The sequence below is a fragment of the Plectropomus leopardus genome, chromosome 19 (genome assembly GCF_008729295.1).
Source record: "Plectropomus leopardus isolate mb chromosome 19, YSFRI_Pleo_2.0, whole genome shotgun sequence".
Lineage (NCBI taxonomy): Eukaryota > Metazoa > Chordata > Actinopteri > Perciformes > Serranidae > Plectropomus > Plectropomus leopardus.
The window spans coordinates 12,311,713-12,419,539 of record NC_056481.1 but is presented as its reverse complement, the minus strand read 5'-3'; the positions used below and the strand labels follow the sequence as shown (position 1 = coordinate 12,419,539).

At 38.9% G+C, this 107,827-nt stretch overlaps 5 protein-coding genes across 6 annotated transcripts; 1 reads left to right on the top strand and 4 right to left on the bottom strand.

The window, feature by feature from the left end:
• Positions 1–3,931: 3,931 nt before the first annotated feature.
• On the bottom strand, positions 3,932–12,120 carry ghdc (GH3 domain containing). Its single transcript, XM_042507935.1, has 11 exons — positions 11,900–12,120; positions 11,416–11,706; positions 9,843–10,039; positions 9,539–9,733; positions 8,676–8,795; positions 7,454–7,751; positions 6,574–6,763; positions 6,088–6,159; positions 5,809–5,942; positions 4,702–4,790; positions 3,932–4,615 (listed from the first exon to the last, which is right to left on the bottom strand). Exons 1-11 carry the CDS (start codon positions 11,982–11,984, stop codon positions 4,394–4,396), a joined length of 1,893 nt encoding a protein of 630 aa, XP_042363869.1. The 5' UTR covers positions 11,985–12,120; the 3' UTR covers positions 3,932–4,393.
• A 1,823-nt stretch (positions 12,121–13,943) lies between these two features.
• Positions 13,944–18,256, bottom strand: LOC121959050 (FERM domain-containing protein 6-like). Its single transcript, XM_042508230.1, has 10 exons — positions 18,185–18,256; positions 17,785–17,875; positions 17,500–17,579; positions 17,144–17,202; positions 16,322–16,541; positions 16,088–16,243; positions 15,434–15,499; positions 15,287–15,355; positions 15,014–15,188; positions 13,944–14,104 (listed from the first exon to the last, which is right to left on the bottom strand). The coding sequence occupies exons 1-10, from the start codon at positions 18,254–18,256 to the stop codon at positions 13,944–13,946; spliced, it is 1,149 nt and encodes a 382-aa protein (XP_042364164.1).
• A 1,183-nt stretch (positions 18,257–19,439) lies between these two features.
• Positions 19,440–45,669, bottom strand: gpam (glycerol-3-phosphate acyltransferase, mitochondrial). Its single transcript, XM_042507797.1, has 21 exons — positions 45,525–45,669; positions 41,964–42,100; positions 41,712–41,831; positions 40,561–40,634; positions 38,387–38,500; positions 38,104–38,253; positions 37,179–37,278; positions 36,748–36,884; positions 35,540–35,639; positions 32,564–32,776; positions 32,235–32,348; positions 31,267–31,352; positions 29,648–29,760; positions 27,754–27,824; positions 26,258–26,525; positions 25,903–26,060; positions 25,211–25,288; positions 24,882–25,019; positions 24,580–24,769; positions 23,162–23,220; positions 19,440–23,016 (listed from the first exon to the last, which is right to left on the bottom strand). Exons 2-21 carry the CDS (start codon positions 42,045–42,047, stop codon positions 22,900–22,902), a joined length of 2,484 nt encoding a protein of 827 aa, XP_042363731.1. The 5' UTR covers positions 42,048–42,100; positions 45,525–45,669; the 3' UTR covers positions 19,440–22,899.
• A 1,464-nt stretch (positions 45,670–47,133) lies between these two features.
• Positions 47,134–49,427, top strand: LOC121958722 (60S ribosomal protein L19-like). Of its 2 annotated transcripts, none has more exons than XM_042507823.1 (6): positions 47,134–47,195; positions 48,249–48,355; positions 48,458–48,580; positions 48,809–48,929; positions 49,020–49,130; positions 49,230–49,427. In XM_042507823.1, the coding sequence occupies exons 1-6, from the start codon at positions 47,191–47,193 to the stop codon at positions 49,354–49,356; spliced, it is 594 nt and encodes a 197-aa protein (XP_042363757.1). In that variant the 5' UTR covers positions 47,134–47,190; the 3' UTR covers positions 49,357–49,427. The 2 variants fall into 2 exon arrangements, with proteins under 2 accessions (XP_042363757.1, XP_042363758.1); XM_042507824.1 differs by having other exon boundaries at positions 47,174–47,195; positions 48,258–48,355.
• Positions 49,428–67,220: 17,793 nt separating this feature from the next.
• On the bottom strand, positions 67,221–103,300 carry LOC121959261 (SH3 and cysteine-rich domain-containing protein 2-like). The gene is made up of 11 exons (XM_042508493.1): positions 102,939–103,300; positions 85,472–85,838; positions 83,183–83,277; positions 74,448–74,532; positions 74,145–74,257; positions 73,973–74,036; positions 72,272–72,327; positions 72,025–72,113; positions 70,001–70,052; positions 67,671–67,808; positions 67,221–67,430 (listed from the first exon to the last, which is right to left on the bottom strand). The coding sequence occupies exons 1-11, from the start codon at positions 103,026–103,028 to the stop codon at positions 67,332–67,334; spliced, it is 1,248 nt and encodes a 415-aa protein (XP_042364427.1). The 5' UTR covers positions 103,029–103,300; the 3' UTR covers positions 67,221–67,331.
• Positions 103,301–107,827: the final 4,527 nt, after the last annotated feature.

The window sequence follows — 107,827 nt, the reverse complement described above, 5'->3', positions numbered from 1 at the left end:
TTGTTCTTATTGGTATAAAGTACCTGCAACATAAAGGGTTTGGATATTTTTAGTCTTTCTAAGCCTGTAATAAAAATAAATAAATCAAATCTTCACAATTTATCTCCTAGACCGTGCATCAAGTGTAGCTTTATGCAAATAGGAGTCAAGTAAACCAAAAACAAAAAAAAATGGATGAGAAGCGAAATAGAAATACACAAGTTTCTTGTGGGGGCGTCTGTAATCTGGCAAAAGTTGAGCAGCTTCAGCAGCTGTGTGGGCGTTTCCTCAAGCCACAAATGAAGTTTGTAATCTTCAGGGGGAAAATAAATTTGGTTTTGATCTGTATTGACAGTGCCGGCAGCAACTGCACATCTCCGCGCTAAGAATAACCAGGCCAAGGAAGTGGTGAATGATAATGGCAATTGTTAAATGCTATGTGTATTTGTTTTTAGCTGCAAAAGCAGAAAGAATTCAATAAATCCTGTTTCTGAGTGAGGGCGAAGACAATTTGCCGAGCTCATCATACTGTCAGTCAGAAAATGCTGCAGAGAAAAGGTGATTGAAAACGCACAATTAGCCATCCAGCTGGCAGCACAGGTGAGTTGCATTTGGAGGAAAGGGAGAGAAAAACACAGCCAGTGAAAGTAAAAGACTGGCTTGCAGACTGTAAGAAAGTATTGTTCTCCCTCTCAGATCCTATTCAAGCCCTGGCAGCCCATCACTGCTATCTATTTTTAATGGCTTCTCATTGTCCTTTCGTCTTGTAGTTCATCCATCTCTGCTTGTCTCTAATAAAGAGGCTAATCCATTAAACATGTTCACTATCTACTGGTCTAATACGGCAGAGTGACGCACAGACGGCCTGGTGAAATATTATCCCGACTGCATTTCCCATAGTTCTAAGCTCTCTTGGCATTTACCTAGATTTTCTTCTCTTTTTTTTGGAGGTGAGACTTTATAGATTTTACTCCACATTAAAATGGGTAAATGCAGTTATTTCCTTATATATACCAAAAAAAGGGACTCTCATTTATTGTTTTAGACTTCAATGAAAGTCCACAGCCCTAATCCCGATTTAAACTGCGAGAAAGATAAGCTCTACAGCCGGCATCATTCACTCAACATGCAACATCTCCTCTCTCAATTAAACACGCCCTTCTTCCCTCAGCAAACCCATTGAGAAATCAGGCCGATCATTCTCAAATCTCTGCTGTTTACATTGACTTAAGATCATGACTGAGCTGAGATGTGCTTAGAAGCTTTATGTGTGTAAATCCTCATGGCACGTGACACAAACACACACACACACACACACACACACACATGTACACACACACGTACACACACACCTCACTAACCACCAACCACAGAAAGATGACAATCTGTATTGAATAAATGGAAATGTGGAGAATGTATGGATAAAAGACTGGAATCATATTTTATTTACTTATTATGCTGTTATCATATTCGACCCTGGAACCACACTTATAGTGCAGTACAATGAAAATGTACTAGTGGGTGTGGTGGGGCGCTGTTCATAAACAATAATTATAGTATAGCAGGAGCGCCGAATTCAAATCTGTGTGCAACCGACATGATGGGACAAGTGTTGACAAGGAGTTATGTGTGCGACCCTCTGCAAGAATATTCAAAAAGGAACCAGCAGCAGCAACGACGGAGAACAGCAGCCGAAAATGCACACAAATTGAGAAATTGAGTTTCTTAAACACGGAAAGTAAATGATTGTTGCCATGTTACGCCACTATTCATACAGCGCTGCAGACGTGTATGTTATATGTCACTCTAGAGGCCGACCGATGCTGTTGTGTTACACATCATGTCTCTTTTGTTTCTGAAACACTGGCATACTAACTAAAATCACATACTGGCAGCATGATGCATGAAGGGACTGCGTAGCGCCCCTATAGCACAATCTCTGTGTGAAAAATACTATAAATACCACTCTGAAACATTTGGGGGTTAAAAAGTGTGGTCATGTGTCGGACTGTTTCTTGGCCAGGGGCAGCTACTTCCTGGAGTATCTGCTGGTTGCCTGGCAACCCAGAAAAACGACAATGTGTCATTTTTGCTCTTCGGTTTTTTAACTCATTAAACAAACAAAATATAACGAGCTACTTAGTGAGCTTTAGAGGTGCTGGAGGTAGATTATGTGAACCAGCTGCTGTCTGCACCAACACAAGAAGATGACACACTTTCACATCTTTAAGTTATTGTTAAACTGTTTAAAACTGCCATAGAGAAAAAACAGCATTTCTGCTTTAAGTCATCACCTCATGAAAGTCTGCCATTTGGTCTGGGACTTATTTTGATCTGATCATACTATGAAGCCAAAATAAAATGCGAGCCATGTCAAATCTCTGCTGAAATGGGACGTTACTAAAAATATTAGCCCACTTTATGAACAGAGAGAGACCTGCAGGAGAGAGGCGTGCCATGCAACAACACGCCACAGGGGCAACTCTGACGTGAACCAGAATATTCAGCATGTAAGTGGTAAGGAATGCATTAATAATGATGCTAAAGTTAGACAGTATTATTGTTCTCCACACTCTTATCTGCCTGTAAAAAAACTCTATAGTACTACATTTGCTCTTGTGTAAATCTGTTACACTGATTTACAATGAGAGGCCAGTATCCACTGTTTTAGTTAAGACAATAAGACTTGTTGTACACAGCATGAATAACAGTTTCTATTCAAGTCTTACATATATAACTATCCCCCCCTAGTGGTGACAATAAAGTCCTGCCCCCAAATAAAACCTGACTGAGGAAAATAGTAAATGCAGTGAGGCACTGCAGGCTAACCCTGCATCTGCTGCCTGCTGTCATGGAAGTCATTAGTCTACACTATAATGAATCTTACCATCAATCTGCTTATCTGGTCTCAAAAAACTTCCACTGGACCCCGAGTGAGCGAAAGCTGGAAGCTTACTGCTGGAGGCCAACGACACTATCTGAATATGGTAATTTAGGAAAGAGATCTTGCTGAGATTAAATAATGGTTCTGGAGACAAATGTCAGGAGTGGAAAAAATGTAAAATGGCAGCTCTGAGAGATAATGTATCACGATTAACTCAAGTTACATACGGCATACTTATTCCAACCATACAGCAGAATACTTTCTTTAAAATACTTTTTAAAGACTTAAGTCTGATATTCTCTCACATCTAAAGACAATGCGACATTTTAAGATTTTGCAAAGATTGCCTTATGTATCTGCAGGAACGCAAAAGAGATGAAAGGCATCATATGTCAACTATTCTTGACAATTTGGCATCATTAGAATCAATAAAGATAAACTGTTACTGTGCACAAACTTTACATTTTGGATCTTGTAACATCAACTCACCACCAGCCTCCATTGGTTAGCTGTGCTATTTAAATATTCAAATAGGAGGAGAGCTCGGACATGAGAGGCGAACTGTTTCAAAAATGCATTTTTCTGAACAAGTGCTGGTTGGTGGATCCGATACACGCAGAATTAAACACAGACTTCTTCGCTGCACAGCTCCACCAGTTTCTCCTCCTTTTCCAGAGTTGTCCGTGAGCATATATAGCCCTCGGAAAGTTGTTTGGTGTGACTGCGAATGCTGTCTAACAGGGACAACAGGGTCAAAACATCTACTGCTTTTGTTTCCAGATTTTGCTTTACAGAGCACAAACTGCTGATTTTGTCTGTAGTACACTTTGATTTGTCACATAGAGATAAAAACCATAATTTTACTTTTGCAAAGAGAAGTTATACTTGATAAATAAAAGGATTTACTGCAGGATGCTTTTCAGCCCCAGTCTATGATATAGTCATACAAGAGGGATTTATTTTTGGGTGTAACTCTTGCCAAATGTTGCTTTAATCTTCACAGGTGACTGCACTTATGGGACAATGTGGACGTGACTCTGCCGCAACATTCACGAACACCAGATGGTATCAATTGAAAGGATTATATTGTTAAAAATGTGCATCGATGCAAGCATTTTACAAGCTTAAGCGCTGTAAATGAGGAGAATGTTATTTGGATTTTTCTTCAGCTGCATAAACAACCGTTAAAATGTAAGTAAAACACATTTTCTGTAGGATTATCAGCTCAGTATTGATAAAGCAACGAAATAATAAGATAAGACGAGATCCTGAAACATTTCATTAAACAAAACTTACAGGTTAACAGTTCACTTTAATAAAATTATGAATGCGGTCAGGAATAAATTAGTCAAATTAACATTATTAAATGTCAAATTATTATATGATGTTGTGTTTTTGTGTTCAAGAGTTCCCAAAGGCACAATTAATCAACTCATTCATGAACAGTTGATAGAAACATTTCATTCAGTCAACGCTCACCACAATCAGAGTCCACATGCTTTGTCTCGTCTTCCACAACAGCAAGAGGTTTCAGGAGACGGTTTTTCCCAACAGGAAGTCGGCGTACTCTTTCCTGCGCAGCACTCGGTGCATTTTGAAGGTGTTGGGTGAGGTGTTGGAGAAGGCCATCATGTGCTTGCGGAGCTCCTTGAACGCACCCTCCGCCACCAGCTGCACTCTCATTGGTCCGATGCTGCCTTTGATACGGAAAGACTTGTAGACAGCAGAGTCCTGCTGGAGACAAATGTCCAACTGGAAGGACGGAGAGAAGGCGTACAGAGAATGGAGATCGATTTCATGATTAAGAAAACGTATGCTGTTTGCTGGGTTTGTCTTACCTTGTATCTTTGTTCCTCTGTGAGGTTTCTCACTCCTTTCAGCTCTATAAACACCTGGTAATGAGGATCAGAGCCGCCTATCGAATCTCCTGCAACACCACAGCAAAGTGTATTTTAAAGATTGCAGATAAAATTAATTAATGAAAAAGTGTGCGCATTACATTCAACCGACACCAGGGAAGGCAGTCTGCAATACATCCATAGAAAAGTGTCTTTTACTTTGTAAAATGTGAGGGAGCTATAGTTATTCATTCATTTTTGTATTTAAATTTTCACTGAACTGTAGAAAAAAAGGGGTAGGGAACTTGCTGTAGCTGTATATGATGTGGAAAGTCTCAGTTTTAATTCAACATCTGCTAAAACCATTTAAAAAAAAATTTGTGTTGGAGTTTGTTTCATTCCAAATTCAAAATTTCGACAGAAATATTTTCATTGTTATTGTAAATATTGGTTATCGGTCTCATTAAGTACCAATAATTGGTATTGTCCCTGATAAGCCTATATCTGTTGACCCCTTATTTATATATAAATCATTAGTCTGGAACTCGGTCGGGGGTTGTGGGGTTCTTCCTCAGGCACTTTATTAATGATAGAGAAGTTCTATTTTGTTCTTTTTTACATTTTGGCAACTTATTTACATTCATTGTACAAAGAAAAAATTCCCAGTGAGAAGTAATGTAGTCAGCAGACCTCCACTGGGGCCCGCAGGCTGTAAGTTGAGTACCACGGCTCTGAGGATCTGGATGTTCTGTTGGGTTGAGCCAAACACCTGGTGCTCCTTGCTCACCTGCTGGCAAAAGTTCTGCAAACCTATATCCATCGCTCATGGCACAGGGGGAAGTCAAAAACCATCCATCTGCACACACCGCGAAAATACTTTAAGGAGGCAGAGGGGCATCGAAACCCTGTGACCTCCTGAAAGCGGGTAGAGTTACTCAGTGATTTTTTACGGTGGTGTTTTAGGCCACTGATGAACTCATGCTGAGCCGTTTCACGGTCGCCCAGCGCGTCGCAGTAAGTACTGCTTGCAGCAGAATGCTGGCAGACAATCATCAGGCCTCGACATCTGACATTCGCTTCTTTTTTCATCTATTCGTGACATCTTACCCATGATGCCGCTCTCAGCGCAGCAGTAGTCGACCAGCTGAGCTCCCGGCCACTGAGCAACAGCTTTCTTCAGAGCAGCAAGGAACAACGCCTCAGACACTTTCTCTCCTCGAACACTCAGCATCTGACCCCGTCTGAGGAGGGAGAGGTGGAGAGCATGAAGAAAATAATTTGCTATGTTTATATCTTTTAAATCTACATGGATGGACAGACAGTGCATTACATGAAGCATGACACAAGATGCAATATGAGTAAATATATGGGTGTGTCAAAATGTACCTGTACTGAAACTCAACAACGGGACACTGGTTGTGGAATCCAACTACTTTCACAATGTCTCCAATGCGATATCTGTAACAGCCAAAAAGACAGGGTCATTTATGCAACCGTACAAGTAGTGTTTGTAAAATACCTGGATTCAACCATGTGCAGGTTGCACAGTCCTGAGCATCTTTAAATTGCATGTCAGATTGCCTTTCAGAGTCTGAGCACAAATCTTGATATTACACTGCACCATCAGACTAGAGATTGCATCCTGATAGAGTGCAGTCAAGTGAAACCACATCACAATGCAGACGACACAAAGCAATTACTGTTCTATAATTTGTTACTTTTGTAGCCTATAATTTGACAAGTGGGCAGTTAATCGAACAAACCCATAAAAAATATGCCTAAAATTGGCCTGTTATTTACTCTCGAAAAACATAAAAGTGTCAACATTCAAACGACAAAATCCTGCAAGAGCGCCCTTGTTGTAAATCAGACCTGAAAAGTCCTGAAGCGTTTGTGACAACGAGCTCGTAGTTTTGTCCCTCCTTCACTTCCTCCATCAGCAGAGTGTGAGGCGCCTCCTCATCCAGGCTGCTCTCTGGCAGGAACTCGCAGAACATCGAACGAGGACATAGCAAGTAGCGTCTGCTTGGCTCCTGGGGCCACAGGTTCACCCCTATTAAACCTGCAGGGGCCACACATACAGTTAGAGCTAAAAGAGTGCTGCAGGGATGACGTCTTCTTATAGGCTGGCCTGGAAGTTAGCGTCACCCCGGTCCCCTTGACAAAAAGCCAACTATGTACCATTAACCATGGATGACTTCTTTGCATTTTTGGGTTTATTTTAGATCTTTATTTTGAACATGCCAAGTAAAATGGGAGAATGATAATAAAATATAAGTAAGAAAAACATCATCAATAGGTATTTCATGTCAAAAGAGGAGTAGGAGGAAGTGATTACTTATCAAGTCCTCCCCCCTTTTACTGTTTCTTAAAGTTTCTAAAACTTTGTTTATTGAGTTATTTAACTTCCTTGGAGATCTGCCTGTTTTTCATTGCTTTTATTTGCTTTATTCTTGTTCACCTTTTGTAGACACATTTTGCTCTTGCCCTTTTATTTGACTGTTGAAGACATTTCTCTTAGCATGTTTTTTGATGTTTGATTTATAATTCCATGAATTCCTGCCTTTGCTTTGTCTGTCAAAGCACTTTGTAAAGGTGCAATATAAATGAAGTTATTATTATTGTTATTATACACACACACATTACAAAACAAAAAAAACCCACATCAACAGAAAACAAAGTCGACTGGCGACTTCCGTCAGAACTTTTCGAGCAGTTGTTCCCACAGTGCTGTCTTGGTTCAGGTTCCTACCTTCAGTAGCAGCGTAGAAAGGCGAATAGAAAGGCACTCCCTGGCAGTAGTTCTCCCTCAACATTTCCCCGTAAATCTGATTGGAGCCTGAGTCCACTGCCAGCACCAGGTGGAGGTGAGGCCACAGCCGCTTGGCGATCCCACGGAAGCCGTCCTGGAAATGGGCCCGCAGCTGAGCGGCCCTCTCTGGGTCCGGCTTAATCAGAGCCTCCAGGTTGGACCTCACTTTGGGCTCCAGAGCCAGAGCACTGCTGACCTTTCCTCGTTCAATGTCCTCAACAAGCTCCTGCCAGCGATCCTGTGGGACGGAGAGGAGATCGGAAAGAAATTACGTTTCTAATCCTTTCTCCATCTCACAAATTACCTGAGCTTTTCTTTTGGTCAGTGGGAGCCTGACACCTGACTCAAGACTTCATCCCACTTAACTAGAAAACTTTCCGGAGGGACTCAAACCAGGAAGCCATGAAGGACACAGCAGTGAAGGTCTGCTGCACCAAATCAAAAACAAAGTTCTGGTGTTGGATGAAAGTTTTTTTCTGTTAAAAAAAAATCTGACAACAGCTTGAGGGACTATTGGAAATGTATGGGGGTGGGGGGATGGAGCAAAATGGGGGAGGCATATCAAAATTACATAATTTATTATAACCAGAGACTGTAAAAACAGAAATTAGTATTGGAATTTTAAATTATCTGACAGTTAATTAAAAAATCAAGTACAGACATTAAGAAGCATAATACATAATAGAGTCTAGGCCTGAAATATACACATTTCATCAAGATCACTTTATTCTACGTGTCATTAAAAACAATGACCAAAAATAAACTGTTTGCACTAACTAGATCCTGTAAAAAACACTCTTTACAAACATTCTGTGAAATAAACTCTTTGGCCCTGCATGCATGAAAATAGTTAAAAATCATGTCTATTTTCAGTTTCAGGATTTTGCTTTAAACTTTTAACTTTCAATCATCAAACGGTACTACGGTATGGTATCTATTTCATAGATGTTACAGACATAAAAGTCAATCAGCATATTTGAGATTTGTCCTTTATTTTGGTCGCTTTATTTTTTCGGAAAGATTTCCATGCTATATATGCCTCTAATCGCATAAGATAGAAAAAAAATATTTAAAAAAAAAAGTAAAAGTAACACAGAGGGTGTTTTTACATGACAGGCAACTATTATATGTACAATAAATCATAACTAAAGCTATGCTGTACCTGTAATGCGCTGAAAGCATAGAAGACTGTGGACGCAAAGTTGGATTCCAGTGTTCCCACACTGGGATCTTTGAGAGCAAACAGGAGGTGCAGGTAGAGGGTGTCCTTCTCACTGGGAACCTGAGAGGGGGGACACAGGACAGTGCAATTCCTTACAAACAGTTCAAATGGAAAATAATTAGCAAGAAGGTATTTATGCATTTTTTCAGACGTATACATTTGTATAACATTCTCAAGATGTTTTATGATGAGAATCAGTTTATTCTACATACACACACACACACACACATTTATTTAAATATATAAATTATGTATATTTATCATTTGACTGGCAGCTCTTGCCCAGTATTTAAATTATTTTAGATTCTTTCTTAGTTTTAAATTAAATTGAAGTTTTACTTTAAAAAACCAATAACACAGAAATTACCTTAATGTGAAATTACCTTATTTGTAATTAGAATTCTATGTAATTTAAAACTTAAGAACATGAGGCAATTAAAAAATCCTGCTAAAAATCTTATTTTCCATTAGATCAATTTACAGATTATAATTTTTGTTTTATGGCTAAAGGTTTTCACAAAAGTGATTTATTTTCTGGCATTTACATTTAATGTAGAAAAAAAAGTGTATATCTAGAACTCAGAGTGCGGACCATCACCAATGCTTTACCTCGCAATGTTAACGAAAGTGAAAAATAATTTGTGTATCTGCCCCGCACTTCAGATCTGCTTCAAAATGTAATGGGATTGTCTTCTGCACATGCTAAAACCTTTCAGCAAGTTTCATGAAAATCAGGGCAGTAGTTTTTTTCCGTAAACAGCACAAATAAGCGAAACTCCTGTTGATCTTGTTGTAAATTGTACCTCAAAGGCGGGTGCTGGGGTGGTGTAGAGGTTGAGCATGTGGCGTGAGGAGGCAGGTGTGGAGGAGTTCGGTCCGATGGGAATACCAGCCTCAGACTGACGAAAAGTAGGTGAGTAGAAGAACTTGGTGGTGCGTTGAAGGCTGTCGGTTGCAGGAAATGCTCTTCGCATGGCATCCAAACACACAGTCACTCCCTGGTGGAAACACATGAATAAATATTGTAGTTCCATATGTACAATAACACATTGTAGGCCACAACCAGGCCAACGCATCATCATCATTGTCATCATCATCAAGCCTCACCTGCAGGAAGAAGTCAGTGTTGGTGTCCTTGGTGCTGAGCAGCATGGCGCTGGCTCCTGATGTCCCGGAGGTCATTGCAAGGATCAGCGGTTTCTCAGCAATGATCAGCTTCTCCTCTCCAGCTGCAATGCGACTGATGAGCTCACGGTAGTGCTCATATGTGGTGATGGGGTGACGAGTCCGGAAGCCATCACTGTCTGAAAAACGACAGCCAGTTTTAAGGTTTGTGTTCGTGAGTCCAAACTTTATTTATTTTCCATTTTCATTACCTGTAAAAGGGCCCTTTTTATTTTTGCATCAACCATCATAGTTCGTAACCCATCAGAAAAACACTTTATTAAAAAGGTAAAGTGAAACAGCTCTATCCAGTGTTTAAATCACCAGGTCTGTTTTGTGTTTTTCTTTGCAGATAGTTTGGCTCCTGGTTAAAACCTCCTGAACTTCTGATCAAAAAAAAAAAGTGAGCACACATTAAGCTCTCAGAGAAAATATGTGAGCACACATAAACAGGTGCTGAGCAAAGCCGCAGGTTTCATACATACCAAACAGCATCAGAAACACTGATTTGTAAAGTGAAACTGCTTTATTCAGTATTTTTACCAATTTAAATCACACTGTAGCATTGATGATGTTTATGTTGATGACGATTATTCAGTCACAGTAGCTCTACATATTCTATTGTAGTATTACTGATGATGACAATACTGATGTGAGTGTGACAGTAACAGTACATATTGTACTTGTGAGCTATATTGCAGCATCGTCCTTTATGGTGCCAGTCCTGATGCTGCATTATTATTGCTACCCGTTGATGGTTATGTATACTACATTGGAAATGGTTTATATTATTCGGAACAGTTTGTCATATTTCATGCTCACTGAATTATTATTATAGTCCCTATGGAGTTATGGTGGACACTTATTAATCTGTTCCCGTGCAGCTTAAATGTGCATAGGTGCAAGTCACCCTGTGTTCAGATAATTGTCAAATGTTGTATATTTCTGTGTCATAGTGTTTGTGCTTTATGTGTTTTTAACACTTGCTGCAACAAAAACTGCCCTTGTAGGAAAAATAATAAAGTTGAATTTAATTTAATGGTCCAAGAAACCTCTGTGGATGATTTGGCTCTTGGAAAAAAAACCCTCCTGAACTCTGAAATCTTACATTCTGTTCCAAATATTCACATTTCAGAGACAATATTGGTCATTTTGCATTTTTAAGCTGGTTGCAATCTGCAATCCTCACCACTGGAGGTCACTTTCTCCCTACATCTTACACACCGCTTCTTTAAGAGTTGAATGAATGAAGAATTTAAATCTAAATATGGGAAGAAAATGAATGTGTTTGGTGCCATGTCAAAATAATGCGTTAAGCTATTCTCTCGCAAACTCAGTTAAATCCTGGTTAAATGTGCTTTGATTAAAAAGTCTCCAAAAGGTTACATCACAGCCAGTCAGAGGACAAATCAGAGGTTTTGTAACACGTGCAGTTTGTTGTCCTGCAGAAGAGTTTGACTGACGCTTTAAATCACAAGCGCGACATCAAACACTGCTTATTTACACCCTTTCTTACCTTTAATCGAGCTGAAATCATACTGTCTTCCATAACATGTGTTTGCGTTTTTACGCAGGCGCTTCAGCAGAGTCTCCTCCTGGACCTGCTTCACATTCAGGGTGTCCGCTTCAAGTTTCCTCCTCTGCCGCCTGCCCAGCCAGCCCACACCCTTCACCGCCAGATACTGACTGAGCAGACTGCTCAACGACCGCTTGTCACCTCTCAGCTTGGAGCTAATGTCCCTCCAGAGGAGCGCCATCCCGGCCAGAGAGCACACACCGAGGGCGGCGGGCAGAGGAGGCGGCATCGCTGTGGAGAGGAGCCGGTGTTACACAAGAAACCTAACAGCAAAGTGAGCCAGGCGGGGGCGCTGTTAGCCAAAATTTACACTGTTACCCGTTTCATCATGCTACTGAACACAGCTGCTTTACAAGACAACAGTAACAACGACCCTTCACATCTTTTCACACACACCGACATCCATCATGCTAAAGCTACTCACCCTGATTTGGTCCAATAACGGCGACAACAACCGATAAAACCACAAAACAAAGCGGTGCAGCAACGCGAAACAAACTAAAAGCCATCTCCGGGAAACAATGTGACCTAATGTTTTTTTTTGTTTTAACGGTTTACATGAGTATTTAACGTTTAAGCCGCATTTATGCGACAACCGTAACAACAGGGTGAAGTTTTGCTTTCGCAGTCAGTAAGATGCTTCCGTGTTTGGGTCGCAGCCTGTCGCGCTGATTGGCTCACTGCAGGATGACGTGTATCTGTCTGATTTATACACTCGTGCACATAATTAAAAACTTTTTTTAATGTTGGAAAGTTGACTGAAATTTAAATGATTTTGATTTTCGGCAAATACGCAACATTAAATGAAAAGATACCCTACTTTATTCAAATTCTTTATGATATTTGGCGATAATTACACTCTTTTAAAGTTGCAGAACAGAGAGCAGCAAAGACTGAAATTAATCAATGAATATCTTGTTCTATACTTTCGTTATATTTACTCTTTTTGTTGTTACATAAAGGTACGTTAATACTGTATGTTACTGTGCTTTAAAAAACAAAAAAGGAACACAATCATATGGTGTTTCAAAGGTAAAGAATGGACTCTCACACTTAAAACTTTTTTTTTGCTTATTTACATATTTTACATAATTTACAATAATGTTTTAATATACACTAAGGAGACTAGTTGATACAGCTCAACAGAGAATGATAAACATACATATATTTGTTCTGGAGCTGTACATATTACATAAGATTGTGGTTTCATGTATGTAAGTTTTTTAAATTTTCAGTAAGTTTAATTTTTTTTTCATAGCAAATCATTTAATTTTAATTCCAGACAATTGTGAGGATAGGAAACAACTATATTATACATCTTTATTGCATTGTCTGGAAAATTATAATAAGGACATACTTTCTAAAAAATTAACTAAACCCCAAAGAAGTATTGAAAAAAGCAAAAAATTGACAGATACATTTTTTAAAGGTTTATTTGTTAATTTAATCCTCATTATTTTCTTAGCTTGTATGATTATTATATTTACTTACATGCAGTAGGTTACAAGCATTTTTGTTTGAGCTTATGTTGCACTGTAAATATACAGTATTTTTTTTTAATTTATACATTAAGTACATAATCTATTACGGCTATGATGTGAGCATCAAAACGGTAACATTATGGTTTTTGTCCCTAGCTTTTAATGAATCCTTCTTGCCTCTGGTTGTACATTAGTCCACAGAAACCCCTTCATCAGCCCTGCTCCTCAGAACCTGCGCAGAGATCAGAGCAAACACACGTTTGATGTCGGCCGCAGTGGAAATTTTCAGTCGGAGAGATCTGCAGTTTGCTCACCTGTTTCATTTCCATGGTGACAGCTGATAAAAGAAAGAGCACAGAAAATTATAAACACACAATCAAGCTCATTTTAGATATGTTTTTGTGCTTTTTTGTTTGTTTGTTGACACACCTGCCCAATAAGAGGAGGGTAACACCAAAGGTCCATCGACAAAACAGCTCAGCCAGCCACGGCACCTCAGCTGGGTTGTCGACAAATAACTCCTCTGGTTCATCGACACACAGCTCAAACTCTGCCACAAAGACAAGCAGTGTTATCTCTTGATTTCCAGCAATAAGCAGAAATGTAGTAGTTAATACATATTTTCTTATGTCTTGATTTTTGCCCTGTTAGCATGTGCATTTTCTGGCACATTTTTGCAAAAGTTAGAGGGCAAATTTAGCAGCTTAAAATGTTTACTGTGCTATGTTTTTATACTAATCCTCACTACCATTCATTGTGTATTCAAAGACAGCTTTAGTGGGACACAGTATACAAGAGATATACAAGGAAAACAAATGTCTGATGTGATTTGTGACATTTGCAGTATGATTGTGTTGTTTGATTAAATGTTGTATTGTGTTTTTGTATTTCTGTGTTTGGGATTTTTGTATTTATTTGTATTTATGGGAAACAGTTGACTTGACAGCTGACAGAGAGCTGCAACATATTGGAATATGATTTTTCCTCTCAGCTGACCTGTGACTTTGTCTTCCTCCTCTTTGGACCAAGTGCGTTTGCTTCGACTACAACGCTACAGTCAGACATGGAAGACGTGACGCTGTTGCTCTGGAGTCTGTGTGCTAAGCGTGTCGTGTCACAGATGTAGGCCTCTTTGTAGAAGTGACTGGCTGAAGAGAGACAATCAAGATTGTATTTATGTGAGAAACTTGGTTAAAAAATCCCACAACAGTAGTCTTTTATGACACGATTTTCAAAATGATTGGCTCAGGATATAAATAATAAACTTCATGAGGTTTTTACGAAGCATATAGTTTTGGTTAACCTTTCGTACCTTTTGAAACCTGGAGCGCCATCATTTTCTTGTGCTGCTTTCAGAAACCTTTCACAAGTATTTAAAACGTTGAGCCCTGAACATTTCTCTCTTTCTTTGAAAAACATGGAGAAAAAGACAAAAAGCAACCTGGTAAGAAAATGTTGCCAAATTTCAAGAAATTAGTAGATTAGGGAAATAATTTATTTAAAAAGCTAGAGAAAAAATGAAAAAAAAAAAATGAGGGAAAAATTATAATGATCATGATTACATATTTTAAATTATGTTACAAAATAATTTTAGCATTTTAAAGCACTTTTTTTCCAAGTCTTGTTTGCCTTGTTTGCTGTTTTTTTTTAAAACATTTTTTAATTTAGAAAATTATATTACAAAATCTAGAGAAAATGTCCAGGGAAAGAAAAAAGAAAAAAGGTAGGTAGAAAAAAACTAATATTATAGCTAATTATCATTATTATCTATTTAAAATTAAAATTATATTACAGAATTGTTATAAATTGAAAGCATTTAGAATTTCTTTTAATTTATTTTATTTAATTTTCAGGTAACTTTCCTGTACTTTTTACTAATCTGATCTTTTGTTACTTACTTTTGTTACTTACTGCCTTCTTCTTATGTTTTTGAAAAAGTCAAGCCAATTTTTCCAAGTCTCATAGGGTTAATGAGGAAGAATCAGGAACCTAGTTTGAAATGAAATAACTATCACGAAACAATGGGGTTTTTTTTGGGTTTTTTTGAGATTTCTGACCCTGCTTGTCCTCCAGCTGCTGGATGTGGCTGGCTGCATCTCTGGTGTTCATGTGGAACCAGTGACTGTCACTGAGGTGCCTCAGCACGTGTTTGGAGTGGAAGGCTGAAGGAGTGTAAAACACCAGTTTAGGGAGGCACAGAGAGCCCACTCCAGCAATTTCAAACCTGCTGCCCTGGAAAGCAAGAGAGACTTACAGCGCTGTACAATCAAATACACACACTTCTGTGAATATATGTTTACTTAGGTGTGCATGTGGTCTTGAGGACCGACCTGGAAAGTGAGGCGCTCAATGACGGTCCAAGAAAAATCATGCAATAGGCACTGCTTCCCTTCCACCTCCTTAAGGAAAGATTTATTTTTAAATACATGGAAACCTAAAAGTAGTTTGAGTCAAACTGTTCAAGATTGATCGTATACCTGATAAATATGAACTCCTTTCAGTGTCACGCCGAGAAGGATTGAACTCCTCAGTTCCTTTTTCTCCTGAACACAAAATAACAGACGGAGAAGCAGCTTGAAAAAGGCAGTTTAAGATATAAAACATGAGCTCATATAGCAGATGTTGCAGGAGACAGTAGGTTTCCTCAGTTAAACCCTTTAAAACCCAGACTGACATCAGTTGTTCTCTATTAAGTTCAGATGCTTTTCACAAGCATTTAAATGTTTAAAATTCAAGCCAGTTGGTTTGATTCAATTTGAAAACATGGAACAAAGGCAATGAGCAATTTCACAATAAATGTCCTGCAAACTGCACAAAATTAGTAAAATGTGACAAGAAAAATTACCTGAAAATTAATATTTTTTCCCCCCAGAAAATTGTATATATAATTATTATATGTATTTATTCTTGTTTTGTGTTTTTTTTTTGTGCAAAATTTTGGGTAATTTTCTTGTAACTTTAATTTCTTGCCAATACTTTTGGTCATTTCTTGTAAAATTACTAATTGTCTTCTTCTTATGTTCTTGAAAAGAATCTGGCCAGTTTCTTCAGGTTTCAGTGGGTTAAATACTCTCATATTAAACAAAGACAGTGTTCTGTGTTTTTCTTTGGTTATTTCTGTGCAGTCTGACCTGTCTCATTCTGTAGAAAGTGACCGGTCCATCCTGTAGACTGCTGGCCTCTTTGATAAACTGTAGGACGGCTTGGCTGCGAGTCACACCCCTCAGCTCAGCGTGTAACGGCGGGCAGTGCTGCAGCAGGAATTCTCGTCCACGGCGCTTTATCAGCTGAGGACACAACTCATGTTACTCACACATTCAAATTTCTTGTAAAGTTTAGGTCAAATTGGTCACACTTTGTTTTACCCATGAGGGAAAGAAATCTTCAGGAAGAAAGTAATGTCTGTGTCTGTTCTCCTCTCCCTCCTCTTCATCACTCCCCTCCGCTCTTTGCTCCAGATCTCCGACTTCGGCTTGGAGAGCAGAAGCAGCCAGCTGGAAGAACAAAGCCTCCTGAAGGCGGCTCTGCGAACGCAGCACCTTCTGCCTCAGCTCAGCGTAGTAGAGCTGCCGCACTTTGCTGCTCCTTAAACAACATAAAAAAAAGATGTCAGCTCTTTATTATTTATTAAATATTTATATATATATGGAAGCCAGTTTCTGCCAATGAGATGAAAAAGAGATCCTGTCAGTCATTATAGTGAGAAACTTTCTCAAAATAATGAGCTCTCTCAAAATGACTTTTCTCATTATTCCAAGAGACTAAATCAGTATTTAGAGATACTAAGCCATTATTTGAAGATACTGAGTCATTTTGAGGTACTGAGTCATTTTTGCTGAGATTTTGTTGAGTCCTTTCAATTTACTAAGTCCTTATTTCAAAATACTTATTTCTTTGTTTTACCATACTAAGTCATCATTTTGACAGAGATACTAAGTCATTATATGAAGAAAGTTTTTCATTGTTTTGAGATACAAGGTCATTATTCTGAGATAGTGTACTAATTCATTATTTTAAGATATGTCGAAAAGGAATGATTTTCATCAAAATGACTTACAGCATCTTTTTTTAAAATCACACTGAGGGCAATGTGCTTCCATACATGGTGAGAATAACATTCACACATTTCATTTGTGCAGACAGATAAATATTCCTCATAAAAAGGTGATTATGGGAAATCAACTTACATTATCAGCAGCCCACTCTCTACATAATACTTCACTCTCAGAAATAAGATAAATGGGACCTGGAGATAAATGAGGAATTAATATTTCAACAGAATCAAAGAAAATTATTGCTTACTTTGAATTCTGCACATTCCTCTAGAGTCAATAAAGTCTAGTTGATTTTTGAAGAAACAAACAGAAATCACATTCACCTGCAAGATAATATTTCCCTGAACAATAAGAACAAGATGTAGCCTGTGCATCTCTTTAGATACAAGGGAAAATATATTATTACTGTTTTTAAGTTCACCAAGGCACTCTGCTGCATGCACACTGAAGGTATCTTGTGGGAAAAGATTTGCAGAGTTTAAACTCACCATTAAGGATCCCCTGCTCCATGTTTTGCCAAAGTACTTGCTCAGCTTTTGTTCCAAATAAAGAAAGAGGTATTCATTATCTGAGGACAGAAATGCACACAGTTAATTAACAAGGAGAAAACAAGGTGACATCAAGTCCCATGCCGTGCAGTTTGTTCGCTCATGTTTATCTTTAATGTCTTGGGCTGCTTTAAGTTCATTCATTTACCAGCAGCCTCCCTAACATCCCACAATAAATTAATTCAAAACATTTTGTCTTCAACTCCCACACAGACGCCGACTGACCTCTGAGAACAGCCAGACCAAAGACACTGAGTTCACTGACGCTGAGCTGCTTCAACACAATATTCAGAACCTCCTGGCCTCTGGCTCTCACCTACAAAAAACACACACAACAAAAATAAGTACACAAGTGTGCATGTGAGCTTTGGCATACTTATACAGTATTTTAGCTTAATGGTATCAGCATTTTTTCAGTCATTGAGTATCATGCAGTTCAGTTTTGTTAGTTTTTGTTAGTAAAAACTGCGCTTTGAAGTACACCTAATGTGCTTAAAATATACTAAAATGTTCACATTTCAGTAAAGTAATGAATGTAATACTGGTACAGCACTGACAGCTGTCAATCTCAAATGAGGCATTAAAAAACACATATGATTTAAAAAAGGACATCGAGGCCACTCACCCTGACAGTACAGTCCAGGTGCTGCTTGTTCGGTAGAAGGATGCATACATGTCGTTTCTGCGGCGTCCTCATGGTCACAAATGCTTCTTCTGGTCTCAGGCGTCCATTTATCCTCCTCCTGTCCTCCCATGGGCCGACAAAAACAAGCCTCCCTGAGCTGACGCGTAATGACTTCTCACTCTTGTTCATAGGAAACAGAGAAAATCCTCACATTACACTATCACACATTTTAATGCAAAGACATGTTTCTAGCATCTGTTTGGGTTTTATCCATTTTCACAACATTCTGCTTCCAGACAAAAACAAGAATGCGAGAGGTAAAAGCTGAGGTGAGAAATAGCGGACAATGGTTGAGTATCTGTGAAGAATATTTAGAGTGCTTTGAAATCAATTATTGATAAGTAGCTACAAAAAATATAATCACAACTATCAAAATGTACGGAAGCCAAGCACGGCCGTGATTGCATTTTTTTTTTTAATAGTTATCTTGGCATCATAAGTTAGTGATTTCGTATACACAAGATAACAAAGCTTGTTTTCTTGAGGTTATGGATTAATTCACGTCCATTTTTGAGATGACACAAGGCCCATTTGGTTACGAGGTAATGAGTTATGGTGAGAAAACAACTTTTGTTTTCTTGAGATCACAGGTTAATTATGAAAAACTCAATAATGGCTGCCTGATTAATTTGATCACAACTTGATCTTAGCCTTCAAGATCAGTATCATGACTGTTGGGTGGTTAAAGGACAGTCTAATGTGTCGATTAGCTATGGGTACTACTTGGTCTGTCATGTTTTATCTTAAATCAACTGCTGCATCCATCAAGACGTCATTCTGTGCAGGCTCCCATGACACTCCTTATCTGTGACAATCATTATATGTAATATAAGGAAGCAACCTTGTGTTTTCTCATGCTATCAGAATTATCTTTAGGATTATCAAATTTCTTGATAACAATAAATAATTCATGATCCCAAAATTACAGCATAAAAAAATGCAAAAAGGGCACTTCTCAGCTTCCATAAAATTGAGAGAAATAAGGCAAAGTCAACATTTGGAAATAAAATATGCAAACTGACAGGTAACATCTGTTTGTATGGAAAAAAAGGTGGTTGAAATCTTTGAGTCATAATAATAAATAATATGGATTAAATCAATGAAGAGTGTTTTAAAAAAACGATAGACATTGATACCAAAAACATTTACTATCCCATTCGCCGCTGAAAATTATAAAAAGACAGGCAAGACACTATTGTTAATCTATCATTAATTTATTTAAAAACAAAATCTAATAATGCCAATTGTGCTTCGCTCGGAGACAGCAAGAACAAAAAAAGTGACACTTTTGTTTTAGTAGCTGGTGATTCTTCTTATAGTAACCACAAGTCCTCTGCTCGTGTTTTTTAAATTACAATCTACAGTGCTCTTTTGAATTCCCACACAAAATTATCTTTGTTAACATGCACAAAAACAACAGAAAATCACAACCAAAGAACACTACAGTGCATTAAAAAGGCACCTGTTCCCCAGATACAGGCATTTTTTATCCTACAAAGTTACATGGTTGTAGAGGGATGTTGTTAATGCAGCTTCAGTAGCAACGAGTCTCAACAATAATCCCCACGAGCAGTTCATGAAAGCCGTCTGTACCGACTCCGTCGAGCACTCTACAATATCACATCGACCTTTTTGGGGACAGATGAGATACATTCAAGAGGTAACAAATTTAACTGCATCTCCTAAACAAACAACTATCGTTCTCTGCAACATAATTCACACACTAGACCGTAAAATACAATTCTCAGGTTAAGTAGAGTTCACATTGAAATGTCGATGATTGAAGGCGGCCAGAGGAAACATGCATTACAGTACGTAGAGTGGTTTAATCTTGGCGGAGAGGTCCCGCAGCGTGGGGACTTATACAGATTGTGGGCTCAGAAATGCTTTGAATGTAAATCAGATCTGATCACATTCCCATTTAAATGACATACTTTTCTGTTCTTCAACATGCTATGGGTGCCATTCACCAATCCTCCACAAGTTTTTAGGGAAATTTTGTACATAGATTTGAAAGAAAAAAAAAAAAAACTGCATGAAAATATGCAGGTTTATAAAGTAATAAATAAAGAAAAATGTTGAGAAAAAGCATTTAAATTATTTGTTACAAGCAGTTTTGCTGATCACTGTCAACAAGTTTTTCAGTATAAATATTTATGTATACACCCAATTTACTTTTATTGCCCTAACAGATCAAGAATGTCGATTTTTAACATTCACAGTTTTCACATTATCAGTCTGAGAAAATATCGTCAGCATCCCCTCCAACAATCCAGAAAATCCTGCAAACTTACTCTGCCTTCTCAAAACACACTCTTCCTTTTCCCTATCAGCTGTAAGCGCTCATACATACATCAACTTATTTTACATTTATGTTCAATACAAAATGTATTCAGGTTTAGAATAAAACACATAATATTGAGTCCTGTTGTGTTATTTTACAGTACAAATGAAAAGTGATAAATGTTCTGCAGCTAAATTCACATGAACTGTGCAGTGAGGTTTCACTATCAGGTCTTAATTTCACATTTTATTGTTGGTAGATTTGTTAGTTTTTTGATTTTCACGAGACTTTTAATTCCTTACCTGACTGACACCTTTTTTTTTTTAACATGCATTTTGGAACAAAAACGGAAATTATAAGGAGCTACTTAAGCTTAGTTTCCACCAAGCAGTCCAGTTTAGTTTGTTACACATTCAAATGGTTATTTTTGTGTTATTTTGCTCAAACGCTAAAAGAACGTATACAAGTTTCAACCAGTTTTTCATCAAACTGCAAATATTCTATTTCCTCATGTGGTTAAAAAAAGTGGTGGAGCGTCGTTCCTGTAAACCTCTGCTCTGCTGTAAACACTCCAGCCTGCTCTTTTTTGTTCTGAAAACGTTAAGCGACTTAATTCCATGGACAATCAGCGAGATGCACACACAACAACGGTGAAAAGGAAATACAGCAAGAGCTGGACGGAGCAGTGACGTGGCAATTACCATTTGTAACGACCCTGCTGACATAATATGAGTACTGTGTGCAGTGGAAGTGCTAAACAGATCTAAAGTTTAAGCACATGTCCATACGGGTTACATACAGCTCTAAGGGTACTATACCGAAAGTGCTTGGTGGAAACGCAGCTTTAGTGGTAGTTTTAGACGTGTTTACTGAACATTTTCAGACTGTGATTTTGTCAAAATAAAACAGTGGTGCTGAAAATATGAAGTGAAGCATTGAAACCAAGAAAAATAAAGAATAAGTAAACTGACAGTTAAGTTAGGTATTTCTGCATTTACAGGTAAACAAAGGAGAAAGACTTTCTTCTTTTTTCTTCAGCAGTACAACACAGACATTATCTTGACCTTTTGTTCAGACGGACTACGCAATGGATATGTACCAAATATTTTTACCACACTATGCAGTTCCTCTGTTTTACAAATGCCCAACCACTGGAGCAAAAACTGCTCTCTCAGCAGTGGTGCTTTAACAGCTTTTATACAGTGAGTTTATAACACAGGAAAAAAATGGTGATCCCAAATCTCTTCTTTCCCTGAAAGGCATGACCAAAGAGTTTCTGGGCTCGCTGCAGTTAAAGTTAAGTGGATGTGATGGCTGGTATTAAGCATTTTAAGTGCTGTGCTATGTAACATTCATAGACATGTGAAAAAGGTGTTACGCAAACAGAGATCAAAGTCACCTTTCATCAAAACCAATGACGAAAAGTGTAACTGAATGCACTTAGATATTAGTGGTTTGAATGCACTTGACTGTAGATGTTTGTGATTTTAGGCTTCAGCTGCGTCAGACTTTCAACAGGTACATTTTGTGTTGATATTTCTGCACACCTAAACTGATTTACTGCTTATATTTTTGATATCTTAACCCAGTAACTGTGCAGTATAACTGACCAAAGCTGTCAATAGGGAGGATTCATTTTTGACATTTAAGTTTTGCAAATGAAAATTTGGATATGCGCATTTTACAGGGACAAATCTTCCTATCTAATGTTCTTACGTTATTAAATTTCATGACGCCAGAGTGCATCATTTAAATGCACTACAAATCGGAAACATTGTTGCGGCCTATGTACAAGGATTTCAAAATCAGCCTTTCATCAAACTACACTTTGACGTTTTCTACTGTATGATAGTGGAGTGCACTGGAGAGAATACAGCAGTTCTACAAACAAGCAGAGTTAACATAAAAACGCCTTTGTGTTGGTTATGTTTACCATATTTTCTATGCATATTTTGCTTGTTCACTTGTATAGACGAAAAGGCAGCTTGCTTTGTTCTGATTGCTGTCAAAGTGAGTCTTACTTACTAACCTGCTTGAGTTGTTTTTCTGATTGTTTAAAACTCTGATCATATTAAAACCTCATGACTTCACGGGCAAAGTTCACAAAGAGAGGATGATTCGTAGAGGTACCTCATCAAAGACTTGTGTTTTATCAGCTGCGCAGTTCTAAGACGGGGACTAGAACGAAAAGGGAAGACTGGCTTCAAGTCTCTTCCGGCTAACAGCGGACAGTTAGCGGCTGTTTCGTGAAGGCACTTCCTGGTAAAGCTTTCCACAGAGTAGCACCTGGGATCGTTTAGAAGTAACCAGTAGAAGCCCTTTATTGGAAGGAGCCTGGGGTCTGAGCTGGGCTGAAAGGAGTGTCGGTCGGTCACAGCAGGGTGAAACCTAAGATGTACTGCAGGAGTTTGTTCCGATTGGCCTGAGGTAGAAAGGTGCTGCTCAGCTCCAGAGTCGTCTTCTGGTTCTCTGTCCTCTGCTTCAGGACCTGCGGGAGATCACAACAAAGGGGGCAGATCTTAATGCCAAAAACAAACCCTTTGTTCTCAACACTAAACTGTATTTTATTTACTATAAGCAATACACCATATAATCATAAGCTTATATGGAATATATCATAAACACACTCTTACCCCGAGCTCCTTGAATGTCTTCACTGTGTTCTTAACCAGATAATGAGTTGCACTTTCACCTAGAAAAAAGGAGACAACTACTAATCAAACCTGCACATAACTGACCTTTTGTTTCTGAAAATGAACTCAGTTAATCTTCAATGTTTGCTGTAAGATATAGCACAAATCTCGTTATAAAACGGATAGTTCAGGTCCTTCATTATGATTGGTTGAGCCGCATTCAAAGCCACTGTAAAATACTTTATAAAGAGGCCGCATTACAATAACATTACTGCGCCAAAAAAACATTGTTTCAAAGTGTCAGATTTTGTCGTGTATTTTGATTTCCAGGGTGGGCGAGAATTGTGGATAAGTGGTTGAAAGAGATGAAAAGGACAGAAGGGGAAGATAGAAAAAGGACACCCTGAAATTAATAAGAGAATCTGATGAGCTGCAAAAGACAGGAAACGAAGGCGGGATCGTTGAACGAGCTGTGTGTTCACTGTTGGATTAGTAAAAAACTTTGCTGAAAAAGATATGACAAAACATGCCACCACCTTGTGTTAACGGAGGCACACTTTCAGAAAATCAAGCACTCTCAGGCGTGAATCCAAACACGCCTCAGGGTCTTGTCAGCAAAGTCGGATTTAACGTGCAGCAGCATATGGGACGCAGAGCTGAAGAGGGCAACTGCCAAATGAAGCGTAAATCATTCATCATCCGCCAGGACAAGAACAGTAAGAAATGTATAACTGTATCGTTCAATGACTGCACAAAAAAAACAAAAAGATTCGGGTGAAAAAAACAAAGAGAGCCTTCGGGGATTTGTGTTTGAGCATCCAGAGGACCCACTGTGTCCTGTCACTTCTTTTCAGAAGCACCTGTAGAGGTACCTGAGAAGTATTAGCTGTTGCCGCCCAATACACCACCCCTTTATCTCCATCCAAAGCGGACAAACTACACCGAGGTATCAAGGTACACAGGAGCCCACAGAGGTGAACTTCTTGGCTCCATGTTGCCGCAGATTTGTAACGCAGCCTGCACTTTCCTCTGTGTGTTGCTTGGCAACCATTCTGCTGGATGTTGATGAAGAACTACATGGCTTAGTAGAAGCATGCTTTTATTTGTCATCAATTTTTTTTTTTGATGCAACGTGTTTTTTTGCATCCAATTTTTTAAGTTGGCCGGTATATTTAGACATCATTTTATAAAAGTAATGAGCCACTTGACTCTTATTACTCTTGGCTTATTTAATTTTAATTCAGCATTAACTGTTGTGGTTTAATACTGACTTTTATTATAAATGGATAAATCGTGGAATAATTACACAATGCTCCTCACTGGTTTATTCCCAGTTGAACCTAAGCCTGGGTAATGTATTTTAAATATTTTTAATTTTCCTACAGTGTACAGTATGTGGAGAAATATTGCAGTATTACCATAAGCAGCCACTCCTCTCTCTGTGCGGGTGAGCAGGTATCTGAAGAGCCTCTGGGTGTAGTCGGACTCAGCCATGGGCTGACTCAGACTGTGGACAAAGATCGCAGCGCCGCTGTAGGCCTCCAGCACCGGGCTGACAAGTCTCTGCAGGAAGACGAAGAACTCCTGGTGCTCTGCTGCAACGCTCACCTGAAAAAATAAAAACAAGGACAGAAAGTTAATGTTTAGATGTTGCAACGAAAGGTGGTTCTATTTGCATGAGACCGTTTAAAATGTTTAGCTAAATATTACGAGAGCAGACCTTCAGGTAGCGATCTCTCTGCTCCTCTCCAAAGTCGCTGTCTTCGTCCTCCTCATCGCTTCTCCAGGAGAGGGGCTCTGGAAACTTTTTGGGCCAAGGCTCCTCTGTGGGGCTCGGACTCAGTTCCTCCTGGTCTTCCTGACACACACACAAACAAAAAATCCCAAATTAAATGATCTGGACCATGGAAAAACCCCACCACATATTACACCTACAGTGCGGGATTAAAGTGAACAGCGCTCCCCCAGATGGTCACCATGACTTCCAGAATTAAAGCTGTTCTTTTAATTATCGTCCATCAGCAGTAAGGTTTGTATCTGTGAACTAACCTCTGCTATGTAGAGAACGCCATACTGGATCAGCCGGGTCACTGCATCATGAAAAACCTGGTAAATAGTCTGACAGGGCTGTGGGACAGAGAGGAGAGTGAGAGAGAGATATTGTGAAATATGAAACTAACCATGTGGAGTCGTATTTAAAATGTATTGAAATCCTCAACAACATCAAAAGAAACAATCAAAGTTTAGACAGCTGATCAATAGAACTATGTGATCAGTTGTAAAGTTAGGGCCATTCTAAATGTACGAATCACACAGTGACAGGATGCATTACACGTGATATCTATGATAACATTAGTGTTACTCCATAAGAATAAAAACTTTTAAAGTATCTCAAGAACTACTTTATTAGTGAACGCTGCCATGTTCACCCTACATGCAGAGCGCCAAGCACAACACTTCCTGTTCCTTCACAATAAAAGTCCTGACTTTCGCCCAATACACAACAACACATACGGTCCCCACAGGCTGATAACTGATTACATTACAGTGCAAGAATAATAGTACCTGTAATTTGACAAAAAGGTCTGATGAATGTTTTGGGTTGGTCATATGTTACTGTCTTGCTCTAGATCTCATAATAAAGGCTTTTCATTTCAATTCAGACACTGCAAAGAAAATAGAAACATGAAGGTGTTTGTTTTATATTTAATAATATTAAAATAGCAATGTGTAGGACTTACTGGTGCCACTGCCACCTCATTGATGAGGAAGTGTGAGAGCCCGGCAGCTTTGCGGATGAGTCTCTCCTGACTGAGAGGGAGGCTACTGAGATCGCCGGGTGGATGATCAGACTCTGATTCCACAACCAGCTCTCGCTGCAGTGACAGGATGCTGCAGGCTGGAGACAAAGAATTAAGAAATTTAGTGGAAAAAACCTATTCCTGGGATAACTGGACTCTGACTGACAGAATAATTACGTCAACAGCAAAGTTTATCCCCAACACATCCCTAAACAGATTAGAGATTAGTGATACATCAGAGTGAGCACAACAGCAACAACAACAACAACAACATGAACCTCTTGGCTCAACACACCAATGATTGCATCAGAAATGAAGACATGGAAAAGGCCGTTGCTGTAGAAGTTGAGCTCAAAAAGCGCCGGTACAGTCTGGCTGGGTGCGATGGTGAATTCTCCGTTGCGATTTGCACTGCTGGTCACATTGACGCAGTTTCCCAGCAGGTGGAGGGCACGCATGACCACATCCTCTGAGTTCCCCGAAAAGCCCAGGTCGAAGTCCCGGGACAGGATCTCCTCCTTCATGTTGAAGAAGTCTTCCACCAGCTTGGATAGCACCACCCCCTGTAGCAAAACATCATCAAAGCATGTGGAAAAAAGCATAGTATTGTTAATTTTATGTCTAATCCTTTACTGGTATTTTTTTCCCCTGCAAATTGTGTTTTTCTTCCTAAATGCATTTTTACTTAAATTTATTTTATTTTACTATTACCATCTGTCTATTCTATTTTATTTATCTTACGGATTTACTTCGATTGCATTAATATGTCATTATTATTTTTTAGATAATTTTTAAATGTAAATTGTATTTTTATATTATTTCCTTGATTCTTTTTTTAAATTAATGTCTGCTTAGATTTTTGTGACACTGCTATCAATTTTATCTTAGCCATTTTTAATTTCTACTTCTTATTGCTTCTTCTTCTTCTTTTTTTTTAAATTATTATTATTATGGTTATTAAACATTGCATTTATTTATATTTATTTAAAATAATTTTTATTGAACTTTTAAAAAAATATTTTTTAATTAATTAATTTTTACTTGTACCACTTTTAAATCTCTCTATTCTATTATTTTTTTAATTTAATTTCTTTACTTTTATTTCTATTTCTTATTCTTTTCTATTATTTATTTGATTATTTGTTTTTACATTTTTAATTATCTGTTTTTACATTTACAGATATTGTTATTTTTATTGTTGTTTCAATCTAGTAATTTGTGTACTGTGTGTACTGTGTTTATATACTTGTCTGGGCACTGAAACTTAGACACTGATTTATGTATGCCCTGAAAATTTCAATAAACTAAACTGTGAAGAAATAAAGTATGAAAAAAGAAACATCAATGATATCCAGAAAATTGGCGACTCCAAAAACTAATCAAAGCCATGATTTAGCAGAACAAAATACCAGAGTGGCCTTGAACTTGTCATGTGCAGCACTGGTCAATTCCTCTGGACAGAAAGGTAATTTCAGTTACACTTACATTAGTGTGCCTGCAGAGGGCAGCGGCCCACCATTAATGTACAGACGAGAGGACGCAGGAAGAGCAAGATTTCTCAGAGCCGTTCATTAATATCATGCAGAGGTGTGTGTGACATTTGGATCACCTTGGTGTAAGGGAGGGTACATGATTGGCAAGAGAGAGGGATAACCAGGGGAGGAAAAACAAGAAACAAAAAGAGGAGGACAAGTACGAGAAACAGAGGTTTGAAGAGATAAGGAAAGGCGGTGCAGTAAAGAGCTGCGAAGCACCAGGAGAGGAGATTATCAAAAGGCATGAAAGACTTACCTGTCTGTGTCTGTACAGCAGCAGACAGGCCACAATGTGGGTGGACATGATCGCTGATGACTTGTTAGCCGCTGAGGGAAGATATGAAGAGGATATGATGAGCAACACACAACAGACTGACAACATTATCAAAGTCAAACTCATCTATAAATATTTAGACCAAAAATTTTTATTAACGCTAAATATCTGACTTGAGGGGATTATGACAACTAAAAATGTACAGATAGGACTCATTGACAATCTAGGACGAACTGTTCTCTGTGTTTTTTGGGTTTTTTTTTTTTTAGATTTTTTTTGGCTTTTATTGCCTTTAATTGACAGGACAGTGTGAGCGTGAAAGGGGGAGAGAGAGAGAGGGGAAACATGCAGCAAAGGGCCGAGGCTGGATTTGAACCCACGGCTGCTGTGGCGAGGACGCAGCAGCCTCTGTACATGGGGCGCTGCTCTATCCACTGAACCACCAGGCGCCTCCTCTGTGTTTTAAATATACCACATTTTGCACATTTCATTTACTTGACCTCTTACTGACTTGGGATAAAGTTCCCAAAAAAATCCAAACAAGTTGATTTTAATTATATATGACACAGCCAGCGAAAATGATGCAGTGAGTGAGTGTGTGTGAGTGAGTGTGTGAGTGTGTGTGTAAGTGTGTGTGTGTGTGTGTGTGTGTGTCTTGGGACAAGGGTTACTAGTGGTCATTCTGAGCTAAGCTCAACTTCAGGGGTGTAAAGCATGTGTGAGCAGCGGTACTGCATTCCTCCCCTCTTCTGCTTCCCCATCCTCCCCTTCATCCTATTGGCTGAAAACAACATGCCATCCAGCTGGAGGCTTCGTCATTGGCCAGGGGCTAAAAACAAATGGGCCCAGCGTAGGAGAATGCAGCTGAATGAGCTGGGGGGAGAACCGGTTTCTGTAGTGCAACCCCGCGGCAAAAAAAAAAAAAAAAAAAAAGCCCCAAGTGATGTGAAGCGGACAGGCTGATGCTGTGTTGGATTTCAATTAGCGCAGGCAGTATGATGGATAGTATTTCATGTGTGCTGCCTTAGCTCCAGCAAGCAGGTGTATCTTAAACACAGGATGAAAAGGAATCCCATGTGCAGGGAAAAGAAGACAAAAGAGGAATGCCTAATAAAGCAGCAAACATGTGTTTCAGTATTTTAAATAAATGAAAAGTGCCATAGAAAATGGCTGAATGTGGCATCCTTTTTGGAAGACTTAGGATAGGGTGATTTATCACCTCTGTCTTGTTTGATGTGTACAAACTAAAAATGAAAAGATATAAGCTGCACTGTGTCGTTTAACTCTATAAAACCTGGATGGACATCACTTCTCTTGTGCTGTGTTAAGACGTTTTAAAATGTTGCAACCCTGAGCTAATTGGCTTCATTTCTTTTTTTTTTTAAACAAAAAAAGGCAATTAGCGGGGAAAAAAAGGACTGGCAATTAGCAATTCAGTAAGAATTTTTCTGCATATTGCAAGAAATTAGTAGAAAATTATTAGATTTTTTTTTGAAAGCTAAACTATATTATCATAATTATATATTTAAAATTATTTTGAAAAATTACTATAATTGTTTCAGGTCTTTTACTTGTTTTTTTTTTTATCCTTATTATTTTTTGTTTATTTGATGTTTTTTCAGGTAATTTTTCTTGTACTATTATTAATATCTTACTTATTTTTGGATCGTTTCTTTTTAAGTTGCTCATTGCCTTCTTCCCATGTTTATGAAAGAAATCAAACCAATTTGCCCAGGTGTCAAAGGGTTAAGTGAACAACTTTAGCTAATAAACTGGAGGTTCTTGGTAAAGCTGACACTGCTCCATAAATGTTTTATGCTACAGGGCTAGTTAGAATGTAGTGGATCCACTGGCTGTGAGGTTGTGAATTTCTTACTGAAGAGGACGTGCTTGGCCAAGTTGTTAATAACTTGTCGCCTTAAGATGTCATCGGGCATCTCTCCGTTCAGCTGCTCCACCTCCTGCCCCTCAAACAGCTGAGCATCGGGTCTGAAAGAACAACAACAACTCAAAACCTAAACATAAAGGCTGTGATATGGAACGCAAAATACACCATTTCAAGAATTAAGGCCTTTACGTACTGAGGATGTGACGAACGCCTTCTCATTCTTCAGGAAAAAAATGATGGGCTCAACATTACAAAGTGATGAGACTCAAACTCTATTCACTATCCAGCTGTTAGCTATTTAAATGAGTTACTCAATGAACATGTCTCTGGATTTCATTGTGAAAGGTAAGAATGGAAGGAATGGATGTGGTATGTGCTGCCTTTGTCAAGGTTAAAGTAAGTAGGTAACTTAAGTGCAAATTCAGGGTACTTATACTTTACTTGAGTATTTACCTTTTATGCAACTTTGTATATCTATTCCACTACATCTCTAAAATATCCACTTGATTTGTCTGACTGCTTTAGTTTCATTTCATTATACAATACAATATATCATTTCTCATTCCCTTCCTGTCCAGTGAAAACACACACATTCTTTTTTGTTACAAACTTGAGGGTGAAATGTTCCTTTCAACTTTAATAAACTCTTCAAAACCCTCTCGGAGGGTCGCAAATCTGAAAACTGGTTTGTTTTTCAGGTAAGTTAGATTTCAGACTTTTGTTGACAAGTTTTCTTTGTGATTATTATTGAAAAAATAAATAAATAAATAAAATCAGATGTTACCATTAATTTTTATATTTACCATGCCAAATAAGAAATGACTCATAAAATAATACTTGCCACGTATGGGCATTTTTAATCCTTTTGAATACTGATTTAAGACATTTTAATACCAATTAAGGCCTTACTTTTATAATAACAAATTCAATACCTTTGAAGACTTTTTAAGCACCCGTGGGAACCCTGTTGACTCTTTAGAGATGAATGATTGTCACATGACAGCCACACTAAAAACATATAATGATCTTTTAGAATATGGGGCAAATGAGCACTACCTTAAACATCTACAACAGTGAACATACTTGATGCTTTATGCTAACTTTGCTGATAATACTTACATACTTTTACTTAAGTAAGGGTTTGAATGCTGGTGTTGTACTTGTGGGGAAGTATTTTCATAGTGTAGTGTTAGTACCTTTACTTAAGTAAAGTAAAATAAGACTTCCTTTGCCACTGCTGTAGGGTTCTTTTTATGAAATAGTTTTTGCAACTTGCATTTTGAGTCATCTCTGCTGACAGGATTTATGAACTCGTGACTCCATGCCAGCTGGGACGCAATGCTGCTGTCCTTGTTTGTGTACTGCATGACTGTATCGGCTTTATTTTGAAGGGACAGCACGGACTTGAAGTGACCCCTGCCAGTGCTCACTCGAGCGCTGGGCTCAGATGTCAGAAAACAGAACCTGCTGTGAGGTAGCAGGAGGGAGAAGTCAAGTTTGGACATGAGAGTTCAGACTATTGCAGGTGGGAATGTAGGACTGCTGGTTTGTGGTCAGAGGGGGTGTAACTGACTATCAGAGCGGGTCTGTGTGTCGTTTGGCCTTACTGTGCAGAAATAATGATGGGCATCAAGGTGTGCTCCAGAGACACTGGTGGTGGAATATGACGGCTTCTCTGGGTATCCAGGTACTCCTACATGAGACACACAAAAGCTTCATTACAAACATAAACTCAGATGGTTAAACGGAGTAATAAGTTGGTGCTGACAACAAACTTTTTAAACTTTTTGCAGTAAATGTTTTATCCCTTTTGATTTTCTTTTTCAACAAATATGTCGAGGAACCAAGAGATAGCATGACCTTTTGTTAGAAGATTCCTACATTTTAAAGCATTGCTTCACTTTAGTGCTTTAAAATTAAGGCCTAATCTACATGGACCTGGGCATAGTTATAAACAGGGTCCTTTGTTCTCAGAAAAAAAAAATCTGTCCAAACCTTGATAAAAAAATGTCTCCATACAAATGAAAACGCAAGAGCACAATTGACACATTGTCAAGACCTTGCTAAACCCACAGACGGCACTCTAACTGTAACCCCAAAGCTACACATGGAAGAAAAGACGACGTTGGCCAATCAGCAGCCTGAAAAAGAGCCTCTGTTCCTCACCCTAGTCAAAGAATAACTGCAGATATATGTGTAAACATGTAAAAAGTCCTGTTAGCAAAAAAGTCATGTGTGCCATTGCAGGAAATACCACTTAATTTGTGACACCTCACAAGGGAGGAAATGCCACACACTCTGCTGTTACAAGCTCACAACTCTGTTTTTTCCCTTTTTACAAGTCAACACTGAAAACAGTCTCTGAAAAAAAGATTTACAAAAGGTTTGTTTGCATTTGGACAAAAGGCCAAAATGCATTAAAAAAAGGCAAGTTTACAAAGATACCTGTATCTGTGCAGATTAGGCCCAAAAACAGCTCAAATCTGCCATAGCTAAGCTCAATATTGCTCCACATGTGGCCACAACAGCAGTAGCTATTCGTGTAAAAAAGCAAACGTATAGTGCTATCAGTCACCTTTAGGGAGAACGGCTGGTTGAAGTCAACTCTGACGCAGCCGTAGTTCTTCCTCAGCATCCTGAACACTCCACAGGCTATTCCCCACAAACTCTCATTCTTCTTCGGTTTGCCCTGTTGGAATTCAAATGGTTACAATGCAGACTTGATTATCATAGCAACATATTCTAGTTATCTATCCAACTTACCACAAACCAAACCTTTGTCTCCTCATGTTTCTACAGATACAATTTCTATAACATCTATTTCTTTTTTTAATGACAGAGGAAAACACCACTATTGCCAATGTGAAAGCACAAACAAACAACAGACGTCACCCGAGCACTTACCAGCTGCTCGCTATTGTAGTTGCCCTCAATAATACGATCATAGGAGATGCCAACTGGCACCACCAGTACGTCTGCGATCGACCCAGTGCACATTGTGTCTACCACGATGGACAGCATGCCTGCACGCGCTGTAGACGGCTTGCCGCTGCGGGAGCGGGTACCCTCCAGGTAGACCTCCAAAAACTGCTGCTGACGCAACAGCTCCTCTGTGTACTGAGGGATGATTGATGAAACACAGAGAGAAAAATGTTGAAGGGAGAACGGTGGGATGAAAATGAAAAATGAGACAAATGCATATGCTGTGTGTAAAGGTCATGATGCTGATGCTAGAAGAAAATGTAATTTGCTGCTTTGACCTCCTGAAAAATGACTTTAACTCCATCACAAGGTGGAAGTTAAGTAAAGAAAGCTTATGCAGCCTGAATACAAGATAAAAGCGGGTGGTGGTCAGCAACAATTGACCCCCAAACACTCCGCAGTGAAATGGGCACATGCCAAGACAGCCATGTTGTGTAACAGTATCCACCTGATTACAGTGCACAGCTGTCTCCTGCTATGTTGACACTTTTGAGAGGAGAAGCTTTGTCCTGAAATGGGCTGTGGCATTTAGAGTAAGCTGTGAGGAGTCTATGTTCAGCTTTCACAGAAGCGACCAAAATTAGAGCAGCACGTGGCTTTTTTTAAAAATGTTTTTATTAACTTGTGCCTGTGAGGGAGTTCAGTTAATTACATGACTGTGAGCGACACAGGAAGATTAAAATTATATCTTTTCTACTAAATTACTGCATTAAGTGGTCCGCTCTGCTTGTAGAGATGTGTGGTAAAATACTGGAGGTAGAGAGGGATAAAATGTAGGTCGTCCTTTACTACTGTTGTTCATGTCTGAAGCTGACACGTCTTATCTTAGAGGCACAATATACGCTTATCTTACAGGCACAATACACTGCCTGTGTTGCTTTCATTACTCAGCTCTCTTTCAAAAACTCCAAACGTACAAATTAACAGCAATTCTCAACATAAAGACTTGTTGAATTTTATTAAACCTGCTATTTTGCAAAAAGCACTTTGTGCTACAAGTAGCATATGATGATTGCATAATATAGACATTTTTAGTCATTCATATTAGTTCTACTTAAGGTTTTCTAATTGGCAAAAGCTTGTTGATTCACATAATCCGAAAACTGGAGCTGAACAAAACTTTAGATTTCAGTTTTAAATCAGCACCTGATTTTTGATTCAGTCTATTCAAAAGGTTTTCACACCAGTGACTTCCTTGAGATGCAAAATGATCGCATCAGGGTGGAAATAAATTCCAACTATCGTCACAGCTGGAAATATTATTTACCACATTTTTTACACCAAATTCCTCATTTCAGGGGGTGAAAACTGTATTGTTATTGCTCCATTACATATTCAGCTTATTCATTTCTTAATCTTGCATCTGTCTCATTCTTATGAACACGATATCTCTCAAAAACTTTGAGGGAATTTCTTTAAATATGGCACAAACATTCAATTGGACACAAAATTAATTTAATGGATTTTGGTGGTTAAAGGTCAAGGTCACTGTGACCTTGCATCTGTCTCAATCTCGTCAACAATATTTCAAAAAAACCTTGAGGGAATCTCTTTGTAATCAATGATTACCTGGTTACATTTTGGTGGTCAAAGGTTGAAGTCACTGTGAACCTTAAATAACGTGTTTTTTTGCCATAACTTAAGAATTCATACACTAATTATGAAAAATGTAATACAAATGTCTAACAGGTTAAAACAATGAAGTGATTACATTTTATATTCAAAAAGTCACTGTTACCATACAATGTTTTTCAAAAACACTGTTCTGGGATTACATAACGCCATAATCGTGAACAGAATGGGAGACATTTGGTCAGATGCTGAATTGGTGACACTAATCTCACACAGGCATGAATGTAAACTGTAAGAGCAACTTGCAGGTGCTAGAAGGCACTAATTCTACTTTTCCCATGTTTCCCTTTTACCACGCTTATATGAGTGCAGGTTGCCAGAGCACAGGCAGGCTCTCTGGAGAACGCTAACATCGAGTTTATGACAGCACCTAACTGTCAGTTTTAAACTCATTTTACAGAGCCATTTCTTTGCTTGTTTGTTTCTAGTTATAACAAGCTATTGGAGCTGCCGAAACAAAACAGACTTTGCTTACAAATGAACGTTTCTCATTCAAACTACAACGGATCACTTAAGTCTTTGTTTGGATTGCACCATGGTGTCTAAGTTTACACATCGTACCACATTAAAGCAAGTTTTGTCTATAGGGTTACCTACAGATTTACAATACATCGACTTTCACTGCTTCTCAAACAAAATATGTCTATCATTTTACAGTCATTTTTGGGACATTTAAACAGGAAACATATACATCACTATAATTATTACCCTTTAACCCGGGCCTGAGGAAGACTCTTCCAGCCACAGGAGTCAAAGCTGTGACCAAACTGACATAACCATCACGTTACGCTACAACTCTTCGTGTGATACCATATCGATATCACAATATCACTAATGTCAAAAGTGTCCAAGTATGTGAGAGATGTACAAACCTCCCTATAGTCCCAACAGAGAAAAACTGACAGCATATGAGTTGGATTTGGGTCAGTGCAGTGAAGAAGAGCAGCATAACTCAGCTACTCAGACATTGCCACAGGACAGTGTCTTATTTAAAAAGGTAAAGGGCAAAGACTGGTCTTGTAGTACACCTAAAAATTAAAACTGCAGTAGGAAGAGAAAAAGAAAGAGCTAACACAGGCTGACATTACATAACAGAGGCTTTTAACCCTCTCTGTCCATCAGTCAGGAATGAAAAGAGCACACAGAGCAGAAAAGCAAGAAGACGGCCTGCGGTTATATAATAAACCATGCCGAGAAACACTCACGCACACTAACTGAGTTAAGGAACAGCATGTTAAACCAGTCCTAGATGATAAATAGACTTACTGCATGTAAGAGTGATCTGTACAAAATGTCTCTCTTCCCGTCCCCCGTCTCTTCCATTTTCCGTCGAATGAAGAATCCTCCAAGTTTACGGATAAGGGTGCTGAGAAATGAAAGAAAATTTGATCAACTTTCTTCACTGCCAGCAGCGGTGTCCTTATCATTTTCAATCGGCTGCAAACTTGCGATAGTCATGTAATTGCTACAGACCAATTATTTGGATTATGGTATCACTGTGATTATAGGGAACCACTTTACTGCAGTGATTCCCTCCACAAAATGTGATTATTGGAAGCTTTTAATGTGATTTAAACAACAAGTGATCCTGACAGCTGAACATAACCACAATGTAAAATACGCCACAATGTAAAATACGCCCGTTTGCACACAATTCCTACCTTTTCTTAAAGATTTCTACATTAGAGTGACGGCATAGCTAACCTATTGTTCATTTTGTGATAAAAGCACAGAAGTTGGAACAAATATAGCTTAATGTATTTAGAAGAAATCTGCATATCGGGCCGTAAATGAAAGTTGTTTCTACATAATTATCTGTATGTTACTCATGTACTTTAAGTGACTAAATAATAATAATAATAATAATAATGATAATAATAAACATCCGCAACATACTCACTCTCCTCATTTAAAAATAAACTCAAAGACCACCTTTTCTCTACAATACCTGTCTCCCACTGCCTCCCCACATCTGAACTTTCCCCTGACTTTTGCTTTTGCATTCTGTTCTTGTATCTCTCTCAGTTCTGTTCATGTTAGTGTTTTTCATTATTTCTTATTCTCTATTTTTCATCTTTATGTTTTCCCTTTCTGCGTTATTGTTATTATGTGTAGCATAGAGGGTTAAGTTTAACCCCTCCAACCCTCATTTTGGAAACTCTTCGGATCACTTGAATGTTCAAACTGACACGAAAAATGGGCAATGCCAAAAGTTTGAATGTATGAAAACTTAATACTACTTGAAGCAGATTTTGATAGAACAGTTTCACCACCTGTTAATATTCACCCAATGTAAAATCAGTGTCAATCTTTAGTCTAACGCTTTAGTTCAGCTATAATTTCTCTCTGATCCATTTCCAAGAAATTCTCTTTCTTCTGGTATCCAACTGATCTTTGTGTTTTCGCTTGCAGAGGGCAGAAATAAACCTCACTGCCAGATCAAACCTGACATAAGGCTAGGTGGTCTTTTTTACCTGAGGATGGGGATGCTGAGGTTGTTTCCAGCGGCAATGTGTGGGGCTTTGATATTGTGACAGAACAGGATCAAGGTGATGAGCAGGTAGTCGATGTGGGATTTGTGAACGGGGAGGAAGACCATGGGCACATTTTGCTGCAAAGACAAGATGATCTTTAAATAAACAGATCATTTCTCAGTCCAGCTGGAACTTACAGTGGATATGTTAGGGCAACATTTTGTCTCCTAATTTGATCTAATGTCTCTACACTTCACATTTACCATGTGTCCAGCAGAATATGTTATTATGACCAATATTTCTGTTGTGCTTTTTAGACACTATGTTTGGCTGTCGCAGTTGAGTACAGTACATGTTCTTGCACATTTTGTGGAGCAGATCATGCTGTGAGAGTATTATTCATTTTCTTTGTGTGCATAGTTGCTGCTGACCTCTGTGGCGGCTTTCTTGACCATCTCCAGCTGGCCCTTGTGGATCTGGATGCTCCAGAAGAAACCATTAAAGAGCCTCAGGAGGACCCATCCTGTCAGCCTGAAGAAAAAGAAATGTGTGAGAAGATGTGGATCAGAAACACAGGCCAGGCCGAATCTAGTCCATTTTAGTGAAAGTTACATAGCCAGGCACATAGTGTGTACTACTGTAAGGTTCTGTGTGTTTTTAAGGTATAAAGTATAACAATTTGCATGAATTAACAGCTTTTTATTACAAATGGGCAAAAACATTGTAATGTAACTTAAATACTGAGACCTTCTCCAACTTTCTTTGTTGTGTATAAAAGCCTGTGGACTGATCTCTTATGTTACAGACTTGAGACAGTTTTTCTGTGAAAAACTAACTAACTAACTACAAGCAGCTCAGACATGGAGTCCCAGTTCCATCAACAAATGACCGGCACCCACCACAACATAGAGTCCAACACAAACTTCATATAAGCACCAAACAAACAGCCAAACCAAACCCCCCCCCCCAAAAACCCAAAACATGATATCTAGCAAAGCCTGTCTGGCCAAACGGGAATGTCACAAATGTCAGGGGGAAAACTAACACCAACATCAACGGGATACTTGATTCATGAGAGGGACCTCCTTTTGGTTTTGGGGATTCAAACTGACCTGAGCAGGCTTTCTGTTCTATTGGACGGGCAAACTCACATCATTTTTACAAAGCTTGTGAAAGATTGTGCTGTTGTGGTTTGAACTGGCTTATTTCATCTCTTGCGCCTGCAGAGCGTGAGCACGCATGCGAGGAACAGGTTGCTACTTAACTGCCACTGGTGTCATTGATAAGAAGGCTTTTTTGAGAATGACTTGTCGTTAAAAGAGTCAGGCAGTCAGATTTCTGCTCTACAGTACGTACCTGATAAAGGCCGGTGAAATGTTGGCCACCATCTCCTGCAGAAAGGCCCTTGCTCTCTGCTTCACTTTACTGACTGCTTTGTGCTCCTGTCCAGGCTGGCTGGCTGCAGCGTCCACATCTGTGGCTACCTGCACAATAGCGCTCTCCACCCTGCCATGGACCAAAGCACAGCACAAACAAAAGGGGACACCAACATTGTTAGAGTTTTATTCCCAAAAAATGCCACAACATACTCTCACGATGCTCAGCTGCACCAAATGTCTCATGTTATGTCGTCGGTTACCTGCTGTTGTTGAGCACGTTGTCCACAACGTTCCTGGTGAACATGTCCTTGTTGACATCTCTCTCCATGACAAACAGCACATAACTTAGCCTGCGCGCCAGCCAGCCCCGCTGTCTGCATGAGCACACACAGACAGAGATGTGCACCAATGTATACACAGAAAGATGAAAGGAAGGGGACATATTCTCAAATATACTGTATGCATAACTACATTACAAAATGAATACTTCATATATTTCATATGATATGTGACATAAATATCTTCTAAAATCTCTCTCTGACACACACACACTAAATGAAAGCTATAGTTTAACTGTTTGGTGAAAGTCTTGTTGGTAAAACTGATTTAATTTAACACATTTGCAAGGACCAGAGATCAGCTGAGGGTTATTCATTTATTTTATTTAAAAGGGACCATGTACAGTTTAAAACATAAATGTTACCATTTCATGCACCGTACCAGAATATATTTTAGAGCTGTAACCTGCAGCATTTTTACGACAGTGGCTGCTGTGTTAAGGTGTGTTTAAGCTTGCATATGACTAAATAATGACTGTTTGACAAAACTAACAAAACCATCTTGTCTGTATTGACTTTAGCCCATGTAAGCATCAGGGTGTCTCTGTCTTCATGCTATACAACGCAAATAAACAACAGATATAAACTTGTTTTACTTATTCCTGTGCTACTTTGAAGTTGTGCTGGGTGATTAATAAAAATTTTATTTGCAATAACATTTGGGCGTCGATCGAATATGAAAACAAGAGAATCAAAATGAAACGATTATTGTGTCGCGTTCAGTTTTGCAACGATGCCCTTGTTTTGTCTCCTGTTATACATCCAGTGCACCCCTTTCCTTTACAGCGGTGTGCTCAGTATTGCCAACTTAGCAAATTTCTTGCTGGATTTAAGGACTTTTAGACCCTCTTGTGACTTTATCTCCAAAAAGCAGCTTGCAACAAATTTAGCAACTTTTTCACACAACCATGAAAAAGTGAGAAATATATTCAGATATATATTTTATTGTATTTTATTCCAATACATACTGCTCAGAGTAATTGCAGGCCAACAGTGCTGGTTCTCTTCCTCCCCTCTTGCACAATATTTATATTAATACATTATTTATATATCTATTTTGTTAAAAAAAACATTTTAAACTTTTTTTTTAGTTTAATAAAATTCATGATGTTCGAATAAACAATAAAAAAATGTGTGTTAAATAATCATCTCAATACTGACCAAAATAATAACGATGATGATTTTTGCCATATTTGGAGCATAATTGCAAACAGCCTTCATTAAAGTACAAATCCAAAGGATTGCCTTCGTCTTTGAAAAAGCAAAGATTGACACCAAGCTGATGTTTATACTGTTTGAGGTTGAGGTATTGAGGTGTCTTACTGAGTTTTTGTCTGCTAAGGTCAGTCACTGGATGCATGTGTCAGGTGTAAACTGACAAACACTGTCAATTATTCATCTGTCTCCTTTCCACCGTTCCACAGTTAGGTCCTCTAAACATGAAGAAGCATTTCACTGCTGGAAAGATGGCCTTTGTTTTATTTTAAAAAAAAACTGGGCTGTCGATACAGTAGAAAGACAAAAATACTTTTGAAATTTGTCCTGCATGACCTGAGAAGTTATGAAAAAAAGCAGTGGCATTTGTTTCTTCTAAAGAGGTAGAAAACCTACAGCTATCAGAATGTATTCCTCCACACTGGACTAATAAACGCTTCCCCTGGTGGGTGACGTAATGCAAGCTTGGTCTTTTTACCACAGGAAACAACATGACAGGCAGCTGGTAACAAACGATCTCAAATTACAGTTAAACAGTACACTAAAATATATTTCTGAAAACATTTTAGGTAGGAGCCCAGTAACGAAATTTTGATTTATATTTGATCAGCACTGCTTACTTTTACCATTTTGATCTCTGTTTTTATAATCCAAGAAACCACTTTCTTTTCACAAGCTCTAATACAGCCAAATAGTGTAACTAAATATGTTTTCAAAGGACATTTTAAGAAAGAAATGACATTTCAGTAACAGAATCTTGGTTTATATTTGATCAGCAATTTACCGTTTGAGTTTGGTCTGAGTTTGAGGGAGTGAGCCAATGCACTGCTCAGGAAAATTCATTAGAATAAAGTGATAGGAGCAGATCTTGCTTTGTTTACCTGGTGTGGGTCTCATTAATGTAGATGACGTTGCGCAGTCCAAGAGATGGAATACTGGGGTTGAAAAGTTTCTCCTGGGGGAAAAAAAAGATAATTATTTCAAGGAAGAAGACAGACATCAGCATAACGTAAACTAATAGCCTCAGAGACAGCAATGGGATTATACATTTGAGGAATAAACACATAAAGTACAATAATTTAAATTTAATTTAATTCTATATTTGTCTCACCACATAATTCAAAGGCAAATCGGCAGTTTAAATGTAGGTTCTACGTAGCTCTCTTTTTACATCACACACAAGCAATCAAAAGGGGTAGTGCAAGGTCAACCATAGATAGGCCTCCCTGGGGCAGTTGGGGTTTGGTGCCATGCTCAAGACCACCTTGAAAGTGCCCAGGGGGCAAACTGGCTACTCTTCAGCTGCTAGTCCACACTCCATACTTGGTCTGCACAGGGACTTGAATCGGCAACCATGCGGTTCCCACGCCAAGGACAAAGCTAATGTCGCCACTAATGTGTATGCCTAGTGTTGTTTGCATCTTTTAGAGACATACAAAGGAAATGTTTCACTCTAATTGACATTCACAGAACTGACTTTTTTTGTCCAGTGGCCAAATGGCTACTAAATGTTCAAATTGTACCAGCCACTCAAAGGAACACCATTGTTTTTTTCGGCTGGTGACTGAAGAGAATCTACCAGCCACTTGCATACTTTTACAGCATTTGGCTGGTATTTGGTGCTTATGTTTTGCACTGAGTAAACATAATGGGATTGCCCGAGCATTGGCAAATGTTGCCAATATCCTAATCAACTTAACTGCACCGCTATGATTTAATCAAAAAGACCAACATGCCTGTTAGACAATCTATAATTTAAAGTAAAATAATAATATGCGTGCTATGAATTTTATTTGGATGTAGAAATGTCATGGTTGATTCACACAAAAACAATACATTTTAATGCTGACTTGGACCTCTTGAGTCTTCAAACAGCCGCAATAAATTGTGTTTGGCAGATGCTGTAAGCTGCATATTGATCCTGTTCTCCTCAGTTATGAACATTTACAATAGAACAAATTACACCCTGGTAATGACTAGAGTCCAGCAAATGAACTCATGTTAGAGTTAATTTGTTGTGGTGTAACATTACCCAGCTCTGCGGTGTACAGGAGTGACAGCAACGGCCCACAAAGGGCCTCTTTCTGTTCAGCAGGCCTTCCTTCCACGTGCTGGTAACACAGCGCAGGACTGAGGGGCTGGTGCTGCGGTCCTTAAAACACATCCACAATAAAAGATTATTAAACGTAAAGGTCAATGACAGATGACCTCAAGATGTTTAATGCTGATCGTACTGTTTGATGGCATAACTGAGAAAAATTGCTGGTCTGGGTCTGTGGCTTACCGAGTCATCGTTGGGATGTTTCCAGCGGTTACACCATTGCTCTCCGTTGTTGACCTGCAGCAACAAGCCATCGGACAGCTCCATGTTTTCTGCTGTCCTTTCCTCTCCCTCCAGATCACACACCACTAGCTGGCAAGCTGTCAAGACACAGGGATATCACAAGGGTAAATATATTTGATGTGTCATCACTCCTGGCAACATTTCATTCACTAAGCTGGAGTACTGAAGATGAATTTACTTTAGATGACAATGCTATAATTAATTTCTTCTGAGGCACCACAAGTCAGTCAGATTATACTTCAAATAGGTCACATGAGCATCTTAACAAGAAATTGACTCGCAGAAAGCAGATTCAAGCCTGAAGGACAAAATTGAGCCTCCATTCAACAACAAACCAGAGAAACAAGGTATATCCATAGCTTGAAAAAAATGCGTGCCCCTCCCACATGATGCATCACCTCGCTGGTATGAGCTGGGTTCACTAAACACCTGCTCCAGTTAGGACTGATTTTACGAGTACTGTCATCATTGTTTGTTTGTCATTCCTTGTTTCACTCTTCCCCAGACACTTTGTTTAAAGTTAATGGGCTGGTCTCCTGTGGTTCAAATAACAAACAACAATCCACAGCATCAAGTATTGTACATAACACACCCTCACATCTGAGAACGAAAGACCTTTAAGACTTCCTCATTTTATGAACCATTCACGCATATAAAGACATGAAACAAATTACTTCCCTGCATGTTCATCTCAAACACACAACCACCTTTGAGGTTTCCTTGAACTTAAAAGAGCAGTGTGTGGGATTTAGTGGCAACTAGTGCTTTGGATTGCAGATTGCAATCAGCAAAATTATTTGTGTGAAGTCCAGGTTAAACGTCCCTCAGTGTTCATGGTCGGGTGGTTTTTATCGGCAGCCAAAATATCTGCTGAGGTCTCTTCCTCTCCATGATAAATACACCTGGTAATCTAAACTTTTAAAACTGTAAATAAAGCAGTTTCACAATAATAGCACACTTTTTATTTTCCTTTAATGCTTGTGTGTTCCTTTGTTTCATTCTGTGTCACCTCTCTATATTCTGAGGCTTTTTGTTGGTTTCTGAACGCAGCACAGGCAGCTCTCCATGAGTCCTTTTTTCCTTAACTATAAGATAATTATTTGAAATATAAAATACAAATCAGGCATCTTTGCTGTGTATTATACACCTTGTAAACTATCTTTAAATAGCTTTTGAAGGTTTACAACAAGAGTATTTATAACTGATAAGAGGCCTGGGCCATTTTTTAAATATTTGTCAGAGGCCACCTTAACAATTTCGGGAAACACTGTCTTTTTTCCGATGTTTTTTTTAAAGAAATCAAGCCAGTTTGCTCAGGTCTTAAATGGTTAAACATTACCTGCTGAGGTTTTCTTACACTTTATTTGTTTTAGGTTTTGGAAATGTAATTCAACTGATATTTTGTGAGGATGTTCTGAAGACTGAAACACTGCACTGTACTTATTATGACCACATAAACATTACACATAGTGGTCCCCACACTATATTGGTTACTGTCTTGTTAACCTTTCACTATAATGGAGGTGTGCAGTGTCTGGGCCCCAAATACCAACAAGGACAATAGAAAACTTTGCCATTGCCCCAGTCTGTCTGTTGTTCCCCAATTGTTCATTTTAACAATAAGTGCACAGAGTACGATAGCCTGGAGAAACAAGGATAAAACACAAAGAGGATTCAAAGGTAATTAACAGCGAACAGCATGGCCGGTACTTCTGATCTGTTTGAAATAGTAAGCCACTTTGTGAATGAATTCTTTCACACCAAACATCATAGAGTGTGTGTAAGGGTCAGAGTAGCTCCACTTCCTGTGAATATTAAGGGAGAAGGCAGACATTCAAGCCTTTTGGCAAAAATGTTCAAACTAGTCCAGCAGCGGATGAGTGCCTGTATGCCATTGTCCTGTTGTGGTGTTGTGGTGGTAGTAGGTGATACGCACACTGATGAGGGTAACTGGGCTTTCAAAGGGGTCAATGACCGAGAGTAGTCCACCTGATGGGGTGACTTTGTTGGAACAAAAACAAAGAAGAAGAATGAGGAGCTGAAGGGATTAGGTACCAGGTGAAGGCAGCTTTAATGAAACATTAGTGTTTCCATACAAGCAGATGTATTGGTTAAGGTAGAGTAATAAGGCAATGGGTATAATGTACTTGTGTTTTTGAAGCCCATATCAATATCCAGAAGTATTCATTAATATCAGCCATTGAAGGCTTAGATCTTTACAGTACTTACACAAAGTAGTAGTCTTACACGAACCAAAAAATAAATAAATAAATAAATAAATTCATGTAAAAGTGCAAAGAATGTCAGCATTGGTCATTGTCCATCAATTTGGAGCTGCAACAATTAGTCGATTAATTGAAAAGCCCGTTGCAAAAAAAAAGGACCACCACCTTTGATAATGAATAGTTTTCAATACAGAAATGGTAGAAAATTCTGTCACTTATTACTAATTCTACTTACCAATGCAAAATGTATTTCAACTACCGAGTTAATTACATGAGGCTCAATAATCCCAAACACTGCTTTACAGACAGGCATATACTAAGTTAGAAATTACTAATATTACTAATTAGAAACATGCAAATATTACAGGCAGCTAATTATGAAATTGTACAGGACAAATAGCAGAATTCAAGACCTTAAAATCTGTTATCATGGGATACAGCACATCTCCCATCCGATCACAACCTATTTATTTATTTATTTATTTATTATTAATTTTTCTAGATGACAAAGACATCGCTTTTCAGTCACACTGTACACTACTAGGTTAATCCGCTTCACACGGTCCAAGCTGTCTGCAATAAGCAGGTCAAACAGGAGAAGTCTCAGTGTGACAGATGGGGTGTGTGCAGATAACTAGCCGTGCAGACAACAATGGCATAAACCAGGCAGCCGGGTGTCTGGTTCAGCTGCTAACTAGCGCCGATTTGTTTAGCTGGAATTTCTATATAATACCTGGTTAATGGACGGCTTCAGATAGTCCATGTGGAGCTTCGTGCTGACATTAAACCAGGAGTTGTGCAGACTCTGTCATCGTCTCTCCGGCACATTGTATGGCACGCTGCCGAGCCTCATGTGGCAAACCTGACGTTAGAGCTTAACGGGCTCGCGATACCGGGAATGGAATCCATTTAGCCGGTAGTTAGGTACGTCAATGAACACGCGGTTGACGTTAAATGATTGTATGTCACTGGAGGTTTGCGTTAATGTAACGTAAAAAAATCGCAAACTGTCAAAGGTCCTCTTGAACTCAATGTCAATGTGCAGTTACCCGGCTAACGTTAGATTATGCCTTTTAAATCAGCCCTAATGTGTTTTAGCTGCCAGCAGTCACAATGTCAACGACGTCGTGTGAGCGACCGTTATAATGCAGTCATTGTTTCCATGACAATGTACGCGCGGCGTTAGTAACAGTCACTTCGACGGTGGCGATGTAGCTGCTAGCTCATGTACACTAGCTCGTTAGCAGGGGGCTCGCGAGAATAAATTCTCCCTTACCTTGAATATTGAGTTACGCTGACTCATATCTCAAAAATAAAGTCGTCGTCGACAAAACCGCAGCCAGCCTCTGGAGTCTCCAGTGCCCTTGTGCCTCCCTACAACAGCTCCTCCGAGGACTGGACGGCTCTGACAGGCTGAAATGTGTCACAGGAGGAAGGTGGTGTTATTTTGGTACAGCGGCCAACTGCCAGTGGTACAGTTCCGCCGGCAGCCTGAGGAGGGCAGCACCGCGCCAATATGACCACTGCATTTGCCTTTTTTTAAATAAAAAAATAAAATACTGAACAAAGAAGCACAGATCTTCTAAAGTAATTTTAAATAGTTATGTACTGTTATCATAATTATGAACACGCGTTTTTAAGTTGATTACTAAAAAAAAAACGATTATTTAAAAGGACTTTTACTAAAGGAACTACATTTACTGTGAACTCTTAAAATGAATGGCCTTTCAACACCTCTGGAATGGCATGTTGTGTCTTTCTGTGAAAATTGTTATGTGCCTCTTTGTTCAGAATAAACTTATTTGGGGAAAAAAAAGTTCCTTAAAAAATAAAAGTAAATATTTGGGAAACTTTGGGTAATTTTCCCAAAAATCTTGATAGAAAGAGTTTGGTCAGAACCTAATAAATCTATTATTAAATAAAATAAGTTCGTTTTAAGATATTACATAGATACTACCCCTGTAATACTTTGTTACATTAACCTGATTTGGTCAGTATTATTTTCTTTATTTTACCAAGGTTAATTCATTAGACAATCTCTGTCTTACAATGAAAAAAAAAAACAGAAATACAAAAATACAAAACAATACAAAACAAACAGAAGCAAACAAAATAACTATATAGCTACAAAAAGGTATCATTTAAACAATTTTAAAGGAAAATATTTAAATCTGTACAAATTCCTATTGTTTTCATTTCTTTACTATTCTGTCCAAGTAATGTGTCTATATCTTTCTATTTTTAAATGTTGTATGTGTGGCATTGTTTTGGTCAATTGGCATTTGTGAATGTAAAATTGTCCATATCAAATAAAGATTTTTTTGCATTCATAATGGAAAGATATAGACACATTACTTGGATCCTCTTTACCACATCAGCTGCATCACTACAATAGCTTTTTTCTCTATCGACATACAGATTGTGTGGCAGTATGTGCAACAATTAATTGTAGTGCTTTTCAAAGATTGGATTTTGAAGGCCTGTTCTATTTTGGTTCGGTGATGAAAACCGAATTAAAAATGTCAGATTTATTTACCGAAGTTAAAACAATAAACCACAGTCCTATGCGGCACATTATGTTAACACAAAGAACAAAAGTTTTTAAAAATTACAGTTCAAATGTATAAATTATAGTACATGGATGTAGTGCGTCCTCCAGTGGGCGGATATTTACATTACATCTTTTTGGAGCGTACCACTGTAATATCTTGTTGGGGACTGCTAAAGTATGCGAAGTGTCACTTTTAAAGCATAGTAAAAGATATATATGGCATTAAATATCTCAATTTGAATGCAATTTAAATACTTACTGTCATTACCAAATTTCGAGCTACATTTACGATTTTCTGATACTGCCACAGTTGACTAACCCATGACGATATTTATAATGGTAGGACCTGAAACGTCCTATTTCTTTCGTCTCTACCAAGCTAGCCGCAGCCATGAGGTAAGCTACACGTTTGTCATTTAAATGTGTGTTTTTATCCAAAGCAAGACATTTTTGAAGTTGTAGGCTTTATTATTAAATGCAATAGGGTCGACTTGAATTCTATTCAACTTTGAGTTAAGTCGATTATGTCTACCAAAAAGCGCGTAGCACGGGGCCTGTGTTGGTGTGCTAAGCTAATTTAGCCAAATTAACATGTCACAACATGTTACTGAGACAGCGCAGATCCTTAAAGGCCAATCAGCTGGCAACAGTGCAGCTTTTAGCGTTTTTTGCCAATATTAGTCGAACAAATTGGACATTAGTCAGTTTAATTAATTTAAGTAGCTATTACAGTGAAACATCATAGTTAGCCAAGGTACTATTTTCCTCGCAATAGCGTTAACTTACCAGTGTGTCCTCACACTTGGCTTTTGCGATAGTATTTCTGCATGTTAGGCTCTTTAAAATAAGTGTTTGAAGGCAAACTTTACGACAGGCCCAGGGGACAGTCTCACACTCTTTCAAATGAAAATACTGCACACCTGAGCATCACAGTAATCAGTCTGCCACCTCTTACCAAACCCGATGAGCGACTAACATTACCCGGCAGCTCATCAGTAATCGCAGCTTTTATTAAACCTGTTCGGTCTTGTGACCTAAAATGACAGTTACCCAACTGTACTTTTGAACATTTATTACATACAGTTCAAGTTTTTCTTGGAAGTGGGAATTGTGTGTATACACTTAGTACACTTAGGTGTTTTGTGTGTGTACTATAATTTCTAAGTATTTTTTCATTTTCTCATTATTGTTGTATTTGTTTTGGTTTTGTAAAGTCCAATTTGGAAGCTGAATTATACTTAAGGTATTCTTTCTCTGAGGATTGAATTGCACAGACCTCAGTGCTGAGAGTTGATTTGTGCAAGAAGTTAAAAATGTCATAAAAAATAAAATGACATACTGATACTAGCTGACACACACACACACACTCTGTTATGTGTAAGTTAATAGCAAATGTTAAAGGTCCCTTGCACTGTTTGTCTCACATATATTGTAAAACTAATATGCCAGCATGCTCAGGCTCCAGAAGCGCTTGGCGTCCAGCGTCCTGCGCTGTGGCAAGAAGAAGGTGTGGCTGGATCCAAATGAGACCAATGAGATTGCCAATGCAAACTCACGTGAGTTGCTAAGGTTGAAATAGAAAGTTCTCTTTCTGTATGTTTGTGTGGTTTAGGTCCCACAGGCCAGCATCTTCTTATCGTATTGTATTTGTGTTACAGGCCAGCAGATCCGAAAACTGGTGAAGGATGGACTGATCATCAGAAAACCTGTGACGGTTCATTCCCGTGCTCGCTGCCGCAAGAACACACTGGCACGCCGCAAGGGACGTCACATGGGTTATGGTGGGTTATGTCCCTTTTTATTTTTCCTAATTTCGTTAAAACCGCCTATCTGCCTATTGTTTAAATTTGCTTTCACAGATCCAACGTTTATCACTTTTGCATGTCTTTGTTTGTTTTTATTTGTGTTGAATCCTGCAAATGGAAGTTGTTTGCTAGTTTGTGAGCAAAACTGCAACTTAATTCTTAAATAATTAAATTAATTATGATTAAAAAACTTCTCCCGCCCAGGTAAGAGAAAGGGTACAGCCAATGCTCGTATGCCAGAAAAGTTGTCATGGATGAGGCGCATGAGAATCCTGCGCCGTCTTCTCCGTCGCTACAGGGAGTCCAAGAAAATTGACAGGCACATGTAAGTGCAAATTTCAGTTTTATTTTCAAGTATTAATTTCAGTTTTAGGAAGAGTTATCTTGCATTGAGACGCCTTTTCTGTTCCTGTAGGTACCACAGTCTCTATCTGAGGGCGAAAGGTAATGTGTTCAAAAACAAGCGCATCCTGATGGAGCACATCCACAAGCTGAAGGCAGATAAGGCTCGCAAGAAGCTCCTTGCGTAAGTTGCTCTTTTTAATCACGGTCTTTTTTTAATCAAAAAAATGATAATGATTTTCCTGCCATTGCTGAATAACCAATTTCCGTCTTTCCCACACAGTGACCAGGCTGAAGCTCGCCGCTCAAAGACAAAGGAGGCCCGAAAACGCAGAGAAGAGCGTCTCCTGGCCAAGAAAGAAGAGATGATCAAGAACTTGGCAAAGGAGGAGGAGAGTTCAAAGAAGTGAATTTAAACAGGTTTTTGTCTCAGATTGTCAGATTCCTCTTTTTCTTGCAAATAAATTTGGATAAAAGAGTCCGTCATCGTTTGGTGGTTATTACTCTGTCTTTGCGTTAAAAAAGAATCCGAACAGAAGCACGGCTGAGGCTGTCGGTTCGGTAGTGAACCAGTAACTTTTGACAGACAGCTTTTGTTATAAAACCTTTGTCTTTAGAACAGAAGTTACAGTTTTTTGAGCCTTAATTATTATCATAATTTATAACAGTGGCTCTCAACTTGCCCATGATGCAGTTCCGTGCTGACTGTTTATTAATTCACAATTTGAAAAAAAATCTATTCACATTGGGAACGAGTCAGAGAGTGACAGCAGTGTTGACAACTCTTCCAATGAAAGCAGCAAGCACTTGTTCCAAAAGCTGCGAAGCCTCCAGATTATGTCACACGGCATGGTAGCATTGGCTCTCATAGTATAGACCATAGTGCATTGTGCATCAACATAACCATAGAAACTCACAAAAGACCTCCCATGGTGGGTAGCGTCCCCTCTCCTCCTGCTTGTCCCACATGTACTGCTGAGCTGCGAAAAGAAGGGGAGAGAAGTGACATTATTGGGAATTAGTTACAATATTATATTTTTTTCTTTTTCTCAAACGGTCTGAATAGGTTGCTAAATTTGGCAGTAGTCACTTTTTAGAAATAAAATCGCTAAGAGGGTCTGAAAAGTTGCAAAATCTAGTGAGGAAGATGCCAAGTTGTCAACTGTCCCTCAAACCTCGTGTGAGGGGTTCAGGGAGGGATATGTTTGAACCCTGAATATCCTAAAATCCTATAAATGCTCCTGTAGACACTTGACCTGTGTGGGGTAGCTGCATTTGGATGAGTGAGGACAGCAAACATTGAAAGGTTCAAAACAGGCAATTCATATACTGTATACTGATAAATATTAATGTTTGTTTATTAACGGGCCCTGGCCTCCTGTCTCGTTTATAGGCTACCTGTGCAAAAAGAGGTGAGAGAGGCTGCTTTTTAATTTTTTTTTAAATATGGCAATCTATTCTGGAGAGCTGTCTCAGCATGTCTATTTCTTAGGCTAGTATGATAGGCCTGTCCTTAACGTACAGTGACACCACACTGCGTCCATGTGTTAGTGTCCTCAACTGTCCAACAGGTGGCAGCAGAGCTCCAATATCAAATTCTACCATAACATCACAGTCTACACTCATTTCACTCCTCCAGATGTTTTGACACTAAAACATGTCTACTGATTTAATAACTGCTCAGATCTATTTTGCCGCTCATCTCAGAAGCTTCATCAGTTTCATGAACCGTATTCAGTCACATTTTAGCTCCGTATTCACACCAGTGGACTACTGTGAGACTCAAGGCTGGCAGTTTCTTGGCAACAAAACAATACTACATAATAAATAAGTGATAAATAGTGAATAATTGAATCATTCATCTTGTATTGCATACAGTTATGCCCCTAAATTATTTGATCCTTGCTGTTGACCATTATCCAGCCTCTGAGAAACTTGAGTTAATGCTTCTTTTGCTCTATATTAACCTTCTGTGTGTATTTCTTGGAAGTATTGGCAACTGTGTTGCCACTCTGCATGATATGTATATATATATATAAAGCCAACCAAGAGTACTGCATGAATATAGATATATATATTCATGTACTCTTGGTTGGCTATAATAATAATAATTATAATAGAGCTGATTAAACACAGAACAGAACAACTGTGTGTGTGTCAAACAGGAATTGTCCAAATGTTTTTCTTTAAATGCTTTGTAACCCATTTTCAGTCTTTACCTTTGTGTGTGTTTGCCTGTCTTAATGTGTGTGCCGGCGGGCATTTCATCCATGACTCATCGATTTATAACTAACTAACTAACTAACTAACAGTGTGAGCTGTCATTCGATATCAGCCACTTTGAATTCCGCTTGTGTTGACTGCAGCTGACACTGATGCAAAACCTCAGAGAGGCGAAAACACAGCAGACTTTGTCTTTTCATTGTGGAAAAATTGAAGTTGTTAATTGCTGACATACAGATGAACCCAAATCATAATGATAAACTGCTCAAGTCGTCTCATTAATAAATGATACAGCTATTAATTTATAGATTATTTTTCTCATTAATAATTTTTTGCTTTTCCTGAAGGCAAGCTGCACAGCTCCAGCAACCACTGCATATCACACCTTTGTACAAACGTTGGCCACTCTCCAGCTTACAACCACTGTCAGCCACATTAAAGTCGAGCTGCTGACGCTCCAGTCATCAAGTCATTTTCACTTCTTGCTCAGGACTTGAAGGATTCCTTCTTGAGTGCTCTCTGGAGAAGGTGTGACTGAAGTGTTTGCACACGCAGCTGTCGCTAACCAGGACAGACAGGCTGCTGTGTGTGGCTATCTGTGGTTATAAGAAAGAGAGTTTGGGGGATTCACCTGAAGTTGATTTAAAGCAGATGATAACTCAGTCATTCAGATCATATGTGAGTGGAACTGGGGTTTTAATACCTTGACTTTAAATGAAGATTTGCTATGGATGCATATCCTAATGACATACTATAGTCAGGGATCTAGAAATACACAGTTTACATGACTATTTAGCAGAGGTGTAGACTAGAGTCACATGACTTGGACTCAAATCAGATGCAAGTCACAAATTTGATGACTTTAGACTCGACTTGACAAAATCAGACAAGACTTGCACCTCGACTTGGACCATAACCCCAATGAGTCGTGACTTCTTTTGGACATCAGCCTTTTGATTTGAAAATACTAGGTACATTTCCCCAAAGACTTCAAGGTATATGATTTAGACTTGAATGAATCCTTGATTGATTGAAATGAATCCTTCAAGGCCTGAGCAAGAAGAGACTTGCCTGTCGTGGCTTGGGACTTGAGTGTTAAGACTTAAGACTCACCCTTGACTTGCAAAACAATGACTTGATCCTTCGCTTTTTAGACTTTTGGACCAAGAACTCAAGAGATGAACATCCTTAAGAGTCCAGTGCGTATAATTTAGGGGCATCTGTTGGCAGAAATGGTATAATGTTAATAACTGTGTTTCCATTACTTTACAGTCACCTGAAAATTGTTACCTTAGAATGAGCCGTTTACACGGAGCGGGTCCTCTTCCACAAACTTCGCAATGTGTTGTGTCTACAGTAGCTCAAGATGATACGGCAAATTGCGTTTTCACATTTTTGTGTTGGCCGCCACAGATCTCCTGCATGCCTTTTTGCCCTGTAGAGTTCAACAGAAGATATTTTATCCACAGTTTCTGCTTGTGGATCATGCACCATCATGCATTAAACAAGAGGATGCCAGAGCTTTAGAGGCTGGCAGCGAGGAACCCTCATGTTTAAAATCTGTTTCAAAGGCCTCGAGGAGCTGGGATGAAGGCTTATAACGCATACTGCATCTGTTTACTTTAATATCTTGATTTAATTACACCATACCTTAACATACTTTTACTAAAATGAAATTTAAATGTATGTCATTACAAAACTGATCTGCTATATATATAAAACATATTTAAAGACAAAACCATCCATGTCGATAAATGTGCGATCTCCAGAGAGATGTTGAGGGGATCGCTGAAGGGGAAAACAGGCTTTGTGCTGCGAGGCCATTTTGTAGCTCGGTTAATGTATTTCTTCATTACCAGGAGGCACTCCTATTTCCTGAAGCGTGAGCCTTAATGGGATTAGATAAGGAGAGGAATATGAGATGAAACGAAGCAGTGCTCTTTATTACAGTTGGCCTTCAACCCGGGCAAAACAAATGGCAAATGCTCAGAAGTTCAGGAGATCTTCAATAACAATTTAGGTGAGGAGATGAACGTAATTACCGGGAGATTATTTTTTGAGATATTTAAAAACGGTTATCTAACATTTCAAAGCATTACCCTGCACTTGACAGTTTAATGACCTCCTTTGCATTGAGCTGTCTCTTTTCTGTGGCGCTATAATGAACTGCTGGTCGTCCAATCAGGTATCGTGAGACCTTTGAGGATTTACAGGGGTCCTGGAGGATGGATTTACAAATGTCAAGTTTAATGTGCATAGGATCCAGCTGTAATCCCAACCTGACTACACGGTCACCTGCACTATAAAGTGACACTATTAACCCCATCCGGCTCTGTCAGTCATTTTTATCTACCACACAATCGTCTATTTTGATTTTCTCTTCCCTCACCTCTATACGTGGAGAGATATAACAACATCATACAGCACGGGAAGGATTCAGGAGGGTTTATTCTGTCTCATGTGTGTCTCTTTCAAGGGATGACTGAAAGACAGATTAATGGAGCTCAGCGATACAGATCACAGATCTATTGAGCAGCCAGCGCTGTCAGATCTTACGTCCAGATAGACGCCTCAGCCCTGTCGTCTTAAAAACAGATCTTGCGCTTTTACATTATAACGCTTATCACACCCAGGCGCTGCTGCTCAGTACTAAAGCACAGCTGAAATCAGCGGCATCCCCAGAAATGCTTCATAGGGGTGGCTACTGAAAATATTGGGGTCAAACACCAAAACCAAAAGCTGAAATTCAAGAATTACTATGCAGTTAAAATATATAGGCTAGTTGAAAACTATGTCAATATGGGAGTTAAGGAATTGCTTGCTGTGTGTTTTGCTGATGTGTTTTTTTTTTCTTATTTTACAGATAAATTTGCAACTTATCTGATTTGCATGCACTAATACTGTAATGTAGCTTAACTTTGGAGCATAAATTTCCCCTTTTCCTGACAAGTTAGCATGACATGACTGGTACCAATGGATGCCTTAGGTTGTCTAAGTTAACGGGATACCACTATCTTCACACTAGCAGGTAACAGTTTTTAAGCCTTTAAAACCTGAGCAAGTGGGCTTGATTTCTTTCAAAAAAAGGGAATGATCTTGTTTCAGATAAATGTTTCAAAGTGGCAGCTTTCTTTCAACCTCTTTGCTTTTCTCTTCTACGATTTACACTGAAAATAAGATAATTCAGCAAGCAGTTACTGATCTTATTGTGAAATTCTCATATAAATAATTACTTAAAATATTCAGAATTTGCATATGGTTAAAATCCAAGTCAACTAAAGTCAGATAAAGAGTAGATCCCCAGTAACTTAAACCACATTTGATTGACAGAAATTATTCTTCAGAGCACTCTGCTGATTTGCAATGAGTATTTAATGCAACCTTGCTGCCAATTCACAATGCTTCGACTTTGCTGCGCCTTCCGCTCCCTCTCTCTGCTTAGGGCGGTTATTTAACATTTTAATTTCACCCCTCAAAGACTGTTAAAGTGGTACAAATACAGTTGTCAGTTATGATTTGGAAATGTACTGCCGCAGCGTACAGTGAGAACAGACAGAGCCTAGCAGCAAACCAAACACAATGAATCAATACAGCTATAGGCAGCGGCAGAGACAGCAGCAAAAAGAATGCTTCATTTAATATTAAATGAGTCAGCTATGCTCATTCGTCAATAACTGATTAAAATGCTAAACAAATCTGTTTTCTGCTGCTTGATCAGATGATGATTCATTTTCTCACTTTTAGCAAGAAGTGTGTGAAATTTAATTAATATATTCAGTGTTTGGTTAAAACATGCACAAGGATTTTTTTCTTTTCCAGACCAGCACTCAACTCCTCACATTAAACTCTGCTATACATCCCTCTCCATAAGGTGCATGCTACAGAAAAAACAAGAAAGGAAGAGCTACAATTCATATACATTGTATGCAAGAAAACAATAGATGCAGTTTGAAATGTGAACATAACAAGGATAAAAAGAAAAACAAGCCTCTGAGGAGATGGGAGACAAGAGTGAGGGTTGAGGAAAAGAACAGAATCAGTAGAGCTGAAGTTCAGGAAGAAGACAACATGCTGTACATCATCATCAAGGTGAGGTGGCAGCAGGGTCAAGGGTACAAAAGTAACAACTGCCTACAAATGGCTGCAATTTCAAGAACTTTATTGTGATGTTCTGAATAGATGGCATGCTTGAAAAGTCATTTCGGTGAGAGATGCATGTGTCCGTTACGTTGTAAACCACATTCCACTCTACGCAGTGAGGACAGTTTTCTCTCTGTGCTCCATATCAATGTCTAAGACAGAGATACTCAATTTGTTCTGCTTGGGGGCCACATTGGCAAAATGACAAGCGACCAAAGGCCAGTTGCAGAAAATCCAGGATGTTAGGACATTTGTAGGATTTTAGGACATTTCCAGGATGTTAGAACATTTCCAGGATGTTTGAACATTAATAGATTTTAGGACATTTCCTGGATTATAGGACATTTCAAGAATTTTTGGACATTTCTAGGATTTTAGGACTTTTCAAGGATTTTAGGACATTAGGGGCTTAGCTAGGAACTCTGGCGAGGGCTGCTGGTGATTCTCCACTGGCGCTTTTTTTGATGCTGTTTTTTTATTCAGTTTGGCACCTCATGCATACTAAAAGTACAAAAACAGTTCCCAGTGTGAATCAAGATATTTCTTACTGTGAATTCGAAAATGGTTGGGGGGCCATCCAGCACCCTGTTGGCCCGCAGGCTGGAAGTTGAGTATCGCTGATCTAAGGGAATAAAAAATAGTTTTCCCAGTATTTCACACTGTCTTCATCTTTTTGCTCTTTTCCTCCCTGTCCTCTGCTACCCTCCTTCTCAAAAGCTTGCATTTTCATTTGTAAAAACATCCCAAGCAAGGCAAGACTTATTACCAACTCTTTCAGCTGATTCTGCCTTTTCCATCTCTCTATTCGTCATAAAAGAGCTGTTGACTTGGGCGGCGAGCAGAGAAAAAAGTAGCTTCAGCTGATAGCAAGCAAAGCAACTTTAGCAAAACAGAACAGCCCCAATCTCCATTCTCTAATCCTTGAGCCTTGAAGGCAGAAACCCCAAAGTCTGTGACACACTTCAAATTGAATAGATTAGTTTAGCCTATCCTCTTCATACCAGGACAGGGCGTTTCACAGGGTCCTTTATGGGATATATGACTAATTTTAGGGCTTGACTGAATAGAGCCTACTGTGGGGGAAACAATAGACTGCTGGAATTGGAATAGTGTCTGCTCTGCATGAGGGTCTATACTGTATATGGGCAGAGAAAAGAGCTGAGGCGGAGAAGCTGAAAAATTAATATCTTCAGATCCACAAATGCACCGTAATATGAGCCGTGGGGACAGAGTGCGCAAAGAAAACCTGTTCAGTGAATTTCCAATCCTTTTCTTAGCGACTTAATGGATTTTGAAGTTCGCTTTCAAGATTTTAGAGCATGTTGGATTGGGAAACCATTTAAGGGCAGTGAGGACTGAGGTTGGGGAGGTGAAGCGTAAAGAGGACCTGTGGCAACACACTCTTCGATCATGTACGCCTGAGAGGAAACACACCGCTGTAAAGAGAATCTGAAAGAAAAGGTCTTCTGTGAAGTACTCAGTTGACTGCAGTTTCTTCCAGGCGCATAGGTTTGGTTTCAATATTAGGGTGGGAATTGAGTCTTTGTCCAGGACACTTCTTCTGGTGATTTTTATTTGCACCAATTTGTGCCTTTTTTGCACCAATTTATGATGGGAATGTATTTAATTTTGTCAAAATAAAACTTGTACGTAATCCCCATGTTTTTTATGTGGTTAGGTAGCTTTTAATCACATGAAAAAAAGAAGAAAACCTGTGGCCCAAAAATCCTTTTTCCCAGTCGACCGCCATTGTCAAAGAGACGTCTATGAAGCTGTTGATAGGATACCTCGAACTACAAACAAGGTCAATTATGACTTATTTAGTTACACATTTTTTAACCATGGAGGTTTTATGTTCGTAAAACTTTCTTCGAGCCGAGAAAAATCTCTGACGTCATCACAATGCAAAGTCTATGAGCTGAGCGGGAACTTGGAAGTGGAGCCAGTGGGAGAGAAAATACTGCACATATTCAGTGGGTCACAAAGTAAAGAAGTAAGAAGTAAACCTGGAACTAAAATAAATTATAAGCTATATATGTATTTCATTTTCAATTATAAATGTTTATAAAATGAAGGTAAATCAACTGTTACACTGTTTGGCTAACTAACCTTGAAGCTTCACCCCCTTTTTTCTTAACTTTACTGTTTCTATAATATTCTCTGCTTTACGTCACCTTCAATAAAAAGTCCTCACAATCATTATTATGTTGGTAATATGCTACAATATATCGTCCACAGAGGGAGGTACACTACTGTGTGCCAGATAGAGTAAATGTGTAACCACAAAGCATTACGTAACTAGGAAACCAGGACACTTGCGTGACAAAAGAGTATTTACTTAATAATTAGGGAGACAGAAACTCTGTCTTTAGAGTGTGTTACTAATGCAAAGTAGCAGCTTAGTGTGAAGATAAATCACCGCAGGTCCTGCAGTCCGTAACAAGCGTGGACACTAAAGCAAACTAACCCTTCCTGATCTGAATAAAAGCAAGCAGGGAAATGCATTAAAAAGACTCCAGCTAAGAGGCACATTCCTCATGACCTTGTCCCTGGTGCTTGACCTCCCTTGATTTTCATTTTGCATCAAAGTCAAGAGGCCAACAATAACATCAAAGCTACATAATGGCCAAAGTGGTCAGCACTGATGAACGGGTACGTGGGGTGAAGTGCTGCAGAATTTATTCCTGTTGCAGTGAGGAGTTGTGGATTGAAAGCACTGAGAGCAGGTGTGGAGGTGGGCTGGATTTGCAAGACTGGAACTTTGTGTGTTGTGTTTTCTTAAGGTGTCGTGGGCTTAATTCAAAGAAACATCTGTGATAACCCACGAAACAGCCATCTGGCATACAGGCCAACTTCTTGTGTAGACATTCACCTCAGTTTATGAGGATAAGGTACATTACAACCAGTATGACGCTGCTTTAACTCTAAAATATACATTACACATAACAGAAACTAACATTCCCACGATTCCATAAGTTTTGTTTTGATGTAACTTAAATGTCATGATTCATATGCCTGATAGTGATCTACTTTGAGGAGCTGGAAAGGGTCAATTCAAGGTTATTGGTCGTTTGATTGGACACTCTAATTTGTGGAATAAATGCTGTTAGCTTATAATTTTGTACTTGTGAGTAAATTACGTACTTTTTGTCACGATTGCTCGGGAGCAATCAAACCAAAATAGCATCAATCCAATCACTGTTGGAAAACAACTTCAACAATGACCTTGCCATGACTAATCAGCAATCCAGGCTGTTCTCATGCACTGTTCGTGCGCATACCTACAAAAAGTAATGCACCACAATTCATATGTAAACCACATTATCAAGAAGGCTGTGATCATGTGAATAAAGCGCTGATGGAAACAAAGAAGGAAACAATGTAAAAACCAAATGTCCATGTGATGAGGCAGGTTTGGGTAATGGATGGGTCAAACAAACACAGGTCTTTCCCTCAGGTGACTGGTGTTTGTGTCCTATAAGTGGAACCAAGTGAACTTTAAGGTATTTTAAGGTACATCCTCATCCTCGCCCAGTGACAGCTGGGATAGGCTCCAGCCCCCCCGCGACCCTTACGAGGACAAGCGGTTTTGGACAATGAATTAAGGAATGAATAATTCAGTTACTTCTAAAATCATCAAATCTTACATCCATTCTGAAACTGCCAAATATATCTGTTGCTAGATTACTCATAAAGTGTGCTATTTTACCTGTTATTACCATAATTTGAGCCGTACTTCCAACTCAAAACCAAGAAAAATAAAAAATTGCCTTTACAATTTATCCTGCAGAGCTCTTCAGTAAATTCTACAATGCCGCTCTTTTCATAAATGTTTTATCTATAAGGCTCTGCTTTTTTATGATAGATGATTTTGGAAACTGTTCAGAGGACGATGGTTTGAAACTAATCCATCCTCATGTAAAAAACTCTCTTGATCTTTTTTTATTGTCTGTGTGTGTGTGTGAGTTAGAGAGAGAGAGAGAATAAACAGTAAAACACCCTGGGCCTCCCCTAAAATACTCGTTCTATAGAAGCAAAGAAGCATATGTGATTCCTCAAATCTACCATTCCCAGTGTAGCGTGCTTCAAAGACAGCTTTCATGTGTCAACCCCTGGGCCTGTTTTCTCCGTCCTGCTTAACCTCTAAGATCGACTCTGAGGATATGCGCTGACTTTTCACTATTCAGACTCAAAGTCCTAGAACTCAGTGTGCTGTCTTTTACCTCTGGACTCTGCCATGTGGTGCTCATGCCTGTCAGCGAGAGTGTGTTTGTGCACGCGGCATCCTGAGAAAGCGGAAGGTAAGCCTCAGAGGCAGGAGATGAGACCATGCATTAAACATGCCATCTCCTTGTACCTTCTACATTTTTAATGGTCCAGTTGGCCAGGGGTCTGGAAGAATGTAAACATGACTGGAACCTGAGGATGGTGACAACATGAGAGAGGGAGGAGGAAAAAAATTACGCAAGAATTCAAGCATGCTCATCAAAGACTGCGGCTGGTGCATGAAGTGTTGACAGTCTCTGAATCAGCCGAGTCATCTGAATACATGAATATTAATAATTCCTCTGGTTTGGCAACTCAAATGTGAGTTAGTTTAATCCATTATTTTTATAGGTTAGGGTTAGGGTTAGGGTTAGAGTGTTTCTGATTAAAAATGACAACTTAAAAGAAACAAAACAAATGGTGATTCAAGCTATTTTAAACTTACACTAGGGGTGTCAAACATACGGCTCTCGGGCCAGAACCAGCATGCCAAAGGGTCCAATCCGGCCCTCTGGGTTTCTTGGCAAAGTGTGAGAAAAAAAGAAGAAAAAAAAAGTCTGGAGACGCAAAACGTATTTGAGCCTTGTGATGAAGTCAACATGGCCCCCTGAGTCTAGATTAGCCCATCAACATCATAAACATGTCTTACTGAGCGTATTGTTTACCCACGGTTCCAAATAGTGAGCGCGGTCAAATAAACAATGGATTACTCAATCAATTGTTATTTGAAATAAACATAAAAACTTTGCTTATTTCAAACCAAATGTGCTTTTTCCTCAATCAAAGCTCACAGCAAAATATTGCATATACTTTGACAGTATTACATTATCATCTCTAGTTTTACCACAAGGTGGCTCTGCAGTGGGTTAATTATTATATATTTTGTTACTTGTGAAACCGAACCAGTCTGTATTTAAACTCTATATTTTGGGGGATTTGGAAATCATAGCTAAAAATATTCTGTGTATAGCAACACATATTTACAACTGCAAGAATCAGTTTAGGCCAACAACCACAATACATGAAAACTAAAATGTTTAAAGAATATCTTTTATTAATTTAGACAATTTTTGTCAAAGCCACAGGGAGCCACTAGAGAGAGGCTAAAGAGCAGCATGCAGATTTTCTAGCCCTCGACTAGATGCTAGATATCAACTCTCTACATGTTCACATGATAATTTGAGCCATCTGAAAGAGCGGCATTATTGACATTGCAACAAGTATATTTACAAAGATTCCAGGAGGTGTCCACAAAGTATGACATTACAGTTTGTACTACATAAACTGAAGCAAGATTTTCATGTTTCAAGCCTTGTATATATTTGTGTGTAATATCTTCTCATGTAAACTGAATTAAACAGGCAGTATGAGGTGGTGAGGGATTATTTTTATTTGCCTGTGTTTGATGCAGGGGGTCTGAAACATGTTTTTTTCACCTGCCAAGCTGCAGAAAGCTTTACTTCTCCCTGACAGTGCTTTCCTCATCCCGCCTATATAATCAAGTGCTATTTTGAGCACGGATTTTCTTCCAGAATTTGCATTGTTGCTATATTCCTGCTCCTTGTTAACGCCCTCGAGCTGCAATCATCACCCCTACTGCGAGTCTGTCCAGCAGCTGCTGCTCAGTTTTAAAAGATCCGAAGACGTGTGCGAGCATTATAGGATGATTGTGTAACAAATCACACATTTAATGAGCCATTTTACTTCATTTTCTGGAGCAGGCGTGATATGCTTAGGACCCGCCTCTTTGATACTCTCGGTTAGGATTTGTTGCCCCAAACTAAACAGTTCAGTGTCTTGTCGTAATGTTGATGGATGTAGCGTGAAAGAGGAGTGAAAATGATTTGCTAGGGGAGAGACAGACACTCAGCCGTACAAGCTCTGCTTATCGCTGCCGTTTGAGCCGCAGAAAGAGAATTCGAAAGAAGGATTTCAGCCTCTGCTCTTTGCCATGAAGAAAGACGGAGAGGGAGCTCAGTGGTACAGTAACTGGAGAGCATCATGCCATCTTGAGCACCAAAGTCAGCAATTTTATGAAATGTAAGTGTAGCTTGATGTACTGCCAGTTGCACACACTTCTGTCTCTCTCTGTCTCTCTACAGAGACGAAAATCACATTTGATCCAATTTGATAACAGAACTGGGTCATGATTTGAGAAATGTTCCTCACACCACAGCAGGGACACACAACACACACACACGCACAGACACACAACACTCTCTTTGCCAGCTTAGTCTATGGCCTGCCAACAGCTCCTCCGTTGCCAATTAATTTTATTGGGAGTTAATCATATTATTTATGGTCATTAAGAACAAGAAGTCCGCTCGGGCTCTGCACTGTCAAGTCAAATGAAAGAGCTCAGCGAACGTCTGTGGCCATGAAGGGAGACATTTTCTGTTTGGATTCAATAGCTTATGAATTTAGGTGTGAAATTACACATTGAATATGAGGTCAAATTGCAGACTTTCAGCTTTAAATTAGTGCTTTTTGGGTGGATAGGAGGCGAAAGTGGGTAGAAGACGAAAAAAAATGACTATTTAATGTTTATCTCTAACGTTTTTAGGCACACTAGCAGCTCCACGGGAGGCAAGTCAGTCTGCTGGTTCACCACGTTGGTTTAAACTGAAATATCTCGATAACTATTGGATGGATTTGTATGAATTTTGGCACAGACATCCATTTCAACCTTAGCCCTTTAAGGTCCTGCTCAACAGTTTGGTCGAGCACATTTTCAGTCACTGTTTCTTAATGAAAAATGTTCAACAAATAAATCTACCTTGTACCTTGTACATATACATTTTTGTTTATGTCATATCAGGTTGCAACAGTTACTAGAGTGACCTAGAGTAGTTAGAAAAGTTATTTTTAAAAAAAAGTGAGGCAATATTTGAGTGGTTTTAGGGAATGCACTGGTACAGCAACAAGTCTGGGACAAAATCCCTTTGTAATTTAAAGCTTTTAACTTTCACCTTCTTTGGATAGCAACATGAATCTTCACTGGGCCGTTAAACTCTGGGCAATAAAATACAAATCATCTTTTTTGTTGTGTCCATAAAAGCTCATGCTACACACAAAAAATTGATACAATGACTTTCCAATTCAGGATATGAGACCACTCGAGGAGCAAATGAATGCAGCACAATTGGAGCCTCACAGAGCCACTGGCATATCTGCAGACTCTTGTTAAAAATGAGCACACTCTCTGGTTTTATTAATATAATGTGGTTGTGGCACTGGTCATTTGTCAGTTGCTCAGTCAGAGGTAATAACCTTAAAAAAATAAAAAAGTGGCCTTCATTGTGAGGTCAGTGTTTAGGTTCATATCTGATTAAACACAGTGAAATACGACGCCCAGTCCTCCTGTCATTTATCACATCAACTCATGACAAACCGTGGCTGACAGCGTTACTAATTAATGCCAGGGTCACCGTCTGATTAGTGTCGTTTAAATCTGGACAGATGATAGTTCATAGTCACAGTCATAGTGAGCATCCAGGTTTCCAGTATAGAGAGGCAATGCGAGTGAATCTGGGGTAGGTTTCATTCAACTTTTGTTAAGGAGCAACAACCTCCCGGGCTGAAAAATAAGGTCAACACTGAAGTGCTAAAAACCTTAGTTCCTCTAATGGCCGCTTGAGGCTGGCTCTAGAAACAAAACCATTTACAATTTATCAAGTATTTAGGTTACAGATACTTAATGGCAAACAATTTTTGGCCTCTGTGTTATACTAAAGTGCAATTTTCCACAAGTGCAATTTTTTTCCATGTGCAATTGATGTCAGATTTTGTTAACTGTTGAGTTTGCACCTTGTTTTTTTTTTTACCACTGCACCTTGCTTTTTTTTACTATTTATATCATTCTTTATGCTCAATACAAATTTCCCCATTGTGTGTGGGACAAATAAAGGATTATCTTATCTTATCTTATCTTCAGTACTTCCTGTTCACAAACTTTCCCCATAACAGCGAAACAGGGTGTTAAAATATGTTATTGAAAACAAATCATGAGGGAAATAGGTATCACAGTAGCATAATCTTGATTTATAATAGATCAGTGGACTAGTATTAACATATGATAGGATATCGGTCGGACTTTGAGAAAGAGAGAAAGAGAAAGAGAGAGATAGTTCATCCACACATACTACATACTTTGTTTTAATAGAAAGCTGGCCGAATATCAGCAAGTGCCCTTTTAAGTGAACTTAACACAGCACTTTTACTTGTATTTAAGTATTTTCATAGTGTGGTGTTGCTACTTTTCTTAAGTACAGTTAATGATTTGAATACTTGTTCCACCATTGTCTTTAAAGTAAATCCAGCACTTATAAAGGTAAGAACAGTTTGACGGAGAGACACAAAGAACAGAGGTGACGAACAAAGTATACATTATTTCTATGAAAAAAAAAAAAAAAAAAAAAAAAAAGAGCACACAGGTTACAGTTCATCTGACTTTATTGAGAGATGTGAAGACCCAAGGGCAGCTAGCCATGCAAAGAACTAGCCTGGTAGTGTGTGCATTACGGTGAGAAAGAGAATTCACCTGGGAAATACTGATCCTGAGCCAATCGTGGTTCTAGCCAGTGAAGGTAATGTTTAGGATATGCATGGTGCAGACCGATCCAAGACGGGACAGTTTGTAAAAGTCCAAATTCAAATCTTTGCAAAAGCACAGATATATTATACAGACATGTGTGGCTACGCTGGAAATAAGCTGAGTACAAAATAAAGTTAGTGACTAGAACTGTTGTGCATAGTATTTGAAAAGATTTGTGCTGACAGGGCTTGGTGTTAATTGAGCAAAGAGATGCATACATTGGTACTGTAAGTGGGACAATAAATAATGATATCCTGTAATTTATAACTGTGAGGTTAATGCCCTTGGTTAACTCCTCGATAGCTGCAAACCTCCTGGTCGGAGCGCTATTCAGAGCCAGTATATACATTATCTTTATAAGGCTATATACAAATACTGTCATATCTTTATGTACAATTATTGCTGCAACAAAGGCAGTTTGTCACTGCCTTATGGTTTATGACAGAGCAATTAATCAAATGGTGTGCAGTGATTTTTCCTTTTATCATCTCAAATAACAGAAACAACAACAGTTCCTCAGAGTTACTTATAAGTAATCAAGTGTGCTGAGAGAAACATTCATCAAAAAATCAGCACATTTTTGACAGCTGAAGTTTGGAACACGAGAGACTAAACGTTTTCGTCTTTTTTTTGACAAATAACACTGAGTTTGGTTTTTTATCCATCCTCCTGAATTACGGTATTTCTTTGCTCTGCTCTTCCATGCAAGAAAAGCATCAGAAAGTCCTCGTGTTGTAGTACACGACTGGATATGACAGCGAATATTACAGGACCTTACATACATATAAACAACGCTGGCAATATAATGACAGGATTCGAGTGAGTGATTTTAGAGTTACATGGGACAAAGAGAGCTACAAAAATATATGTGTTAGTGTGTGTAGCAGGAGTGTCATTGAAGGGCATACAGAGAAAAAAAAAAGCCCCCAGAGGTGCACGCAAAGCATTTGTCACATCAGAGCTGTGAAGAGCACAAATGTACAGTAATCTAATCACTGGAGAGCAGTTTGAAATACAGAAAAATCCCACTGTGTGTGTTATGACTTTCATTTGACCAAGATGTAGCAGAGAATTTTCACTGTGTCTCAAATCAGATAAATCTGTACTTGTACTTGCTATTTTAAGTGCGTTCACACTGCGAAATATGGCAAAATGCAGTGCACTATGAATACCCACAAGGGACACTCATGACGGTCAAAAACTTGATTGTGGAACGTTGGACACATCATACCCTCAATAGTCATGTTGCCTACGTAGACACGTTCACATTTCAGACTTTTGAAAGTGACTCCCAACTTTCACAGTGAGCACAAAAGCACTTTTTTCACTTTTCACTTCTGCTATACTGTTGTTGGATATAATCCATTGGTTTGTTTATTGGGTTAATACTGTAACATTTGGTATCGCAAATGATAACCCAACCCCAACGTCGCTTGCTTGCTAGCTAACAGCTGCACATTTTATCACCAGGTATTGATATGACATCTGTTGTGACGTATAGATTCTATAGGTGTAAGTAGAGCTGAGCAATATATTAATATTATATCAATATCTTGATGTGAGATTAGATAGCGTCTTGGATTTTTGGTGTTGTAATATCTTAAGTGTTGTCCTTTTATGGTTTTATAGGCTTTATTACAATAAAGTGATGTGATTTTCTGAACATTGAACATTTTGTTTTTTTCTTTTCTGGTATGTAATGTTTGACGTTCCGGATGGACCTGAAAACAAGTGAGTAAACAGTAGAAAGCAGCATGGAAGCCAGTGAAAATGTTACTGCGGTTACTTATTCAGTCTCTCACTCAAACTCAGTGACAATTCAGTTTTTAACATTTCAAGTGATACTTGGATGGTATTTTGTGATGGTTGTAGATGATAATTTATCAAAAATCTCATTGTGTTAATATTTTGTGAAAGCACCAATAGTCAACCCTACAATATTGTCTTAATATCGACATCAAGATATTTGGTCAAAAATATTGTGACATTTAATTTGTTAAATTATCCTCTTCACTGTAGAAAATTTTAGTATAAGATTTGTCATGAGATGCTTGACAAGTTGTAATTATTGGCAAAATGCGACCGCTACCATTAGCAGCTAGTGATGGAGCCAGACATTCATAACACATGTTGATTTTCAATACAATAAAATAAATGTAGAAGAAGACAAATGAGCAAAAAGCAGAAATCGCAAGCATATATTTTAGCGAGTGACAATCATCAAATGTTAATTCTCCACCCCGTTACAACCTTGCCAAGCAGAAGAAGAAAAACTTTCAACTGTTATCATCATTCTTGTTAAGTACGCAAAAGACGTTTTATTTGAGACACTGTCAAAAAGTCACGCACACGACACAGTACATATTGTACACACTGGACTTAATGTGAATGTACTAATGGTAGTATCTGATTTGAGACACAGCACTTGCTTTTTTAAATAACACACAATGTAATACCTGAATCATGTTTTAGTCGGAGCAGGAGACACGCTCAAGTCATGAATCCATATTACAACAGCAGATGTGCGCGTCGTGAGCTGAAACTCTGCACGTACAAAACTGGATCATCAAACCCTCAGCTGGATCGACTAAATCTGTTTAAGGGTTTGAAACAACCAAAAAGTGTTTGCACAAGCCACTACAACAAACAGCTACAATCATTCACAATCTCTTACGTCTTGTTTTCTCTACACAAACAGTTAAATGAAGACTCACAAGGCTTGGACATGCCTTGACATCATGGTAACTTAGTTCTCCTGTTTTTCCAGATGACCAATGGAAATGGCTAATGAGGTAGCCAGACTTTCTGCACACGATCCCCTCTTCAACATGATGCTACATTTCGATTGTGAGCGTGTTTAAAAGCACACAAAGTAAAGTTGTGCTACAAGAAAAGTAGCTTTAAAGAACTCTGAAGGAGCCCCCACCCACCCCCCTCGCTCCCACCACCACCGCCTCCTTTTAGTCTTAAAAGCTTCTGCAGCAAAAAGCAAAGTTGTGGGTTGTGATCCATTCAAGCTGCTAATTCACTGCCACTTTTTTTTTGGAGGGGTGGAGGTGGGTAGCTGGTGGTCAGTGAGGTGTTGGGTAAACACTCCTGAGTATTCCTCTGTCATAGTGAACTTCTCTATCAAACTGCGGGTCAAGGAGAAGTACGCCGCCATCATATTTCTAGCAGACACTTCACAGGGACTAAGCCGCGCTTCTTCCCGCTGCTCAGCCGGAGGAAACCGTCAATCTCCTCGTTCTTCCCAACACAGATCTGCAGAGCGAGATCGGGTGAGGGAGGGAGGGGGAGAGAGGGGCATGGAGCAAGGGGAGGAGCGAGTGACATTCAGTAATGTGAGAGAGTTTGTGGCGGAAAGTGAGCTGCATTGGAAGCCATAACACTCTGTCCTCTGTAATCTCAGCAGTTTTCTGCATGCATTTGCATACATTTAATAATGTATCCTGCATGTGTGTGTGTATGTGTAAGAGAGAGAGACAGATTGTGTGTGTTCACCTGGGCCTCTTTCACAGTCATCTGGCCTTTGTCTCGGTTGCCATGGAAACCATCACTGACCTTCCACACCCGCTCACCAGGGCGGACCCGCTGCACAAAGTTGGCTGGGAACAATCCCACTTTGTCTCTGCTTTTCCCCTGGTAAACACACCCAAACATGGACACACACACACACACACACACACACACACACACACACACACACACACACACACACACACACACACACACACACACACACACAGAGTTATAAATAGATATTTTCTGCTCTGCTGCAGCTAAAATTGGAAAATACAGTCCTTAATTGCTTGTAGTACAAAAATCAATGATGCTGACTTCTCTTGTAATAAGCCACAATTGGCCGCTTTGTTGACAAAAAAGAAACTACTGTAATATTGTATTTCACTCATCCTCCTGCTTACGTCTCAACACAAACAGCAAACCAACGAGGCAGCTTCCACTCCAGTCCTTGACAGTCCTTGGCTGAGCATACGAAATTAGACTCTTTGTGTTTTCACTTCTGTTTACTTGGCTGGTTGCCTAAATAGGCATCACATTTCTATCACAGTAACACATTGGAATTTAAATAAACCAGCACAATTAGCTGAGAAATAGAAATAAAAAGAATGTTTTTGTTCCCTAATCAGCCACGTCAGTGCTCGAGCAAAAAGCATCTGTATGTGTCGAGCCCTAATCCCCCGCTATTCTCTTCAGAGACTCTGGCACAGAGGCGAGCGAAGTCCCTGGGTGCTCAGTTAGCTATTTTGTTCGTGTCCAGATGTTGATTCCTCCACATTTAGCAGCGGTGTGTTTACAGTAAAAAGGCAGGAGGGTGGGTTGAAGTGTCAGTTTTCTGTAATGGGATGGGTTTGCATGAGTGTAAATTACTCCTAATAAATTTTCATAGATAAAACATCAAGTCTTTGGTATTAAGGTCCAGTGTGCAGGATTTAGTACAATATATTGGCAGAAATGGAATTATTATAATTCGTGTTTTTTTTTCGTATATAGTCATCTGAAAATTGTGTTTTCGTTAACTAAGAATGAGCCATTTAAATCTACATAGAGAGCGGGTCCTTGTCTACAAAGATCGCCATATTGCACTGCCATTTCTACAGAAGCCCAAAATGGACAAACCAAATACTGGCTCTAGATAGGGCCACTTCACGGCAGCCACTGTGGTAAGCACAAAGATATTTATTTTTCAACTTAAAACTGCTTTATTCAGTGTTTTAAGTACTTTAAATCACCAGGTCCATTTGTTTTGGAGAGGAAGAGACCTCTGAGAATAATTATCCTGGCAAAAAGCTCCTGAACTTAAGTTATCAGAGAAAACAACGAGCCAAACAGTTTGAGAGAAACACTACTTTTTCATGTGAAACTGCTTTATTCTTTATTTTACTCATTCGGATCATTTGATTTGAAGAGAAAGAGACCTCTGCGAATGATTGGACTTGCAGTAGAAGCCTCCTGAACGTCTGGATCTTAAGTTATCAGAGAAAACACGTGAGCAATCATTAGCAGGTGTTGGGCTGCGTCAGAAAAAACAATGATTTGTAACCTGAAACTGTTTTTTTTCTTTATTTTAATTAGCCAGTTTGTTTTCCTTTGGATAGGAAAAGACCTTTGTGGATAATTCAGCTCTGGAAACCTCCTGAACGATGAATACTAAAGGAACCCTTAGCAGGAGTTCACACTTGTATTCTGCATCCACACTGCTACACTCCACTAAATCCTACACACTGCTCCTTTTAATATCGTCCTACATTTAAATCACAGTCATCACAGTTTGAGAAGAAGTTTGGTTGAGTCACATAATCAGACTGAACAACTGTAACTTCTGTTGTGCAGAAAAACCTCTCGCTGGGTCCAGTTATGTTTGAATCAAGTCTTTCATAGCTCTTTGGCTTATATGGTTCCTCTGCTACAATTTTATTAAAGTTGATATCCCAGTACTTTTCCCTGGTGTTCAGTTTATGTAAAGACCTGTCTGTCCTTCGGCAGGTGAAGGTTAAGATCTTCAGCTGCCTCATTAAACAATGACTGCAATCTGTCCTCTTCCTCTTTTCCTCTTCATGATAACCAGCTCTGCGAACACCCACACCTGCTGTCCTTCAAATACATCCGCCTGCTCTTTCTTACTCTGAACAGCCCTGCTTTCAATGAAAGAACTTCAACTGGTTGTACCACCGTCTAACTGAAGTCTATATGTGACTGGTACTTCTATTCAAAGGCTATCTGGAGATTTGTAGTGATAATATCTTATTCAGTTCAGTGCATTAGAATAGAATATGATATAATGATATAATATCATTTTTTTCATAGACTACCTTCCACCAGTCCTCGTTGGAGTCATCTGTGACTTGAACTCTGTCACCAGGCCTGAAAGAAAAAAAGTGCTCTATGAGACTTTTTACACATTTATTACCACATTTTAGAAATACACTTATTCACTCACTTGCTGAGTCGGACGTCTGTATGCTAAATAAGAAGCTACGGCCAGCAAACATTAGCTTAGCGTGAAAACTGGAAGCAGGGGGAATCAGCTTGCCTAATCCACCTCTGTATTTTGTTTGTTTTATCCAAACAAAAACTTTTTGGGGAGTTGCATGCTGGAGCCACACAAGCTAAGCTAAGTAGCTGCTGACTATAGCTTCCTATAAAGTGAAGAGACGTACAAGTTGTGTGAGTCCTCTAAGCTAACGAAAGCACATACAGCTGAGCGTATTTTCCTAAAAAAAGCTTCCTTCAACAGTCACATCACAAGAAGTTAGTGAAAAACTGTAACAATAAATGTCAAAATGAGCACCCCTTTAAAGGTGTACAACATTTAGAGGATTAATAAAGCAGTAAAGAACTATTTGCCATATGAATATACAGTGGGGCGTCCTGATGGACTTTTATTTTTGTGTTGGTTCATGTGACGTTAAGTTCAGATCAATGGTCTTTAAGGTATTGTCTGTTTGTTATATCGTGAAATATTTATATTTATGAGCTTTTATGTATATGTCATGTTTTACAGAGTGTACTTGCTCTTCTGTTTGTTTTTCTTTGTTTACCTATTAAATTAGCAAATTAGCTGCTAGTTAACTCTGGTGCAATTACTTTCAATTGTGCGCTGTCGTAAAAATAAACAATAAATTAATTTAAAAAATGTCACGCTCCCTCTGTGTGTGATGTAATTTGAGATTCTGTTGTGATAGACGGTCCAGCTGCATGTGCATGTTAATGCACGTGAGTCCCTGCGTGTGTTTCTACTAACTAGCTAATTCCTGCCACTCTGCACTGCACTCATATGTTGGTTTCTGCTGATAATCCCTTTCAAACCCATGGTACTCGGATGGCATCATTGGCTCTGTCAGCACTGTTGCTGTTGTTAGCACCGTTCGCATTGTAAGCACCATTAGTTGCTTGGATTTTAATGATACATCAGTCTGGACTGATATATAGATTACATGATAAACTATCCAATTTCATTGATGCAAAGTAATAAACATTGATACATTGTCAGCTTATGGCACGCCTGTGTCATCACTTCTGTCCAAGCACACCTCCTTCCTAAACATTCAAATGATGCTAGCCGCTTCAGGCCAGGCAGATATTGCTAAGCAGCCAAGAAAAAGACAATGAGGATATTTGTTTAAAGTGTCTCATATTGATTTCAGGCCACTGAATTGGATCTGTATCATATTGTGGCAGACTTTGTGATATCAGCATATTGAAGAGTGCTGAAACTTGTTATTTACACCCCTATCAACTGCTAACTGTTCAACCTCCTCCACGTTGAGAACCACATACAGACAACCTAAAACAGACTTTGAATCATAGATATGCTCTAAACGTTGTATGCAGCTAATTCAAGTAGTATTTAGACTGTTTTTATAGTAGATTTCAATTACATTTTAAATTTGAGTCTCGCATATACACCATTTTTTTAGATAGTGATACTAAATCCCTGTTTTCTTATTTATTTTTTCATGTTTTGTGTTTAAGTACTCTACATGTCACCAAAACAGTTATTTTTCTGAGTAAACTGGACTGTCCATGTGACAAAATGCCTCGTGTGCTGTCTTCTTGCACAGACGTGTCCTCCAGATTAGTGGTGGGTGTCAAACCACACCTACTAACATACAAAGACTCTTTTTTTATGTTACACATTCAACGCAGCTGTTTGTCCTTCCCAGCACGCTCCCCCCTCCCAATCCGAGCCCTGCAACCCCCCTACGATCATCCTGCTGAGGAGGCAGATGGTGTGTGAATGTCAGTAAATTTTGGCCAGGTACACACTACCTCCCCTTTCATCTGATTACTCTCATGTACACAGTGGTACAGTATGTAAAGGCATTAAACTCACTGTAGCTCCAGGTCATTCTTCTCCTGAGGCAGAAACTTGTAGAGAGCCACATAGGTGTGGATGGAGTGGACCTCTACTTTCTTAGGAGTCTGATGAAAAGGAGCATCAAAAGATAAAGAGAGAAAGAAAGATGGTTATCTGAACGTTTTCTCATGTGAAACTCAGTGAAGAGTTTGAGGGGGGTTGACAGAGTGCATCTTCACCAAGAAAAATAGGCTGAAAGAAGAGAGGAGTGCTGACTACACACCTTCAGGCTGACCCTGTCTTCTGAATCAGCCTTCTCACTTTCAGGAGGGGTGAGCACTGGAGAGACAGAGAGGGGAAAGAAAAGGAGACGAAAAGACAATACATGTGAAAGAAATAAGGGTCGTGTAAAAACAGAGAAAGAGGGAACGAGTGGGTGCAAGACGAAAAAAAAAGGGAGGGATGCACAGACAGTTCTTGTCACTTTGCAGCAAACAGAAGGAAGACAGAAGACAAGGTCATTTACTGCAAAGTGGCAGCAGTACAAACAGAGATGATCCCATCTCCTGGGACTAAAGACAGAGAGGTTAAAGAACTGCGGCGGGAACACACACCACCTCCACCTTATCTCACTCTGACATTATGCAGCACAGGGGCCACACTGTGCAAAGAATCTCAACATTTATACTTCATATACATTACAAATAAGATGTGTCCCTCCAAAAGGTTTTTTTGTTGTAAATTTCCAGCAACCAAATGTTAAATAATCCTTTCAAAGCAACATTCAGTATAATTTGAACACTCAGCTGATAAACTGTCTAATTACAGGACCGTTGCATTGTTTTTGGTGGTATTATAGCATGAAAGGAACAGCAACCGAATATTTAGCAGAAATTTGCAATAGCCGATGAGTGCGAGGTGACCGGGAAGTGTCACCTACCGAATGTTGTTGATGTTAGCTTGTAGCAGTAGCTTGCACTAGCAATGCATGTGCATATAGTTGTTGTTGGGAACAAACCTCATATCTCCAAATTTTGCTATTTCCATTTTTTCATAAATTAATTCTGTTAGTCCCCCTTTACGTCTATCAGTGGGTTTACCATTTGTATTGTAAGTAAACCCCTTATTAACTCCTGAAAAATAGCAACTGTGGAGAGAGGAAGTTTGCGCCTGACAGCAGCGATACGCAGGTTTTTAAACACAGGAAAATACTCCTAAATAGCCTTTGGACTCCTTTCCCATTGCCAGTAGACCAGTGTTGTGCACACAATTTTGTGGTAGATGTATGCCTTTGTTTTGTTTTTTTTTAACCGATGTGTCATGTTCAGTGTCCCAGACACTTAGGAAAACAGGGTTAGTGAACAAGAGAAGTATGAAGCGAAGTGTGAATCAAATGGTGATTACTTCTGTTGTGTAAGAATAGTAACAGTAGTTAGCATTTTTGTTCGAGCACTGCTTGGATAGAGACGGACAGTAGTTTGTGGCAACCTGTCATTTGCAAAAATGTGCACGTCCACCAAAGTGTCATATTTACATCACTGCCAACTGAAGCCAAAAAAAAAAAGCGAGATTTTAGTGGGTGTTAAAGGGAGTTTTGTTCAGTTGTTCGTTTCTACGCACTACAACTTTATTTCCAGCTTTGTCCTGCAAAATATATCAACCATGCTGATTCCATCCTCAGTGCAATACATAGCACACACAAGTGCAACCAGTTGTGTTGTTAGATACAGGCCACCTTCATGTTGTTTTTAGTTTTCTTTTTTTTATAAAGTCATGTTTGATCATGCAAGTTTCTGTGAGATCCCTGGAATTGCCGCTCTTAAATCGTTCAGTGTAAATGCCAAGTGTGTGTCCTGCATTTTAACTGAATTGTGTGTTGTGTGCATTCTTAAAATTGAAATATTAAAGATCATTTAAACCTGTGACTATGACGATGGTTTGCAGTATTTTTTTAAAAAAAAAGTTAAACAGAAAAATGACTTACTTCCTGGGATGTGCTCCTCTTCAGCTATTGGCTGGTTTTCTAGTTTGTCTTGCAGTTTTTCTGCCTATAATAAAGAAGAATTTGCAGCCAGCAGAGTCAGCAATATTCTTGGTATGATTAACGTCAGCATGAATTTGTATGAATGACTCGGGTTTTATGTGTGTTTTTATACCTCGTGACAGGGTGACTCTGAGATGCTGCTGAAGCTGGAGCGACTCATCTGAGCCAGCGACGTCCCATAGCGCAGCGCCTCATACACAGGGTCAACAATGCCATTATCTGCCTCTACGCACAGACACAGAGCAACACATGCGCAGTTTTAAAGCTGACACTACACTGACACACACATGCCCCTACACACACACACAGTGGCCTGTCAGGCATCAAGGATCGAAGGCGTCAGACACGGTGATTAGTCATCCTGAGATGTTATTTGTTTGGTGCTCTGAAATCAGCCAGTGTGTCAATCACTCACCCTGGGCAGCAGGAGCCTCTCTGACCACACCCAGCGTGTCAGTGGTTAACATAGGAGAGCTGAAGTTTCTCTTGAACGCTCCTGTCTGGCAAGCCGGCAGAGAGATGGGGATACAGAAGAGGGAGAACAGAGGGAGGAGAAACATTACTTGAGGCGAAAAAACAAAAACAAAAAAGCAAAAAACAAAGGGCATATGTGATATTTTGCTGTAAGACAATACCTGTGTGGTTTTATCAAGGAGAGGTGGGACTACAGTGTGTGAGATGAAAGCTGAGTACACATGCACTGAAATATCCAACAGATAATATTTTGCACTACAGAAATTCCTTTTTGGGAAAAGGCGGTGGTACCCGGATTATGTTTTTATGTTATTTTTCTGAAGGTAAGAGATATCTGATATATTTAAGACTCAAACATACAGTGATGGAATGTAACTAAAACCCCTTACTCAAGTACGGTCATAAAGTAAAAAAATACGTACTGGAACTTTATTTAAATATTTCTGTTTTATGCAGTTTCACTTTTTACTTCACTGCATTGATTTGACAGCTTTAATCACTTTTCAGATCACTATTTTCATACCCTTCCTTCATACCAGACCAAACTGTGATCAAACGGCAAAACTGAGCATCTTACATTACACCACCCATCAGTGGGAGCGCTTATTGGTCCACTGCGGTGCAGGAAATTTTGGTAGCTGTTGGTTTTATACCTCTTGAGCAAAAGAAATTGCAGCAGCCCCTTTTATCTATTTTCTCTGAGTCATGCAGCACAAATTTCAAATGTATTTTCATCCGTCCGCTGCACTGACAGCCTAGTTTGGTGAAAAGGTCATCTTTCCGGCAGTTGGACAACTGAGGCTCAGGAGGTAAAGTGGGTTAATCGGAAGATTGGCTGTTTGATTCCTCGCTCCTGCAGTCAACATGTGGAAGTATCATTGAGCAAGATACTGAACCCCAAATTGCTCCTGATGGCTGCTCCATCGGAGTGTGAGTGTGTGTAAATGGTTACTGAGTAGCAGGTGGCACCTTGTACGGTAGCCTCTGCCACCAGTGTGTGAATGGGTGTAGGTGACATGTAGTGTAAAAGCACTTTGAGTGGTCGAAAGACTAGAAAGCAGGTCCACTTACCAAACACTTCCTCTACAAATAAATGTCACACAAGGCATTGACCGTAAATTATTAATGCAGAAAAGTTATCTGAGCCTTTCAGTTTATAGACAGTAGGAGGAAGAAGAAAAGTAATGATAAATAGGCAGGTGTGGGTCAATAATGTTTCCCTTAATAAACACAGATTGATAGAAAACATAAACCTGACAGTTTGGAGCCAGCCCTTTAATCATGTGATATATATGCAAATTGTAAGAAAGAAAAAATGCTAAATTGACATAGTTTTCTATCCTGACACCTGCAGCGTAGATCAGCTAAAGTGATCTATGACTGCATTACTACTGATGGTGGCAATAATACACTCACCATTAGTTTTACAGTAACAGGGAGCTTCTGGAGAGATGTGCCCCAGCACGGCTGTGTGCCTAATGTAGTATGACTAAACTTTTTTTTTCCTGTCTGCCTTCAAGCTAAATTATCCATGTGGTCTGCGTATTGAGGCACCACAAAGGTCTGTCTCTGTCAAATTGTAGATCTGTTACTGTACATCTTTGATATCTGACTATGCTTCTTTATTTAGAGAGAAATATGTTTAGCTACAGTACATGACTCATCAGTCCAAGAGATAAAATTACAAAGTCTTGTTTTTTGAGGCTGTGATGAAGCTTCGGTGTTCTCCAAATAGAAACGGTCGATAAAGATAGTATCTCAGCTTTGTTTCAAGTCTTTTTTATCTGTTTTACAGTACGTGATACATGCTGAAAATAACATGTCATAGGAAAAACATCTTTAAGTTATTTTTCTGCCAACCTGTGATACATTCAGGGGCTGAACTGCCTGCATTGTGTCAAAATAAAACACTATTATGTATTTTGCTCCATGTTAACCGTGTCACTTTCTCATCCAAGAGTTATTTTCATTATCTTAAAATAAAAAATGTAGTTCACACGCATACACTGTGTTATAAAAAATAAAAATGATCTCCCCACTGACTGTCAATGACTTAAAGGAAGGCATCATGTGAGGTTTTTAACATTTTGCATGCTTGTGCCAAAAAGTGTCTGAATGTGAAAGTGAAGAAAAATATGTACATAAAAGGAAACAAATCAAAATGACTGCCATGGCAATTTGACAGATATTGTGAGTGTAGACCTTCTGAAAAAGTACAGAAGTCACCCAAAAGTGAAACATCGCTTTAAGGTTTGGAGGAAGTGAGATGGCTGTTCAGGACTGACAGACTAAAATTTGCCCAGAATCTCTTCTTATCTCTTTGCTCACAGAGCACAAACTTCACCTCGACACTAAAATAACTGCATGAAACTCTACACAAAAACATAACTGAACAGTGATTTCATGAGTTGTTTCTATCTTTAACTGACGATGCAATTATAAGATTAATATTTCTGACACTCTTATGAATTCAAAAATTATTTTTACTCATGTGGAAACACACAAGTGTTCACATAATATATGGTAGACAACCATACAAATTAAAAACTCATGATATCTTGCTTTTTATTTATTAAAAAAAAACACACACACAGGTGCTCACATAATATGTGTACCAGAGGGCTACAAATTATGATTTTTTTCTTTTAATTTACTTCTGTATTATGAATTAATTTGCCAGTTATCCTCTAGATGACCTGTTTAACCGTATGTTATATGAATTTTCCATAAATCTATGAAAAAATTTTAAAAAAAGACCAAGATGACAAGCCCCATCTTACACCTGGCGCATAATGGCACACAGTGTAATACAGCAGTCATTGCTAGTTTCAGACTGATGCAGCTGTCATTTTCACAGCCAAAGCCCATGTTGTGTAAATAGCAAATTGGGGCATTGTTGGTGGGATGCTATTTTGAGGCAGCAGAACAACTGGTGCGGCTGACCATCAAAAACCTGGTCTTCAGTCAGAACGGCTAAGTATTTTGAAGCTATAAAAGGGCAGGTTATTCAAATAACTACACAGGCAGGTGCCTACACAGGCAGGTTCAAAACACACTCTGCTTGATAGACACACAGGGTCGTGTGGATGGATAGCAGGAAGGTTAAATAATACTTTATTGCTGAGAAAAATATGAACAGAGAGGGGAGCTGCTGTTCAGCATCCTATTAAAAGAGACACTGTGCACATTTATGCACAAAACTTTACTGATTATTTCAGAGGCTGAAATTAAGTTTCCTGTCAAGAGGAACTATAGTTTGTAGTTGTGCGGCTTAAAAGTCCGACAATATTTCCTGCAGTTATATTACTGCACATATTCCTTATTAAGTTTGTCAAAAAAACTGAATTTATGAAGGGTTTTTTAAGAGGTTAGTAAAGCTCCCGTTTCAACGTCATTCAAGTATTAAACATTTATTACAAACGTTAACCTGGCTGGAGGCACACATCAGCGTTAACCGTTTTATTATTAGCCATCAGCCGACAGCCACTTTAGCCCTCTGTTATGCTATGGTAAATCTAGCTAACAGCTGATAATAAAATGACAAATGTTAATGTGCAAGTTAGGCAGCCAACGTTATCAGTCCTGCTTCTTTTTTTTTTTTTAAGCATAAAGATGTTTTATTGACAAACTGATACATGATACATTAATAACATTAATAATGCATTAAAAACAGGATCAGCGTTGTTAAATGGAATACCCACAATGGCAGCATTTATTGTGGCGGGATGAAAATGGGGTGACTAACATGGATATCTATATTTTTATCACTGTTTGCATTGTTTTAATTTTCATGACGGAGATAAAGTCAACATGATTCATCTGAGACGCATAACAAGACACATATCAGCCTCAATCTTGTAACATTCTTCAAACTAGAAAACAAAAGGCTTTTTTAAATTTTATACCAAATGAAATGTAGGCCAATGATTTTTGGTTTGTTTGTTTTATTTAGTTCTGTCTGTCTGTAACTTTAATCAGCAGTGTAAATTTAACAAAATTAATACAATTATTTGTGAAAAGAGTTAAGTTTCTCTGAAAGTACCAGACTGAAGTTGAGACAGAAACACTCGCAGCCTAACCTACAAACTCTTTTTGATCAGCAAGAAAATATAAAGCCAGAAGCACAGCAAATAAACAGGGCTGCAGTGTAATACATATACATGTTATTGTTGGTGTTTTGTTTTTTATGCATTACCTCAGACAATCAAAAAATATTGTCATTGATATCTGACAGTGAACTTGCCGTTTTTTTTTTCTGCACTACTTGAGGAAACTTAAAAAAAGTTTTCATTGATGTTCTTATTTGTTTTGTTCTTATCTTCATTGAAAATTTATTTTTTCTGCCTCTCAAGTTTTTGTCATTCCCCCCATATGTTTATTATACTCTTAATTATATATTTAAAGTTACAGAAAAAAGATTTTTTTTTAGCACTTCCTTCACATTTTCTTGTTACTTTTTTTTGTTTATTTTTACTTTTTTCCATGCAGAATTTCTTGTAATTTAAAAAAAAAAAAAAAAAAAATTCTTGCTATTTTTTTTCAGCTGTTTCTTGTTTCTCGCCGCCCTCTCCTCATGTTTTTGAAAGAAATCAAGCCAATTTGCTAAGGTATCAAAGGGTTAACTGACACGTTGTTACAGCTCTAGTGAACAGACACAGAGACATGCAGCTGTGGCCAAGTGTCTTGGAGTTTGCGTTTCTTTTGTTCCGAATATTGTTTTCATTATCCTCGTTATAATCCATTTGTCACAGAGTGCTTCGCAGGAAACAAACACAATAAAAGACCTCAAGCAAATTCTTCACTCGCTGTGAAATTATGTTAATTAATGAGTGGCACTTGGCCTCATCCTCTGTGCCAGCGCTCCAATTTGAAACAAATGAGCTGCTCAGAAGTGGAGGTAGACAAACAATTTCTTCAGCGATAGAGACTTTGAAACATCCCCTTCACATCCAATAATCAAACACTCTACATATCAGCAGTGGTGACTGTAGAGCAGTTTAAGAGAGCAGCTCAGAAAGCGCGACTGGACTCTGAAGGAGACTCAAAAAGTTGGGTGAGGATGGGTGTGAGTGTGCACCTTTCCCACAGAACCAATTATTTTGTGCGGTGCTCAGCAGGCCTATATCTTTAATCAAACGGTAATACATCTTTAAGTTTAATTGTCATTGATTAGCAAAATGTTGTCTGGATTCCAAAGCAATTTTCAGCTGCTTGATTCTGGAGATATTTTAAAGCAATCGGTCATATATGGGTGCACTCAGCAAATGGGCTGAGAGCGAGCCAGAGGAACTGCAGCCATCGATATCCCTCTGTCATTTTTAATTACACTACTTTACATAAACTCTAGCTTGTGTAAGTTGTGCCTCCTTTGTGTTGTTTTTATTGTTTGTTGTGAATGACCAGTGGTGGAAGAAGTGCTCGGATCCTCTACTCAAGGAAAAGTAACAATACCACACAACACAAGTACTATGTTACAGGTAAATGGCCTGCATTAACTTTTTATTTAAGTAAAAGTAAGAAAGTATCAAAAGTGAAAATTCTCATTATGTGCAATAGCCCCCTTCATGGTGTTTTAATATTATCAACTTTATAGCTTTTTATTATCTATGCATTCACCCGTAAGCAGCAATTTAATTATGCAGCTGATCAAGGTGAAGCTCATTTTGACTTTTTTTTATATATTATGATCTTTGACTTTTTGCACTTGTTAAAAAAAAAAGGAGAAAAGAAAATATATTTATGGAGTTTTAGGGGTGAATGACAATAATCTGTGTTTTATGACAAAATCAACTTTAATGGAGAATTCTCTAGAAATGCGAGTGAGAATCTCAAAAACTGTGAAACTAAAAACTGTGAGGGGACTTTTTTGTATTCTATAAAATAAAACTCACAAATTTTACCATGCAAAAGCCTGGCTAAAAAAAAAAAAAAAAACAGTCTGAGCTCTGATTGGCTTTGATAAAAACACAATACCTGGATGAACGTGCTAATTTGAACTCCTCAACCAACGAGATGCAATGACAGGCCTAAAACATCGATCAAAATGCACCATCTGCACCAATCTTGAAAGAGAGGCTGAATAAGTAAGCAATATACAAAGAGAAGTAACCACCATAAAGCTTTCAAAGCCTTCCATTCACGCTGCTTTCTACCACAGATGTAACACACTAAAAACAACAAGAGCAAAAAATTCACACAGAAAGGCATATTCGTCTGATGCAGAGCCGCATACATAGCTATGCTCTACTGGCAATGGGAAAGGAGTCTAAAGCCTATTTTAAGTGGGTTTACCCATGTTTTAAAACCTGCATGCATGCGCTAATTTTGGTGGAAAAGGGGTATACAGACTTATACTTGCTTACATACTTAAACCAGATATACTGTAGTCATGATTAGTCTCACACTAAGGTGGCCTGCTCCTGTTTAATGAACTCTCTGCTCTCTTCGCCCTGCAGCAACCACATCGCTGCTCTATCTGGCCTCAAGTCATCCCAAGACTCTGACTGACATTTCTCCTCACAAATTCAAGTTTTCCTACCACTCCTAGGACATTTATTCGTACCATTATGTTGTCCATCTATTTTTCCATTTATTTATCAGCAGGACATTGTTGCCTCAAACATTCTAGTTTTTTCTACATTTTATTAAAATATGGGTGATGACAAAATCATACAGAGAAGAAATCACCTGAGCAATTGCAGCACTTCAAATACAATAACAAGAAGTAACGAGTAAAATTCCATAAGGAACCATTTTACACACAAGAGCTTTGGATGACATACTTCGGTTGAGAGTCAGTGAACCCCGGACCTTAAAGTGACGTAGTTATATATGTAGAGGCCTCGAACTCCATCCAGTTTCCGTAAAATGCCTAATCCTTGCTTTGACGAGTGTGCAGTGATCGAAAAGGACACTGCCGAAGGCTTGGCGAGAGCCTGCCGTGTCATATCCTCGAGGGATTGTGTGCGCCTCAAACACACTGATTTTCACACTGAATTAGCCAGACCAGCTGGTACAGGGAGATATTGATTTTCCAACAGAGTTGAGAGGGGAGGAAGGAAATGTAGCACCCCGTCAAGAGAGAGGAAGAGAAGAGGGCGTTATGTGAGAAGAGCAGCACATGCGGGAGGAAGGACAAAAAGGCTGAGTGAAAAAATGTTGGGACCTGGCCACTGATACTTTATCAGTGTCATTCTCCTTAGCATTTGTTTCTCTAATGGCATTTATAGTTGGGAAATAATTTGATCCCACAGTTACCCTTTCGCATGTTTCCCAGTTTCTTAGTCTACCTTGAAAAACTGGTCAGTCCAGATCCCATTTATAAAATCTTCCTTTTTGTCTCTGCTGGTTTGTAAAGGCCTTTATCCTCTTTTAACAAGGCGGGGGCTTTGAGGCTAAGCATATTACCAGGACTAAAGGCTATGCCAACAGACTGACAGAGACAATTACAGCATCCAGATGCTGTTTAATTCTGCTGACACAATGCACTTTGGGTTAGTCTCTGGCCTACAGAAACTCATCCATTTCCAGCACATTTACAAACAAAAAAACAAAATATAACACCACAATTATGTGAGAAACCTTTTTGTCCATGGATGCTGGGAGATAACTGACTTTAATATCATTAATTAATACAAAGTGACCCTGACCACAGATTAAGCATTTTATGCTGATGAGAAATGTCCCTTCACAAGTCATGTGTCATAAGAATGAGAAAATAAAATGAAACATGACGCTTAAAATGTCCCTTTAAAAAGAAGGCAACTAGAAATTTCACTGTCGTAGAAAAAAAAAAAAAAGACAGGTAAAAAAAATCAGATATCATTAGTACTGATAACAATAAAATGATATTATGTTGATTACACATACAGTATTTCTCTGCTTGTTCACTGACCAGGCAGCAAATCCAGCTACTTTTGGGAGAGTTTCACACCCCTGTTAACACTAGATGACCTCATATCTCTGGGTGTCATATCACTGCCAGACATTTGTAGAGAAACTTCATGTTACTGTATTTTTTATTTTATGTGGGCAATGAGGTGTAACTGTTCTTTTAAAAGGTGAATAGTGCATGGTGATGGGTGTTAAACAAGTATTTAATTCCTGGAAAAATGGTCTTTTCTATTAAGCTAGGCTGCCTATGCAGTAGAAAGACACAAACACTTCTGAAATTGGTGCTATGTGAACAGAAAAAAAGAACAGAGAAAAGAGGCTGTAGCATTCACTTTTGCTCAACGATGTAGAAAACCTACCAGAATTCACTGTGCCGCACCAGACCAGTAATAGTTTCGGTTGGTGGGTATACAATATAACGGTCGGCTGGTAACTGAACAATCTTGGGTTACAGTTACACTAACATATGTTTCTAAAAAACATTATAGATGAGAAACAGTGCGGTCAAAGAATCTTGCTTCTTACTTGACCAGCACTATTTAGTTTTACAATTTAATCTCAGTATTTTTTTTCTCTGTTTTTGCAATACAGGAAACAGTATGGTCCACTTCCTGTTCACAAGACATTTTAAGGTAGGCAATGTAGTGACAGAATACTGATCAACTGGTAAGATTAAACAAAGTTTACCACAGTTCATTTACTACACACATTGTTATGATGCAAAACTGGTTAAAAATCTGCAAAGTATCCCTTTAATGAAATGTCAGCCTGAGGTGTTCTTACCTTGCCATTACAGGGCTGCTGGGAGAGCTCTGATGAGCACCAGAGGTGAGTTGCCAGCTTACAGGCTTTACAGCGCAGCCCCTGCTTGGAGTTCCCTGCATGGACACCAAACAGTTCACTTGAACACATCTTAACAGACTGAGGAGAGCTGTCAATACATCTGCTATTGTCAACAGATTAAGGCCTCTACAAACGGCAACATCAGGGGAGGTGAAGGTAATAGCAGAAATAACGTAGACAGGGTTATTACAGAAAGGGGCAAGTTAATTTCAAGTCACTCAAGTACTTTTCCAAAAACTCATTGTTATTTTCAGGGATTCAATTTTTCTCCAAAACCATCTGTGACAAAAGAATTTTGTACATTTTTTAAATGGAGCATACATGATACCAGGGCCTCAAATGAACATATTACCAACTGGTTAAATTATTTAGGCAAGCAACTGGCAAAAAAAATTTAAACACATTAATCTAAAATAATTCATCATTCCGTTTCCTCTTAATTATATTCAAGTACTTTTTTAAAGAAGTTAAAAAACTGCTGGTTTTTAGGTATTCCAGGACTGCTATTTCAAGTACTTCAAGTGCCTAAAGCACCGTGTACGAACCCTGCGTAGACCGCTTGTTGCCACACAGTGTTATCTGTCCAGAGTTGTTTTATCTTTTGCACACTTAATGAGTAAAAACATCCAATTACTGCAAAGGCTACATTTTGTCTAAGATTATTTTTGGGGAGATTTTTGCCTTTACTGACAGGGCAGCTGATAGAAATGAAAAGCAGGAGAGAGAGGGGGGATTACATACAGCAAAGAGCCACAAGTCGAAATCGAACTGAGACTGCTGGCAAGGCCTCAGCCTCTATGGGGCACATGCTCTACCAGGTGAGCTGGAGGCCGCCCCGCAAAGGTTGCATTTTTGACAGTTTTTCATTAATGGTATTCAAAAGCCACATTCTGTAGCTTTGTGTCGGTTTTCCTTTTTGGCACTTCAAACAATTAAAATGACTCTTTAGAGATGCTTTGTAACTGAATTCTGAATTTTAATTACTCCGTGTTTCTTTGAGCAAAAACTTGGGTGCCTCACATGTGAGACCTATATCGCGAGTATTAACTACACTGTCTAAATATAGCTGTGACACTTGCATGCCTTGTGATCTGTTTGCAAAATGTTTACAGTCGACTGGCCTCCCAAGGCGAGGTAGAGCATGTTAAATGTATTTGTGCAGCACCTTCCTAGAGCATAATAAGTTGTGCATTAGCTAATGAAGCAAATGACAGGCAGACACACTTCACACACAATTAACACATTGTCATCTAGAGATTCATTTTCTGTATAAAAAGTCCACAATGGTGATCATTTCGACAAGAAGTTTCATGTAAACCGCAAGGGGCCACAACAATGAAAGTACTGTAAATCCTGGCCCTGAATTGTGACTTATCAATGTGTTCCTCACACTGGTCAAATGGCTGAACAGTTTTGCCAGTAACTAAGTGTTTAGGGTTCACAAATGTGTCCCCGGCCTGTAAACAAACATCACAATCTGCAGACAGCCAGAGGACTTAAACCTGCTGATGTGTACGCTAAACTGGGACGTATACACTTAATGCTTGTAAATATCTCTAAGCTGTGAGCTGACATGTTCATTTTCTGATTATAAAAGCTGATTACTAAAGTCTTCAGTTCGGCTCTGGACTGGCCCACGCTTAGCTGCATATACTAATAAATGTGAATTCTGCTTTTCTAGCCATCCCAATTTTAACATTTAATAACTGAGTATTCAGGTAATACAGCGGACTTGCATGAAAGGTATGCCTGAGAAACATCAGCAAACCAGTTGTAAGAAAAGGAAATATAACTCCCAGAGGAGGCATGAAAACAAGATTGGACCACAGAGCTTGTCAATAATTTTAATTGGGACATTTTGCTGCTGCAGAAGAAATAGGGCCATTCTAAATGATCCACAGTAAGATTTGTGGATGATCCTGAGTATTGATTTTTGGTTCTTGGAAAACCACTGACAAAATTTGTTTCATTATTTTAAATATCTGCCGCTCCCTTGTAATCTGATGTTACACCAAGTCTTTTTTTTTTTAAAGTCTTTTTTTTTTAACTAATATCTTTTCACATTAATGAGGAGCACCTTGATTCAGCTAGGTACAGTAGAATGTCTAAACTCTTTTGAAATCATTTATCATCTGGTTATTTATTTATTTATTAATGTATGTTGTGCACCACGAGGTAGTGATGAAAGCAACAAAAATGCTTTTGAAGTAGCTGCCGCAACTGACCTACCTTGGATCATGTGTTTGCATCGCTGGCAGCTGGTAGGCCGACGGAAGACGTGCTCCTGGAAACAGTGGGTCTTGACCGGCTGGGCCTGAGACTTTGGCTGGGATTTAGAGGTCACGGACAGCGAGGGACTGACGGAAGGTGAGTGTGAGGACAATGAGGGGTTCGGACTGGTAGATGGGGAGTGGGACGGAGAGCGCTCGTAGCCCAGGGGGGACTCGGGGATGGGGGAACGAGAGAGCGGGGGTGGAGGTGAGGTGATGAGGGCTGAGGGAGTGCGGGACTCGCCGTTATTGCGTTGAAAAAAGTTGTCCATACTTTTGCTGCGCATGACTGATTTGAAGGACAGAGAGCGCTTCAACCGCTGTAACTGAAAGACAAACAAAAACAGGGGGAAAAAAAGACCTTAAAGAATGTAAAATTACAACCAGTTTAAGAGAAATGTGTTTCTGTTTCAGAGGACTGAATGTTAACTGAAAACACCAAAACACATCCACCATCTGGGGAAGTGAGCACAAACCACAATAAGCACACAAAAGTCTTAAAGGCCCCAAAACACTATTGTTTGGCTATTTTTCCAGACCACTGTCAATTAAATGTGATTAAGCCTTACCCACAGTCTTCCACCTTTAATGTGGGTGTTGCCTATCTAATTATAACAATTTAATGTTATAGGAAAATACTTGGTCAAGGGCTTTAACAGGGTTTCTACATGCATCAGACACTTATTCAATGATTAACATCTGTTCAAGATATAGTCAAACAAAATTTAAGGCTGATTTATGGACAAGTTGTAGTAAGTTAACAGGTTCAGTTGTTTGAGATTTGCAACATCAGAAATGTGGACTTTTACATAGAAGAGTATGTATTTGTGTCAATTGAGACCTTGAGTTCAAATTTAGGATTATTTGAAGGAGCAGTGTATAAAATCTGGCGGCATCTTGCAGTGAGGATTGCAGATTACAACAAGCTGCAACCTCTATGTGCTAAATGTGTTCATGTTCATTATTCAAAAGGGTTGTTACTAAGAGCCGAATTGTCCCCAAAGGTCTCTTCCTCTTCAAAACGAATGGATCAGGTTATTAAAACAAGTAAACACACTGAATAAGGCAGTTGCACATTAAAAATGAGTGTGGTTCAACATGGCGGACTTTGTAGATAAGGACCTGCTCCTTATATAGATATAAATGGCTCATTCTAAGCTAATGAAAAACACAACAATTCTTATTTTCAGGGACTTATGCACTAAAGAAAACATACTTATTGTAGTATATTCAATTTCTGCCATTATATCCCCCTAAATTCTACACACAGAACCTTTGACTTTAAAGCCTTATATTTATACATTTTAAAGACTTTTTAAGGGCATGTAGACACCCTGTTTAATTGTGGCATTATACAAGTATACAACAATGGGTGAAATTTTAAAGCAGGACCAACAGAAGTGGCCTATGAAATAACAAAAAAAGAAGTCTCCAGCTCGAGGTGATGTGCAATGTTTGAGAAATCAGTCTGTTAACCAAACAGACTGTTAGCTGTACCCTCTGACTGCCCTTGCCCTGCCAGGCTGGCTTCTGATCTCCTATCTTCAGCTTTTCTCCCCCCCTTTTTCCTTAGTTCACAAATTTGCCATCCCTCGTGAATCAAAGCGCGTCAATACCCCTTAAAATTCACGTTTGATTAGTTTTATTGAGTGGCCTGCACCTTTGCATTTGATGCAGTGATGCCCAGCAAACACTGTGTTCATCTTTGACTCTGCCGGCGTCCACTTCCCAGAGTGCTTTTGGCTACAACAAAGAGGAACTGAGAATGACAAACAATTATGCTGGACTTAGGAGTGATGGGATCCAATATATGAAAATAATAACTGCATGAACTCATACATCAAGAGAATGGCCTGGAGAATGAGGGCAAGGATGTAATAGGTCCCTGAGACTGAAGAGCACCTCCTCAATTTACAGAAAGCTCATTAGCGGCATGTGGGTCGATAACCAGAGTCCTGCCTCCAACTTCAAAGTTCTTCAGAGTTTATTCAATTCTGATATTTGTTTATGTTGTGGCATTAACATACTCAATTTAAGCCAGTTGTTCAATGTAACATCAACTATTCAACAACCTTAAAATATTACTCAGTTTTTATTAACTATTGGTGTCAGTCAACAATTAATGACAGCAAGTCAGTTAAGCATCAGCCAATAAAGTCTGAAAGATTTCACAATACAAATTAATACTAATTAAGCCAAAACCTAGTTTTCCAATTATTCCTACAAATTTACCTTCTTTTTACCCATTTAAGCCAACATTAGTGATATTATTCAACTTTGAGAGCTAAAACTGCATTGAAGCACCAGCTCTTTAACATTGAGCATTCACATCTGCAATTTATTCAGAAACTGCAAAATACTACAAATACAAATACTCTTGTTTGTAGTGATGTAGCATAAAGTCCAACATTTTGCCTCTACAAAAATAAAAAAAGGTGTGAAGGTAGTGTCCTCATCACACCTATTGTACCTTTTGAAGCCACCACATGGCCCATCACACTTCTTCACAGCAAATCTCATCAATAACATTGAGCCGGTTCCTCTTTTTCTTCCTTAAGCCACAGATTCAAAGATGCCAATTAGTTTGAGTGATGAAAGAGTCTTCTCTGTTGACCCATTAGCAAGTGCCTCTCGTAAATGTTTTCTGCAGGGAGCTGAGTCCATGTTTTCCTTAATGGCCTTTTCTTGGCTCGACTGGTGGCCTATTCTGTAATGGATGTTCCTCAGTATTAGATTTTTAACTTGTCTGACTTTGTTAATCTTCCCTGAGGTAAAGCCCTTTCTTTGCTCCAGTTCCACGGGGATAAGAACAGTTTCCTTAGGCACAAACTAGGCAACACATGACTGATAATCAATAACTTAATTGAACTCCCCAAGCTTTTATGAAGATTAAAGAAACAAAGAAATAAACAAGATATAAGAATGAAAGCTACCTTAATGCCAAATGTAGTTTTAAGTAGTTTTTCAGGGTTGAGTAATCACGAAAATTGGACTTTCATATCGACATGAACCATTGCTTCAGTATACACTCAGTTTAACTTCCATTAAAATCTACATCGTCAACAGACCTGCACTGATGAAAGCAATAAATAACTGTTAAACTGTTAAATAACATTAGCGTGTGATTTTACACAGTTCATCAGTGGATCCTTTATTCAGTGGATTCAGTATTTACACTATCCCATCTATCCTGTCCCATAAAGGTTAAACTAAAGCACAGTCAAAGAAATAGGTGTTTTATAACCAAAATGTATAAAGATGCAATGTAGTTCTTGCAGCTTGCCAACAACTGGGCACTTTCACAGTTCGGCGTTAGGCCAAGCTGAAGTACAATAATCCAGAAATATGAGGACATCATTGTCCATTTGTGTGCTGTGTCTGGGGATGTTTTTTAAGGTTTTGGTTAGCCCCTTGCTTCCAATTAAAGTAGGGGTACAGCAAAATTTGTTACTTCTTCCAAAACAAATGATAAATGTTATGACCTGTAAACTGTTTTTCACTATTCAGTGGCCAGGATTTATCGGACAGGCATACACAACCCAAGCCTAAGAATGAGAGACTGTGCCAGCAGACTCTGGTTCAGCAGCTAAATGCAGCTAACAATTGATCAGTTAGTGTTTGGATTGATCAGCGCTGACCAGATATGACTGATGGATTACATGAGCAGCTGCAGAGGCGAAGGAAAGCAAACCTTCTTCTGCTGCGGTTACACTGGTTGGAGCTAGTGCAGGACCACACTTTGCATGATCTGCATGTGAATGCAGCCCATTTTATCTAAAGTAGGTTGGTTAAACGATATACAACACTAAAACTATGTGAATTAACGATTGCTTAAGTTTCATGTTCACTGCGCTTGGCGCTGTGCTGCTCCATCTGTGCACATAGGACGCTCTGCAGCGCAAACGAGAACAGAGAGACAGAGAGAGAAAAAGAGAAATGCGGCAAAACTAGAAAATCTATATTTGGTGCCAGATACTGATGTTGTGGGGATGCACCACAAATAGGATGCTACAGCCGTGTTGCACAAATAAAGTCATTTATGGGAAAACCTGAATCTGTTTGGAAATTGTCAACGCATCCTGTTAAGCTTGTATAAGCAAATTTCAGTATGGTTAGTAGCCTACAACGCCTCTTAGAGTTATTCTGATTCTAAAACCGGGTTTAACCTGAGGTCTTTAACACATTCAGCCACGATTGTTCTCAGCAGCACTAAACCATCTAACCATCTAGCACCTAAATCCAGTTATACCATGCACTGATAATAAATCAGATATAAGTAAAATGACATGCAATTAAAATATTACTGCAGCTGCCTGAGCTTTTGAAATTTGGGAGCTGCAGGGCACCACATGCATCCTTATCTTGATTATCTCCTATCCTTTATGCTTACTCTAATTATATATGTTTGCCTTTATGTTATAATGTGTGTTAGTATAGCTGCCGGTGTGTTTTCCTATAACATCCTCTGCTGAAAACAGAACAGAAATCAAAGGCAGGGCTCTAATGAATGCAAATCTCTATATTTCTCCATGGCACTCTTGTGTCTCTCTGTAAGGTTTTGAAAAGTCTATTTATGGATCACAGAACTGGAGACCCATCACACTCTGAACTACTGACGGCAATTAGCTCATCACAGTGCAAGTGTGGTGTACTAGAGCAGACTGGTGTTTGAGGAAGAAGATGAAGCAAAGAATAAAAAAATGTATGAGGGCAGTCAAAGAGAGTTTGGGAAAAAATAGGTGAAAGAAAGAACAGAGGCAGAATATAACACTGCCATCATCCCCTCCCCCCTTGTCTCTGAAAGCCCAATGCACCAGCGCCTTTCTCTATCACCCCTCTGACAGACAAATGGTACAGTGGAGACAGAGCAGGCGTCTCAGCCTTGTTCTTTGGCCGTTTGAAAATGAGCACAGAGATGTTTGGTGAAGGTTTCTATAAATAGGCTGTTGTGAGGAATGCCTGGATAAATTAATGATTAGGGGGGGGGGGTGTTCACACAAGATGCCAGAAAAAGGCGAAAAAGTCATCCTGTCGCCACCACGACACAGTCCCAACCTCCAGGCTTTTCCACACCTCCTTTTCTTTTTACAACACAGGTGAAAAACATCAGAGAAAAGAAGAATAAGCTAATATTTCTGACACATCTGTAAGTATAGTGCTTCAGTAATAAGGTTTTGTCTGTGGTTGTGTCTACAAACACTCTTAACCTTTTGACTGCAATCTTAAGGAAAGAGGATTAGACCGTAACCTGAACACAATGTCCTCCATCTTTGGATCAATCTGTCTGCTTGTGCTATGTATGTAGGGGCATGGCTATGCAGTGATCTAAAAACTCTTTCAATAAAAGATTGATAGAGTTTTTTAATGGAAGCGCTTGTGAAACAGTACCTACAAATAACAAATTAGATGACAGGGATCTAATTTCAGAAAAGAGAGAAAAAAAAATTAACTTTTCAAATAAAAGACATCAAGTAATCTACAGAACATGGAGAGTTTACACCAATAGAAACAAAACAGTAAACATACTGGTTCAGACTGCATGTATTTTTGTCTGTTACAGTGTTCACTGTTTCAGAAAAGAGGATTAGCGTCTACAGTCATAAAATCTTACCGTGATTTAGCAGAGACATAACAGACTTCATGTTGGTCCATGACCAGACAAAGCTCACCGTCTTTGACTACACACGCTATGTCATTAGGACGGAGGTGCAGAGGAACAAGACAGGATGTTGGTTGTTGTCTACCATGACACACTTAATATTCCACTGATGCTCCTGAGCCAAGCAAACAGCCTACAACAACCACGGTAGGCCATAATCGAGTTGATATTGTGTAGTCTGAACCAGGCACAAGTCAGTCCAACAACAAATTAACACGCATAAGCCTCAGACAACTAGCAAATTGGCTAGCTTGATGAGCCATAAACATCTAAAAAAAAACCAAAATTAAAACATAACAGACCAACAATGACAAAACAGCTTTGACAAAAAAAAAAGGGTACCTACAGACAATGCACAAATAAGAGCAGTTTGTAGAGTATATAAAAGATGAATGTTGACATTTGCTTGGTCACAGATACGACAGAATGGCAGAGGTCATAGTTGCTTCATTTCAGTGGAACTTGGGAGCTCATGTTTACGACAAGGCAAGTCATTTACATGAAGTCGTGACGTCAGAAACTGAAATATACTGCTGGTGCCAGTATTCATGACATCAAACCATCTATAATGTATTGTTGGACAAAAATGACAGTTTTCTTTATGGGATGACTACTACTACTACTACTACTACTACTGATAATAATAATAATAATTAATAATAATAAAACAATAACTGTCTTGTCACTACACGTCTGCCAGTATTTTCAGCGGCCAAACATTTGGCACATCTTATCTGATGGTGTCATCTTGTCAGGAATCAATTCTTGGTGCAGATACATGAAATTCATAAAAATGCTTTCAGTCCGAAGCATTATTACATTACAAGCCTGGTTTGGTTAAGAAATGCTTATTTTACCCTTGGTCTAACACCAGTGACATCTATGAGCAGTATGCCTTTGTATCCTTCTGCATAACCATTACACAGCAGTGTAATTACACTGTTACAGTTAGACTCTACTGTTTTATTGCTGAAAGCAGAATCAGCCTATTATAACACGAGTGATGACAAATGAATGGATCAAATATACTGTATGATCCAGATTCATTACTCTAATTCCTACAATATCAATGTAATATGTACAGTGTTTTGTATGTTATTTCTGAGGGGTGTAATGATACAGCAATCTGGATTGATAAATAAATTCAATGACCAATGATCCAATATCACTGATGCAAAGCGAAGAACACTAATACATACTGTCGTCTTATTTTAAACAATATGCAGCATGCCTGTGTTACCTTTTCCGTCCAGAAAGTAAATACAATTCAGATATTTACTAATATCATATCATTTGCAGACTATTGAATCAAATCTAAATTGTATCATGGCAGACTTTGCAACAGAAGCGTATCATAACATTGTACAAATAATCAATATAATATTGTATCATTATAAATCTACTCCCGCAAGTTTCTTAATGCTTGTTAGTCGTGTTACTTACTGAGCAGTTTAGATGATAATGTAATGCACCCGTTTCTGACACTGCACTGCAGTGTTTTTTACTGGACATCTCTAGCTGCTCATGATATTAAAAAGCATCAGTGGACACACAGGAGCCTGATTGAGTTTGGTGTTCTTCTTGCAGTGACCCGAGCTTTAAATTAAAGGAGACCTCATTAGGCATTGCTCCAGCTGCACCTACTGAAACGACCTTTAGTGCGAGTGGAAAGTTTTAACGCCTCACTGCACAAGCTGCATTGCTGGTCATGGAACAAAATGAAAACTTCCAACAACGCTGCAGAACTGAGGGAGTTTGGGGGAAACTGACACCATCCAAAAAGCACTTATGCAAGGTGAAGCTGTTAGTAAAATCACATTCAGAAGTAATGGCCTAAACAGTTTTAAGCCACTTGGGAGGCTCATCTGATCAGACATATGGCTCCCTTGATTTCCACTGTAGTACTTACCACATTACTGTCATGTCAAAACTTTACTCAAGAGATTATTGATTGAGGCAATTACAAATTCAGAGACTAAAGGACAAGCTAAGAACCAGAGGTGTCTCTATGAGCTATTACACTGTATATAAATAACCCAGGTGAAAGAAAAAGGTGTAAATCAAGAGAAATTATTCTCCTCTCCGCCTCTCATTGTCACATTCACAGCTCTGTGTGTGGCTCCCAAAAATCTGGCTGTTGTTTGAAGGGCTGTTTCTTAGTGATCCATGAGGTTCCTGCAAGCGAAGACTTCGCCATCTCACAAGCTGCCTGCCCGAGTGTGCAGCAAAAGAAGCTTGCATTTCCAAATCCAGCCGTTTAAAAGGCTTAACTGCACAAGGAGCTTTTGCAGTTAGCATTAGGTGACTGCCACAATGGCTCTTTGATTTTCACACAGTGGTGAAAGAACAACACTCAATGGCGTGTTTATAGCAATTTGGCTACCCTCTGATTACAAACTCAGGCTATTCAGCACACACAGATTAAATGGTGATCTTGTAAATGAACTCCTTGGGAATTCAAGCTCTGTTTACTAAAAGATGTCAGTTTTTAATTTCAGCCACCCTGTCAGCCTTATATCAACTACTATGCAGTAAGACAAGTGACTATCCTGTTTTTTCCCTCCATTATTGTACATCTAAATGAGTCAGTACTCTAAGGCATTTGATGTTGGCTTGATACAAAGCAAAGTCACGAGAGTTTAGCCTCAGTGATCTGTTTGGTTTTAAGATTGGTTCGAGCAGTTCGAGCTGTTTTAAGTCAGTCTTTTTCATGTTTTGTCATTCCAACAAAATCAAAAACATGTTTAATATTATCATATGTTTTTAATCTTGGCTCATGCAAATAATGAAGAATGGCTATGCTTTCTTCAATACCAAACAAGAAGCTAAAAACCGGGTAGACGTCATGTGGGGGGGGCTCGAGGGAGTCGAGAACATGAGCAAGTCTTGGTTCTCTTGGATTGAGGAAAAGGAGGAGATACTGGTGGAGATACGGAGCGAGCAAGAGTCCTGTTATAGTCTGAATCATTTCAGTTATTTCCTTGACACACTGATACAAAAAACACATTCGCTTAAAAAAAGGGAATAAAGAAATTCATATTATAGCCGTTTAAAGTTATCAGTCAAGTACTTAAGAAACTACACTGATTCTCCGCTTTAGGGAAAGGGCTGCTGTGTTACAGTGGTTAAACTGATGTATCACTACAATGTGTCAAACAATGCTTTTGAGTTTGGGATCCAGTATTTTTCTGATCAGGCATCTGAAAAATAGGGTCTATAATAATAATGTTACGTCCATCAATGAGCAGGCAGTGGGAAGTTAGTAAGTTTTCTTGCTGCCTCTTTATTTCGCCCTGAACACAGGTTCCTGTAGGCCGTACCAACGCCAACACAAAACAGAAGCCTAACACTCCTAACTCTGCATCAGCCACTCACTTAGCTTTCCACATCCAAGACTAACTGTCCCGTCTTCCTCCCAGGGATGACAACACATCCCTCCTTTGGCTCCCAGCCATAGAGGTGGGCTGCCTCCCGTGGCTCTCTGTCATAGAGCTGACATGACAGACAGGCTTCACAGCGTCTAAGCTGACAACTCCTGCTTACTTCCCTGACCTCTGGAGGTCTCAGTGCTTCACAAATAGTCTTCCTATCTGAACTACTGTCTCTGAACAATAACAGATCTAATTGTGACAAAAGTAGCAACACTAACAAAACAGCTGAAGACACAGTCCGTAACATTGCGATGTGGAAATTATACTCATTAAAAATATCCTGCTATTATCATAGTTTTTAAGAAGATAATAGAGAAGATGATGGAATAAAATTATTCAAATATTAATGAGACAATTTCTAATATTTTTGGATAGATTCATTGCTATGTTAATTGAGAAATAAAAAAAAATCTTTTGAATAATCAATTAATTAGATTAGAAAATCAAGAAAAAATAAATGACAGGTGCAGCCTTTCTTCATAACCCTTTGAGGGTGAATTCAAATAAAAGATTAGAAAGAAACAATGAGATGAACAGGATGCAGGACAAAGTCATTATACTTGTATTAAAGGCATAGCCTCCTTTATCATCTTTTCGGTACGTCTTCAGTTCATACATGTGAGGGACAAATGTAAATGAAAAAAATCAGGGATGAATTATTGAGTTGATAAACCAAAATGGAGAGAAAGTCCAGTTTCTTTATTTTTGTAACCTTAAATGATTTCAATGCCAGTAACTTCCCAGCAGTATGCACTTGAATAGCTGATAATAACATCATATCATAGTTGCTAAGCAACGCAAAAACTCTTTATGAATGTTCTTTTGTTGATGCATTAAATATTCAATGCAGTTAAACATGTACTTTTAAAAAAAAAATGTCAAGGTGAGTCGGCCATTCAGAGCTGAAGATCAAAGCTATCAATATAAAACTTTATTTTTTCCACTCCATTACATCAAACAGCTTTGCCTTTAGGAGACAAAATAACCTCATAAGTCGACCGTCTCTAAAGCAGCAACCTAAGGTCAATACTAAACAAAGGACTAAATAAAGTCCATACTTATTCCCAACTGACTCCGCTCTTATCCTGACACTGCACATGGGACTCTGCTGGATCAGCAGCATTTGAGAACTCAATCAAGGACAGTAATTCGATGACTTCACCGTTAATCAACACAGTGCTGGGTCAACACTGGAAAAGTTGGTTTGCATCTTCATGGATAAGACCGTACTGATGTCATATTCTGTGTGTTTTCTGTCTTGAATATCTGTCTCTACCTGTCTCCCTAGATTCTCTGTAACCCTTCATCTGTTTTCGGGGCAGACTATAGTTTGTCTCAAAGGTCAGCGGTACAAGTCAATCATTCTGGCAGGAGAAACACAAACATATCATAGGCTGTCACAAGTGACTGATGCGTCCTCCTGCTAACAGCGATACAGAAGAAACACACACAAGGAGGCAGGCAACATGCTTTGTTCACAAATGTCATCTATGCACAGAAAAATCACGTGAATGGCACAGACGCCTGCTGGTTCACATCAGAAAAGCTCATTAAAGCTGTTTAGTTAACTTCTGACACAGGAACGCAGAAGTTAACCGAGGAAATTAAATGTCACCACTGTCAAAACTAATTACAAAAAACAGGATCAGTTTCCAATTTGCACCTACACATTTGTGTTTAATGAGTAATTTCATCAACTATAAAAATAAATCTGATTGTTTTCATGTTTGCACACTTCTGAAAGGTAATTTTCATTCATAATCAACTAAGAATCTACACTGTAATTTGCTTTAACCCTTTAAAAATTGGAACATCGGTTTTCTTTTGCGGCATTTAGTGCCCTTTCACATACATTTAAACGTTTAAAACTTGAGCAAATTGGTATATGTTTCTTTTGAAAAACATGGGTAAAAAGGCAATAAGCATCTTGGCAAAAGACGTCTCACAAATTGCAAGATACTAGAAAAAGATATGAGGAAAATGACCAAAAAATTAGTTTTAAAAAGAGAGGGATTAATTATTGATGTTAATAATGATTTAAAGAGGAAAATATCCAGGAAACTATAATTATATAAAAACAACAGCAACAATAATAACAGTAACTATTTTATCTATATATTTAAATTTTCATTAGTTTTGTTATTTTTTTCTTTGTTTATTTTGTACCTTTCTTCTTGTCATACTTCAGGTAAATTTATTGAAACTCTTAACTTGTAACTTCTTTTTCTGTTTTTGAAAGAAATCAAGCCATTTTACTCATATTTTAAAGGGTTAACTGACCGGACGAGCCACCCAAATACTGCATAATGCTGAGACAAATGAAGAGATGAGTCTGTTCACTGTCACTTGCCTCTTCTTCTCTGCTCTTTATTTGGCATTCTCTTCTTTTTTGCTGTTTCTTATCTCCTTGTTCTTGCTTTCCTCCTCACACTCACACTTCACTTTTCTGCTCTTTCTTTTTTCTCATTCCTGGAAGGACCTCTGGCTGACTGTCCTACTCTTAAATTACCTTTATCCTCTCAAGCACTCAGGCAACCATCACCAGCCCGACACGCAGAGCTATGGCGAGAGAAAACAATATAAGAAAGGAAGGAGGAATGGGAGACATGAAGAGAGAAAGATGAAGGGAGGTGAAGTGCTGAAGGAAAGAGACAAGGTTTTGGGTTTCATTTAAAAGCGCTACAGTCAATAGAACAGAGAAAGGAAATGCATACTCTAAATGGGAGGAAATTAATTAGAGGTTGCGAGCAGAGAAAAAGGGCTGATAAGGAAATAAGTGAGAAGAACGGCAGGAAGAGGAGAGCTCTGAGAAAGTGAGTGTGAAGGGCAAAGTCAGAGAGAAACCTTTGCCATCATTTCACCTCATAAAAATGTCTTTGTGTTGGCTGAGAACGCGATGGGCTGTGTGAAGGCCCTGCGGACCGGGGCACAGCACCACCTTGCATTATCAGCATTTACACCCACGGTCTTTGGTGAATATTAAAATTTATGTAGCGGCTGATTCTGAGCACAGCCCTCATTTTCTTCACTACTAAACACTGTAATGTATAAAGGAATAGTTTGACATTTGGAAAAATATTCTTGCAGGCTGAGAGGCAGACGATAAGATCAATATCACTATTACGTCTGTACGGTAAATATTAAGCCACAGCCTGCAGCTTGGTAGCTTTGCTCAGCATAAAACCTGCAAAACCCAGTGCAGACCAAATATTTGCGACAACATGAAACCGTTTTTTAACGTCACAGGGAAAGTTGTAGTGGTGTGACCTGGCCTGTCTCAGCTCAAATCAGGACAGCTGATGGTGTCACGTGCACTTCAGCTTGTCAAGCCACCAGTGGTTGATTTAAGAAAGCAAGGAATGTCAATCAGCTTTCAGCAAAGTCAGCTGGCGAAGTAAATCAGTTTTATCTATTACTCAAATTTCTGGTTAAGGACAATTTTTTAAAATGCAAAATCTTTCTTCTCCGCTGCTCCCTTTGGGCTTCCATAGTTACAGTGGGCTGTGACCTCCTCCCGTGCTTACCCCCTAGAGATACACACATACGTGACAACACGACAGCGAGCGTGAATGACAGTAAAGAGTACGTTCCAAAAAAAGGCTCAGTCTCGTCAGTTGTTGGAATTGGTTCAGATTTTCGGCGTCCAATCTCGAACAAACAGTCTGCTGCAAAGTTTGTTTTGTGGCTGTTGCAACTAAATGCAGCAGAACGACCGATTTATTTCAACATCTCAAACAGAGACATGCAGACACCCAGTAACAAGCAGCCGACATAAGTGGAATCATTTTCCACATTGTGTCCAGTATGACAGGAAAGCGACCCAGTGCAAAGCTGATGCAAACTGATTAAAGACTAAAGATATGATATAATTAAATTCATATAAATATGTTTTGTGAAATTACTGCAGCCTTTAGTCCAAATACTACATAAACAGCTCCCACTCCCCTGAAACTATGGTCCACTTTTAAAGACAAGTTTGCAGCTTGCACTTTAACCCCAAATAAAAGGCAAACTGCATCTCCCTTTCATTTTTATTGCTAAAATAAAAGCAAAACTTATTTTTTGGCCATATCGCCCAGCCCTAGAAGTCACTTACAGATTGTTAGTTAGACATTGTATTCACCTGCTGTGGTACTCTCTGACAACAGCTCTCCATCCCTGCCCAGCCCAAGTCTGTCTCATTTACGTCCCCGTGGCTTTTGACATGAAGTCACTCTCTCTCCTCACAGTGTGCTGGACAGTGGGTTGCTATTGCTACACATACACACACATATACTCATTGAGTGGTCAATCGGAGCTGATTGTTTAAATCATTGTGGCGTTTTCATCGGGGTTTCACACACATTCATTGTGGTGGGCAACCATGACCAAAACATGCCGTCACAAACTGATATTATATTTTTGAAGCTGGACTGTTCATTAGGAGCACTAGTGGAATATTTATAAACTGTTCAGTTATGCACTGCACTGCACTCTCGGAGCACAGAGTGTACTCAGCACAGACAAAGCAGCAGAACACAGGCCCTGGGAAAGTAAAACTTCAGTTCATTGCACTGGGTGTAAAAGTTTGCTTTTACTCACTCTGCGACAGCTGCTCCTCTCATCGATTTGATCAGCTCTGACCAGATCGATAGATCAGTTACCTAACTCGTGACTCAAGCTCAACCTGCTGCTGAGGCAGAAACAAAAGTCTGTGTGTTCATGGACTCACAAAAACGCTCAAGGGAAGTTTGCCAATCCCCTTTTAAATTGTTGTAATGGAAAAGTGTATAATTTAGCAAGCTAAGTAGGCTAGCCGCTGTCACCTACCTGTCCAACGGAAAAGCCACAAACTCTGCTTCTCTCTTTATCCCCATCATCTCTTTCAGTGCGTGCCAGCAAAACTGAAAGCCAACCCCAGATTCACTCTCTTTTTTAAACAAGCTTCATCCACAGGACATTTCATCTCACAATATTTGTGATTTTTCTGCACTGTGTCCCTCATATTTATAGCTTTTTCTTGGGTGTGTGCTACTACCTGCTCACTACCTTTAAAAAAAAATGCACCTGTGCATTGTTATTGGCTTGGGGCTATACACCATTCCTTAAAGGTTACAGTCCAGGTTACATGCTTACATAGCAAAATATAATAAGAATATACAGACAGAGGGCAGAGTCTCTGCAGATAAATATATCGCCTCACACTTCTAGTTCCTCATAAGTGATGATTGAAAGGGACTAGTTTTAAGATTCTATGTACTGTACAATGTTCAAACAATCTTCAATCCTCTCATCTAACTCTTGGAAAGAAAGTGAATATGTGTAAATTTCAAATTGTACAACCATTTCTTTAACCTGTGCTAGTCTTTCTTCACTCCTAACTTTCCTCGTCATCCACTTTACCGTTCCTCACTAAATGTGAGACACTTGAATGGCGTGCACTCCAAGTGATTAGAAAGGAATAATAATAGTTTTGGAGTCATCACCTTGCCCGTAGGTGTAGGAGGTGGAATAACTATTCATTCTCTGTCACAGCATCTATTAGAAGCACTCTAGAAAGCTGGTAGGCCCACTTATCATTGTAATAAATACTCAGAGACGAGGGACGGTTGGGAGACAGAGAGGGAGTGGAGAGTGAGAGATGAAGGAGAGAGAGCTGATGAGGAGATGAGAAAGACTGCAGAGAGAGGCGGTAAGGGGAACTGAGAAAGAGATAGACATGGAGGCAGAAGAGGGAAAGCAAAGGGTGGGAATTGTCATGAAATGAATACAGCAATATGCAGAAGTGAGAAGATAGACAGTGACAGAAAGAAGCATGTGAAACTCCAGAGATACCCCTGAGCAGACTACTCTAAAAGAGACCCCGCAGTTGTAACGTACATTTAATCTTTCCTTCCTATTCATTCTTCTTCTTCGGGATGTGGAGCGGGCACGGCTGCCAGCAGGGGCTTGGCAAACACAGAAGCTACACGGCTGACGCAGCTCAGAGGATTGCTTTCTCCCTGTTCTGTTTTTTGTCTGGACGACCATTTGTGTGAATTATGACCAAGCCCCCAGCAAGACACAGCAAACATCTGCTGGCTGATTGGCTCGTAAATCCACGCAGCACCTCAACGCCCACCATCCATTGTGTTTGTCTGTAGTCAAATAGAAACAACAAGAGGGCCCTTACTGCCAGGCTTGTTCCTGGTCCCTGTAGTGATGACCAACAAAAGCCAGCCTTAATGGGATTTGTTGTTGTGATTGCTGCTGCAATTAAGGGTGCTCTTGAACCTTGTTTGCAAAATGTTAAAAAATAAATGGGATGCAGGAGATTTAGGTCAAGTCACAAAGTGAGGATTTACTTTCTCGGTTTGAAGTCAGCTCCAATTTTTGTCAAGAAAGATCAAATAGCAAGAACAAGTCCGTCTCCTTTTAAGAAATATTTTAAAATTGAACAGAGGTTATTGTACTTCTCTGAATTTCTCTTCAATCGTTTGTGCTAATTCAAGTGAAAACATGTTTGGGGAAAATTTACCACTTGTAACATGAAAAATGCCTTAAAGAAGTATTTCACTGCTTTTCATAAAACTTCGTTGTCTATGCAGTAGTAAGACACAAATACTTTGAAATTGGTGCTACACAACTAGAGAAAACACAGAGAAAGGGCTTTAGCATTTGCTTTTGCTCAAGAGGTAGAAAACCTACAACTACGAGAATGCACTGCGCCTCACTGGACAATAAACACAATACACATGCACCCACATTGTTATGACACAAAGCTGGTTAAAAGCATCCCTTTAAGGTGTGTCATGCATGGATAAAGCATAGTATTGCAACATTTTGTACAGCAATACTGTGCCCATACATGCATGCAAAGTATCTATATTTTCTTAAATAAATTGTTAATACTGTATATACAAAAACAAGCTTGTAGTAGCTTATAGTTAAATAAACTGTCTTTTCAGTCCACTGGATTCTTTTGGCTGTAGTAAAAATTTGCAGTTGAAAAAAGGTAATAAATCATATTAGATCACAATATGTTATTGCAGTACTAAGTATTGTCATAATATTGTATTGTGGGGCCTCTGGTGATACCCATTCCTAATAAAAAGTTGCAAACAGAAAGAGAAAGAACAATTCTGAGAGCAACACTATCAAATCAAAATCTAAGAGGACAGAAACAATTAACAATATTTACCAAAGACTTTACAATATTCCTGAATTATGCCAGATATTTCAGATGCTGTTTTTCCCATCTCTGACAATCCATTAGAGACCACAGTTTCATGTCTCGTGATCTGAGAAAATGATTGCGTGATGAACTCAAGATGTTTATGTGTTGCAAACTCCTTAATTAGTGTGTTTACCTAAATCCCCCCTGCAACAAACGTGATCTGGGGGGCAGGAGAAAGCATAAAAAATGTACACTACACAGGGAAGGGGAGGAATGTGACGTTAGCAGGGGACCAGTAGCCACAAAGCAGGTTAACCAGTCCATGCCTCTTCCATGTTTGCCATCCTGTGTCTTGTAAGGGTCCCTTTGGTGCTCCAATAGAGGGGATGCAAGGCACCCAAAGGCACAGGCTCCTAATTCCTCTGCTTAGATACTGCACCTCTAAACGTCCATTGCATAATATACACAATATTATGAATGGCTTCCTTTAAATTGGGCCAAAGAACGTAGTCCCAAAGCATCTTTCTTGCCTCTACCTGCAACTCATTTTCTTCAAAATTAGATGTTCATTTCATCACTGCAGTTAAAGAAAAGATGCTCTTATTTTCCTAATGAATGTCGTGCATTCATAAGCCTGTACACACAAAAGTACACACACAAACTGCACGCACACTTTCGTGTAATCTCTGGCCTCTGCTAACTCTGAGGTCAGTTACAAGCATTAAAGCGGCTTACAGTTATTATGTAACACCTGCAGCCGCTTCGGAATTAGCCTCGTAATACACAAAACAACTTAAGTGAACATTTACATGCAAACAATCTGAATTTTAAGTCGGACCATACAGTTAACCCTTTAAAACCTGACATCAGTTTTCTTGTGATGCATTCAGGAGCCTTTCACAATGCGTTTTGACCCTTGAAAATTGGTTTGATCTCTTTCTGAGAAACATGGGAGTAAAGGTAATGACCAACTTGGCAAAAACTGTCTCACAAATTGCAATATATATATATATATATATATATATATTTATATATATATATATATATATATGACTTTTGAGCCACGCTGGCAGGGAATGTTGACTTCTCTCCAATGTTTTTAAAAGAAATCACCCCAGCTTTACTTTCAACCACCAATTATTCGTTTTTCTAATGTTTCAAAGTGGAGGAATACACATTAATTACACAGGTGTGTTGTTACCTTTGATTCAGGCTGGCTGGGTACGGTAGCCTGTGGTCGGTGAAGGTCCCGGTTTTGTGGCTCATTCTCCTTTTCGCTGATTTCCGTCATGTCGTCTCAGAAATCCTCCTTTCACAGCAAACCCGAAACAAACTGATAAGTCCACGCTGGCAGGGAAATGGTGGGAAACTATGCACGCAGAGGTTTAAACATCGCTACAGTCCGAAGAGGTAGAGCTGGTTTTAACTGTCAAGTCATCTTTTGTCGGTGTAAAACTGTACTCCGTCGGTAAACTGCTCAGTATTTTCAGTTTAACGCTCTGAATTGGTGTAGAAAACACCAACAGTGATTTATTCGGTGGGAAAAAATATCCAGTATCCGCTGCAGTTATATCTGTCCACTTCCCTCCGCTGCCTCGAGCCTCTCTCGTCCACCGGTGCACACACGCGCTTTTACAACAACTTTGATTTCGCCGTGACGAGTGTCCGGCTCGCTCTGATTGGTCCAGACGTCTCAAACTACGCCCCAGAGCCGGTGGAACGCGCTCTGATTGGCTGAGGGGTGAGAAGTGGGCGGTACAAGATTGAAGATTGATTTCTATAACATCTAGCTTGTGTAGTGCAGCTTTGAAAACGCTGTTGTTTACATCTTTAATTCATAGTAGCCTGTAAAATAACACAATTCAGCTTCACATCTTGCATTAAATCATGCCAGCTTGAAATCAAAAGGCCACTAATGCCCAGGATGAACTTTACAAATACATCAAATCAATCAATCAAATTTTATTATACAGCACAAATCAAAAGCAATTCGAAGTGCTTTACGGTTTGACTGAAGAAACAAAAACAAGAACAACATATGAAATGTGCAAAAAAATGGATCTTAAAAAATAGAATATGTAAAAACCAGAAAATTTTGATAGTAAGACACAACATAAAAGCCAGACTAAAAAGATTTTTAGTCTACATTTAAAATACATGCACTGTCTTGACACAATCTTCTCTTGCTCTAATGGGGGAAAAAACAATTCATAATCCCTCAAGGGAACATGCTGTTCCTGTACCTGTTTACCTACATAAATCTGTAATAGTAGCCTAATTCTAAAAAAAAAAAAAAAACACTCAAAAAACATTATCTCTATCTGGTAGGCACAGGGCAGTAAATGCATGGGTGGATTAAAACACAACTGGCCCCTCGGCACAGATTTGCAAAAGGACTCACCACCTCTCCTCTCTAGGAACAAGACACACAGACTTTCTGGTAGTTTTACATCTCTTTTTAGTTATTGTGCATCTATCGTATCATCGTATTTTGCGTCTCTTTCAGGTGATTTTATGTCTTTTTGGTCATTTTGTGTCTGTTTTGAATAATTTCTTCTTCCCCTTGTGGTTATTTGGTGTCTCTCTGAGGTCATTTTGTGAGTTTTTGGTCATTTTATATCTCTTTGTATTCATTTTGTGTCTCTTTGTGGTTGTTTTGTGTCTCTTTAGTCATTTTGCCTCTCACCTGGGTAATTTTGTGTCACTTTCAGGTAATTCTGAGTCTTTCTGGTCATATTGTGTGCTTTTTTTTTTTTCTTTTTTTTTTTGTTTTGTCTCTTTGTTGTTGTTTTGGGTTTCTTTTTGCCTTTTTTTTTAAAGTCTCTGTGTTTGTTTTGTCCCTTTTTGTAGTTATTTTGTGTCTTGTTACAGTTCTACTGTATTTCTTTGTGATCATTTTGAGTATCTTCCGGGTCAGTTTGTGTTAATTTGAGTTACACTTTGCAAGTGAAGGCCAGTGGGACCCCTGACACTTTGGGCCCCGGGCATCTGCCTGGTAGGCCCATTATCCATCCATTAGTAAATCAAATGTTCAGAACAAATAGCTCCTGCTACTAATTTTAGCTTCCATTCTGATGCTGAAATTAACCTAAAAGTAGCTAAAAGCACACTGTAAAAAATCAGAAGCTAACAATGTTGGTGTGTAACACAATCCTTGAGAGCCACAGTCGACCAGACAGACACAACAGTTTACACAGAGCACCAGCAGCCAAGCACGGGCGGCTGATTCAGCACCAAGGACAGCTCCTCTCTGCCTGCCTGCCTCTGTGTGTGAGAGGGACTATTCATGTTTATTCTTAATCACTCAGTTAGAGTTGTTGTATTAACAGCCTGTGTGCAGTATGTGAATTTCACCACTTTGGGCTAAATATAGAAACAACTTAGAACAAAGATTTCTATTTTCATTTTCTGCTTCTCGAGCGAGCATATGTGTGACTTTAACAGGACAGCTGTGGCATGATTTAAAAAAAAAAAGCCAGAAACGTGGATATGGGAACGCCCATTATAATTCAGCCGATGGCAAGGGATATTCAAAAAAAAGTTCATCCCTGAGCATCTGTATTTTATATCTACAATCAGCATATCATAATTGCATTGACACAAGTAAAAATGCATGCACATCATCAATTTTTTTCTGTTGAGCAAATATTCTTTCAGACGCAGCTCAGGTCTGTACACCATGTCCCAGTTTTTTTTTTTTTTTTTTTTAGTGGCAGTTGTCTGAAACAATCATGGCTGGCCTTGAACAGGTTGACAAGCTCCTGCTATTCCCCATCAGTGAAACAATATTGTGTGATGCAGCAGGTAATTATGTAAATGAAAGAGCATATTATTATATCATAAATGCACAATAGAGCTGATAAGGACTTCTCAAGGGCCTCTCAGTGTAATTGTATGTGTTTGTGCCAGAGACTAAGCTAGGATCAGGGTGTGACCTTACTGTATATATAAAAATACATATAGATACTGTATTATACACTATATTATAGGGCTTTGAAGTACTACAAATTATACAGTTTTTCTTCGCATGTCCTAGATCTGATTTGTGTTCATCTTATGTAAATCTCCCCAGTCAGGCAGCTACCACACAAGGTTTGAGTGATTATCTGTGGGTTTTTAAATTTTTTGTTGGATCTTGATGCCCAGTGGCTATTTGTGTATTATGCATGCAAGTTTCATAACTGTTGGCCAGCTGAAAAACATCAAGAACAACATCAATCTTTCAAAACAAAACACATGGAAGATGGATAAAAAGAGGAAAAACAGTCATATCCTTTTCTCTCATGTCATGTCGGAGCTCAAGCTGGTATCCATTTTGCAGCATCATCTTTTATTAACTGCTCGGGGGAACTTTTTTTTCGCTCTAGTTACGATACGCTACCCACCATCCACTCACTCACTCACTCTCTGTCTCTTATACACACACACACGCACACACGCTCAAGCAAAGACATCCTGTACATTTGACACCACTCTGTTTGAAGGGCATGACTCACAAACTTGAACAAAAATCAGCTGTCTTACTGCATTTACACGCCTATAATCTATGTTGCATCATTCACTGCATACCATCTGCAGTGCAGGATCATGCATTTCTGTGAGAGTGTGTGTATTTGTACTGTATGTGTGTAAAGTTGAGCTGCAAGGAGCAAGCGAGGGGGATTAGGGTCCCATTTCTGGATGGCACATGACCTGATATGACTCTGTTTAGTCTCCCCATGCACTCAAATTAGCACATACTGTCAATGCCTCCTCTTTATCAACAGCCACTCTCTTGCTACTCTATCTAGCCTCTTCTCCTCTGTCATTTTTAAAATCCGTAAGTCTACACGCTTCCTCTCATTCGCCCGTTATCAGTCGTCATCTATGCCAACTTTGTTTCTCATCTATTTCCAGTGGAAAAGGAGCCATATCACAGCAGGCGGTCTGCTGAGACAGCTGACGTCAGCTGTTTCTCAGCGCCGGGTGGCCAGAGATTTTACTTTGGGAGGCTTTGGTGTAGCTCTGCTTGGTTCGTGGTTTATCTGGAATCTGACAGGTTCCCATGCGGTGCTGCTTGGCCGCAATTCAGTACAAATACTTCTCCACAGTAATAACAGAGGAAGCACTGGTGATGCTGAAATCTATGATCTGACTGCATATAAACTGATGATACTGTATGTTTCACTGTTATGATAATCATTAAACTATTATAAAAAATTAAACATCCCTCATGTTACTTTGGTTGCTCTCATGCTGCAGCACAATCCAAATGCTTAATTCTTCTTCATTATATGCACTCCACTGAGAAGGACATGTTGGGCATAATTAGAGCATTATACTGGGAAATGACCTTGTTAATGCAAATGTTATCTCTCCATCATCTTATCCCTAATTTCAAAGGGAAGAGCAGGAAAGTTAATGCAGTATGCACACATCTAACCCAGGGCTCAAGGATCTTTCCTGCATGGTGCCCAATAGATTTATTAAACAAAATTACATCTTTGAATTCATCTGAGTCACATTAAGATGTAATAAATGCATTAGTCAGCTGCTGACCTTATCAAGCTAAATATGTTAGTGGTCTCAGAAGGAGAAACAACATCTTAGAAGTAAAAGAGAATGCAATTTAATGGTAAAAGTAAAGGTAATAACCATGGGAATAAAGGTTATAATAGTGAATAAATAATGGTAATTCAGAATGTGCTTATTTTCATATACTGAGACTGAAAAAAGTACAGTAATTGTGGAAACTTTGGCTCATAGAACAAGTCAAACTATTTATTAGAGCAGTGGTTCCCAACCGGTCCAGAAATAAAACATATTGCAAAAATATACAGAAACGTTACTTCAAGTGGATTCCCTGTACTCTTAAAATAAAGTGTGTGTTTTAATAAACTTGACATATTGATGAGTCACTTATGGTCCATTCAGAAAGGACCTGCGACCAACTTTTGGACTGCGATCTACAAGTTGGGAACCACTGTATTAGAGGATATAAAGGATGAATGGAAAGATGGACAGGTGTTTTTTTAACATAAAGGATTGAATTACTGAAATAAATCATAATCCTCCTCACTTTCCTCACTCAATGCACCCTGACTGCAAAAG

Bases quoted from the DNA above. Each gene is read 5' to 3' on its own strand.
- ghdc (XM_042507935.1), bottom strand. From the start codon at position 11,984: ATGGCTTTTAGTTTGTTTCGCGTTGCTGCACCGCTTTGTTTTGTGGTT. The intron at 11,707-11,899 runs GTGAGTAGCTTT...TCCTCTCCACAG, and splicing joins CGTTATTGGACCAAATCAGG to CGATGCCGCCTCCTCTGCCC. The intron at 9,734-9,842 runs GTGAGGCTTGAT...TGTTTCCACCAG, and splicing joins ACACTGACTTCTTCCTGCAG to GGAGTGACTGTGTGTTTGGA.
- LOC121959050 (XM_042508230.1), bottom strand. From the start codon at position 18,256: ATGAGGACGCCGCAGAAACGACATGTATGCATCCTTCTACCGAACAAG. The intron at 17,580-17,784 runs GTCAGTCGGCGT...TTCTGTCCTCAG, and splicing joins TGGTCTGGCTGTTCTCAGAG to ATAATGAATACCTCTTTCTT. The intron at 16,542-17,143 runs GTAAGTTGATTT...ATGTTGTTTAAG, and splicing joins GAGAGTGGGCTGCTGATAAT to GAGCAGCAAAGTGCGGCAGC.
- gpam (XM_042507797.1), bottom strand. From the start codon at position 42,047: ATGGAGCTGTCCGATGGCTTGTTGCTGCAGGTCAACAACGGAGAGCAA. The intron at 40,635-41,711 runs GTAATGTTACAC...TTTTTCCCCCAG, and splicing joins CCTGTACACCGCAGAGCTGG to GAGAAACTTTTCAACCCCAG. The intron at 37,279-38,103 runs GTACGTACTGTA...CTTTTTCTTCAG, and splicing joins ATTTCACCGGCCTTTATCAG to GCTGACAGGATGGGTCCTCC.
- LOC121958722 (XM_042507823.1), top strand. The intron at 48,356-48,457 runs GTGAGTTGCTAA...TTTGTGTTACAG, and splicing joins GATTGCCAATGCAAACTCAC to GCCAGCAGATCCGAAAACTG. The intron at 48,581-48,808 runs GTGGGTTATGTC...TCTCCCGCCCAG, and splicing joins GGGACGTCACATGGGTTATG to GTAAGAGAAAGGGTACAGCC.
- LOC121959261 (XM_042508493.1), bottom strand. From the start codon at position 103,028: ATGACGGAAATCAGCGAAAAGGAGAATGAGCCACAAAACCGGGACCTT. The intron at 74,533-83,182 runs GTAAGAACACCT...CCGGCTTGCCAG, and splicing joins AGCAGCCCTGTAATGGCAAG to ACAGGAGCGTTCAAGAGAAA. The intron at 72,114-72,271 runs GTGTGTAGTCAG...CCTTTTCATCAG, and splicing joins AAGACAGGGTCAGCCTGAAG to ACTCCTAAGAAAGTAGAGGT.